The 144,179-nt window shown below is 38.4% G+C and overlaps 1 protein-coding gene across 2 annotated transcripts; it reads right to left on the minus strand.

Moving 5' to 3' along the window:
- Positions 1–53,712: 53,712 nt before the first annotated feature.
- Positions 53,713–118,881, minus strand: NDFIP2 (Nedd4 family interacting protein 2). Of its 2 annotated transcripts, none has more exons than XM_057707263.1 (8): positions 118,436–118,880; positions 82,652–82,817; positions 77,523–77,656; positions 72,334–72,427; positions 63,555–63,679; positions 59,132–59,198; positions 56,357–56,462; positions 53,713–55,225 (listed from the first exon to the last, which is right to left on the minus strand). In XM_057707263.1, the coding sequence occupies exons 1-7, from the start codon at positions 118,757–118,759 to the stop codon at positions 56,359–56,361; spliced, it is 1,014 nt and encodes a 337-aa protein (XP_057563246.1). In that variant the 5' UTR covers positions 118,760–118,880; the 3' UTR covers positions 53,713–55,225; positions 56,357–56,358. The 2 variants fall into 2 exon arrangements, with proteins under 2 accessions (XP_057563246.1, XP_057563247.1); XM_057707264.1 differs by lacking the exon at positions 53,713–55,225 and adding an exon at positions 55,899–56,086 and having other exon boundaries at positions 118,436–118,881.
- Positions 118,882–144,179: the final 25,298 nt, after the last annotated feature.

A 144,179-nucleotide genomic window follows, 5' to 3' on the forward strand; every position in this document is an offset into this window, starting at 1 on the left:
CTCTTCTGGAAAAAAAAAAAAAAAAAAAATCAAGCCTGCCTCTTTCTCAGTCTTATCTCGCATTGCTTTGTGAAAGTCCTACCTGTCCTAACCCCATTCCAGCTGCAAATCTTCTTCCTAGATCACTGAGCACTGGGCATCCTGGTACATTTGTAACTGGGCTCTGAAAACATTTTCTTCAGGTATCCAAATTCTAGTTCTTACTCGAAGTTCTCTTTGGAGGAAGAACCCTAGCTCTCAAATCCAGCTGGTTCCCTTAGAGTTCAGCCTGTGTTTCTGAGGCCTTGAGTTTCTGGTGGTCCTTTCATTGATACAAAACCCAAATTCATAATGTGATTCTCTTTTGATACAAAGCATTACCATCACTGAAAAGGAACTATCAGAATTGTACCATAAACTCTCCCTGGCAGATAAGAACTTCCATATTGACTCCTGCCTAGAACTGGACCCAAGTTTGTTCCTTGATGTATGAACTTATGGGAAAGGACTGTGCCTCACACAGGCCCGTCCTCAGTTTTCACTTTCTCCCCTCTATCCCCTCCATGTCATTGATCTCTCTCTCCTCGCTCCATCCCTAGAGCTTAGCAGGAATTGCCATCTTGTTTCATGGCCAGAACTGACTTTATGATATGCAGGTGGTATCTTTATCTTGCTAACTCTTCCCAAATAAGAGCTCTGGAAAGCTGCTTTACTTTCACAACCTCTTAACTCAGGACAAGGTATGGGTCCTACAAACCATTAGAAAGCTTTGGACTTTGGTTTAAGAAAGCTACTCATAATCTGCTCTAGTTACTGAAAATACCAAAATAAAAGTCCCTGTAGTCTTTTAGTATACCTGTGTCCAAATACCGAGAAAATAACGTATTGGCTGAGTTAGGCAAATGAGTTGGTTAAGAGTGTTCTGAAAGGAGATAACACTTAACCAAGTCATCCTCTGTTCAGTAGAAAAAGAAGAGCCATAATTAGTACAGAAGATTTACATCTATTTTTCTGTTATGATCTGAACTTAATCAAAATATCCACTAGTCATATTAATGTCTATCCAAAACAAAATAATTGAGTAAAAGCAAGCATTATCTACCTTTATTTTAAACACCTGATACAGAATACAAGCACTCCTAAAATGTTCACTGAAGCTGAAAGATCAAATTAATCATAGCGATTTCCTATAGTAGCTCAGAATGTATCAGAGTAAAGAACAGCAGGACATTTCATTTATATTCTAAAATCTGGATAAAGGAAAACACTAAAAAGGTTGATTTGAAGACAGCATAAAAGGCAGATGTCATCAGTAAGATTATACTTTGAATTTTGTTTAATGTAGGGCAAAAAGAAAAAAATGCTCTTCTCCCAACTATACTTTTTCATAGGGGACACTGACAATTTTTGTCCCCCAGAAAATTATTGAATGCGGGAATGCAAATGCTAATAAAAACCTTTTGGCTTCCTTTCAGTTGCGAATACATACTCTAGAGTTCACACTATGGTTATCAGGAGAAATCTATGGAAAATAAAGCTGAACAGAACTGCATATCAACTGGCTTAACCTTGTCAAGCAGGGATGAGACCGGAAGTGCCAGGTGACACTGACTGGCAGAAATGAAAACCAGTGAAGAAAAGACACTGAGGAAAGGATAGTGAAAAAGTTAATGAGGTCTGTACCCTACCTCGGCCAAGATCAGAGAAAAGTGATGTACTCATTACCTGTTTCAGCCAATGGGTACATTCCAGCAGCCTTTTTTCGCCTTTTCACAACTCTGTTTATACAGTCTTGATGATGGGCGCAGGGTCATTTGGAGAAACAACAGTTCTAATTGTGTAAATTATATCCCTGATGTCCTGCTACCAAAGTTACTACAGTTCAAAAACCATGCAGTGGATCGTGCAGGGTCATAAATTAGAGAAAAAAGATTTGGAAACCACAGGAATTTTTAATTTCCTAGGATTTTTTTATATTATTCTTTTTTTAAATTGCAGCAAAATATGCATGTTATAAACTATACAGTTTTAACCACTTTTAAATATGCAGCTCAGTAGTATTAAGTGCAGTTACACTGACATATAACCAATCTCCAGAACTCCTGTAATCTTGCAGAAAACTGAAACACCATTTCTATACCCACTAAACAACAACTCCCTCCCCCCCAGCCCCTGACAACCATTCTACTTTCTATCTCTATTCATTTGACTTCTCTAGATATTTCATATAAGTATTTGTCTTTTTGTGTCGGGCTTATTTCACTTGGCGTAATGTCATCAGTGTTCGTCCATGTTGCGTGGATTTCCTTCCTTTTCAAGGGTGGATAATATTCAGTCGTAGTAAGTATCACGTTTACCCGTTCACCCATCGTTGGGCACTTGGGCTGCTTCCACCTTTTGGCTGCTGTGAACAGCGTTGCTACAAACTAGTCTCTCCATTTTAATCCCATGTTTAGCTGTGCTTCAGACCTGCATTCACGAAAACCTGCCATATCAAGTCCCTCCCAATCCTGCTGAATGGGAAGACTGACCACAAAAATGTGATGGGTCTTCTGCAAAGACACTAAATTGCATTAAAGAAAGGCAGACTTCCCAAACGTATTCCCATGCTCACCGATCTCTTGTCCTGTGCTACTGAGTGGGTGGGGTATCAAAAGGAGAAGGATAGCACAATGTCCTCTGAGATTTTTTTGAACCTATATAACCCTGCCCCATCCTTCCTCCCTTCTGATGTTTTAATGTGTACCTATAAGACACTTATAAAAAGCTTTAAGGAAGAGACGTAACATGTGAACTTTGAAAAATTATATCCCACCTGGGGAGAAGGGGGTATAACAGAATCTGGGGCAAGGGGCCAATGTGTATGACCTGAAAACTCCTGTACGTTATCCTGCTACACGTAACTTCTTGAGGCTTACACCAGCGCCTCCCTGGCTTTAAGATTTCACTGTCCAGTTAAACTTAAAAAAAAAAAAAAATTCCCTAAAGAAAAATATTCAAAATTAAGTAGTTTGGAACTTAAGGAAATTCTTTAAAAGATTAAACTCACTTCTTTGCTAGAAAAAATGAAAACTATCTCAAGCACATCACACAGGAACCATTTCACCCACATGGTCCATAACGTGCAATTAGCACCTCACTAATTACAAACCAAGCTTCCTCCCTTCCTGCCACATGACCTTCACCATGCCCCAGAGAAAGGACTGGGGTTGTTAGATCCATTTCAGGGCTAAGAAAACTCACGTGCTGGGTGGGGAAATAAGCTGCTGTAGACAATATGATCAGGAAACAGCAAAAATCAAATGTAGAACCCGAAGCTTTTCTGTGGAGCACAAAACTGAGAGTGTTTAGAAACTTTTGTAACAATGTACAAAGTAAATTCTGTCTGCTAAACCTAAAAAATAAATTCGAGTTTGTATTTATGTCTTGGGAGTTTTCATTTCATTTCTCATAATTAATTTCACTGTATTCCAAAAAGTATATCAGCTGACAAAAATTTGAAGATTGAAGAAGCTAATTCTTCACCACAAAGAGTTTGAGAAGCACTGTTGGATTCAAATTCCTCTCGAAAGCAAATCAACCCCCACATGGATATGGGCGAAAAGAAATGTGTATCAGGAATTCCACATGTCATCTCAAAATACTTTGAGTTAAGAAATGCAAATATTCACAAAATACACAAAATAGAATTTTCTAACCAGCTTATAAAAAACAGCATACAATGCACAAAAAGGTAAAGACTGAACTTTAAAATAGCAGATGTCAAGAGCCAAACTGAAAGTGAAGGTTAAATGTTACAATCGAGGACACAGGATGGCTTGACAAGGCATATAGTTCCTTCTTCCTGATGCATAGAAGAAACCACAGCCCTGCCCAACCACAGCCCAGTGCTGACCTTTCCAGGGGTCTCTGGTTGTCAACAATTTCTTAGGTCACCGAACCTCCCTGCTGGAGAGAATATCCAGTGCCTTCTCGTCACCTAGGGTCATGCCACAGCCAGGAATAAATGGCAAAAGGGCTGTCTTCGGCACCCAGCTGAATAACCATGTCATCTGCTTAGTGCAATCCCATAGAGTTTTCTTTTTTTTTCTTTTAGATAATAGTTAAATTCAGGTTCAATACAATTTATAGTATTAAAACCAGATTCTTTTTTGAGGTAATAAACCATGTTCCACAGTTTCTGTCTCTGGTAAGTTGGTCCTTTAAAGCCACAAAGTTTATAATAGAACTGCCATGAACATTCTTGTAAACATGAATTGTTTCATATTCAGGTTTCTTCTCATTGCCTTAATTTTCAGGTAATTATACTCCTTTGTTCCGTCTCAAGTAGCACTTTACCTTCCTTGGTATTTATACATCCAAATAATTGCAGATGGTTATCAAGGCCTATCTTTGCTGTCTCTAAGCCAAGGTGAACCTACTTAATTCCTTTACCCATCTTCTTAAGTCAGTCCTCCAACCCCCTCAATCATCTTCCTGACTCCTTGTCTGAACGTTTTCCAAGAAAACGTCTACATCTTTCCTGGTCTCAGGTTCCCAGAACAAATGTGGTTTTCAGGTGCCATTTCATCAGGATCACTTCCCTACCCCGGGGTAAATCTCTTGAATTCTTCACATCCCTTTGGTCTTTTTCCCCCTTCCTATATCCAGCGTGGGTCCAAGGTATTTCGGTGCCCAAGGCAAAATGAAGCTTCTTTTCTTTTATGCCATGTAATTGGATTCATTTCAGGAAGGTTCACACTCTCTCCTCAGCCCTTCCCACTCCCCCTTTTGCTCCTGAATTACAGATACACTGCTAAATTATCTGGCTGCAAGAGAACGTAAATAAACCCAAGGTCTTGTAGTATTTGAAAAGGTCACAGGGCCTAGGAAGCAAAAGTGTGGACTCTGATAATTCACTTCATTTCTAAAAGCCTCAGTGTCCTCACCTTTAAAAGTGGGAAATGACGAAAATAAGAAAATGTATGTAAAAATAAGAAAGAGTATACAAAATTATTTGTAACAGCTAAGAAATTATATAAAGTAAGTTTTTTTTCTTTTCTATAATAATTCAGGCTTTGTTAGAAATAATGTCACAAAATGACTTAGCTAAAGTAAATACTGCATCTGGAAAAATGCTACCAGTAACCCAGACTTTATGCTTTCTCTCAAAAGTCTTCAAAATTATGAATGGTCTGTTGCTTAAATATAGTCCTATATATTTAAGGACTACAAATACAGTCTTATGTGGGAAGGGATTTCTTTTTTTGTTTTTTTTTTTAAGTTTTTTTTAAGCATTTTATTTATTTATTTACTTACTTACTTACTTACTTTTGGCTGCATCAGGTCTTAGTTGCAGCACGCTGGATATTCGTTGAGGCATGTGGGCTCTTTGTCACAGCATGAGGACTCCTCTCTAGTTGTGGTGCACAGGTTTTCTCTTCTCTAGTTGTGATGCACAGGCTCCAGGGTACATGGGCTCTGTAGTTGTGGCGTGCAGGTTCCAGAGTGTGTGGGTTCTGTAGTTTGCAGCACACAGGTTCTCCAGTTGAGGCACGCAAGCTCAGCAGTTGTGGTGTGTGGGCGTAGCTGCCCCCCGCATGTGGGATCTTAGTTTCCTGACTAGGGATTGAACCCACACCCCCTGCGTTGGAAGGCGGATTCTTTATCACTGGACCACCAGGGAAGTCCTAGGGGAGAGATTTTTTTGTAAGGATGAACAGTTGCCTGCTGGCCCTAAAGACTGCCTCACTGGGAGTAGCGGGAGCACAGAAAGCTCCTCCCACAGGTAGCAGTGCAATTGTTAAAACTTTCCCCAGTGGAGATCTGGGCCTGTGTACCATGCAAGGGAGTGCATGGGCTGATGCCACACATCAGACATTTGGATGCATGTTGCTGGGATCAATAGTTGTTTTGGGGAAGGACCATAAACTCCTGAGAGTGATTGATCACCAAGTAAAGTAAAATTGTTCAAGCCAGGGGCCTTCTTAAGCTGTACTCAAAGAGACTCATCTTTTACAACCAGAAGGCAAACAAAATTTAGGATCCAACCCAGGACTTAATTTTTGAGAATAGCAGAGCTCCAGGAGAGGTTGTATTCTCAACCTTGACACATTCACTACTTCAGGATCAGTATTCTGATCCTGAAGTAGTGGGAACATAAGACATGGGGTGAAGATATCTGAGTTCATACATTAAAAAATCTTCAATCCTAAGATTATCCTGAGCCTTCTGGGCCTGCAGAAGTGATCCACTCCTCCCTGTTAAAGGCTACTATCAATGTAAATAGTCACTAAACAATCCATGATAAAGAATAGAAGAGTTTTGCTCAAGACAAGTTGAAGACTATAGCCCGGGAGACAGAGATTCAAGAAGTACTTGAACTGAGTTCCAAACAGAGGAGGCTTATATAGGCAAAAACTGTGAAGTTACACAAGTTGTTTGTCAAGAATTAGGATTGAAACTGGCAAGCAGTAAGGATGCCTATTAAGCAAGGATTGGTTAGGGTCTGAAATGGTCACATAGCGACAAGAGGAGACCTCGATACCATAAGGTTGCAGCTGGCAGCTGGTAGCAGATAATTGTTTTGAGAATGGCTGGTGGTATCCTTGAATGGGATACAGTTCAGAAAAATACCAGTTCTCAGATATACAGAAACATGTCTGAAACCACATCCATACTGGCCACTCACATTTTCGATGCCTGAATCACATTACTCCATTTGATTTTAAAATGATTTTAAATATGTCACCACTCGTGACAGACCTCGCTTTCTTAAAAATTATGAAGGAACTTCTGCCTTTCAAGATCACACACACACACACAGCATTCTTGATCTACTCCCACCTTCTGGCCACCAGACAATTACTAAAACTAAGTCAGAAGGAAATCCTGCTGAAGAAATATTGGATCTGCTAACAAAGCAAAGAGAGTATACCTTAATATTGCTACAGGGCCACAAGATGTACCAGCAGAAACTGGAGGCGTACAAGACAGAATTCGGAGTACCACACCCATAGGAGCGGAACATCCAACTGGACTGGAAAGCGTTCCTGGGATGGCAGCACTTTTCGGTGATGCAGAACTTCACACGCTGCCGAGGATCCAGGGAGACAATACTAATATACGGCTGGGGTGGCTCTGGGAAGCTTGGAGAAAGTCACAGCCCTCACTAAAGAAACAGAAAGGCCACCACTATCACAACTAATAGTAAAGAAGGGGGACTTTCCTGGTGGCGCAGTGGTTAAGAATCCACCTGCCAATGCAGGGGACATGGGATCTATCCCTGGTCCGGGAGGATCCCACCTGCCACAGATCAACGAAGCCCGTGAACTGCAACAGCTGAGCCTGCGCTCTGAAACTGGAGAGCCACAACTGCTGGGCCTGTGTGCTGCAACTACTGAAGCCTGCCCACCTGGAGCCCATGCTCTGCAGCAAGAGGGGCCACCACGGTGAGGGGTCCGTGTACCACAGTGATTAGTGGACCCTGTTCGCTGCAACTAGGGAAAGCCTGCATGCAGGAAGGAAGACCCATCGCAGCCAAATAAATAAGTAAATAAACTTAAAAAAAAAAAAAAGCTGGAAAAAAATAGTAAAGAAGGGGTCAAAAACTCAGAGACATGGGGTATGCTAGAGTAGAATGGTAAAAATGGTAAAAATGAATAAATAAATGAATCTTCCCTTTCTTTGGAAAGACACATTTATACACTATTGCCAGAATTTTCTTTCTAAAACTCAAATCTGATCACATTACACCTCATTCTCACACATCAAAAAAATTCATTGTAATTGTTTTAGATTTATTATTTTTTTTATTATATATGCCTGGCAGGTATTTGCCATATCAAAAATATTTGTTAAATAAATGAATGGACCTACTAAGCTCACAAGACTCAGTTTCTCCCACTAGCTTCTCTTCTAAATACATTTGAAAGGACAGACACGATGACATTCTCACCATTCCCCAAATAACGACAGCCGTTTGCAGCCTGTGCCTTTATATAAACTGGTCGCTACCCCGCATGCTGTCTCAACCTTCTTTCATCCATTCACCCAACAAATATTTACTGAGTGCTACACACACCCTCCCTGCCAACTCCAATGCCCTCGTTACGGCATCCTCTCCGAGAAGGGATTTCAGTCTTCCCCGAGAGAAGCAGAGAAGGAGCCATGCCATCTTGAACCTTGCCCTCTAGACACCTCCCCTTTGAACAGCTACTTGTCAGTTTGCATGTCTTTTTCTCCATTTCACTGAGTGCACTCAGACCAGGAAGACCACCCTCTAGCTCAGACCCCAGTAAACAGGAAGATGTGTTGCAGATGCCTATTTCTATACCTGTCTCTTTTGTCTGTCTAGTCTCACGTTCAGTGCTCTTGCAGCAACACTCCTGTTTCTTTGGGGAACTATTGCACCCTCCCCCTGCTCCCCACTCTGTGTGACGCCAGCTGCTAATCTCAGTTCATCAGTCGCAGGTATCACACATGCCCTTTGTCACAGAGGTGGGCATGTGACCCAAGCCAGACCAGTAAGAGTCCTTCTCTGAGATATGATATATGGTCCCTGCACACGAAGGCACTCACTTTTCCCGTGGGGGTCACTAACGTAAAGCAGACTGTGGCCATGACCTCCTGCTCTCACCACATGAAGGAAACACATCTGAAATAGGGAGAATCTGGCCAACAAGCAGAGAGATGCAGACTGGGGAGAGCAGACCTAACATTATTTTGGTCTCTGAAGTCCCAGAGGTCAGATGCATCCCTAGTCATTCAGGTAAGTCATCCCAAAAAAATTGTTGAATGAACACAAATGAAATTTTTAAAAATACTTTCATAACAGTGCTCATTGTCAAAACTCAATTCGAATATATTAAATTAGTCCATAAATTATTATTGAGCCTCTACTATGGGCTGGGCATTCTTCTAGATGTTAGACTGGCACAAGCAAACACCTTACTCTTTTCATAATATAATGCCATTTTATAATGCTATTTGAAATTACCACTTACCTCAAAAAAAGTAAACAAGCCCTTAGAATTTTATTAAGTATCTGTATTTTAGAGTGATAAGCCCAACCTCCTTTTATTGTATTTATATTCTTGGTTATTGGGATAATTTATACTCTAATGTAAAGCAGATAATACCCCTCCAAAATGGTATAGACATCGGATCAGTCACGGGAAAGTCAGCTAAACAGTAAACATAATATATCAAATGACGTCAGGAATAAAAATGTATACCATATATATTTATCCACAAAAATTGAGATTGATTTGATTCTTAATGAGGCAAGAATGATAATGTAAGAATCGTAATACTTGTTAAGGATCTCTTTAACTTACCACCTAAACTCACTGACACATTTTGCCTAAAATAAAGCAGCATGGATTGGAGGTACCAGATTGCAAATTCAAGTGGTCAGTGTTCCTCTTGAAAAGCATGCAACCCAAAACTTAACATCTCTAAAGATGTAAACTAGCCCAAACATAATACAGGATTACTACCATCTCCTACTGTGAATCCTGACTGTAGAACTTTGGCATTCAAGGATTAAATACATGAGGTATAAACTCTTAGAGCATAACTCAAAACGGTGACACATATTTTTCCCAAGGCAGCAAATAACAAGGCTGGTAGTTTCATGAAAATTACTTAGCTAGACCTTTACGTGTTTCCCAAATCCGGTTATGTATCAGAATCATAGCTTTTTAGAACTGGAGCTATCTGGGTATTAACATACCAGTTAGATTCTGAATCGATGGATCTAAGATAAAGCCTGAGTATCAGTAATTTTTTTTTTTCAGTTCCCAAGATCAAAGCAATGTAAAGCCAGATTTGAGATCTAAAAAACAGCCCAGCACTCCTATCTGAATAAATTTTTCTTTTTCTCTACCACTCATCATGCACACTCAACTTTTTTTTTTTTTTAATTTATTTATTTATTGGTTGCGTTTGGGTCTTCGTTGCTGCACACAGGCTTTCTCTAGTTTTGGCAAGCGGGGGATTTGCTTTCTTGCGGTGCGTGGTCTTCTCATTGCCGTGGATTCTCTTGCTATGGGGCACGGGCTCTAGGTGCACGGGCTTCAGTAGTTGTGGTTCTAGGGCTCTAGAGCACAGGCTCAGAAGTTGTGGCACACAGGCTTAGTTGCTCTGCGGCATGTGGGATCCGCAGGGAAGTCCCTCAACTTTTTTTAATGTCTATTAAGTAAGATGCAAAATTTCAGCTAATATTGAAGAGATGGTTAACTTGTGTCATGAAGCTATATTTAAGAAATGTGATGTATTTCCATATCCAAGATTGGGGAATTCATGAAGACCTCAGAATACAACTTTCCTGAATACCAAGAGTTTACTATATGTTATAAATTTTAAGACTGCAATGGCAGCCACATTATATTTAAAATCTTGAATTTTAGAACTGATATAGACTTGGGAATTCATTCAGTCTAACTCCCTCATTTTACAGAAGAGGAATCAGAGCTATGGACATTAAGGTATTAACGGATTTCATTCAGATGGCAAATGAACTCCGAAATGTATATTTCAGTGTAAATTTTTCATATTCTGCTTTGGTGAGCACAGCAATCTCCCAAATCACGAACACCCTTCCAAACTACTGAAACTGACCCCTGGAGTCCACTGTACCATGGGGTCGGTAAATTGGGAGCTGATTCCATCTGTAAAAACCTCTTAGTTAGCAACTGTGACTACCTTCCACCTGTGAAAATGGTCAGTTGACCTGATCATTTATAAATCCCCTAATCTGAAAAACAAGGGAGATTCCAGAAATCAAGTTGAAAAAAAAGTTAAGAGATTATTGTGTTGTGTTCTAAGATGGAGCTTATTCTGAAATAGGGCGGATCATAACAGAGGTTTGTGGCTCAGGTTCTCTTTCAGGAAACACTCCAGGCTTCTTAAGTTTGGTTAGTGAATCTAAGCAGAACTCGTAACTTTCTAATCATAACAAACATAATGTTTAAAAGCAATAGAACTTAATGGTTTTCAAGAGAATTCTACCTCAGGTGAAACTGATGCAACACTTTTTGTAGACATGCACAAATCGGTTCATTTGTATACAGTGCCAGTTTTTATAACATTGAGAATAAATACAATACAAAGTTCTTAAACATCATCTTTATTTTTTTTTTACTGGTTTTATGTATTTATGTATTTATTGACTGTGTTGGGTCTTGGTTGATACACACAGACTTTCTCCAGTTGCGGCGAGTGGGGGCTACTCTTCATTGTGATGCGAGGGCTCATTTTGGTGGCTTCTCTTGTTGCAGAATACAGGGTCGTGGAAAGCGGGCTTCAGCAGTTGTGGCACACAGGCTCAATAGCTGTGGCACATGGGCTTAGTTGCTCTGCAGCATGTGGGATCTTCCTGGAGCAGGAATGGAACCGGTGTCCCCTGCATTGGCAGGCAAATCCTCAACCACTGTACCACCGAGGAAGTCCTTCAACGTTATCTTTAAATGTTTAACAGCTGTCTAATGGAGGACATTTGTGGCTTTAGGTGGCTTATAGTATGTCACCATTTTATATAGCAACACTCCAAAGAAACCTGTCAAGTTTAGAATAAGTTTGTACAAGACTTAGTGTGAAACCTATCTCAGATCACCTCAGGTATTTTTAGCATACATATGAAGCAGGTCAGAGAGAGAATGCCCACACCAGATCTACTTCAAGTCTATAGAGTTGTAGTTTGATTATAAAACCCGAAAGTCACATTTAGGTAGCATATGTCATTGGTCAACTATGCTTCAGGATGTGGGGAAATATTACTGAGAAGTAAGTGAACTTCTAATTTGTTACAGACAGACAGATAGAACCAGGCCTGAAAGGGTCAGAGCTTGAAGGGAGATTATTTCTTTTGCTCATTAATTCATTTATGCAATAATCCCATATTAAGCATATTTATTACAAATACAAACTAGGAACTTAAATCCAGAGCTTTCCGTTGATAAGTTAACAGGGTATATAGTATAACCTTGTCTGTTTGAGATTTACTGAACTGGAAAAAGAAAATTTATTAGTTCAGTCTGAAAATTGACTTAGAGAAAGAAAAATATGTATTCTTAACTAGTTATTCATACTGTACAAATTATTGAAACTACTAATTAGCAACCATAGCAAGGCTGTGCTCTACGATTTTCCAAATAAGGAAGATAAATCCTCCCCTGAGTCTAAAATCAAAACCAATAAGTTCAAGTGCAAAGTCAACAAGTAAGGTCATCCAATCTGTGAAGATTTCTTTAAATAGTGACAATACAATATGTATCCCTCTTATTACTTATTTAGTAACCTCATCTTATCACATCTGAGATTTCAAGAAATAGTAATTTTTTTTCTAACCGGCCATCGAGTTCACTGGTTATTAATTCATGAATAATATCAGAGGTAATAAATACTACTTTTAGGAAAAACAGTGTCACAAGCTATGCCAGGAAATTTTTTAAAGAAAAGAATGGTTTGGAAAAAACAGAACTCAATATCACGTTAAAGAAAATTGTTACTCTAAATATTGAATATATTAGAGGAAGTATTTGGAGTGCATGTGCTAATATTTCTAGTTCAGAACTTCCTTTCAACTCAGTCAACAACTTTCTCATTCCAAAAACACTTCTAACCTCACCTAGGCTATATAATTTTATAAAAGCACTCAGTTCTCAAAATGCCCAGTGACCCAAACCTTCCTATTTGAAAAAAAAAAAAAAAAAAAAGGGCAAAGGACAAAGAAGAACTCAATCTAATGATTTGAATTTCTCTTTTTTCCTATTCAAGAATGAGAAGTATTTCAAAGTAAAGGGTTAGTGACATGTAGAAAAATCCTTGTGCCATGTTGCACAGTATAGAAAATACTGAGGACATTTCTTCAATATAAAACAATAGCGTGTTACCTTAAAATGTTTTATTTGTCTCTCATCTTTCTCAAAAACTAAAAAAAAACCTTGAAAGGACTCAACAGAAGAAGACATCTTAACATCTTAACAATGATTAAGAAATGAGATTATACTAATAAAATAAAAATGAATTATTGAGGAGAAAGCAAATATTCCAAAAATATAATTGAGAGTGAAATTTATCTGTGATCATCCTGAGAGGTAGGGCTAAAATAGGAAACGCAATCACCTAGGTCGATCCTTTGAACATAGATGTGGAAGCACATCAATTTCTTGACTAAAATAATAAATATTATTAATCTAGAATTTTATGTACATAAATTGTATGACAGCTAATGTTCTTGATAACAGTTTTTCAACAAACACAGAAGTCCCCTTTAAATGACACTTTCTTATATAACCCCCCAGTTTCCAGAGAACACATTCTGGAGTTAAAAATAGGGTCATGATAACAGTATTCTCCATTTCTATGCCAAAGGAGAAAGTGCAACCCATTTTAAATTCCTCAGCAAATGAAAAGTCCCCAAGAAGGGCCTTCCTGGCTACAATTTGGCACCCACCATTTTCCTTCTCTCGTGTTCTGTAGCGACAGCTCCTGTCACTGCTGAGGCCAAAATGGCAGCTACATCCCTGTGGTTCACAGAAGTGGCCATCACCAATGGCTGGCAAGGACACCAACACTGCAGCTGAGACTCGTCAACAACCAAGTCAAGGCCACTTCGCATCATAAGCGTTGATGTCTGTCCTGAGACTGCCACCTTCCATTTGAATACACTAAGCTTGACTTTACCTCAGGGCCTCGCCCTCACTGTTCCTCTGCCTGGGAAGCTTTTCCCCCACGTTTTCATGTGGCCAGCTCCCTCAGGAGCCCATGCCTCTGCTCAGGTAGCCTACATTTCCCTGAGCACACTAGCTCAAGTTAACATTATCCCCTAGTCCCTCTCTATCCCATATTCCTGTTTTATTTTGGACTTGGACCAAGTTACCAAAACAATCAGTCACTCCTCCATTCTGATTCTTCCTAGAGGACCAAAAAACACAAAACCAATCAAATCAAAACAAACAAACAACAAGAAAAACACTTAAAGCTGGCCAGGTTAATGGGCAGGTAGTGGGATGAGTTCTTCAAAGTTGTGAAGCAGCAAATAAATTAAGAGCAGCTGGTGCCCTCCTTCTCACTGATGATGAAATTCGTGTTGACTTCTGATGGGTCCTGATTGAAACTTGTGCAGCAATATAGCGAAATATTAAAAGGTAGCAAATACATTTCAGGATATTTTCCCCAAATTAAATATCTGCACAAATTAATAAGGTTAATTTACTACTAACCTCAAATTTTCCATTTGTGCCCAAAGTACAATCAATTAAACATTTTTTTTTAAAAAAAGAGGAAATGCTGATCCCCAGAATAGGTGTTGGCATGTGTGATGCAAATAGGAATAATTTTGATTGAAATAAATACGTCTCTGAGAAACAGGCACTCTAAAACTTAGAGCAGTGAGGAATTAGGAGAGTTTGGTGAGCTGTCAGAGGAAGTTCTTTACTTCATGGCAAGTCAGAGCATGTGAGGACGGCAGAACTATTTCATAAGATTGCACAGTGGCTCCTTACAAACTGAAAGGATTATTTAGCCATAATCGACATACTTCTCAAAACAATGACCCTGTGATTACAGCACACGCCCAACGTTGATAAGAATATTTTTATTACTCACCAAGTTGCTTTCAAAACGGTTCAGGTTTCCTCTGCAGAATTTAAGACCAGATTTAAACAAGTAAATAAGTATTTGTTTTGGTTGTCCTTTTTGAATGCTGGCATGAAAGTGAGGCTGGTTATGAAATGTTAATATGCCGACTGCCATGGTGTCACCTGAACTGGATGACCTGGCGTTGCTATTGAAGTCTCAAGGCCACAACAAGGTATATTAAACTTGGGGAAATACAGCCACAGGACACACTAGCAGAACTTGCAAAACACTGCTGCAAAATCGCCAGGACTGTTCCGTTCGTATTTACAGTTGATGTTTCCCAGCTGAGTCTCTTAGGACAAAAAGCAGACTTGGCATTGCTAGAACTCATCTACCCTCTCAGACTTTCGAGACCAAGTATTGACGAGACTTTATGAGAGTAAACTTTATTTTTTTCCATTATAATGTCTGTTACCAAATTGGTGAGTGACTCCAGGAAAATATTTTGACCAAATCTAAAGACCATAAACAGAAAATAAGTGGGGGGAGGGGGGGTTCAAATTACATTTTTCCTATTTCCTAAAGACAAATTTGTCCTAAGAAATAGAATCAAACATCCTTAGTTTAAAAATAAACACTAGGTTAAAAAAAAAAGGAAAGATATACCATGCTCTTTGATAGAAAGGCAAAAAGATCAACTAAGATTTTTCCTAAATTAGTATACATATTTAGCTTAATTCTAATGATCATACACACAGATTTTTTTAATTAGATAAACAAAATGAAAAAGAAAATAAAAAATTAGAAATAAAACAGCAAAAATAACCACAAAATTTGATGACGTAAAAGAATATTTCTACATGGTAAAATATATATATATGTGTGTATATATATATCTTAAATCAAGTCAAAATGCTAAAAACAAACTGGAAATATTATTTGCAATTCATGTATACAATGAGGAAAGATAGTCTATTTAGCAAATTGTGTTGGGAAAACTGGACAGCCACACGCGAAGAACAAAACTGGATCACTATCTTACATCATAAACAAAAATTAACTGAAAATGGATTAAAAACTTGAACATAAGACCCATATCTACAAAACTTCTGAAAGGAAGCATAATCAGTAAGCTCCTTGACACATGTTTGGGTGATGATTTTCTGAATCTGACACCAAAAGCTAAAGCAACAAAAGCAGAAACAAACAAGCAGGACTACATCAAACTAAAGAGCTTCTGCACAGCAAAGGAAACCACCAACAAAATGGAAAGGCAACCTGCTGAATGAAAGAAAATATTTGCTATTCATATATCTGATGAGGTTAATATCCAAAGTATATAAAGAATTCATACAACTTAATAGGAAAAAAATTTTTTTAAAGAGCAGAAGGTCTGAAAAGACATTTTTCCAAAGAAGCATGCAGATGGCCAACAGGCACATGAAAACTTGTTCATAATCATTAATCATCAGGGAAATGCAAGTCAAAACCACAATGTGACATCACCTCATACCTGTTAGAAAGGATATTATCAAAAAGACAATAAATAACATGTTGGTGAGGATGTAGAGAAAAAGGGACCCTTGTGCATTGCTGATGGGAAAGTAAATTGGCGCAGTCACTGTGGAAAACAGTATGGAAGTTCCTTAAAAAATTAAAAGTAGAGCTACTGTATGATCCAGCAGTTCTACTTCTGGGTATTTATCTGAAGAAAATGAAAAGACTAACTCAAAAAGGTATATGCACCCTTGTGTTTATTGCAGCATTATTTACAATAGCCAAGATCACCTAAGTGTCAATGGATAACTAGATAAATAAAATGTGAGATATAGATATACATCACACACACAACGGAATATTATTCAACCATAAAAAGAAGGAAATCTTGCCATTTGCAACAATATGGATGAAACTGGAGGGAATTACACCAAGTGAAACAAGTCAGTCAGAAAATAGAAATACCATGCGAGTTCTCTTATATGTAACCAAAAAACAAAACAAATAAAAACAAACCCACAGAAAACAAACTCATAAATGCAAAGCACAGATTGGTGGTGGCAAGAGCAGAAGCAGGGGCTGGGGAATGGGAGAAATGGGTGAAGGGGTCATTAAGTGATTAAAAAAAAAAGTGGCATTCTTAGAATAGGATGCATACTCACAAGTAGAGAGAGAAAAACGCTAGATATACTTATTTATTATGTGTTGTGATACAAAATGGTTTGTGGAAAATGCTTCTGAGACACCATACCTAGCATGGTAAGGAAATAATTCTGGATCCAATCGTCATTCTTTAAAAAAGATTGTAATCCAAGTTAGAGTTATAATAAATAAATAAATAACTTTAAAACAAAATTTTTTAAAACTCAATATGAAACCTTACCTTATAGAAACACACCCGAGGTTTTATGGATGTGAGTGGGTCACTGCAATTGTAGTTAATCTGAAAACTTTCAGAAAATATTTCCTTATATGTATTTGGCCACCACAGGGTTAAAGTTTTAATCTGCAGTCTGTCTAGTAATCAGAGAGGTAATATTTAAGGGGGAAAAAAACAGAAAGAAAGAAAATGCCCACAACAAACTGAGAATAATATTTGCAATTCATGTAAAAAAAAAAAAGTCTAAAATTTCTCTAATACCAGGAGCTTCTAAATATCAATAAGAAAAGACCAACAAAAAGTAGGCAAAGTTTAGAAACAGATAAGTCACTGAAGAGTAAATACAAATGTCTCCTAAAAATATGATAAGATCTTCAATGAAGAATAATTTTAAAATGCTAAACTATATTGAAATTCCATTTTTCACCCACCAGATTAGCCAAGTTCAAAAAGTTTAATGATGTGCAGTGATGGCAAGTGTATAGTGAACCAGGAATTAAACTGCGGCTCGTGTGTAAATGAGGAGTCCAAACTTCATGGAAAACAATTGGAAATATCGATCAAAATTGACATTCACATACTTATGGAAATTCCACCTCCAGGAATTCGTCCAATGGAAATATTGCACATGTGCAAATAGATACTTACATAAAGGTCTTCACTGCAATACTGTCTGTATTAACTAAAGTTTGGACATTGCCATCAGTAAAGCATTGCTTAAATGAGTGACAAGTCGTGTAAACCATGGCAGCACTCTTGCTTTTCTGTCTAATGATCATTCTCCAACATCTATTCTGCTAACAGGCCATATTTCGCTAATCCTCTCCCCAGTCCTAGGAGATTAGTCTTGAAGAGTCTAAATCAATCATGGTCATTCCATTCTCCCTGTTGGAATACAATAAAATCTCCAGACCACAGTCTCTGGAGGAAACCAGTGGCTGGAGGATAGGGATCAAAAGGAGGTTTACTTTTCTCTAAATGCCTCTTTGAGCTCTTTGAATTTTTCAACAAGGAGAAGAAAGCATGAAAAAAAAATACATAAAATTTATAAATAACATCACCTTCCATTTTAAATTAAGAAACTGAGGCTTAAAAATTAAATTTTTGAAGGTTTTGAAAGTAGTAGCAGAAGTGAAACCTAAGTCTACATACTCTAGCTGTAAGTTGAGTCTCAGCAAGGCCCAGCCCTATCTGGATATAAAGTTAGCTGTTATTTGTCTTAATATGATGTCTTTTCTTCCCTGGTGAATATACAGAATGGTTTAAAAATTGATAGCCGTAAGTCAGGCAGAAGACTTCAAATTCTGTCTCTGCCACTCCTTGAGAGCTATATGAGTTTAAGCAGGTAATGTACTTTTTTGAACCTCAGCTTATTCATCATCAAACAAGATAATAATAAAACCTCAAGGTTGTGAGAATTCAATTACAGTTGACCCTTGCACAACACAGGTTTGAACTGCAGGGGTCCATTTGCACTCGGATTTTTTTCAGTAAATACGGCAGTACCATTGGCCCCTCGGTAGAGACGCAGGGCCCGCCTTGGGACCTGAGTATCAGTGGCTTTTGATATCCATCCAGGGTCCTGGAACCAACACACAAGATACCAAGGGAGAACTGTAGTTTAAATGAGATAAATTAGAAAAAGCCATTAGGGGCTTCCCTGATGGCACAGTGGTTAAGAATCCGCCTGCCAGTGCAGGGGACATGGGTTCTATCCCTGGTCTGGGAAGATCCCACATGCCACGGAGCAAATAAGCCCCTGCGCCACAACTACTGAAGCCCGCGTGCCTAGAGCCGGTTCTCCTCAACAAGAGAAGCCACCGCATTGAGAAGACCAAGCACCGCAAGGAAGAATAGCCCCCGCTCACTGCAACTAGAGAAAGCCCTCGCAGCAACAAAGACCCAACGCAGCCAATAAATAAATAAACAAATAAATTAAAAAAGAGAAAAACAAAGAAAAAGCCATCAGCCTTGTGCTAGGCTTTAAGGAGTGCTCTAGTGGATGCTGGCTGTTGTAAACATGCTCACTTAATGAAACTAGATTTAAATGAATTTTGGTTCAATATTTTGGGAATTTCTCAGCACTTAAAATAATCTGAAATACCGCATCAGGAATCATAAAGCTAAAATTGTGATAACTCCCTTTAAATGAGCAAAAAAGAGTATCCTGGGCAATGCTTCTCATACTCAAGCTTTGCCGGAACATTGGAATTACTTGGCAAGTTTTTTTGAACTCCTGATGCCTGAGTCCCACCGTCAACGACTACAATTTAATTGGTTTGGGCTGCAGTCTGGGCAGCAGAATTTGTAAAGAATTTTTAAAGTTCTAATGTGCAGCCAAGGTTGAGAACCACTGGCATAGATTCTTCATAAATCATCTGCTCTTAATTAAGCTATAGCTGTTCTCATCATGTTGCTAGAGGTTTTGAGGGCTTATATATTTCCCTCAAAGATTAGAAGTTTCATCAGAACAAGAATTATCTTTCTTTCTTTCTGATTCTTTTTTTTAACCTCTGCTTTCTATCTTTCCTTTCATCTCATTAAGTGTCCAGTTGACTCTCTCTCTTCTGTTGATTGACTGGCTATTAAAGATTGCAAACTCTGACAGCAGCTGGACGCCTCCCTCCTTAAGAGTTTTCCTCCTCAGGTGGTAACCTGCTTAGTGAGAATCACATCGGGTGGGTCACATCTGCCACACTGCTAGGTCTCCTTCTACAGGTACATGTTTCAGAAATGGGTCCAGTTCCCAGCCAAAGCAGTCATGTGCCCTGTTGCTTTCCCTTTCCTTCCATTTGTTTTCAACTTTTACTGAATTACATAATGATGCACATGAAACCATTCCCAGAAGTAACCGGCTACTTTCATTTTGATTTCAGGCATTTAGGGAAGGAGTGTAATATAGCAGAAGAGCAATGGATTTGAAGTCAGGATGTGGGTTCCAGTCCTGCTATACCACTACGCTGGACAGTCACTCCTCATCATTGCTAGGCCTCAGTTTCCTAATGCATGAGATGGGTAATAATAATGTAGAGTTGTTAGGGTAATGAGAACAGGTGTGCAAAAAGCACTTTATAAAATACGAAGCATGTTTCGGATATTATTATGATTGTGAAAGGAATAAGTGAAAACCTTATGCAAATGATTAAATTGATTCTACATAGCAATCATTTGGCATCCCTCATTTAGAATAGAAATAATTTCCCTTGAGTCTTCCCTTGTTTGCCAAACCTATGAGATCCCACATCACTATCTAAAATTTAACTTGGTTACCCTTATTCCCAACACTGCAAAATTTGTCATCTAAACACAAAGCAAGTATGTCATTGTTGAGATATTTCTTTCCCCAGTGAACTCTCAGAAGGAAGACATCATGTAAAAAGCAAAGGGAAGGAAGCTAATGGGCATTAGCTCATTCATTGCTCCTGCAGGTGTGTACTGAGAACCTGCCAGGTGTCTTGAGAGCCTGCCAGTGGCAAGGGCCGTGTGCGGAGCTGTGGTTGAAGTACCAACCAGGGCCCGTGGGGAAATGTGATGTGTCACACAGCTGGGAAAGATGGCGATCTTTAGCAGGAGACCTCACAGAGTCAAAAATGATAGAAGTGAAGCTTGGATTCTCCGTCCAGTTGGGGTTGGGCAGGGTTGGTGCCCAGGCATGGAGAACAGGAAGGTCTGGGTGAGGGAGAGCACGCTTCGTTAGAATAACTGAAAGAAGCCGAGTGTACCTGGATCATGTGAGAGGCAAAGTGGTGAGAGAAGAGGCTGGAAAGGTAAACAGGAATCCTAAACCTCGGAACCCCTGTCAAGGGATTTGGATTGTATCCTAGGGGCACTGGGAAATCGTTAAAAGATTTGAAACGGGAGTGATAGCATCAGATTTCTAGGGGGGTCGCTTATGGGTTTTGCTCTCTTTGGTCGCAGTTTGGAGCACGCTTTTGAGAGGAGGAGGAATGAGGCAAGGAAGCTGGTTGTAATACTCCGGGGGAAATGCTTGTGATCTAGTCTTGTGTTATGACAAATGGAATCAGAGAAAGGAAGGGAGCATTCTTCATAAAACTCACATCTGATGACGTCACTCCCACACTCGAAACTCCTCAAACTTTTCCCATGGTTCTTAGGATAAAATTTCACAAACTTTTAACATGGCTTAAAGGGCCCTTCATGTTTTGGACCCTGCTTCATCCCCCCTTACACACTGACCCTCTCTGTTCCTTGCATGTACTAAGCTCTTTGGACCTCGAGGTTGATCACACACAACCTGCCTAGAAACTTCATAAGGGTCATAACTGCTTGGTTCACTAAGGAATAAATGAATGAAGTGAATGATTTAAGAGATATGTATCAATAAGACCTGCAATTGATAAAACTTGGAGGGGAGAAAGACGTCAAGGATGAAACAAATGTTTCTGGCTTGAGGAACTGGTCGGTTTAGGGAATCTTTGGAGAGGAGGCAGAGAAGATGCTTCAGTTTGGCTTATTTTGAGTTTAAGATGGTTGCAAGTTATTCAAGAGGCTATGCTAGGCAATTGGATCTAAGTACTTAATATACACCAGGTTCTGTGCCAGGCACTCTCACATACATTATCTCCTGTAATTAACTAAAGCCAAATGTAGATTAAAAGCAATCAACTATATGATCAAATTTTAAAGTAGGTGCTACACTAATTATGTTAATCCAGACTATGAGTAGCCCACATCTATTCATCCGGGGAAATGAGCAACTTATCCCTGGAGGAGTTTAATACTGTCTAGTGATTTCAATCGCTTCACTCCCAAAGTATCCTTATGGCACAATTATGGGAAGACTTAAAAAAACAAAAACAAGTATAGATGGGTGGGTGAATAATTTTATTCCCACAGAGCAGTTTTAGCCTGTCCCAGTCTTTTGCATGAGTAATCATGGGACCCACCTCATTTTAAATAAGCCCAACAGAGGTAAAGAGGAAAATGCCCTACCACCTTCAGCTCAGCCAACATTCCACATTCCATCGACACCAATCCCTGCTAGGGTTCTCCCTTCCGACTTCTGGCAAAGTTTTAAAAGCCAGACCTGTGAAATAGTTCTTCTACCTAGTTTATATATTGTATGCTTCTTTCTTTCATCTTTAGGTACAACATTAGCATTCCAGAAAACATTTCCATCGTATGCTTCAAACCTTCAGACTCTAAGTTCCCAACAATAGAACCAAGATCTTTGCTCCATAATATTTTAAAACAATGTTTCTCAGAGTATGATCTGTAGCTCAGCACACTGGAATCAATCAAAGGGCTGCTTTCTTAAAACACAGACTTGGGTCCTTACCCCCAGATATACTAAATCAGCATTTCTCAAGATGGGACCCAGGAATCTGCATTTGTAAAAAGTTTCCCAGGTGCTATATATTCACACTAAAGTTTGAGAATTTGGATAATTTTTCTAAAGTAAGGTAGACAACTCTCACTATACATCCAGCTATCAGAAATAGTTATGCCTTCTCACAGAGAAGTAATATACCAGAACAATAAATACATTCAATAAATTAATAAAAATTTGAATCCACACTTAAAAACAGGAGACTGTTTGAACAGTCTGAATTGGACTCTTTGAAAGAAAATTTTAAAAGATTTTACCCACCTACCACTGCCACTAAAGTAATTGCTGGAGAACAAATATTTTACACAGAACTAGTAAATACCAGGTAAGTGTTCACTGATTACAAAAAAGTAAGCTAATTAAAGGGGTGCTTGATAATTAAGGTATCTTACTGATAGGGAAAATTCACGTTACAGAGTAATTCCTATGTTATAAGGGTTTTGTTTTTAGATTTCGTTTTCTGCTTTGTGCATATTTGTTTGGTTTTTGGTAAGTGCTTTTCAAAGACATTTTGTAAAAGGAATGGCAGAAATGACTCACTGAATTAAACTCTCAATTATTGCCTGCAAACCTTCATTCAATATCAGTATCATACCCATAGAAAGATTGTGTGTGTGTGTGTGTGTGTTTATATATATATATTTAATACTCAACCTACATACAGATATTCCCATGTGTTTAAAACTCTTGTTTTCCAAGACAGATAAATACTGTTATTTGAGAGAGGCTGGACAAACGGAGGTATGTGAGACTCGATCTCTGCTTTTCTCTGCATTTCTTAAATTTGAAAAAGAGAAGACAAAATCATTTTTGTGAACATTTTCACTCACAAAGCTGCAGTCTTTTTTTTATCATTCAGATGCTGAAAGGTTAATTTTTAAGTACTTTTTCTTTTGCAAAACAAATAGAAAATTCTATTATCCATCAATTAAACATAGGTAAGAAGTAACAGACTTTGAACAGAGGAGAGATACATATTATGTATGGAAGGAAAATTAAAACTTGAGATGTTGGGGGGCGGTGGGGGGTGGCGTGTGCTTTGATGTACAAAAGAATCATTGTTCGTGTGGGACAAAACCTCCCCAGTATGGAACACAGATAAAAAGGAGGGAGTTTCTAGCAGATCAAGGTCAACGGAGATCTATGAATAACATAAATGCTATTAATCTAGTACCGAATGAATCACGGGAGTGCAGCAGGGTATGGTTATGTGGCAGAGTTCGTGGCAGGAGTGTTTTATGTCACTTTGTATTAGATAATGAGCATATTCATCCAGATTCCTAAATACCATCCAAACTGGCACAGAAGAAGCCTTAAGGAGCTTGAGAGAACAAATCAAAGGACTAGATCTGAAGCTCAGAAAGGTAATAGGGATGTTCAAACAGTGCGGCAAGTTGAGATGTTTGCAGGCGTCCGTACAATCTCACCCTGCAGGAAATAGCGTGAGAAAGGATTTCTTAGTTGGATGGCTAGCAGCTTCTTATGTGTAATGTCGCCTCCCTCATTATGTCCTAGTTTAATACTTAGAAGACATGCAGACAGTAATACCTTAAAAGACTGCATGCTGGAAAACATGGAATTCTTTCCCTCCGATGACTGAGTTAAAATACAAAATGAGCTACGTCTTTCTTCAGGGAAACATTATAAACTCAATTATTCTCTTTATTCAGACTCGAATCTGCCTAACGTTTGGGATTCCTTTCATCTAAGTCTTATTGAAATATATATTTATTTTAAATACATATATACTTTTTTTATTTACTTATTTACATTCCAGACCCATATTTTTTAATTTTTTAATCTTTATTGGAGTATAGTTGATTTACACTGTTGTGCCAGATTCTGCTGTACAGCAAAGTGAATCAGCCCTACATATACACCTATCCACTCTTTTTTAGATTCTCTTCCTATATAGGTCATCACAGAGTATTAAGTAGTGTTCTCTGTGCTGTACAGTAGGTCCTTATTAATTATCTATTTTATATATGGTAGTGTGTATATGTCAGTGTGCACATGCATATTTTAAAAACACAATTAAAGGCATTGAAAAAGGAAAAAAAGAGTTGAAAAGGAAGGAGAACTGGGCAGAAAACAGAGGACTTGTAACTGGTGCTAGTAAACTAATCCAACAGAAAATAGGAAGGAAACAAAAGAAAGAGAAACAAAAATAAAAGAGAAAGTAAAAGTAAGGAAATATAAAGACAAATTTTTTTAAAGTAGACTGCAAAGTAATGCATTTTTCGCTAAGGGATTGCATTTCCATCCACCCAATGAGGTATAGAACCTTCTAGAAATACATTGAAAACTTACAAAAAGCAAGGACCCTAGAAGATTGCCCATGGTGACATCTTAATTTGAATATATTACTGACCTCCTACCACTTAGACCCTATTTCCACTTTATTCATTCTTTTATTCAATAAATATTAAATGTCTTGAACTGAGCATTGAGGATACTACAGTGAACAAGACACACATAATTCCTGCCTCAAAAAGCTTGTTATTTTAAGATTGATTTCAGTGGTTATAGAGGGTTGAATAGCGGTCTCCAAAAATTCACATCTACCCAGAATCTCAGCATGTGACCATTTGGAAATAGGGTCTTTGATAGGATTTTGAGATTAAGTCAACCTGGATTTAGAGTGGGCCCTAAATCCAAGGACTGGTGTCCTTATAAGAGGAACAGATGTAGAGAGGCACACAGAGAAGGTGGCAGAGGGAAGATGGAAACAGAGGTTGGAGTGATGCATCTACAAGGCAAGGAAAGTCAAGAATCGCCAGCCGCCCTCAGAAGCCAGCAGCGCAGGGTGGTTCTCCCTCAGCCTCCAGAAGGAACCGGCCCTGCTGACACCTTGATTTCAGACTTCCTAGCCTCCAGAACTGCGAGAAAATGAATTTCTGTTGTTTTAAGCCATCCAATGTATGGTCATTTGTGATGGTAGCCGTAAGAAACTCAGATAGTGGTGCACAGAATTAACACAAATGTCAAAACCCAGACTACACTGAGTGTGTGAGCAGCCAGAGGAAACAGAAGTGCAGATGTGGTGCTATCTTTAACAAAATCCTCAAGGAAGGGACCAAAGAATGAAGGTGGACTCATCCACAGAAGGGACTTTGAGATCATCTAGCATCATCCTATTCATTTTAAAGCTGAAGAAACTGAAGGGATCTGTCTTTTGGCTTCCTTTCTCCTTTGTCTCAGATGAGATGCTGATGGTCTCTTCTGTCGTAGGCAGAAATCTCTGTGTGCCTGACACCCTGAATGATTCAGCTGAATTCCCAGGGAGTGGGAAGTTCTCACTAGTAAGATGGTAACTATAAAATGCATTTATTCTAGAGTACCTACCCTGTAGGTCACAACGGGAGAAATGAGAATTATGAACTCCTGTCCTTCAGAAACACATCCACAATCCCAAATATGAGATGTGTGACATTTAAGCTATAAGCCAAACAAGTATATTTTTGGTTCCTTGAGTTAAAACTAAAGGCTCAAAACAAGGCAGAAGAAAGGGAAACTGTAGAATATTTCCATCAGTGGCATTTAAAACAAGGGCAGGATGTTGTTATCTGGCTGATAGCTGACCAATTCTATAAAACCAGAAAAAGCAGGACAACACACACACACACACACACACACACACACACACACACACACACCCTATTTAATGATGTTGAAGGATTACGAAAGTAGCCAAAAACTTGAGAGAGTCAAGATGTTTAGCTGAAGGAAAGTTAAATGGAGAGGCTGGAAAGAAAGTGGCTGTTGAGATGCAGAGAAACTGAGTACACCCGTGAACAGTCTCATGGGACAGGAGAGTCAACAACGAGAGCTCAGAACCATCAGGAGACCCAAGATGCAAGAAGTCAAGATCCTAGAGAGGAGGGAAACACAGGAACATAAAGCACTTTAGCTCTTGAGACACTCATCCATTTGTCCATTTGGTGCAGGCCAAGAGATGGGGAAGCAGACCCAAAAAGTGCTTTGCTAAGCAGCTGAGACACTAAGCAGAGCTATTTGGCAGTCTCACTGCATTGGGAGATTAAAAAGAAAAAAAAAGAGTATAGGGGCTGCCAACGTGGAGGTGCCCAGGCAAACATTTCAGGGTTTCATGTGAGACTTCCTACACCTTCGAAGTAAGGGCAAACCTCAAGTAGAGAAGCCTTGACGATTAGAACTCAGGCTCAAATCAGCTTGCTCCATAACTGGATTAAGGTGATCTGCTCCTCTACTAACTGCCTTCCAGAAGCTAAAGAAATTCTCTCTGAAGAAACAGAACATCTTTGAGCCCTTCTACCGTTTTTCATACATGAGGTCCAGCCTTCCCTGGAAGACGATCAGACACACTCGAGAGAGAGAGGACTAGGAGGGAAAAACCATCATGGCACCAGACCCAGTGGTGATTCAGATGCGGAAATGATCAGACCCAAACTTTAAAACCAGAGCAGATTTCTACCTTCCTTTACCGGATACAGTTCAAAAGGATCACAGACAAACTTGTAGTGCATGAAATTAGGAAGGGACCTGGCTAAGCGTCTTGGTAACTCAGAAACGGGCTTCTCCTCTGAAGGCTGTTGTTCTGTGTGCAGAGGCCTTGAGGAAGAGGAGGGAGCTCTGACTGTTGCCCCAGAGGCTCACTTCTTTACCCCTTAGTGGTTACTCACATGAAGCCAGTATTTCCCCAAACTCCTGGGTCTTGAATTTGGGCGCAGCACTTGAATTTTTAAATAGTAAAGCTGAATTGGATGAGAGGATAGGAGAGGGGGGACCGCTTTCATGGTCAAGTGAAGAACAGGAGGCTCAGAATAGCAGCAGAGAGTTTCCTATGAGATTCGGTGGAGCTGAGACCTTGACACACGCTGTGGGAAAAAAGAAAATGAAGTTCCCACATAGAATTAATTCATGGCTCTTTACTTTTATTCATCAGAAGCTGGGGGAAAGTGGGAGAGGGGCTTTGAGAATTTTAGTTCCCCTTTCCATCGTGTCCCCGCCCCCATACTCAAGAAGTCGCAGATTAAAGCATTAATACAATTAGGACAAGCCTCTCCATTATCTAATTCAGTTTATTTTCTTTGGTCTTTTCTCTCTTGTTTGTCCTTCCTGAGTTCCTTCCTTGGGTACTGCATTTTATCCTCTTCCCTTAAGGTGCCCGAAAAGCTATGCAGGCTGCCCTGACCTCCGCCCAAGTCCTGGCACAAGGATATCCCTGAGGTAACAGCTTCGGGACCAAGACAAGCAAGCAGTAAGGAAAGCAAAGGAAAGGAAAGGGAGGGGGCGCCCGGCTCTCCTCACTGGCAGCATCAGGAAAGCTCCAAAAGGAGGCGGGGTTCGGATGCTGACAAGTGCACACCCAGGAGGGGACCACCGGCTCCACGGTACCAGGATGGGTGACAGGCTTGGCTCTGGTCTGTGCTCTGGGTGTCTTTGCACGCTAAAAGCCAAGGGCAGGGCTTTTGCCCTCTCTCTACTTTCCCATAATTACTTTTAGTGGTGAAGTAGTTAAGGCGGTATTCCTCCGCTTGGCTGGGACTTCGCATTTTTTATTGGCACCGTCTCAGCCCCGGAGACAATAGCAGATTGTGAGCAGTGTTCACAGCGGGATCTTGTCCTGGCAGGCAGGCTTCCAGTCAACACGCTTAACATCCTCTGCAGAGACCGTGCCGTGTGCCTTGTTCCAACCTGACTTTCAAGTGTCTTTTATAAAGACAGTCACCTAATCACAGAGGCAACTGCTTGAGGAACTTGCACAAAACTGAAACCAAAAATACACCTAAGAGAGTCTGAGGGAGAAGCAACGAGAGAGAGGATGCCCAAAAGAGTTGTAGGAAAGTAGCCTCGACTGAAATCCAGACCTCCTGCCTGTTCCCTGATTAGAAAAATCCCCTCTCTTCCTCATACCTCTGACCTAGTTAACAGCCCTAAAACAGCTTTCTATTGGGTAATTTTAACCACCGCCATCACCCAGGTGAGGAGCTTTCCTGGCAGGAAGGTAAGAAATTTCAAGCAACGCAGAACTCCCAACCAGGGCCCAAGGTTCTGTGTCGCCCACGGGCAGCCACACCCTGAAACCACAGTTCCTCCTCGACAGTCAGGGGGAGAGCACCCTGCAGGTCACCTCCAGGAAAGGCTCTCTTGGGGCGATGAGAAATCTGAACTAAGAGAAACAATGACTAAACCCTCATATAGTCACAGTTCATAAAGCACAAAGGATTTTGGACTTCCATGTCTCAAAAACTTAGGTGAAGACAGATTTTTAAACATAAGGAGACAAATTCATCAAGGTAAAGCCACTTGCCAGAGGTCACATGGCTGGCAAAGGACAAAGCTGGTTATTAAAATAAATTTTCTGGAGGAGAAAAAACAAATCCATCATGCAGAAAAATTCCCAAGTAATTTTTGGAGCTGCTCTGTCCTCAAGGAGGAGGAATATAAGAGCTCGCTCTGTAAGTGCAGGCTGAGCAGTGACGACCTTCCAGGAGGACGGCACGGGGTCGTGGGGGTAACTTCACTGTGGAGAACCCTCACACAACCTCAGCCACCAGGTGGTCAAGGTCAACATCAACAGTGATAAGTCACATGGATAGTACATCCCCTTGACTGGATGTGATGAGAATGGCACTTTACCTCTGTGGTCTGCCTCTCAAACAGCTATCACCCCAGTCCAATCATAAAAAAAACAGAAGACGAATTCCTACTGAGGGACATTCTACAAACACCTGACCTAAGGAGACACAATGATTAAATGTTCTATGGTATTCTAAACAGAATCTAGATGGAAAAAGGTCATGAGGTGAACACTAAGGAAATCTGAATGAATTATGGGCTTTAGTTAATGATAATGTATCAATAGTGGAGCATGAATTGTAACGAATATACCATACTAATATAAGATGTTACTAACAGGAGAAACAGTGTGCCAGGTAGATAAGAAAGGTAGTATCTTCTCAATTTTTCTGTAAACCTAAAACGGTTCAAAAATTACAATTTCATTGGACTGAAATGCCAGAACATCTCTGTCTAACATCTTTCTGTAACAACACACAGTTCTGTCTCTTATTAAGAAAGCATTTTCTTGGTATGTAACTCAGTTAAGTCTAGCTCCCTGACCAGACACTAGGTTTTGAGAAATCAGGGACCACACCTGGTTTTGCTGAGTGTTAGACCTCTACCATTTTGCACAGTGGCTGGCACATAGTAGGTGCTCAATAATGCTGAATGAATGAAACTAGTTCCAAGGGTGTTTAGAACAGCCTTCTCTAAACACATTAAATCCAAACATTCAAACTTAGGTCAGAAAAGAGGCTAAAATATGTAAAGTATCAAAACAAGAAAATAGGATCCTAGTGCTGATTTCAATTAAGGTCTTAATTCTGATGGCAGGTATTAACATGGATGTTTAAGAACAAAGCACAAACCAGGTGGACCAGCAATCCCACTCCTGCTCATACATCCTAAAAAGATGAAAACTCTAATTGGAAGAGATACACGCACCCCAGTGTTCACAGGAGCACTGCTCACCATAGCCGAGACATGGAAGCAACCCAAGAGCCCACTGATGGATGGTTGGTGAATATCACTCTCATAAAAAAGAAGGAAATATTGCCATTTGCAGCAACCTGGATGGACCTAGAGATTATCATATTAGGTGAAGTCAGACAGAGAAAGACAAATACCATATGACATCACTTATATGTGGAATCTAAAAAATAATACAAATGAATCTGTATACAAGACAGAAAGAGACCCACAGAAATAGAAAACAAACATAGTTACCAAGGAAAAAGGGGAGGCAGGGAGGGATAAACCAGGAGTATGGGATTAACAAATTTAAACTACTGTACACAAAATAGATAAGCAACAAGGATTTACTCTATGGCACGAGGAACCATATTCAATATCTTATAATAACCTATAATGGAAAATAATGTGAAAAAATATATATTAATATATATAACTGAATCACTTTTCTGTACATCTGAAATTAATACAATGTTGTGACAACAGTATTTCAATAAAAAATTAAAATTAAAATTTTTAAAAAGAAGGAAGCACCAACTAGAGCAATGAGTTGGAACCCACATTACAAAGACAAGGAATCAAAGAGTCAATGAACTTCAAGATACGGACAAACGATGTGGTATTTCAGTAAAAGTCAGTGTTATCAGTGTGTACTCACAGAAATACAGCATTTGTAGGCCTGCAAGTTATACTTTCACTTTCTTGGCTTCTTGGCTGTATTCAAAATTCTGTGTACAGTTTGAGTTTCCCTACAGAAAGAAGACAAAATACTTGAATGGTTACAGAATAGATAATTACCCCATGAGAAAAAGTTAAAAAGTTGAGAAAGGTTAACCAGAAAAGGAAAGAACTAATAAATGATCAATAACAACTACTTAATATGTAACGAGTGTCTGTAAGGAGAGACCCTGCTACATTTGCGGCTTCACAGAAAACCAGATGAGAGAAAAATTAGCTTAAATTGTCATGAGCCTTATCATCAGAAACTTCCTCTCATATCCTGGATAGCTTTAAAATTACAATGGCCAGCCATCTGGTTGACATGGCCCTACCAAGAAAGCAGGGTGGCCTTCACGAAAGTCTTTTAGATGCTTATCAGTCTATGCTTCTCTTATTTGACTCTGTCTTGACTCTGCATATAAATAACATGATGGCCACAGGCTTTCTTCCATCAACAACCAGACCGCAACCTTCACGTGGGCAGAAATCATTTCTGTTTTGTTTACCTTTCTCCTCAGTACCTAACCTTAGTGCCTGGCTGTTGGTGCTCAATCAATCCTTGTTCAACAAGAGCATTAATAAGTAAATCAATCTTAAATCATGGAAAAGATGGCCCATTATATTCTGCTTTTTTAGACTTATGAGAACTCGAAGTAGAAGAACAAAAGAATGTTCATATCTGGATTTCTATTCAATCATCTAAAAAAACTTAAGTAGGTATTCTAAAGAAAATCATAGGAAAAGGCATTACCTTTTCAGTGCCTGACTCATTATACATACTGTGGCAAACGTAATCTACAAAGATGGCCACATTTAATATATAACCCATCCCACACATTCTTCTTACTAAGTGACACTGACATGCCTTCATTAAGGTCTATGTTCTCTTTCCTTGAACCCAGGCACACCTTGTAAATGTCCTAAATGTTACAAAAATGATGCAGTGTGATTTCTGAAGCTACGTTACACAAGGCAATATATGGCTTTCTCTCTTTCTCTCTCTTTCTTTTGGAATGCTCACCCTTATAACCCAGCTACCACACTGGGGAGAAGCCCAGGCCACATGTGGTGACCCAACATCAGGTACCAGACATGTGAGTGAATGAGCCTTCGAAAGGTTCCAGCCCCCAGCTTTCAAGTTTTCCCCCTGGGGCCCCGGTCACCATGGAGCCATCTCTCCTGTGCTGTGCCTGAGTTTTGGACACACCAAAATTGCAAAAGATAATATATGATTATTTTTATTTTAAACCACCGAGTTTCAGGTCATTTGTTACACAGCAATAGATAAGTAATACCGGGAGTACTCAATGTTAGTTTAACTGGTTTAATTGGCTTGAATATCCCCAGGTCAGCTGAACAAATCTGCCAAACACCTAGTCTTCTATGTCTGGCACAGTATTAGGCGCTAGGAATACACACACACGAGTCAGGCCCCTCCCTACTTACTAGCTTCCTGTAATGGGAAGAAACACAAAGTAACACGTTATTTTCCGAATCATATGTTCTGTCTTTATATTATTAGTGGATCCTTCCTGGCTCAAACTTGGATCCTGAAATGGGGAGCTGGTGACCCCTGTGGGCACCGCTGACACTGATTGGTATGTGATCTCCTGGCTTTTCTTGTGATGGTGGGGACAAGAAATGTAGCTAAAGAAGGAGGCAGAGGTTATATTTCCAGTAGGCTGAGGCCCTTGAGGAGAGGGAGAGCATGGGAGTTGGCATCTGTTACACACCCAGGCCTGATTCTGAGCCCCGCTGAGAGAGCAGTAAATCGAGAAGGGAAGAGAGTTAAGTTCCTGAAAGATCTTGTGACACCCTCAGTGCACTCAGGGCTGTTTCAGGGGCCCAAGTGTTAAAGGCAGAGTCTGCAAGACAGCAAGTACTGTGCTACCGTGTGGGTTATTTCTTTTAAATTAATACATTCATGGTCTGGGTTTTTTTTTTTAATTGTGATAAAATATACATAACGTAAAATTTACCATTTTAACCATTTTTAAGAATGAAGTTCAATGGCATTAAGTATATTCACAATATTGTGCAATCATCACCATCGTTTATCCCCAGAACTTTTTCATCATCCTACACTGAAACTCCACATCCATCACGCCTCTCCAGTCCCCCTCCTGCCAGCCCCAGGTAACTTCCAGTCTACTTTCTGCCTCTACAAACTTGACTGTTCTAGGTATTGGCTCACAAACACAGGAGCGTCCCAGTGAAACCTGAAACCAGTGCCGTACACGGAGGTGCAGGGAGAGGCCGAAGAAACAGGGAGCCCACTCCAGGTTGGTAGGTGGCAGTTTCAACAAGCAAGGGAACCTACTTACCAGGCTTGTCTTTAGTGGCCGCCAAGTGAGTATCTGTCCGCCCTGCCCGCCGGCACCTTAATAGTTTATACAGACGCCTTAAGGGGGTTCAGTCATGCCTGCATCCAGATGTTCTCAACAACACACTGCTCTCGCAAGCCTGCGTCCTTGAAAATGTCTCCTCTTGTGGGATTGGTAGGTGAAATATATGTTCACAGGCCACAGGTGGGGGTGAGGATCCTGCCATCGCCCGGGTCCAGCTGAGAGGTGAACCAGCGGTCACATCCTCTCGATGACCTCCTCCCACCCACCACCCCTCACAATGGGCTCTTATGATTTTACACGCCCCCTCTTCTTCCACAATGTGCCCTGAGTGGTCAGCAAAGGGTGTCACCAGCATGGAGATGGTTCATTTGGTGGCTCTCTGGCTGCACTGGAGGCAGATACCACAGCAACAATACAGGCGCGTGCAAGAGAAAACACAGGTTGAGATAATGATTCCCAAAATAATTAACAAATTCTCCATTAAGAGTCCCATCATCCGCATTATTGAATTTTTAAGTCCCCTAGGCCAGGGGTCAGGTCATTCAGAGCGTTCACTTGTGTCCTCATGTGATTTAATAAGGATGACACGTTAGCAGACTCATCAGGTATGAACAGACAGCAGTCTGTTTGCATAATGACACAGGTGCCTCCTGCGAGGCAGTAATGGTCCGAGGCCATTCTGTTTTGGAGGACAGCTTTCTTCATTAGACATTTCAGTATTCAGTAATGACAGGCTTTGCCAGCTATTATTTAACACTAGCTCCAGGCCTATGGAAGGAACAAAGACTGTGGCCAAATGATTGTACCAGTGGAAAACAGGACACGCACACCTGGCCTTGAGGAGAGAGGTTGGCAATGTCTGTACTACAGGGTGGATTCTCTCCTGTGCCCAGGGAAAACCCAGGAGGCACCGGCCCCGTCTCCCAGGTAGAAGCCACAGCCACAGACGTGTACCAGGTAACCTCTGGGTCCCACTGGGGGTGACCCATTGGGCATGAGCGGTACAACCACTTGGTGGGTGCCACACCAGTCACCATCCTTTACTGTGACAGAATGACTGCACAGTGCCAGTGACAGCCATCCCCTGTTCCTGGTACAATTGGGCTGGTTTTATTTAGAGTGATTTTTCTATTCCCAACATACAGGTGCCCAGGTGCTCAAATGTCTATTACTTGGGTGAGTGACATGAACCCACCCCAAATCTGAGTATAGCTACCCATGGCTCTGGTGGTGGTATTTTTAGGGCCCTGTAGGTCAGCAGTTTGATGGTTGCCTGTGTAGTCTGATTGACAGGAAAAGCACACCCATACGTACTGAAAGCGTGTATCACAGGCCAGGTGTCCCGATCAGGATGGGTGATAATCAGATGAATTTAGAGGGCTAGTCCTAGCTTGTTCTTCCTTAATGTACTGGTTTAGGGCTTTCCAATCCCTTCCAGGAGTAGCGATGGCAATCCTGATGAGCTAGAGAGGGGCAGCTGCCCACATACCTGATAGCTGGATTCATTCCTTTGCCAGATGTTCAAGTGGGCCCACTGTAGAAAGATATTTCCATCAGGTGCCCATTCCATGACCAAACACCCCTAAGAGCAGCAGAAGTCTAATGCTGAAAAAACAGATATTTAGTAGGAACTCGTATGGGAAGGTCTCCCCCTTTTATAAGAACCACACATGTGGCCTAATCCTTAGATGTCAATGGGGCAGCAGCTGTGGAAATCTGACGCAGTTGTGCAGACCCTCCATGTTGGCTGGGGGCAGTGCCAAGCAAGGACCCCCACCTTCTCACCTCTCTCGGTGGTGCACATGCCATTCCAGGCAGCGTGCATTTCAGCAGGTCCATTCTGCAGCAAGACAACAGGATCCCAGTAAAAACTGAGTGCTTCTGCTTCACCCAGGGGTGCAAAGTCACCCATCCATCCCCGTGGGACATCACACTGCAGCTTCCAGTGGATAACACCTTTCCCAGGCATGATGGGACTTGATGTCCTCAGCAGCGTAGCACATGGATCCACAGTAAGAACTAGGACAATGGTTGTTTCCCATGACTTCCTGCACTTTATAGTGCGGGTGTCTCCGCAGGGGTCCCTGGGGCATATGGGGTAACACTGTACAGATTGCTCATGTGAATGTATTAAAGCCTGGGATAGCACTTTAGCCCACCAGGCCAAGGTGGTTTTATCTGTTAGTCATTTAAGCTGCTGCTTTAATATTCCTTTCTTCCTCGCTACCGACCTTGCTGCTTGCAAGTTATAGGGGAGATGGAACCTCCCCGCAACGTTCTTTTACCCAGTCTTGCATATCATGCCCTTTGAAATGTGACCCTCGATCACGATCAGTGTGATGAGGGCATCCATACGTGGCTTCTCTAATTCCCTAATGGTAGGGGATTGGAGAAGCTGAGCGTGGCAGCAGGGGAAAGCTTGGGTTCGGCCAGATGCAGTGTCCACGCAAACCAGGGCGTATTTAGAACCCTGACTCAGAGGGAGGGGGCCAACATTATCAATCTGCCAGTCTGTCTCTGGTTGGGAATGCCAGTGAATGGCTTCAGACCCCTTTGGCAGTTGCCATCGGTGTTGTTTAGAAGGTGCTGTTACCGGATTAACCGAATCACTGTCTATCAAGGGCAATCTGGCATCCTTGGCAATATGCCTCCCTGCCCGGGTGCTGTGGTTGCCACTTTTTCTAAGCACCTAATCTGCTGTGCCTCCTGAAGGGTCAGTGGCTAGGGTTCATACCCAGGCTAGAGCAGCAGCTTCCTGATTGCCAGGGGGTGTCAGCACCTTATAAGCCAGGACGAGGAAGACAGTGAGGGTGTCTTTCCACACGTCCTGACCCCACAAGGACTTATTCATGATCATCCACCCCTCAGCTTTCTGCTGTCCGAGCCATGGCGTGAATCCCTTTAAAATAGCCCAACTATCAGTGCAAAGGGTTAACGGCCAGGGCTTCCAAGTGAGCACCAGCCCGAGGGTCCCATTCACTGGCGGCTGGGGTTCATTCCTATTTCATCCAGATGGTGTCACTGTTGGGCTAATAGAGACTGCAGTCCCTGCGCACAAGTGGCCCCACTAGACCATCTGTACACAAGGGGTCAGCGGGCGTTTCCTCTTCCCTCTCTAACGGCTGCAGGGGCCGCCCCAGCTACAGGGTGGGGCAGGACATCTGGAGGATGCACATACTCCACAGGGCCTGGGAGCACCCACATTTCCAGAGACAGTGGGCTGGCGGACAGGGCGCCCCTGTGCTACAAATGGGTGTGTCATCTAGTCAATGTGGGAGTTGAAGCCATGACAGAGGTAGGTCAACGGAACACATTTTTAACCCACCACTTGACAGGAAGGGAAGTTCTTACCAGGATGTGTTGTTCCTTCGTGGGAGGCTCTACCTGGAGGAGCTCTGTGTACACTGCGAGGGGCTATTGCTCTCTGGGGGTATCAGGTTTCTGCCCTCTTCCAGAACTGGGACCAAAATCCTAAGGGTGCTCTCTTCTTCTGTTCTCTCTGCCACACCGCCCAGCCCATACCTTTGAGTCACACATGCCTCTAATTCAAATGGTAGCCTGCTTGGGAGACGCCCAGAGCTTTCGTCCTCTTCACTAGTTCATTTTTGCCTTCTCAAAGGCAGCTTGCCGCTCTGATTCCCACGCTCACCTGTGCCCTTTACCAGGCAGTATAAGGGACAGAGGTACTGTGCCAGGTGGGAAAAAGTCCTCCCAATCGCCAGAATCCCTACAAAGGCTTGCACTTCTTTCACCTTCTTAGGGGCTGGACAGGCTTGCACCTCATCAACCACGGCTTCTGGGACACCATGGGTCTGGCTTAACTAAACAATTCCTAAAAACTTTACAGTGGCGCCTGGACCTTGAGTTTTCTGTGGGTTTACCGCCCATCCTCTCTCTCACAGATGTTCCCGTAAAACCTGCAGATGGTCGTGCAGCAGAGGCAAGACTTCCTACGTTAACACCATACCATCAATGTAACGGGCCATTTTTCTGATGTGGGGAAGGAGAGCAGGGCCAGATCTTGGACCACCATCGCATGACATACGTGGGATGTCAAGTAGCCTCGGGGAAGCACTTGTTGCCCCTCCCACACATGGAAAGCAAATGCATCTTCTGACATCTTATGGCCAGCGGTGTACTGAAAGAAGCATTTGCTAAGTCTAGTACAGTATGGTACGCTCCTAGGACCAAGGCCAAGGTATCTAAGGTGGCGGCAATGCATAGCACAGCCACGTGGGTGAGAACGACCTTGTTCAATTCTCAGTGGCCCACGATCATTTGCCATGAGCCATCTGGCTTTTTCACTAGCCATACTGGGCCGATGAGAGCACTAAGGGCAGGACATAAAATACCCAGTTCTTTTTTGGTTTTTTTCTACTTACTTATGCCTGCCGGCAATTTACATTGACCATTACCACCCCTCCCCAGGGGCAGTAGACTTACTGGTTCCCAGCTGGTGTACCCGCTCAGCACTGGTGTGATTACACTAACCTGGAGGCAGAATTCACTGACAGAGATTTGCAGAGTTTGATTTTGTAGGATATCAATGCCCAAACTGATCTCTGGTATTGGAGAGATAAAAAGCCTCATGTTCTTGTTGGGGAGAACACCCAACTTGCAGTGTCAAAGGGACCTTTGCCCTCCATAACCATTGATGGTGCTAAAGGGACCAGAAAACTTTAGAGGGTGACCATGTATTAGAGTGCATTTGGCTGCAGTATCAACCAGAGCTGTCACCTTTTGTTTATTTCTGGGGGATCAGTGAATAGTGAACTCAACAGGATGGCTCCAATCGCCTCCAATGGCCCTCACCTGGAGGTGATCTTGGTCCACAGGAAAAAGAAAAGCTATAATCTGAACTCAGTTTTTAAAAATAATTTGACCATGTTTATAGGAAAAATACTCCCTTATAGAAACGTAAGCCTCTTGAGGGTCCTATGAAATTTCTTCCTAAGTTTTATTTTTCCAAGCTCACAAAGAGGAACAGAAATTTTAGTTTGCCACCTCAGTTTCCAAGTCTAATACCTGTAACTTTCTATTGCAACAGTAAAGCAGCAGAAGTTAGAACTTTCTTTCTTGCTATAGACTCCCCATAAATCCTACATTCCACTGGATTCAGTAGTTACTGGATGAGGCACATTTCCAATGTCCGTTTTTTATAGGCCATGTCTACAAAAAGAGTCATCGTTTTCATGTGCGTAATTATCCTTGAAAACTGGTAAGCTAGCAGTTAGAAAATATCCTACAGTTCACGCTTCAGAGTTCTCAGCCTATAATGTCTTACATTTTTCATTCTTTCACATATCTCACATCATTTCATCTCAAGCATAATCCTGGCTGTGTGGCAAGTGCCTTCTTTTCTTATTCCACCTCCTTCTGAGAGAGACTTGCCTCAGTCTGCATTTTGGGAAGCCATATGCTTCAGGGGAAGCTGGATAATTCTGCCACCTTGTTCGCTTCTGCTGTGATAATGAGATTGCCTTTGTCAGTGACTGGTTTGCGAATGACAAAGACATGTGAGGGGAAATCTCTGAGGGACCTCTAGAGAGGTTTTAAAGCACAGCAAGGGAACGCCTCCCTTTTCCTGCCTCTGGACGTTGTAGCCACAGAGGAAGAAAGTGAGCCCCTGAGAGGCTGTGGCATTAAAGGGAGTGGATGGAAGGGAGGAAACAGAAGGATGAAATACTTATAAACAATAGAGAATATATGTAAATGTAAAACAAGTATACAGAAAACGTATAGAGAAGTGTACAATAACATGCTAACATAGATCCTTAATGCTGCGACCAAAACTACAAAGCAATAGCACACGTCAACAAAAGAGAAACGGATGCGAAAAACATCCAAGAATGAACTACAGCTACATGTATCCCCTCACCGTGGTTCTCTTGTCTACTCTTTTCATCCCCTCAACTGTGGCAACTTCATCTAGTCCTGGGGAAGGGGGTTACCTGGATCTGTCCAATATTCTTCTATGCCTCTGGTTTGGGACATAGTGTTATTATACTTGGGTTCTTCAGAGTTCTGATTTTTGACACTGATTTTCTTACAACTCAAAATTTTTTTATCGTCAACTACTGTCCCTGCCATGAATGTCATATGTGCATTTGAGAACATTAAACTAAACACTGACTTTTTTTTAATTAGCCAAGCCCCTTACTTGATAGTCCTGGCAATGCTGTTCAAATAACCAGACACTGAGAACACATAGTACCACCTGCCCTGCTGCCTGACTGGAGAACGCATGGTACGACCCACAGGAAGATCAAGGAAAGAAGTATAGATTAGTATTTTAGATTATTACCTCATTACACTAAAGAAAAGTTTGTAATTATTTTTATCTTATTTCAAAATAGGTATGGCAAAATATAAGACATTTTCCTTTAACTTATCCTAAACAAGTGAAATAGAATGTTTATTAATGATGTACTGATAAACAGCAAACCTATTCATGAAAACCCTGATTCATTTTTTTCTTTCTATTTATTTATTTATTTATTTATTTATTCATTTATTTATTTATTTATTTTTGGCTGCACTGAGTCTTCATTGCTGCGCACGGGCTTTCTCCATTTGTGGCGAGCCAGGGCTACTCCTTGTCACGGTCACGGGCTTCTCATTGCCGTGGCTTCTCCTGTTGTGGAGCACGGGCTCAACAGTTGTGGCGCACGGGCTTAGTTGCTCCACGGCATGTGGTAGCTTCCTGGAGCAGGGATCAAACCCATGTCCCCTCCATTGACAGGCGGATTCTTAACCACTGCACTACCAGGGAAGTCCCAACCCTGATTCATTTTTATTTTCAGTTTAATTTTGACATATTGTGAGGCTTCTTTGTTAAAGATAATGATGTTAAGTTAAAACATTTCTTAAGTATATTTCCAATGGGACAGCCACATCCAACATAGTCCCAGTTTGCCCAGCCAATCTGCTGGATGTAGATCAGAACAGCAAGGGTGCCATGCGCATCAGTCACAACCTTGGCTCCTCCTGTCGAAGAACATTTACAGTTTGCACTGGGAGCGGAATAATTTGTTCTATATGGGACCAGCCCCACCCAGGCTGCCTGCATCCAGGGTTTCAATGCAGTTTAATCTACTCCTTCCACACAGTTTCTTTTCCTATCACGTTACTCTCTCCCATTCTGGATTTCAGCGCCAGGGACCTCGGTCAGCTCAGCACAATAGTGCTTCCTTATATAAGAGCTTGATGGGAAGGAATAACGTCTACAACTTGTCAACTCATCTCTGCTTGTAGCACTGCCAAATTTGGGGGTGTATTTCACGTATGTTTTGTCCTAAATGTCAATGAATGGTTGGGCCATCCCTGGGGCTCCCTTATTCATTAGTCTTCTCCTCTCTTTCTATCAAGTGAGATTCTTTTTTCAAGACATAACACAGAAGGCGTTACCGTAAGATTATTCAGGCTGCTGTGACAGTCACCTTGACCATTAGGGTCCCTGGAGCTGACCAAAGAGCCATAATCAGAATCTTCATCCTTTTGCCTACTTTTGCAAAAAGCACTGATGTCATATTCCATACAGTTTATAGGCCATGATTTACCACTGCTGGACAACAATTGTATTCATTCTATTATTATACACAAGGCCATCATGAACATCTTTATAAACAATTTTTTCTTCAGTTGAATTTTTCCATGTGATAAATTCCCATAAATGAGATAATTAAGACTATTACAAATTATAATTATGACAATTATATATAAATAAAATTTAGGGTAAAACATTGTTTAAAAAAAGAGAACACTACTTGCCTGAAAATTTGTAGTAACTCTGCCTGGGATCAAGACCTAGGAAGAAAGTGTGAAAATGAAAATTGTATCAAGATAATGAGATTATGAGTAGTTTTTTTTTTCAAATATTTACAAAATAATTTTAAATTTTGCTGGAATTTTTTAAAAGAGCACTGAAGTTTTCTAATTATAGGAGGCATGAGTTTCTCATTGGAAAAATATTTATTCTTATTCTCTAAAGAGTATGTGGGAAAAGAGTGGCTTTTCTTCAGAATATTATAGCTTTTAATGACATAGTCAGGTATTGTTTGCTGGGGGTTCTTTCTTTTTTTGGAATTATCACTCATTAGCTTTATTTTATTTATTTTTTTGGCTGTGCTGGGTCTTCACTGTTGCATGCAGACTTTCTCTAGTTGTGGTGAGCGGGGGCTACTCTTTGTTGCGGTGCGCGTACAGGCTTCAGTAGTTGCAGCACACAGCCTCAGTAGTTGTGGTACACCAGCCCTAAAGTGTGTGGGCTCAGTAGTTGTGGCTCGTGGGCTCTAGAGCACAGGCTCAATGGTTGTGGCGCATGGGCTTAGGTGCTCCACGGCACATGGGATCTTCCCAGAACAGGGACCAAACCCGTGTCCCCTGCATTGGCAGGTGGATTCTTAGCCACTGCACCACCAGGGAAGTCCCTGCTGGGGTTTCAATATTTGAAAAGTATCTAAAGAACAATAAAAACAACAGAAAGAATCTCTGTTTTTATTCTACTGCTCTTTCTCATAAATATGCACATTTGGGGGGTTGTAATAATGACTGAGCTACTAATTCAACAACTGAATAATCACCTTTTCATATTTTAGTCTACTGTTCGTTCAGATTTGAATTTAGTTTACATCTTGTATGTAAATTCCAGAGGAAAGACAGAACAATGAGAAGGAAATAACACTGAGGGTTAGGTGGATTCGCTTTGTGTGGACAAGTAATAAAACATTTCCTCTACTTGTAAAATTGTCTTAAAAGATAGAGAATAGCATTAATTCATTCTAGTTGCTTACTTTAAATCAACATTTAAATTTGTCTTTATTCCTTTTTCTTCTAAGTATCATTATGTATCACTTTGTCCTTCCTTCAACAGTTAGGTAAGCTCTAGCATTTAAGAGGAAGATTTTGTTTTATGTCTAAAAGGCCTACATAGGCAAAAGCAGATACTATTTTTAAAAATCAATGTGCCTAATTAATTGCATTCTGAAATCACAGTACAAAAGTGCTGTAGACTGCTGCTGTGAACACTGGGCAGTTTTTTTGGAGGAGGAAGGTTATATGGTTTTGGTTCGGTTTGGTTTTTCGCTTGAGAGTTTATGCTGTATGGTGGGTGCGTGTGTGGGTGCGTGTGTGTGTGTGTGTGTGTGTGTGTGTGTGTGTGAGAGAGAGAGAGAGAGACAGAGAGAGATTCCCACCTTGGTAAGGCTCAGCAAGGGAAATACAAGGAAAAAGAAGTTACAAGAAAAAAGTTTCTATCAACTCATATTTGCCAATCTGGAAGACAGTTTTGCAACTAGGTCGCTCATTAAAAGTTTATATGGTAAATTCAGGAAGGCACATCCCAGGGAGAACAAGAGTGAAGGTTTTATAAGAGCTTTCTGAGTGGGCAGAAGCGGCAGCGGAGGCAGAACCCAAAGCTTACGTGAACCACTGCTCTTTCAAATACTCCTCTCGCCCTTCAGTGAGCATTCAGCTACTCCTCACCCTTGTCGTTTTCCTTCTCAGGAATCAAAGGGGTTACACAATTAAACAAGTTATTCATTTCTCATGCACCTTTTACAGATATGTGAATGCTAAAGGATGCTAGACCTGGGGCAGAGGAGTGATGTACAATGTTATTTAAGGAATTGGCAGTACCTTTATTTTTGTTACTTAAGAATGTCATCTTTGCCATGTTTAAGGATTTTCAAAATTCACCCCAGAATCTGTGCAATCGATCAGCAGCAATATACACTAGAGATAGAAATGGTTAAGATTTTTTAAATCATTTTAATTTTTACAGACGTGGGCAACTAGATGATCTGCTTCCTTAGGAAAACAGAGAACACTGCTCCAATAAAAGCTAAAAATTATCCCCACCTCCAAGAATCTTGTGAGCTTTATCTTCCAGGTATTTCTAGAAAAATTTCAGCGTTTACAGACCCCGTTATACACCTGGACTCTTTAGTCTCATCGTTCAAGTTCACTACTCCATGGTTCTCTGGGTAACCTTGTTTTTTCATTCTCTTTCCAAGCTCCCATCGCCAGGGCTCTGTCTCTTATATGTTCCACACGGCATCAAGCTCAGGGCTTAATAATCCTAAGACTTTACCTGCTTCTAATAGCATTCTTGAAATACATTAAAGTAAATAACCAATGACTATGATTGCTTGGCTTTTTCTCCACTCTCAGTGACTTATAAGATTACATACTTGAACAGTCACATGAGAATTCCTTGACATTTTTTCCCCTGGTTTATATTTTAGTAACTGCGCAATTGAAATCCCTGTTATGACAAGAGATTTTTGAATGAAACCTGGACTTTTCATGTTACATTATGAGCCTCTGGATCTTAATGAATACATTCTGTTTTAGCTGGCTTTCTCTGGCCAGGAAACGAGTTGCTGCCTTGTTACTGCAGGCAGAGTAGAAGCTCAGGTCCCCCCATGGGCCTGCACAGACACTCAAGGAAGGGGTCGCCTCATTCCTGCTGAGGAGGGAAGGGTGTTCCAGCTCCTCACATGGTGTCCACTAACCCTGAGGAGAGGTGGCTTTGTTTTCACTGGTTGGCAAAAGTCCTGACTCCCCACTAGCCTCTTCTGACACCCGCGTGCAAGCTCCCTACTTGACCTTCTCAGCCCGGGGAGGGTGGGGTGCCCCGTTACAGCATGGGAGTCTAGGCTCCTCACTTTGTTGATGGCGGTGGCAGTGAAACATATTTTTTTCCTGTGTGTTTGGCTACAGCAGAGTAGCTATCATCTGAAAGTTTTCTATCTCCTTAGGTTTCCCCTTTTCTGGTCCTCTGTGGAGAGATCAGAGTTTTGCGGGGGGCTGTTTGTGTCTGAGGCCTTTAGTGTTTCCGGGTTGCTGGCTTCTTTGCCTCCATGTCTGGTATATACAAAGCAAGGAAAATTCAGGGAACTCACCCCATATTGTCCTCTGGGTCCCAAATCCCTACCTGGTCTGCCTTCTTCCCTCCACATTTTCTTAGTTAACTATGTTTTATGTGATGTTCACATATAAATCTAGCAAAATATGTGCAAGATCTGTGTGTGAAAAATTACAAAACCCTGATGAATGAAATCAAAGAAGAACTAAATAAATGGAGAGAGTTTCCATGTTCATGGATAGGTAGACTCAATATTATCAAGATGTCAGTTCTTCCCAGCTTGATCTATACAGATTTAATGCACTCCCACCTAGGACAGACTTTCACATATTTGGTCAGAACTGTTTCGAAAGCAAAATACTTGGGCTTGAAGTTAAATGGAGTTTGAGTTTAAATTGTGGTCATCTCCTAATGGTACAGTTTCTTCAGATTTTGTTCTAGGTAAAATAAAACTGGCTAAAAGATTTCAACTGAGGACTCTGGCTTCTAGGAAGATGTAGTAAATATACTTTCCCTTTTCCTCCCACTAAATACAACTAAAAACCCTTCTTTTAGTATATCTGCATCAGAATTTTGCTACAAATTTTGATAAGTTGTGTTTTCATTTTCATTTAACTCAAAATATTTTTAAATTTCTCCTGAGATTTCTTCTTTGACCCATGTGTTATTTAGATGTGTGTTGTTTAACCTCCACATTATTTTAGGATTTTCCTGTTATCTTTCTGTTATTGATTTCTGGTTTAATTCCACTGTGGTCTGAGAACAAACATGGTATAATTTTTATCCTTGTAAATTTTTGAGGTATGTTTTGTGGCCCAGAACGCGGACTTTCTTGGTGAATGTCCCATGTGAACTTAAGAAGAATGTGTATATTCTGCTGTTGTGGATGAATTAGTCTACTAATTCAATCGTATCCGCTTGACTGATGGTAGTGTTGGGTTCAGCTACGTTCTTACTGATTTTCTGTCTGCTGATTTTCTGTCCAAAAATCCTGCCCTAAAAGACTTCAAATATAAGCATTCAGATAGTCTTGTGTTTGAGCCACATGTATTGAAGATAGCAAATGGTGCATCTAGTCAACAGCAGATCTAACAGGATATATATTGTGAGTTTCTGAGGAACTCCAGATCTGGGCAGAATTGGGCAGATTACTCTCCCCAGGTAGTCCTGGACTGTAGCTGGCTTCCCTGAGCAGGGGCAGAGCAGAACATCCTGGAGAAAAGAGCACAACTGGAACTCCTGTGAGCCGCTGGCTCCCCAGAGGAAGAGAAGCTGAGCAGAGCATACCCAGGTATTTACATTTCAAATTTACCCCTGAAATAAATTACCCCCCTGGGGAAGAGCTAATAAAGAGGTGGAAGAGGTCAGGAGTTGTACCAATTACATTCCTTCCACATGGATGAAACATCAAAAGTGTGACCTCCCACCCCTTCCAAGAGTACATTAATCTTTAAAACACATACACACACACACACACACACGTAAGATATTAGCATTATTGGAAACATTTTCCTAGAATTTGAGGATCCAGAGATTTGCCAACTGTAGATGAATGACTGCAGTTAACACACAGGATGAAGCTCACATTACAAGTAATTTCTCTTGCAGAATATTTTATATTTGGCCTTTACTCTTGCCTTCAGACGATGATACACTAGGTTTGTGTTAGCAAAGAAATGGTGAGAGAGGAAGGGGGGGAGGAAGAAAGGGCAGGAAGTAAGGGAGGTAAGAACAAGGAAGAGAAAAGGGGAGAGAAAGGAAGGGAAGAGGTCACCACTGTTAACAAGGAGGTGTGAACAGTCCCAGACTTTTTCTACCCAGAGTTGAAAGTGTGGTCAATTTCAGAATCTGGACCCTGAAGAGGCAAGAAGTATTTATCTCTGTAGGGGCTTCTTCATATCTTGTTTAACTTTTCTCTGGGAAAAATTATTTTTGTCTGGGGAAGAGAATTTGGGGTGGAGAAAACTGTATTTCCAATTACTAGTAAGGGGGAGTGTGAAGCAGCACTCAAAGCTGCAGTAATCACTGCAAACCCACCACAGGGGGGCATCTGTGCAAGGCTTTCCTGGTGCAGACCACCATGGACGCTCAGGGTCTTTCATCCCACACTAGACCAGAGGGCAGAACCAGGGCAGGGGGGAGTGGAGGCTGGGGGTGTTCTTTAGGCCCATATGAGCAGCAGGATCTTTACCTAGAATCCCCCTGATTCAAAAAAAGGATCAGACTTAGTCTCATTTCTAAAAATAAAAACCAAGATCATGCCTTTGGGAGCTGGATCACTGTCAAGTGGAGTGCTGATTTCAGCTGGCCGTTTCCATTTGTTGTGTTACCAAGCAGAGATTTGAAAACGGCACCTGCTTCCCTTGGCCAAGTTTTGTTGATGGACAGTGTGGGGAGCATTGAATGATCTTTGAGATAGTGGTGAAATTGTGGCTGTTGACATTTTCACTAAGCCCATCTCTAGAAGCAATTGTTGAGAAGTTTTGTCACTCTGTGGGGCTCCCAACTGGAAAATGAAGAGAATGAAGGGGCAGAGTAAAGCAGATGTAAACCCACTGCTTTCACACTCTTGCAATGACTTGATTGACAATCAATAAACCAGGTGCAAGGAGCCTGGATGGTCAGTAACCCTGTGGGCAGGTAAGACTTGTAAACTTCTTTTTCAAGTTGGTGGCTTCCGATGGCCTAAGCAGTTCTCCTGTCAATCCTGCGGAAATAGACAGTTATGCCTGTGTATCAGTTTGGATTGTTCTTAAATATCAGTAGCAAAAACTTGACTAATAATAACTAAGCAAATAAGAATGTATTTTTCTCATTGAGCAAAAAGTTGGAAGGTAGGTAGGTCCAGGACAGATACAATGCTCTGTGTTATCAGGGAACCTCAAGGCTCCTCTTTCCTTATCACTCTTCCTACTTAAGTCTATCAACTGTTGCCTCAATGACACAAGATAGCTGCTTCAGCTCCAGGTGTCACACTTGAGCCCAAGGCAGGAAAATTTTTGGAAGAAGAAACGAGGGGCTTTAAATGTCTGTCGGTTTAGCCAGAGAACCCTGTGACACAAATTTGGTTCTGAAGCAAGGAAAATTAATTTTAAACCCAGAGTCATTTTGGTCTTCTCTAAACCTACGCAGGCTGGTTATTCTTGTTAACCCCAACCCTTCTCCATCTAATAACCTGGTTCCAGAGAATTTCTCACCAAAACAGCTGTAAGATATCATAAGGCAAGACATTTAAATGCTGAAAATACCAGATCCTGGAACAGCCTAGCTCCCAAAGGCCTTAAAGCCACAAGTCACCCTTCACCTAGAGACTAAAGGACCAAGGAAATAAGCTTTGGTTTCTCGGGAGGCATAAACTACATTTGCAGGAAGAAACAGTACTCTCCCTCAAGAGCTGTCTCCCGGAATACAGAGAAAAAGGCACATTCTCTCCAACCTTGTGCCTGGGATCATCTCACCTGGATGAAACTAGAAGTCATGCTGACATCACAAACATAGGTTCACCCTAGTAAAAAATGTATGTGGAAAACATCTGTGAGAGCACATAAAAGTTAACAGTGGTTATTTCTGGAGAGGGAGAGAGAGTTGGGAGATGTGTGAAAAGGAGATAACACAATTGATTCTGTGTATTTTTTGTATCAGTATATTTGGAGCAGAGGGTGCTTATACCACTGCTGGCTTCGGAGGTTAGTAACGTGTGCGGTGGTAAAGTGTGTGCTTCCAACAACATGTGGAGAATCTCGGACTTGATTTTTTAAACGTGTAAGCATGTGCTCGGCACACTGGACCTGGATCCTGCCCTCAGGAGAAGCGATGAGGCACGAATGCAAATTACTCTGACCCAGAGTAGAAGGTGAGGAGGTTCAGGTGTGTTTTCATGGGAACTGGAAAGAGAATTAGATCCTTCTGAGCAAGATCAAGGAAGGTAGAGCATCATATAAGAGATGTTCATGAAATGTTTAAACATACTTGCAACGCTTCCATCTTTTCAAGATCTAGTTCCAGTGTCCCCTCTGCAGTGAAGGGTGCTCTGGTTCTCCTCTCAGAGATCAATTACTCAGACCCACAATGTTTGTTCCTACCTCACATTAGCACCTTTTTCTGTTTATAAATCTTCCTCCATTAGACTCTGAGCTAAAGCACAGAAAGCATCTTACAGATCCAGGTACACACACACAGCCTGGCCCTAGCAGCCAACCCATCGGCCCCACCCACACATTCATTCGATATGTCAAGCTCTGTGCTAGGTGTTGGGGAGGTGAGCAAAGGTGAATAAGATAAAATATCTACCATTGAGGATAGGAACACAAAAATCAAAAATGACAGTGCAGCATCATAAGTGCCTTGAGAGGGATAACGCATAGGGGTCTAAGAACCAAGAGGACCAGAGTCAGGTCAGGAGGATGAGAGAGAAAGGCTTCCCCAAAGAGATAGTATTTAAGCTCTTTTTGAAGAAAGTGGAAAGAGGAATAAGGTAGAAGATAGATTTCATGTGGCGGTAACAGCATCATCCTTTCAAGAACGATAAACCGGCGCTCAAAAATATCTGACTCCAATTATGATCACGGTAGAATCCAAGGGTCTTAACTCCTATGTATGTTTGCCTTTCAAAATTATAGACATTAAAAAAAGAATCCAAGACCAAGAACCCATCATTTGTAAGAGAAAGCTGGTGAAGTAATTTATCCTAGAATCAGAAACAACCTGCCCACCACCCTATTTTCTGATCACGTCCCAACCAGGATTTCAGTGCACTGGCTCCCTGAGCAAAAGCAACGGGTCACCAATGATAAACTAACATCTCAACTCACAGTGAAACTCTGAGGGACTGGCCCGCGGGCTCCCGAGCTTCCGCCTAGAGAGATGTGTGTGCACGTTATCTGTTCCCACCAGCTGGAGTGCTTTATGGCTTGGCAAACCGGCAACTCCCTTCCCCTCTTTGCGTGCTTGTGCCCCGTACAATCAATGGTCATCTAAGAAATCTTTGCTTTAATTCCACCTGCCGCAGAGAAGATACAAGGAGCCGGCACTCAGTCAACATAATCCTACTATAATCACCCTTTCCAAAGGGACTGGCACATAAAATGCCCACATCAGGCAAGGGCTTACTTCAGATCCTGAAGGCACCTGCTAACTAACTGGCAGCCCAACTAACTGGCAGCCCAGTCAGCAAACACACTGTACAAAGACATAATAATAATGTCTACCTTTTTCTTTTGCATAAGTCTCACCTAATCCTCAGGTACCTACTGGGGCCGTCCCAAGAAATAGGTGAGGAAACTGAAGCGTTGGTTAAGCGAATTGCCTGATTTTGCATAAGAGCTGATACCTGAGTCCAGGGTTAATCTGGCTCCAAAACTGTCTTTCTGTTACACAAAGCTGCCTCTCTTCATTGCCACAGGCTCCTCAAGGGTAGAGAAGGGAAGATCCTAGTGGGAAAAAATTATATTTTTTGAGGCAAGAAAAATCAACTATATGGTAATTAATCCAATCCTGCTTGTTTTACAGGATTATGGAGAAAGTAACTGAACTGCCTTCTCAACACACACAGTTCTATTCTGTCTCAACGCTCCTACACTGCCCTGGAGATACAGCTCTGCAGAGAGTGCCATGTTGAGTGTTTAAAGGCAGGAAAACCAGAAAGCTCTGGATGAGAGAGAATATAAAGCAAGAACTCCAGGAATGCTTGTTAACCCTTTAAGATCTGTTTTATGTGCCTCTTCCTTGCCCTACAAAAAGTCTGACTGGCACAGTTGATCCTAACAGTTGTAACTTTCTATCCACCACTTGTATACAAGGAGCTAGACAGAGAGAAACACATGGTGAGAGAGGGATCAGCAGTACTACGATCTAGAACCAAACCCCACAACTTTAAACTATGGGAAGGAAATGTGCTCTTATGGGGCAGACGTATTATATTGGAACCTCTGAAAATTGAGGCTGGGATGTTAATTTCCCCCAAATTTCCAGTTGATTATAATGTACCATATTGAATAACAATCACAGCTCTAGAGATGTTCAAAGAATCATTCAATCAAAAGTTCATCCCTGAGATCCTGCAGAATTAGGGAAATGTATGACTCGGCTGTCTCTTAAAACTTCATAACTCTCAGCTGAAGATGGTATTTAAGATGAGGGTTTCAGCCATTTTGGCGAGTTACTCAGTTTTTTTGGGTCTTTCCCACATACGCGTGTTGCTAAACTTTTGTCTGATTTTATCCTGTTTGAAAAAAAAGGTCCATAACTCTCAGTGCACTGATGCTTTCCAGTTTCATCATTTAAAAAATCTGGATTTAGGAAGTGATATTTCACACAACTCTATTACCACCTATTATATTAGGATGAGTGGTCACCAATGCTTGCTAGCAATTAAGGGTCTTTAGGTCTTCTCTCTGAATGAATAAAATGGGAATTAAAATTTTAGAGCCCAAATGCCATAGTCAAACCAAATCACTATGCAGGAATTTACATGGCTGAAGTTTGATGGAAAAGAAATAATATATTTCCACACTAGGGATTTATGCACAAGTACAGTTCTTGTACCTCTGAAGAGTTCGTACTTTCCAACAAAGTTATTGTTACTTAGCCCTCCAGATTTCTTCTGAGCTTTTGGGCAAACTTTGTTTTACTTGCTGATCTTGCTATGATTCTGGTAAAGCTAAAAGAAGAAAAGAAACTGCTTTAAGGAAGGATAGCCTGTGGTGCTTCTCCCTGTGTGACTAAAGGTAAAGCATTAATTAAAACAAACACAAGGGCTTCCTAGGTGGCGCAGTGGTTGAGAATCCGCCTGCCAATACAGGGGACACAGGTTCGATCCCTGCTCAAGGAAGATCCCACATGCAGCGGAGCAACTAAGCCTGTGTGCCACAGCTACTGAGCTCTGCGCTTTAGAGCCCGTGAGCCACAACTATTGAGCCAGTGTGCTGCAACTACTGAAGCCCACGCACCTAAAGCCCGTGCTCCACAGCAAGAAAAGCCACGGCAATGAGGCGCCCACGCACCACAGTAAAGAGTAGACCCCGCTCACCGCTACTAAAAAGTAAAGCCCGTGCACAGCAATAAAAGATCCAACACAGCAAATAAATAAATAAATTTATTTTAAAAAAATGTATAATGCAGTTTGAGTGTTTTTAAAAACTAAATAAATAAAACAAACACAAAAGGAGTAGAAAAGTAATAAAGTGGCTTTGTTTTGTTTTGTTTTGCAAGCTTGAGAGGAAAACCACCTCCAAGATTTTGTGAACCAGTGTGTGATCTGGGCTTGCTATAACCTCAGCTGTTAAAGGGGCAATAACCCCACCTCTTCCTTATTTAGCTGCTGGATTTTTTTTGTAATGGTTCCCATGAAAACCAAGTGGGTTTTTTTAGAAGCAGGTAGCTCAATCTCTCAAAACAAACAAACAAAAAAATAAAAAAAAAAAAAAAAAAGAAAGCTAAGTTGACATCAAGAAAGAAAAGTGAAAACAAGCAAACATGTTGAGTTCAAAATAAACATTTTCTCTTTAACTTTTTAATTTTTATTAAGTATGGAATGAGCTTTTTTCTATTTTCCCAAGTAACTTTAGGGAAGGTTGCATTTTAGGTCATGTGTTCCAAATAAGAATACACACCCATAAGCAGGTCTGATCTATGGTGACCACTAATCTTTTGCAAAGTAGAAATAAACATAAGTTATCTTCATAAAGCTGATGTTTTAGCATTTATTAAAATTAAACTGCAGGGATTTCCCTGGTGGCGCAGTGGTTAAGAATCTGCCTGCCAATGCAGGGGACACGGGTTCAATCCCTGGTCTGGGAAGGTCCCACATGCGTGGAGCAACTAAGCCTGCAAGCCACTATATCTGAGCCCTCATGCTGCAACTACTGAACTTGCGCACCTAGAGCCCGTGCTCCACAACAAGAGAAGCCACTGCAATGAGAAGTCTGTGCACTGCAACAAAGAGTAGCCCCTGCTTGCTACAACTAGAGAAAGCCCGTGTGCAGCAACAAAGACCCAAGGCAGCAAAAAAAAAAAAAAAAAATGTAATTAAAAAAAATTTAAACTGCAACATACACATTACTGTGACAAATTAAATGATGTGTTACACTGCAACCTAATTCCATGCCAGTTCTTTTCATGTAACATAAGTTCGATCATATGAACATTTTGTGAGGCCGAGGTGGTGATAATATATTGTTAATCAAACTGATTTTCAAAAGGATGCGTGACAGGCTCAGATTTCCACATGTACTGAACTTTATTAACAAGTAAAACACATATTAACACGTTTTATATATGGGCAAGGACACCTAGTAATAAATGGCACATTATTATCTAACAGTTGAACTTTATCAAGAATGAGGTTTTAAAAAATAATACACTAATATTTCATGACTGAAGAATTAAATAGCAATTAAAATACCAATTAACAGCAGTTTATGCATGTAAAAGCTCACTGTTTACTATTTACCATAAGCAGAATCATTCCAATACAACTTCTACTTACAAAAAAAAAAAAGAAAAAGGAATAAAAAGATAGTACTATGTGTGTTCTACAGGCCAAACAAACAGGTGTCTAGGCAGGGCTGTGACAACAGTAATTGACTCCCGCCCTAATACTGCAGTTCCTTCTCTCAAAGGGCAGAGGATTTAGGCTGTCACTTCTCAGCCCAGTGTATACTTATATACAGGGTGATCATATAATTTCTCCTCCAAATTAGGACACTTACAAGAGAGGAGGCACTATTTAAGTTGAGGAAATAGGAATAACCAGGTCTGTTATGAGCAAACTCAGGATCTATGTCACTCTAGTTAAATACAGTATCAGATGCACTGTCATTACCTTTGTGCTTCTGGGGACGGTACAGACCAGTTGAAAAAAAAAATTATGTTAAATTAAGAAACCCTGAATTTTTCTCCAATTGGACTTTTTGAATGCCACATTTCCTGTCATTAGAAGTTTTGCTGGAAATATTAGTGATTACTGTCTTAACAGGTTAAAATTTACAAACTTCAAAGGCATGGGATATAGCTTACAGACTCAATAAAAGGTTAGAAGTTAGTATGTTTTCTATCAAAAAGAAATTTTCATTTTAACCAAGTATAATAGAATTTGTCTTTTAATTTTAAATTCCTAAAATGTATCCTGAACACACTATATAGAAAATGTATTTTTACCTGAAATTTAGTTTATTTCATAAAAACATGAAAATGGATTTTTCTGGCCATAACTAGCTTATTCAAATATAATAGAAATAATGTAATACATTTTTTAATTAACTTCCAAGCTCTAGTTTGCACTCATTCAAAAATTGTTTATAGATACCCTAACAAGGATTTTGATTTTCAGTCTTTAAGGCAGAGTGCGAAGGCGATTAAATGTTTCCAAAACACAACAGCAGCCATTCTGTCCAAGCTCACAGGAAATGAAGAGAAGTATGTAGGATCTGATAAATCCAGAAGAGTATGTTGTTTTTTAAAATAATATTCTGATTCTCCTGATTGGATGATGAGATTTAAGACGACCAATGAATTGTACCAATTAAAGAGGATTAGGTAACATCACACTTGACTCTTACAGATTTGGGGGGGACAAAATTAAAACAAAAAGTGAAGTTTTGACATTGGGTCAACACCTACATGCAAAAACCAAGTAATAACCACAAAAAACAAAAATAAAGTTTTAATAAAGTGATGCATGATAGATGATCTAGTAATTTTAACTTACTACATATCATAGCTTAATTTCATTTAAAAACTATTACAAAGAGCAAAGCACAGGTCTATAGGAACATCAATATGCAACAGAGATCTAGCATGAGTTCACATTTCTTCTAAGTAAATTCTAATTTTAATTAATATCCAACCCAGGAAACTAAATTAAATATTTTGTTTCTTTACCCCAGGCTATTATTCTACTTCAATGGGTGTAACACAGAGACTTTAATTAACAATAAAAATCCTACACAGGGGAGGAGAATAAATGAGGGAAAACAAAAAATAGGAGGCTTAATTAGGAAAACAAAACTGCATGTTTTATTTATCAAAGACAATGAAATAAATCAGAAAATACAGAGAAATACAAAAGAAGTTATAAAGCATAATAAACTTTATTTTTTCAAAAGTGGAAAAATGACCCTGAATAGTTTTAGATGTATCTTTTAGTAGTCAGTGTCTAATAATAAGCAATCAATTTATATGTTCCATATAGCTGTATTAACTGATTTTTAAGTTTAAAAGATAATTCCCATCATTTTTAATGTTGGATTTCAAAAGCAAAGACATAACTGAAAACGGATGAGACATAAAATGATTTGCAAAATGCAGTAGCTTATGAATGTAAAATTGATTCCAGTTGTAATAATACACATACACACATACTCTTGCAACACTCTCACACCCCTATATTCCACAGACACGTTTCCATAACTTGGAAACAAGATATTTCACATATCTCAATTCAGGAAATGATTTTTACAAGTTAATCCTACAATCAGAAAGCAAGAAGCTATTAAAAGCACAAGGTTTTATTTGCTAAGTTAAACTAAACATCTAAATGAAAAAATATTAGTGATACTGAAAGATACTTTTTATTGGCTTTTTAAAAGATAAAATGCAAATGAGAATCTCATTCAGAAAATCAATTTTCAAAAATGTCTTAAGTGAAATAAATATAATATCTAATACAATCTCTTTCTGCAAGAATCTCTAAGATGGACAATGCTAAAAAAAAGCAAGCTTCTCATCTGAGAATCCCTAAAACTGGCATGTCCCTTAAAAAAAAAAAAAAAAAAAAAAAGACTTTCTTATAAAGGACAAGTGGCCTACCCACATTTTCTTAAAATTTGTCCTAAAACTACCTTTAACACCCAAATTTTCTATATATATTAAGTCCACTTAATTTAAAATTAATGAAAAGATATCTAGACACAATTTATAAGAAAACAATGGAGAAAGTAATTTACGATGGCTATTTACAGAAAGTTTTGCTAAATAATGATGTAAATATCATGTTCAAAAATCTGACAAAGCCTTTCTAATAATCAGCACTGCAAGTTTCAAAAAACTTTATATTTAACAAAGGATATTTCATACGTAGAGTTACTAGATAAATCTAAGAGCCAGAAACTAAAGTATTTGACATGGTTAATAATTTCATTTTTATTATACTACCTCTCAGGTCAAAGGTCAATGGCATTTACATGCTGGAAGACTGTTTATCACTCAACTCTTTCAATTATATCAAACATTGATTCATCAAATCTGACTGGACTTTACTGCTACAACTTTACGGTTTCTTTCAAGTATATGCAAATCTTTTAAATGGGCATGTATGCAACTGTGCAAACAAATGAAATATAAATATTTAAGAGAATGAACAGAAACGGCTTTTAAGCGTAAACCACTCAGCCATTCAATTTTGTCTTCTGTGTTTTAGTAGTCTTCTATCCTATTAAAGTTGCAGGTTTACAGATGATCTGGAAATTTCACATTGATATAAGATAGGAATGTCTGGTCAACGCAGTCTAGGGACAAAGAAAGAATTAGTCTTAAAATGTATTGAGTTGCAGTTATCTAAACGACAGTACAATGAAAACCCATTTTATAGCAGTATTACATCAAGTATATAATATCCTTTTGGTAAGATTGACATAAAGTAGCATATATCAAAATACACTCTAAAGCTTAGGTTTCTAAGAGAGACCATCTAGAAAATATTTACATTAAATTTTAAACTCTTGAAAACGCAAACAAGATAATCACATTGAACGTTCACAGAATATCATTTAAATTAGTAAAATTACTTTGCCTTTTATCTTACAGGTAATAATGACAAACTCTTAATCATTGCTTGTAAAGACATTTTACCAGTTAAAGAGAAAATGTGACATCTTCTAGGGGTAGAAAGAAATCTTAATGGAACATTTAGAATGATACTTAAATATAATCCAGAAATGCAACTGTAATCATTGTACTTTTTAGCAGAAATAAGTAAATCATGTTAGCGTATGCAAAACTCATATAAGCATAAAATGTAAGCAACCAAATCACAAACCATACAATTATTTATAGTCATAGCAACCTTGAAATATTTTGTACTTGAAGATACATCCAGAAGTTAAGTGTTTTAGTAGACATTTTACTATTTTAAATTTACTACTTTAAAAGTTCAAATCAATGAAGTGTATGGTACTTGCTTTAAAATTGCTTTTCAATCACAGATTTGTTTTTTTGTCTGTTTGTTTTATCCACCAGATATCTATGTGAATTTCACACTGTTTTAGGCAAAATGGCCATTCTCTCTGTATAAGTGCTTTGTCATATTTTGTTTTTCAAGCCTTCAAATGCTGTGCTGGTGGTTACTTCGTATACATTCTGTGGTCAAGCTTTAAAAAGAAATTTAAAAGTCTGATTTAAAGTTTCAGTTTACTCATATTTTTAAAAATTAAAATGTATGAAATTCAATTTTAAAAATGGAAAGTTACCTTAAAAGTTCACAACTTCATAAATTTCACTAAGCGACTGTTAACAGTATAAAAATCTATTAAATATGCTAAATTTGTGTAAACAACATGAGTACACATTAAGCATTTAATATGCATCTGGTGAGTGTGAATACAATGGGAATAAACAGTTAATACATAAACATTTCCTACCTCTATAATAAGAAGAAGTATCTTGTTCTATGAGCAGCTGCCATACTTTCAGACATGTTTCTGACTTTCAGATAATTAACAAATCCTCTGAAGAAAAGAAGCAGGCCTGAGAAGGTTGAAATAATACAGATATGTCATGTTCTTACACAGAAAGGAGACATGATAAATTTAAAATAGACAATTATAAACAAGATCCTCTTGGTCTAAGGAATTTAATGTGTAGGACTACTTTCATTCCATAATATATTTTACACTATAATGACAACTCTGTTGTAAGGAAATATAATAAAATTTTACTGCCACCCCCAAATTCTTTTAATTTGTTAAGCCCAGATATATCTAAAGTAAAGTAAATCCAGCCATGAAAATTTCAAATTATGCAAAAATACACTTATTAACTTATTTCTTCAAATAGCAAAGCTACCTAATGCACTTAAACTGATTCAACTCATAGAAATCCCATTTCATACCAAGCTTTTACATTACTATCACTACTAAGCAAACTAACACATATTTACTGATATAAAGTATTCAAGAGAGAAGAAATGCATGTAAATGCTAATAATTGTGGGATAAAACCAATAATAAGCCTGTCTAGCAAGATCAGGTGCCTACCACCTATCTGCAAGATCTGTATTTAGAGATATATGCATTATGTAAATAATTTACTTATTAGTTATTATTTTCAAGTAATAATAAAAGACTAATTTATAATAAAAATTAAGTTGAGAAAAAATCAAGAAAGAAGATTTTGGAAGCAGCCCCTCTAGTGATTTGTTAAATGATTTGAGATGTGTCTTCTGTCTCAGTGTTCTCCTCTATAAAACAGTATTTTTAAATAATAATCATTTACATCACAGGTATCTTTAGTAATCAATAAAACAAAACCTGTGAAATGCTTCAAAGTTTCAGATGAAAAATATTAGCTAAGTATAAAAAGCATTACCATCATCAGAAGAGTTAAGTCTTTGATACACTTAAGCACACAATTCTAAGGGAAATATTTATTAACTCCAGTAAATCTTTAACCAGATAATGGGGGGTGGGCGGGCAGGGACCAGAAGAAGATATGTACACATGCAACTTTCCTCACCAGGAGGAAGAGTCTGTCAGTTTAAAACGGACACTCTCAAGTGAAATTTGTACCCCAATTCTAAGACAATAATCGCACTAAAATAAGAAGCATGGTTATAATAAATTAGAGAGGAGAGATAGAAGAGATATACAAAAAATGACTTAAACAAGTGGTATAAATTTCACCTAATCTGATCCCATCTGCTTCCCATATCCTCTTTCCATTTGAGACTCCTGCTCTGAATTCCACCCTCACGCCCTTCCAGATGCTGTTCAAAGATAATGATATTGTGATCCAAACGTAAAAGTATTACTGAAAAATGTAAAACAACTTATTTGTGAAATCCCTTCTTTTGCCCATGAAGCTGTTGTTTCTAAGACATATTTTATTCTACTCAGGCATTTTCCAAAATAAGCCAATTCACATCTAGAAACCAATCACCCAGCAGCCATTGTTTCTCAGCATTCTAGGATGTGCTCAACATTCTTCTGAGTGTACATGAGAGCAACATTTTCATCATGGATTAAATTTTCACATTCCCCTAAATGCTAAATCAGGCTCTGATGTGGAACTGGGGCTGTCCTCTGCATTCTACTCGGCCCCACAGTTGTCTTCCTAAGACTCCTCATTTTTCTAATATTTATAAGCAAATATCTCATTCACTATGCTTAAATACCTAAAAGACTTTATAAATTTTTTCACTTTTAAGTAAGAAACTCAACAATAAGCACAGAATCAGTCAGAAAACAATTAATATAAAAAACTGGCTAAACTTTTGTACAAGTCTGACTCCCCAACAGAATCACAACATTAGAATAATTTCACTATAATTGTTAGAGAAAGAATGTAGGATCTTTAGTGACCCTAACCAACCACTAAGATTTTGTTTCCCAAAACATCCTAAAGATGCAACAGTAAGACTAAATAAAAACTCAAGGAGAACACTGCCACCTACTGAAATGCTATTTTCTGGTCCAATCATGTTACTAGAGAAATGTGGGCTCTTAAACCTAAACAGAAACAAAATATATTCTTCATGTCAGTAAATAAATTTAAAATGTGGATTAAAGGTATAATGTGATTTTAAGATTAACTTAATTATCATATATCCAAAGAGGAAAACACAAGGGATCAAAAATTGGAAATCTATAAAATGCATCAATATTAATAAAAGACACACCTTATAAGGAGAAAACTCAACAGAAGTACTGTGATCATTAGGCATGAAGCCTTTCCTTATGCCTGACTGATTAATGATTAATGCAGGGTATACTTCAAAAGTGTAAAGAATGTTTTGAGGATCCAAAAATAAAAGAATGGATAGAATATCCAACTACCCTCCTCTCAACATTTCCTATGATCATTAAAAGAAAATTATGCATGCATATTTTCCAAAATAAATGCTGAAGGCAATTATTTTTTAATCATCTTAGGATTTTCAAGTTTTGTAGTACTTAATTATTATTTAACCACTGATTCTTTAAATTGACAGGCTCTTGAGTCAGAAATCCAGAGTGTTAAGTAGAATTACCTGAATAGCTGAGATGATATAACTGTTTGGATATGAGAATTTTACAACAGAAAAATGTTTTTCCACATAAATTACAACACAGTGTATTTACATCTCACAATTTTAGGAAGTATCAAAGTTAAACTAAATGCAAATTAGTCATATTGAAATGCATTAAGAATAAACTTACCAAGTACAAGAAATATCCACCAAAGCCAATACTGTCCATTGAAATATCCAGTAAAATAATCAGAAAACTATGGAGTGAACATAAATATATTAACCATATTTATGTACCTAAACTTAAAAATTACAGATTAATCTTAGTTTCAGAATGATTTACCTCAAATAATCTTTAGCACTAAAAACAGCATAAAAAGAAAAACAGAAAAGAAAAAAAAAATACTTAATGACATACACATATAATTATTTGAGAAAAAATAACAGCAAACTTACACAAAATATTTTAGAAACAAAAATCAGTTTCAAACTGCTTGAAAGGAAGAAAGAAAATGCTATATATCTGAATCCAACATTTTCTCATTAAAGAGTTCACATGTCAGTTCTTTTTTCATAATCTCTCAAAGCCACAACTACCATCCCAAACACACTACAGCAACCCGCTGCTTCAGATATTAACACCAAAAGCCACATTAGTTTAATCTTATCAGATGGGGATGTTCTGCTGACCTCTAAAAAGAAGAGCTTTTGACCTTCTGTACACCCCCTACTGTTAATCACTGCCAAGAATACTAGGCACATAAAGACCCCCAACTCATTAGAGTCTTTTTATTTTCAAACTAGATGCTCCAGCATTCATTTCCCAACAGTGAGCTGAGAACAGCTAAATGAACCCTGAAGTGGCATTTCAACAGTTCCTATTAGTGGCCGTGGTAGACAGTTTATATTCTCTGTGAAGTGAGAATATGAACAGGCAGATGGGAGGCAGGGTTTAATGATACTGGACACAGGTATCTGTTCCTTGATTAGACTCTGGATGTGACGATTTATTATTTTTTAAAAGTTTTCTTTTTAAATCAGTCTAGTTTTCCTGCTCTGTTTCTACTGGTCTCCGAACTGAATCTGATTTAACTAAAAATGAGTTTGTTAAATGCAGATTTGTCTTCAGATGTATCTACTTCCAACTTTATAGGTAATTATTTCCAACTATCCATCGGTAATTTCCATAAAAGCTTAAAAATCTTATAGATTTCATAATAACAAAAATGCTTACAAGTTGTAAACAATGCTACTAGTGAGGAAGCATATCCACGAAACATTATCTAAACCTGTTTTTTGAAGCTTTTAAATTATTTTCACAGGAAGTATTTACATGAACCATGATCTAACTTCGCAGCTTAGAGTTTTAGAAATTACAAAGATAAGAGATTTCAAAGTACCATTATAGATGCAAATCCCACATAACTCCTATACCTTTAAAATATGTACAATAAAGGGATAACTAGAAAATTGTGAAAATACAGCTTGTAAAGTAGGAAAGCACTACACTATGTTTTAATCAAATGATTAATAATTCAAAATAAAAAGTTTTCATACAGGTTTCAGAGATTATAAGAACAAAAGGAATAAAGAACCAATGCAATACATTTTTAACTTTCTAATTTTTAAATCTATGTAACATACGGTATTACCCGGCAAGAGGCAACCGGAAAAGAACGTCATTCTTCACCAAAAGTACTGACCTGCAGCTCTTCTTTATTTATTCCAAAGTGAAGAATACAATTACCTTCATTTTGAAGCCAAAGAGAAAAACTCACTATGTAAAAAGGATAAACTAATAAGCTTTTGGACTCATTACTAAGTTATCAAAGGGGGTTTCAAAATACTAAAAATCACAGGGCTGAACCAAGCTGTGTTTTCGTTTTTTTTACATAAGTAAATAACTCATGTTGACTGGTCAACCACAGGCTGCAGAAATCAAATTTTGGAAAATAAATTAACCAACAGTAAGAATTTATCTGATTTAAATTTGAAAAAAAAAAGAATTCATCTGATTTTCTTTTATTAATATGACACCAGTATTTTATTGTTTACATCCTGTCTACTTTCTAAAAGACTTGCCAGTTTTTAATAAAATATATATGCATTTTAAAACAATAAAAACATCAAAAGCCTTGGACAGAAATATCAGAATCTTGGGCTAAAGATATTTAGACTAAATATGAAGTTCACAGCAACTTAGAAACAAGAAAACCAGCAGTACGATTTATAAATTACTTATTATCTAATAAAAGGAAACAACAGGCTTTTCTCTCAGCACTGAACTCCAAGGGAAATTTATTGCCTTGGTTATAATAAGTCAAAGCACAGTGTTCCAGAGGCAGTACAGAATTAGGAGAACGGGCACGGAACTGAAATCAAACTGCTTCTAATCCACACACAAACGATAGGACACTGAGCAAGTTATTGGACTTTTTACTCTTAGTTTCATTACCAATAAAATGGCTGGCTTATGTCCAGCATACATGATACAGACGGGGTTAAGGAATTTAGTGTCTGTAATGCATCACGCCTCTTGGAATACAGTAACAAGCACGCACTGAACGGTGGCTACTGCTAGTTTATAGCAGAGGACTTTTAAAAATTCTTTTCTTATATCAATTCTCAATATACACTACAGGTATAATATTACCCTTAACTCAGTAAACGTATTTTAAAGGGAAACTAAACAGTCCCGGTGATTAAACTTTATGCTATTATATACCTTGTAAAACTCTGAGAAACTCCAGTCATTGAATTTAAGGACCCCATCTTATCACACTGACTGGAATTGGTTACTAGACAATCTAACCTCTTCTCCACCTGGGGTTTGAAGAGAGAATTAGGCCCTAACATCCTAGAGGCAAAGGTTGCATATAATGCACTAATTTCTTTTTTATGAATCTAGAATGATACTAGCAGCTTAACAACTTTAGGAGAACTAAGAAAATCAAATCATTTTCTGTGTTCTGTGACTTAGACAAGAAATCCCATTTGAATAATAGTAATTAAGTCTACTACTAACATAACCAAGATTGGGCATATCTAGTTCCAATTCTTGTGAGGCTTTTCTAGTAATAACTTCTGCAAGGGCAGGGACTGTCTCTCTATCTCTGTGTGCCCCATAACACCTAACAGATTTATGCTCATGGTGGGAACCCACTTTACATTTTTTAAATGAAAGTAAAGCAAGTAACCAAGTAACTGCGGGGTGGGGGTGGGGTGGTTGTGCAGAGGTGGGGGGGGGGGTCTGGGTACAGTTCTTACAACGGCTCAGGCTTTAATCACCTTAGAAGAAGCCAGTCCACAGGTCCCACCAAGAATCCACTGTTTAATAACCAAATCCTATAATCTGGTCTGAACAGAGACAGGGTCTGACAAGATTACTGAAACTCTGAGAAGTAATAAAACAAGTTTAAAAATAGTTAAGAAACACACAAAATTCATAGTTTTAATATTTTTTAAATGGGTACGTTTTTAATCTATTTGACAATGTAGGTGCATGACTGAAGTGTCTGAAGCACTTAAGAAAAGCCGGTATATTAGCATGTGATTCTACCGAAAATTTCAGGATGACCTGACTCATTCAACTAGAAATCAGTGTTTAAACATGTATGATTTGTATGAATTGTATATAGCATTTAAATGTGTGGGTAACTGTTAAAAAGAGTTATTAATAAAGCCACTTTCCTAGCCTTACCTAATGAGACCAGGAGAAAAGCTTTGTAAAAAGGAGCCAAAGGGGCCTTCAAGAGGCAAAGGAAAAGAGCTGGGGGGAGGTTGTGCTAACAGTACTACTGCCTGTGCAATGGTTACAAAAAATTATCTGGGGGCTAGAAAAGCTGTTGAGATGGGAGAAAGAAAAGGACTTCTTGTTATCTTCATACACACTACCTTGTAAATGATAAGAGGTAGACAGAGGGTGATTTCCAGGAACAACAGGAAAATAAGAAAGGTTTAGAAGGAATGTAAAGGGAAAAAAAGATGAGTTCTAATAACCATCTCAAAGGCCTGTACTGTACTTTTTAGCTCTTAATGTTATGAAAGAAGGAAAGAAAGAAAGAAAGAAAAGAAAAGAAAAGAAAAGAAAAGAAAAGAAAAGAAAAGAAAAAGTGAGAAGATATTTAAGTCCATGATAATTTCACTAACCGATGGAAATTTTTGTTTTAAAATTGATTTTAGGCAGACCTACCCTACATCACCACAGTGGCAGCCGTGATTTACTGAGCACATACACCTGTGCAGCAACTGGACCAGCTACTCACGTTCATGCCTCACAAAAATACTGCAAGGCAGCTATTACCAGCCTATTATGAAGAAACTAACGTTCAGATTTAAAAAAAAGTTAGAACACTGACACAAAAAAAAGATGAGATTCAAGCTCAAATTTATCTGATTTCAAAGTTCTTTCCACATACTAACAAGCTCTCATATAATATATCTCATAAAATATTCACACCACAGAGATCACTGTAATAATTAAGGACAGACGTTAAGAATGTCTCAAAATAACTGAACTCATATACACAAAGTGAACTTCTATGAATCACACAGGAAACTGCATGTATTTTAATTTTAGAGACAACGGCAAGAGAGGCTATGAAGACACTCACCCTGACAATAAGGATCCACTTGATCAACGAGAGGCCAAATCCACAGATGGCACCGTACCTTCCAGCTATGGTATTGGTGATACAGAAGGATAAACAAAATCCAAGCCAGTTGAAAATAAATGCCACTGAAAGCAACAGAAAGAATTCCTTTAAAGACCACACTTTGGAAACAAATTAACAGAGACATAATACAAATATCAATAATACTTCATTGTTCAATGGAAAGAGCAGTTCTCTTTCTTTTAATTCTGTACCAATTTAGTCTTCTTTACAGACTACAGTTTACCTTTTGCAAATGTATTGGTTATTTACGGTACATTAACAAACGGGTAAACTTAGTTTTTTGTCAGTTTGGTCAACAAGAGTCAATACCTTAGAGCTTATCACCAAAAGGTGAAACTGCATTTTTAAACCAGTTAAAAAATTAGGTCACAAGGTAGCTCCCATGTGATCCTACCCAAGAAGTCTAGTCTAAAGCCATCAGCCAACCAAACTAGCTTTTTTAAAAGGCAATATTAAAGATGAACCAAATAAATTATAAACGACTGTTCCCAGAACAGATACTGCTCACTGCCTCCTCTTTTTACCTAACAAAACTTGTTCCCCTTCGCAGATACCAGCCCACTTCTAGAGCCTGTATTTCAGGGACGGCTGGACCCCATACTCAGCCCCTAAAGGTGAGTTCTGTCTGGGAAAATCACAGGAGGCCCAAATTCCTTGCCAGTGAATTTTTTTTTTTTAATGAGACTTCTAAAAAGCATTCTTAAAAACACAGCAAGGAGAGGGAGAATGGAATATAGATAAAGTAATAGCGGTTTTAAATTGTTCACTGTTGAAGCTGGGTGATGGATACACAGATATTTATTATACTCTTGTCTAGTTTGAGAATTTCTACAAAAACAGTTTTTTAAGAAGAAAAGGCCCTTCTTCTTCCACTGGATATCACTTTTAACTGTAATACCTGGAACTGATGCAGGGATCTTGCTATCAGCCTGAGGATTAAACCATCACTCCAAATTAGTGGGGGAGTGAAGAAAAGAGAAGCAGAGCAAAGCAGAGCCACAGCACTGACACGGTCCGTGCCTGAGGTCTGTTCATCCAGGGACTTCACGTTTCGTGAGATAATCTAACTATTTACAACAGGTGAGTAAGGGTTTTCTGTTACTCGTAGCAGAAACCATTCTGACACAGGTCCTTGAGATATAATCACAGTACCCTATTTATGTCTAAGATAGCAACATTACCAAAATAACAATAGTAATAATAATAAAACTAAAGATTAATTTGAACCTAAATCTTGTTCAGTGCCCAGACTCTTACCCTAAATATCTCCAACCAAGCCTCAGGGAGAATAAAGTAAGTCACCTAGAGAAATTCTGGTTTTTCAGAATTCTAAAGACAAAGAGGAAACTATTTAGGATAAGTTTAAATGAAATGGCTATTTCTTTGAAGCAATGCCCTTACTTACATCATTTCTTCCTTCCTAATACTTTCTAAGTCGCAGCTTTTTTGATCATTTACAGGAAACTGTACTATATGGTGCAACAGTCAGAAAAATCAATTTGAAATAAGAGACCTGTGTTTGAGTCATGTTCTTCTCACTCATTAGATACACGACCTTGGACTCACTGCTGACTTCCATTGAGCCACAGTTCTCTGATCTGTAAGTATCTACTTCACAAGATTGATAAGAGGATTACGTGGGAATGTAAAGAGCTTACTACAGTACAGAACCTGGCACATGGTGACTGCTAAAAAATGTTAGCCACCATCACCATCCATACAAAACGATCTCTTCACCTTACAGAGCAGGTCCTATCTCTCCTGCAAAAAAAATTTCAAGAGGCACTACTATAAACAGAGCTAAACTTGTTTACTCTCTAATTTTAGTTACCATACTGTACAACAGAGATAGAATATTTCCATCACTGGAGAATAATCTACTGCATATAGCCACTCTGTATCTAAGTGGCTAATATCTGTGTTAGCTGCTGGGAAAGCACGTAACAAAAAAATAATTTTATATCTATTTAAAGTAAAGAATTTATATTACCAAGGAGCAGTAGAGATTCCCAACAGGTTGCTACATATGTGTTAATGACAGGCTGAGATACTTCTCTCCTCAGCCCTTAGGGTAGGCAGGTGAGGTCTGGGCCAGAGGACAGACTGCCACCAGTCCTCAGCACCTTATTCCTTTATCCCAGTGTGCTATAAACATTCTATCACCTGGCATGTGCATGTCATGCTGTTAAATAAAACACAGGAAGCACTGATGGAGAAAATACAAAACAGCAAAATATTCCAAAAGTGTATTTCCATTTTTGAGTATGTGTATGTTTAGCTTTGGGGAAAAAATAATTTAAACACTGTCCAATTTCTTCAGAATCAGATTTACCAATATCTATTATACATATCACTGTACCCAAAAGATAAATAATATTCAAAAGAACAAAAAAGTACTCAATGAGCCTTCATGTTTTCTTTATGTTCTCTGCCAGTAGTATGAATTCCCAGAAACTGTGCTCATGTGATATAATTTGTTCCAGACTGAACTGTGTTCCCTCAAAATTAATAGATTAAAGCCCTAACCCCCAGTGTTACTGTATTTAGAGATAGTGCCTTTCGGGAGATAGCTAAGATTAAATGAGGTTATAAGGGTGAAATCCTAATACAATAGGATTGGTGTCCTTATAGGAGGAGGAATAGACACGAGAGAGCTCTCTCTCTGCACACACGTAGAGAGGAGGCCATGTGAGGACACTGCAAGAAGATAGCAAGCCAGGAAGAGAGCCCTCACCAGAAACCAAATTTTCTGGCACCCTGATCTCGGACTTCTAGCTTCCTGAATTGTGAGAAAATAAATTTTCATTGTATGAGCCACCCAGTCTGTGGTATTTTGTTATGGCAGCCTGGATAGACAAATACATAACTTAATCATCTTTAATTGGTTTAAGCACTAGGAAAACAGAGAAGTTCTGACTACTGAAGCACAGATTCACTTTTCATCTTTCCTTGGCCTGTAAGATAGAAGTAGAGCTGAGTAGGTCTTTAAGGTACAGAAAGGGCAGAGCATTCAATTCTGGATCCTCTATGATATGTCTGAGTTGTCAAGAAAGACAATCTAATAATTGTACACTAAACCTTAAGTATGTAAAATCCATAGAAGAAATAATGTGTTGTAGAGGCAGGTGAACATATATATGGCTAAGAAAGAAGACAAGAGCACTTTTCTTTCAGTTCTACTTCATTCATGCCATGTTCCTCCAGAAAGTTAGAACAAAATAAGGAAACTTAAAAGGTGTAGGGCACATACTCCCAACACAGCAAGTCCCAAGACAGAACCCGAAGAAGCAACAGGCTCACACAGGCTATATTCCTTTGGAGAAGTAAGATCTGGGGGAGCCAACAGCAGGGAAGCAGTAAAGTTAATGCAGAAAAATTGCTCCAATTACACTTTTCCACATTGGCCTTCAGAGTCGCCTTCTTTGCAAGAGCAAATCAGGCAGGTTTAGACAGTTTAATGGCATGTGAAAGAAGGCTGCCAATTACTTTACCTCGACTTATTATCACTGAAAGGTGAGTTCCCAAATAAGGATGGGGAAGAGAACGTTACCTCCACCTTCACTTAATAACACTCATAATTCATGATATTTCATGTATTTTAACTCATTTGAGCTTTAATTAGCCTTTTAAGAAGGACAAGATCAGAATTAACCCCATTTTACAGAAGGGCAAATTAAGACTTGAACAGGCTGCACAGGAAGTAACAAGGCAAGTAAGAAGCATAGCTGAGACTGCAGCATCCAAGTCTTTTATGCCTATATCCAGTGAGCTCTTCATTATATATACCTCCCACCTAACCAAAGAGGTTAGCAGAATAATCTAGAAAGCAATATTGTACACTGTACTATATCCATTAACTAGTAAGTCTATACTTTAAATTTTTCGATAGCCACAAGATACTTATTAATAACAAAGGGGAAAAGAGTAACTTCATAGTGAAGAAAGCTGGCAGACACCACCTTAACCTGATGAGAGTTAACATCACTAGTAATAAAACATATCTACATCATTGCTTCTGATTTGATGTACTGAGAACACCATCTCTGTGGTATTCTTGTGGGGGAAAGAAAAAGAAAGAAATGCACCACCTGAATCTAATCATGAGGAAACATGAGCTAAATCCAAATTGAAAGACATTCTACAAAATAACTGACCAGCATTCTTCAGAAGAATCAAAGCTGTTACGAAACAAAGACTAAGAAACTGTTCCAGATTGAGGCTGACTAAGGAAAAGCAGAAACTAATACAATGTGTAATCCTGAAATAGATCCTAGCCGAAGAAAAGGACATCAGTGGGACAACTGGCAAAATCAGAATAAGGTCTACAAACTACTTAGCAGTATTTTGTAATGTTAATTTCCTAATGTTGATCACTGGATTGAAGTTACATATGTTAACACTTGGAAGAGCTGGATGAAAGTTATATGGAGAATGTACTATTTTTGCGATTTTTTCCTAAATTTAAAAATTATTTCAAAATGAAAAGTTTAAAAAGTTTTAAGTTAAAAAAAATTGATACTTGCTTTGAAAACAAATGAATATTATGAATGAATGCCAATATAGTAACATTAAACACTTATATTTTTATCACAGAAAAATGCTCAATATATATAAATGCACCAGGTTTCAAACACAGTAAGGTCCCAGACAAAAAATGATCAGTTTCGCTACACCTGATTCTGAACTGTACAAGGGCAAATTTCTGTCTTATCTTCACGCAATTCTCTTTGTTTAAACTCACTCATTGAGAAAAACATGAAGTTAACAATTTATTAATTTTAACACATTTCCACTAAATCATAAGCAATGAAACGACAAAATTATTTTTCTTATAAACAGAACAAATTCAATAAAATGTAATACTTCACAAATATTATGAGTTTCTTAAGGTATAGTTATAATTTCAGATGCGCCCCCCCCCCCTTTCTGGATTCGCTTAAAATATGTGACCCCATCTAAAAGCTATATAAAAACATAGCTTTACATGAAGATAATAAGTCATCAATGCATTATTTTTCAATGTGTAATGCCCAGATAACCCTTTTAAGAACTGTCACTTTTATGACTTGTCCTTGGTAGGCACCCAAAATAATTTACTGAATAAAGATGCTCAATATCACTAACCATTTGGGAAATGCAAAGTAAACCACAACTAGATACTACCACACAACTATTAGATTTCAAAAATTTTTAAAACTATAAACACCAATTGCTGATGAGGATCAGAGCAATAGGAACTCTCATCACTACTGGTGTGAATGCAAAACGAAACTGAAAGTTCAACAACTTCTTACCAATCAGAATTCACGTTTCAAAATAACTTTCTAATTCTTTTCAACGTTAGGTACAAATAACTTAGTATCTTTTTAATTATGTTTCCCTCAATCTAAAATGGGAATAATGCAGGAGATTAATTATTACTACAGCATGCTGATGTGAAGATTCACACACAGTACAAAAGGCTAACCCTCAGAAAAGTTTTCTAAAAAGAATCCATTACATTTTTAAGCACTAGAGTTCAAGGTCATTTCCACAGAACGTCAATTACCCAATGAACCAAACCTTAATTTCTAGCTTTTAACTAACATATAAATGACTTCTATTTCAATCTTTTAGAGACAAAATCTGTTAAAAGTAGGCTCTGATACAAGTAGAAAAGGCACATAAAAGGCATTTTGCAGTGACACTTCAAGGGATTACGAGAAGCAAAACATTCTCAGGGGATACACACATTTCTTTCTTTATATTTTCTGAACGTGAACAAGCAATTATCTTACCAAATTTATGTGTAAACTTTTTTTAGGGTTACATGTGGTAAGCGACTGAACTGTAGACACTGAAAACCGAGAAGGAAAGAATTAAACCAATAAAATGCTTTAACTGAAATATTCTTATCGATAATCACTGAAGTTTTATTTGCATAATTTATAACCTGAAATGCTTAAATTATAAACCACGTTAATCAAAATCTATGTCCGGACCTTACAAATAGACAACAGAACAGAATCTAGATAATAGCTACTAGATAGTTTGGAGTTTGGAAAATATAGCAAGTTGCAATTTGTAGAACAGCCACTAGATGGTAGTGACTACAAATAAATCTATGCTTATTAAAGCAAATAAACTGAAGCACTGCCCTACAGCCTACCCAAAGAAATGCATCAGGAAATGGAGGTGAAAAATAATTCATAACCTTACTCTTATAATATTGGTGCAGTATTTGTAGAACAGGAAACATAAAGATATAAACTGTAGAAACACAATTTAGTAAAAATGTAACAAAAAGCACATAATTTACATTAATATCTTAAACGTAAGTATTTATATTCATATTAATTAATATACCACCACTGGCCAAAAATAAGGCCAACCAAGTGCCTAGGTTACTGTGCATTTACAACACTGGTGTATCGGTGAAATGTTTTCAGATCTAAAAAACAAAGACTGAGAAGACAGCACGGTTAAGTGAAGTATCAAAATGGAGAGATAATAACTAAGCTCTGAGTCAAACAGCTAGATGGCGTTAAATAACATGTCTTTACTCCTAAGAAACAGGTATTTATACTACAAATAACTACTATAAATTTAAATCCTTCCCTTTCCAATTAAGATTTCTTAAAAGACATAAAGACATACCATGAAAGGAATCAACATTTATGCTACTCTTTTTGTAAAGAAAATAAGTGGGAAGCCTCTTATTAATATAAGGGTTACCAGCTGAACTTAAACTAAGAAAAAAAATTAAAGTTCACTAGACTAATAGTACAAAACAGAGTTACCTGTAGCCAAAGCGTTCATTTCCTTTTTATCGTACTTAACATATCCAACTACTAACTTTAATTAAAACCACAAGACATAAATATTGCATATTCATTAGCTGATTGCCAAGCTGAATTTAGTAAATCAGAAGAGAAAAACAACTGCCTGCCCATTCACCCATACATTTTTGAGCGGTTTATCTACTTCTATTCTTAAGCAGATGGAATGAAGGAAAGAAAGGAAGCGAGAAACCATTTCAAAATAGAGGAAAATATAAGTGAATTTTCAGAGTCAAAAGTAACTCATGGGCTTCCCTGGTGGCGCAGTGGTTAAGAATCCGTCTGCCAATGCAGGGGACATGGGTTTGAGCCCTGGGCCGGGAGGATCCCACATGCCTCGGAGCAACTAGGTGCGCCACAGCTACCGAGCCTGCCAGCTACAACTACTGAGCCCGTGTGCCACAACTACTGAAGCCTGCACGACTAGAGCCCGTGCTCCGCAACAAGAGAAGCCATCACAATGAGAAGCCTATGCACGGCAATGAAGAGTAGCCCCTGCTTGCCGCAACTAAAGAAAGCCCACGCGTAGCAATGAAGACCCAATGCAGTCAAAAATAAAATAAAAAAATAATAAATCTTTAAGAAAAAAAGTAACTCAACTTAGGAAGTGTGCATTTTATATAGTGTCTATTATTAAAGTTGAATGTGGTACTTTAAACATGTAAAACATTCCTCAGTTTCATTATCAAAATTAACTATACAGTTGAAATAAATTAAATCAGCATTCTATCAAAGAAAGTATGAAAGCTTGATCATTTAACCAGGTTGAGGGCAGAAATTAACCATATCATCATCTAATAAATGTACTTACTTGAATACTGGGTTTCCAAAAATTATTTTAGCAATTTAAACAGTTTGATGAAAAAAATGAAAAAAAAAAATCAGGCAAAAATAAAATAAAAAACAGTTTGAGTGTCATATTATTTACTGAGTCTACTATGTACCAATCCCTGAGTTAGGAACTGAAATAATGAAGAATATAACAAGGTCTTCCTGCAAGTAGCTGAAGTCTACTTTACAAAGCCAAGTGTTAAGAATGCTGGCAAATGTTAAAAATTTACTTAGGTTTCTGGTCTTCTAATTATTCCCCATCCCCACAAATAAGACAAACCTTCATACTCCTGTGTCTCAAATCACATTGTTCCAGTTGCCCCCAATATCTCCTTTTCCAACCCTTCCTCCTGTTTAAAGACACTCAAGTGGAAGTCCTCTGCTCCAAAGGCAGAATTTATCATTTCATTATACATGCTCCTATAGCCCCAAATGGACATGCAGCATTGCACATACAAAAACATATTTAGGTTTAAATACACTTATATAACTCTATACAGTCAGCATCTAGCATAATAACTGCAACACAAAGTTACTTGATAAGTGTTTAATAAATTCTAGTATTTGCATCATAACATATGATCACATTTAGTTTAGATCAGGAGAAATTTACATTTTAAACAAGATAAGACATGGGACTTCCCTGGTGGCACACTGGTTAAGAATCCACCTGTCAATGCAGGAGACACTGGTTTGATCCCTGGGCCAGGAAGATCCCACATGCTGTGTGGGGCAACTAAACCCACGTGTCACAACTTCTGAGCCTGTGCACCACAACTACTGAAGACCGTGCACCTAGAGCTCGTGCTCTGCAACAAGAGGAGAAAAGCCCGTGCACCGCAACAAAGAGTAGCCTCTGCCCGCCACAAGTAGAGAAAGCCTGCACGCAGCAACAAAGACCCAACACAGCCAATAAATAAATAAATAAATTTATTTATTTAAAAAGCAAAACAAAACAAGGTAAGACACATACTGACAATATTTGCCTTCCTTCACTGTCTATGTTACTTTAAATACACACAACCAATATACTGAAACAAACAGTTTGGAAATGAAAGATCACTTACTGAAAAATGCCAGCATGAAAATCCCATCATTACCCACTCTGAGCTGGTCTGCATCACTGAAGTCATCTCTTGGTGGACACTCTTCCTCTTGAATCTGTAAAACATATCCCATTAGAATAGCTCACTAAACTACTGATAATTACAACTTTATTATCTTAAGTGTAAACACGAAAATTTAAATAAAATCTAATGTCCTCAGTGTATTGTATAGGCAAAATGAGATAATGAGTACAATATCTGGCACATAATAAGTACTCAAAAACATTAGCAAGTGTTAATTTTTCATGGACACCCTTGAAAAGAGTAATTGTAAAATTAAACACAAAAAAGATAAAAATTAAATGACATCAAATTAATGAAAATGACATCACAAAAGACAGATGTGACACTGCTGCATTAGCATCAAATGGAAAGAGGATTTTTCATAATCAGTGGTGAACTCTAAACGGGTACAAACTCTATGGTGGCAATTTGGCAACAATCATCAAAAATTTGAACGTACACATCCTTTGACATAGTAATTCCAGCTTGTGAAATACACTTATAAGAAATGATGTATTAAAGATAATTCACCGCAGCAACGTTAGAGAAAAAATTAGACAATCTAAATGCTCATCAGTAGTGGGCTACTGACAGGAGATAATTCTCTGTGAGTCTTTCATGTTTCTACGTGTCTCCCAGGTAAAAGCACTGGCTGCCTTTTTTCTGTATAATCTTTTCAAGGACGTTTAATATAGTAGATGGCTTTGGGAGAGAGAGATAGTATCTCTCTCTAGAGCAGAGATGTAGGCATGCTTATTGACCATTAGAAAATATTGGGTTCCCCTAAACTCAGGGTTCCACACTGCGAGCAGAGGCATCAATTGGCCCTCACTGAGTTGCCCTGAGGGACCTGAGGCTCAGAAAACTGGCATGAGAAAACGCTAATGCCCTCGCTACTTCTACTGCTGTGAATGACAGTTTCTGTCTCTGATCCAGCAGTCTTGTGTCTTTCATGAACATCCGCAGAACTGTGACAAGCTAATCAGTTAGCTTGAGAGCAGGGTAAAATCTCAGACCGTTTTTAATTCTTGAGACCAATGAAGTAAATTATTGTACATCTAAAACAATGAAACTCAAAAAGCAATGTAAAGATTTAAAAATAAATTACAATCTCCAAAATATGTTAAGTGATAATCATTTGCATAGTACAATACTTTTGTGTACAAAAATAATATACAAACACCTTAATGTAGTTGCTTGTAAATGTTGAGAGACGTCTCTTAAGAGTATGTACAAAGTCTGTTATCACTAACTGCCTCCAATACTTAACAAATACTGACAGAATATGCATTCTACATAAGACTCAGCTTTCTGGTACTTGGGATACAGGAATGCATGTAAAACAAAGATGCCTGCCTTTGTGAAGCCTGTATCCCAGTGAGGGGAGCCAGACAACAAATAAAGACATAATAAGTAAGTTACCTATGCAAAAGTAAGTTACTTATGCATTTCAAAATGCTCTGGAAAAAAAAAAAAAAAAGAAGTGTAAGGAAAGGAATTTTGGGAAAAAAGTAAGGAAAGAATGTTTAGAAAGGATGTTTAGAATGTTTAGTAAGAGTTATAGTTTTCAATATGGTGGTCACACAGACCTCATTAAGGCGACACTGAGCAAAGACTTAAAGGAGAGGTAAGAGAGTTAGCCATGAAGATATCACATAGAGGAATGTTTTAGGCAGAGGGATAAGCCAGTGCCAAGGTCCTAAGATAGAATCAGAGCTGGCATGTTACAGAAATAGCAAGGAGGCTAACATGGTTGAAACCACAGTGAATAAGAGAGAAACTAGGAAGAAATAAGACCAGAGAGTCCACTAAAGGACCCTGGGGTTTTACTGAGTGAACTTGGAGGTCTTACAGAGTTTTCATCAAGTGAGTGACACGACCTGATCTACAAATACATTATTTCCATGTTACATATACATAATCTCAGTTGGGTGTTACTGTTTCAATTTTGTGTTAGTACACACAGAGGCTCAGAGAAGCTAAGTGCCTTGCCCAAGATTATATAATTAGTTTGGTCAAGGCAGGACTTAAATCCAGGATACGTTCCTTCCATCCAGTCATGGTAGTCTCACTATATATACTGCTTTCCTGAAAGAAAAAGACATTCAAAACGATACTGCTCATTATTTAGGCAAAAAGATCCCTTAAACTCTGCAATCATATATCCTAGGCAACCCTCTTATGGTCAGTTTAATAATTGGCAATGATTAAATACGTATTAATAAATTTTTATATCATTTCAAGCTAATTCAAGAAATAAACATTAAAGCACAGCAGGAGCCCCCAAAAACACTGTCAATATGATGGCAAGAGTATAAATATTTCATACTCTTTTGAAACACCGAAGAGAGTTTATCATAGGACATCATTTTTAAAAAGACAGAAGACATATGCACAAAGATGCCCTTTACAACATTAACAATGGAAAACACAAACACTCTTGAAAAGAATATAACTGCTCACGAGAGAAATGGCCACTATATTATGGTATATTGATTCCATGGAAATTCACTCAACCATTAACGTAACAGAAAAATATTTACATAAAATGCTTAAAAAATAAAAGTAGTTATCAATAATTTCAATTATATTAAACATTAACTTATAAACCCTAAAATTGGTTAAAAAATTAAAACAAAGAGCTGTAATAGGACAATGGTAGTATTTTTTCTTTCTAATTTCCCACATTGGCTTATTTAAAGAAAGCACTCATTAACTTAATTAACTGTTATTTATTAAACACCAAGGATGTGCCAGATAATAGCTAGGTGCTAGAGATGTAAACACAAGGTCGTCTTGCAGTTGTTTACGAATTATCAAGTGCTCGCTTTCAACACCAAAGACAAGTTACTGATAACACAATTTTAAACTAGGTACAAAAAAATGAACCCTATCCACTATATGGTTATAAGATGAGACTAAGTGACAAGCCATGTTCTAAAAGTTTTATAAAGTGAATTATGTGAAACAAATATCTTTCACAGAAATAGTAAAAATGGGTAATACATTTCAGTAAATCTACTGAGTCATCACATAATCAAACTCGCAACCCTACAGTTTAGAAATAAGAAATAGTAGAAAACAGTATTGTTTCCAAGTCTCTGGGCTACCTACATTCCCCCAGTGAGATTGGATTTAAGAAACAAACTTTCAGCTCATGCAGCTGAGATTCATTTACAACTGAATGTACTCAGGTGCTAATCAGACCAGTTTTCTATCTGAATCAGATATAGAAACTCATACTCAATGATACTTTGCAGAAAGAGGGTGCTGGAGCAGTGGGATAGAAACTGACAAATTTGAAGGATTTTTTTTCACATGGACCTAAGTTATAAGTTAGTCTCTCTGTACAACTCTGTTTTTGCTTTCCGTAAAATTTTCCACAATCTTCACAAGCTCGAGTTACAATGATATCAGAAATGGGTAAAAACAGAAAACTTTTCTTTATGGACATATTCATAAAGTGCAGGCTGGGAATCACATTACTTTCTAAAACAAGACTCTGGAAATGATGAAAGGTTGTAATAGTAACACTTCAAAGTTTTCTCTCCAAAAGGTAAAATCACCTTTATGCTTATCTCAAAGCACAGAGAACAAGACAATGCTTCCTACTTTCTCTTCAGAGTTCTGTCTAATTGTGTAGAAGTTAGGGCAATAGAGGAACCAAGGTCCTTAACATCCTTTAAGGACACTGACCATTTCCAAAGTCCCTAGGAAGACACTCCCTAAGAAAAGGAGTTACTGTCCTACTTCACTGAGAGTGTGTGCGTGTATACACAAAAGCATGTACAAACACACATGCATACACTGATGAAAAACTCCACACCTTATATCCTCCTTCTCTATAATTCTTCCCTCCTGACATCAAAAATCCTTACTGATTGAGCTATACTTATGCCACAGTCTTAACAGAAACTTACTTCCCCCTCAGAGGGAAAAGGCATCGATTATAAACTTGAGGTTTACTATCATTACTTATGTCCTCAAAACGATTTATGATGACGTTTAACTCTGTGTGTGTCAGAGGATGGGAGTGGGAGCAGGTGTGGAGAGGGTTGTGGTTGATGAAAGAAACCCGTCCAAGAAAAACACTCACCCATCAGATAATCTACTCACTGGGCTCTGGCCTGATGGCAGCAGGACGAAAATGCTGCACATACAAGCACCTTCCTCTCCCTTCGCCCCTCACCTAATTCTAGCTTTCCTATGTGATGTGATATTTTTGTGTCTTCTTCCTGAACAAAATGGGTTGAATCCAGGATTTGAAATGACAACTCTAAAGTCTAAACCAAGAAAAAAAGGTAACAAACTCTAGTCCTGCTTGCAGCCACATTAAAATGTAAATAATTTCCACCTTTTACCTAACTGAAGAATAGCATACACACATCTCACTGATTCTCCCTTACTGAGACAGCCGCTCCTTTTACAAAACAGGAAATAACATACATGTGCATCATTGACCCTATTACTAAGACAGGAAGATGAGGGAGAAAGGGCGGTGGAATCTTTGACAATCATCCCCAAACTTCAGGGTAGCATGTGTTCAAAGCACAAAAAAAAAAGAAAGAAAGAAAAGTTAATTGACAAACATAATTTTGTAGGCCTGGTAACTCCTTTCTTTGTGTTTTCAGCCTACATTGAGTTCATTCATAGAGCCACTAGACTGTCTATGCTAATATATGTAAAAAATGAATTAAAAAAATGATCTATAATTATAGTTATGGACCACAGACTCTAAATAGGAAGGGAAATAAGGACATTGAAGACTTCACTGACAGTGAAGAGGTCAACGGGTGGGGGTAACTTGAATGAACGAGTCGGAAGGATGGGGGGTGAAGGTTAGTGCATGAGATGCCTGAAATCAAGGTTTAGGAAATGATAAATTATTGGTAAAGGTAACATCTAGGATGACCACAAGCAAAGACAGAGTGCGGGAGAAGACAAATAGAAATCAAAACTGAAATGAGAAGGTCAAGAAATGAAGAAGGTAAATTTCAATAGGAGAGTGCCAAAAAATGATGACACAAATAAGTAATACTAAATACTAAAAAACCTACACACACAGAGAACTATTTTTGGTATTACTAAATATACATATCAATCAATACAAATAATATTCTCAAAAGGAAACGATAACATTGTCTTACTCTCTGAGATGTTTCTGCTGCTGCAGCCGCCATTGCAGCAGCTTTGGCCTTCTCAGCTTCATCATACGTAGGAAGAGAGGTAGCAACACTGTAAGGAGGTGGCACAGGATAAAACTCACTGTAAACTTCTGTATCTGAAGAAAAGGATTTTTTAAAAAGATAACCATTAAAACAAATATAATTTTTATAGCCAGAACATAATAAGTTACAGAATGCCACTAAAGACTATCACTATTTGTAGTTCTATGTTATAAGCTATGTAACATATAAATTACTACTACATCGTATATATTATCTTAGTCCTATATTTATTATCAAGAGAAAGAACTGATAAATATCATCTAAAGGCTGATATGCAAAACAAGAACATCAAGAATGAGACTCTGAAAATGTGTGCAACACAAAGGAGGTAAGAAACTCACCATATATGAGCATCCTCTATGTTCCTACTGCGTTGCTCAAAGACTTTATTTGCCCATAATCTCACAGCCAAAAGAGTAAAAATATTGGGAATAATAGTAACAAACACTGAAATAGCACTAGCCATTTACAACACCACTTCTAAATGCATTAGCAACTCTGAGGTTCAGAAAAGTTAAGTGATTTGTCCAGTATCACACAAGCAATAAGTGGCATAAGCCAGGGATTTCCTGACCCAAAATACTTCATTATTTATTATTATTATTTATTTATTCTTATATATTTACTTGATAATATATAAGATGTTAATTTTTCTACACTGGTCAATTTTAGCAACTACTCGAGAAAACTCAGCATTTCTCTTTACTAAAAGACTGATGATTTTTAATTCTTTTTTTTAACTCTTGTCCCTTCTCCCATTTTTCCCACATGTACGTAGTTCTTCGGGTTTTCTTTTTTAGAAGAATTTCTTCCTCCCCAATTTTTAAGCAACTTTTGAAATATGATCTCCAGAAGTATATTACAGCATTAAGTACAGACTGCTAATTTTTTTAAAAACTGCATCATTTATGCCAACTTTGGTATAAGTAAAATCATACACACAGGTCAATCAATTGATTAGACTTATGCTAGAATCACTGACATAAAAAACAGGTACATTTTAAAAGTAGGACATACCACAATGTCTGACATCACTTCTGTGATTTCCTCTATCATAACTACAGCATTTTTACGTTTTCTACATTGTTTATAACTTTACTTATCTTTATCAGATTTTCTTGCATTTTCAACATCAAAACACAGTGCACTCCAGCAATATATTCCTTATTGTGCTTTAATGTATATAGATTTTAAAATAAATATTTTTAATGCTATCAATAAGAGCTAAGGAGCTAAAGTTAGGCAATTTTCAATCTAATAACAGGAAGTGGTTAATGGCAGTATAATACTGAATGTTATCACCAAGAGTCATAAATTCTTAGAAAAGACTTATTATTAGGATGTAAAAACACCATACATACACAGTCAAGTAGATTTCTTTAGTTTTGAAGACTAGAGTAGAAGCAAAATTTAAATAAAAACAATGATTATGAATTTAAGGTAATAACATTAAAATTACAAATTTTTAAAACTTTAACAATGGCATATGTTATCCTAGATGAGATTCTTTACATTAAAAATAGATATGTTAAGTTTTTAAAAAGTTTTAACACCCAAGATAGAAAAAACATCTCTACCAGTAACAGGTGAAAGTTGGGAAAGAGCATCTTTTAATTTTCACTTGTTAATTTTACTCACTTTTCTTCTGCCCTTTAAAGGCAGTGGTTGGTTCTCATATTTTAAAGTCTGCAGAGCTCCAACCTCAGCTCCTCTTCTTAGAAGTTACATGACCTCAAGCAAATCACTTAAGCACTACGAAGTTCCACTTTCTCATCCATAAAACTGACCTAGCAAGGCTACTACTTGCTATTATGGGATAAAATAGAAGAGTATTCAAGAGGACTCCGTAAACTGTGAAGCATTATACAAATGTCACCTTTTATAACTGATGTTGCTCAGATCTATAAAAGCAGCCATAAAGCAACCCTACTGAAGAACATAATCTCCACAGAACACTGGCACTGGCCATGCCTAAAATATAACACTAAGAAGCTGAAGAAAAATAATACCAAGAGCTTTTATTAAACAGAGACCCAAAATCCTAGAATTACTCAGTTCTTGCGCTCAACTACAGTCAGGAATGACCTTTTAGAACAGATGAAAAAATTAAAAAGACCAGGAATCATAGAGGAGACAGTGAGAATAACAACACCTAGGTACCAGGCTCCACTTGTTTCACCGCTGAAATTTATCTAAGCTTTGAAAATGTCATGCTCCCTTATCAAAACTATTCCAACAGCCACTATGGAAAACAATCTGGAGGTTCCTTAAAAAACTACAAATAGAACTACCATATGATCCAGTAATTCCACTTCTGGGCATATACCCAAAGAAAACCATAATCCCAAAAGAAACATGTACCATAATGTTTATTGCAGTACTATTTACAATAGCCAGGACATGGAAGCAACCTAAATGCCCATCAACAAATGAACGGATAAAGAAGATGTGGCATATATATACAATGGAATATTACTCAGCTATAAAAAGGGATGAGTGAGATGGAGCTATATGTAATGAGGTGGATAGACCTAGAGTCTGTCATACAGAGTGAAGTAAGTCAGAAAGAGAAAGACAAATATTGTACGCTAATTCACATATATGGAATCTAAAAATGGTACTGATGAACTCAGTGACAAGAACAAGGACGCAGATGCAGAGAATGGACTGGAGAACTCGAGGATTGGGAGGGGGCAGGGGGTGAAGGGGAAGCTGAGACGAAGCGAGAGAGTAGCACAGACATATATATACTACCAACTGTAGGATAGATAGTCAGTGGGAAGTTGTTGTATAACAAAGGGAGTTCAACTCGAGGATGGAAGATGCCTTAGAGGACTGGGATGGGGAGGGTGGGAGGGACTCGAGGGAGGGTGGGGGGGGAGTCGAGGGAGGGAGGGAATATGGGGATATGTGTATAAAAACAAAGGATTGAACTTGGTGTACCCCCAAAAAATAATAAATAAATAAATAAAATTAATTAAAAAAAAAACAAAACAAAACTATTCCAGGGTTTCCATGGTGGTGCAGTGGTTAAGAATCTGCCTGCCAATGCAGGAGACATGGGTTCGAGCCCTGGTCCGGGAAAGATCCCATATGCCGTGGAGCAACTAAGCCCATGTGCCACAACTACTGAGCCCACGTGCCACAACTACTGAAGCCCATGCTCCACAACAAGAGAAGCCATGGCAATGAGAGGCCTGAGCACTGCAACGAAGACCCAACACAGCCAATAAATTAATGAATTAATTAATTTTAAAAAAACTATTCCAGATCATAGAGAAATGAGAAGCTTCTCAATTCATTTTATGTTGCTTCCATAAAATTAATATCCAAACCAAAAAGACAGTACATAAAGTTATAGATCACATTAATAAAGCCGCAAAAACTCTAAATAAAATATTAACAAATTTAAATCCAGGAAATATCAGAACATGATGACAAAAAGAATTTATTCTAAGAATACAGGGATGAGTTAGCTTAAAGAAGAAGTCTGTTAATAATATATTTCATTACAACAAAAATTGAAGGAGAAAAACCATGTAATTTTACAATAAGGTACCAAAAAGATGACTCCCAGGTTTCTGGCCTGCTGAAGCCATTTACTGAAATGGTGAAGACTGTCAAAGGAGAAGGTCTGGTGGGAAGAGGCTGTATACAGTTGTGGTGGTGATACTCTTTGAAACTCTTCCGATGAAGAGGTGGAGACTCATTCCTCAATCTTGAATAGAGACTAAGTGACTCTCCCTTCTAACAACCTGCATGTGGCAGATGTGACACTGTGACTCTTGAAGCAATGTCACAGATTCCATCTGGCTTTCTCTCAGAATGCTTCTTCTTAGAAGCCAGCCTCCACTCAGTGAAGAGCCCAGGCCACACATAGCTGTCTGGCCAACAGCCTCAGCGGAGGCCCTAGCTGAAGCCTGCACCGACCAGCAAACGTGTGAATGAGGAAGCCAGCAACTGCCTCCAGTCCCAGTCACCATCAGACAACAATCACATGAGACCCTAACGGAGAACTTCATAATGGAGTCAGTCCATCCCCCAAACCATGAGAATGAATAATGACAAGTGATTGTTATTTTACTCCATTAAGTTTGAGGCAGTCTGTAAAGCAGCAACAGCAACAGCAGCCACAACAAAGGGACTGCAATTTCACTCCTAGCATCTTCCATCACAAATGATTAACTTCGCATTCCTGGGAAAATGCAAATTGTGACCAGAGAAACAGATGAGGGTAATTCTTGAGAATGACCTGAAAGGATGAGACGAACAGTAGCAAGCAGTAATCACTGCCTTGAACCCAGGAAATATTATCATGCGCGGGGGGAACATCATGTTCCAGCCTTCACCTCCATTCACATACACTTACCACATTCCCACTCACGTTCATCATTAATAATGCCCTGTTTTATGACTATGTAAGTAAACACACACGGGTATGTTTGCATATGCATGTCTGCATGCATTATATATCTGCATGAATATATATGTATATATGCTTATTTCTTCCAAAAGTTATATGGCTAGTCTGCTGGAAATGGATTCTAGTAAGCATAAGGAAGTTTAACACGCTATGGTTATCAATTAATTTTTAAAACGAGACACGTAATGTATGAAGTAAATATTTTATAAACTATCTTGAGAAAAACCCTTTTTAAATAAAAATCTTAAAACCAAAGAAGTCCATTAACAGACTTGATAATTACATAAAACCATACTGGTAAAAACAAAACAAAAAAATTAAGCTTTTAAAAACACTAGTTGTGGGACTTCCCTGGTGGTCCAAGTGGTTAAGAATCCGCCTTCCAATGCAGGGAATGTGGGTTCGATCCCTAGTTGGGGAACTAAGACCCCATGTGCTGCAGGGCAACTAAGCCCACACACCACAACTACAGAGAAGCCCACGCACTGCAATGAAAGATCTCACATGCCGCAACGAAGATCCTAAGTGCCGCGACGAAGACCCCACACAGTCAAAAATAAAATAAAATAAAATAACTATTTATTAAAAAAAATTACTAGTTGTTTCTTACTAAAAACAACAATACCTGAAGTTGTAGGTACTTCCACAGTAATACTACTGTAAGGTGGAGGAGACGAGTCGGTCTCAAGTCCAGATGCTGAAGGAGCAGCCTGCACATTCTGTGGTGCTGGGTTTGAAGTTGATGGCTGCTCTACAGCAGATGATTCTGAATTATCCTCTTCATTGTGAAGCTAAGAGAACAAAGGAAAATGAAAACATTAATGTGAATCAAATTTTTTTCCTATTTATTTATTTATTTTTAGAACTTTTATTGAGATACAGTTAACATACAATAAACTGCATATATTTAGAGCGTACAATTTGGTATCCCAATCTCGCAATTCATTCCCCCCCAACCCTCCCCACTTTCCCCACTTGGTGTCCATGTTTGTTCTCTACATCTGTGTCTCTATTTCCACCCTTTAAAAAAAATTTTAAAGATTGTTTCAGGCAAAGAATCATTTTTTAGCTAAAAACAAGGTAAAAGCATTTAAAAAGCAAAATTTTTAAAAGATGTAATCAGTCATTAAGAAGCTTAGGATTTTTATAGTTTCTTTACAATAAGGATGAAGTTCAAATTGTTAGGAATTTATAGAGGAAAAAAGTCACGATTACAAACAGATTCAAGTTCACTCAATCCTACAATAAGTATTGTCTACAAAGTATCAATCACTGTGTACTGGCAAAGAAAAGTAACACTCCTAATACAACCACAATACCATAACTATTACGCTAGTATCTAAAATAACTAGAAAGGTAAAATCAATTAATGAAATGGAATAACAATATATAAACATTCCAAAAATGTGGAATACTCCGAGGAGGTTTTCCCAAGTACCAAAAGAATTACTAATAAAGCAAAATAAGTCAGCGTACGTACACAAAATTCTGAAAAACGTTCATAACAAATTTACTGAAAGTTGAATAAATGCTAGATAATATATTGAGATCTTTATCATTTAACTCATTTAATCCTTACAACAAACGTGCAAAATAAACTGTTAGACTGTTGTATCCCTTTGACAGATTAAAAGACAAAAAGCAAAAACAAAACGAAACAAAACGAAACCACCCTGGATATGTAGAGACTTAGGGTAACTTGCCAAACATCACAGCAGCTAGGAAGGGTAAAGCCATGAATCAAACCCGAGCAGTATGGCTGCACATCCCTTACTAGGGAGGGAGGGAGGGAGGGAGGGAGGGAAGGAAAGGAAGAAAGAAGGAAAGGAAGGAAGAAAAGAAATTTTGTCACAGAGCAAATCTGTGTGTTGTGATATAATGCAGGAAGGGAGGGAGGGAGGGAAGGAGGGAGAGGGAGAGAAGGGAGAGAAGGAAGGAAGAAATTTTGTCACAGCAAATCTGTGTGTTATGAGATAATGCATTCTGGGTTTTATAAAGAAGAACATGCAAATTATTACTCCACTTTCTAGGAGCTTCAATAAATTTTTCTCTGTACCTCAGTGTCTCCACATGTAAGTTCTGAATGCAGCCAAAATCCTCACAGAATTGTAAAACAATACCTGAAAATCATCTAGCATAAAATACTAGTCCCATCCTTCTTCCCTTTTATTTTTTTCTTTTATTTAGTATACTTTATTTTATAAAGTCAAAAACAGAACTTATATGGTACTCTCTGTCAGTCACTCACTTGCCTCGAAAGAATTTTTTAAAATATGCAAAGTAAAACAGGTCAATTTACTTCACTGCTGTTTGCATGTGTCTTGGTAAGTGATTACACTAACAAAACACTTTTGGGAGTTCATAAATTATTATAACTTGTAACAAAACGGTATAAACAAAGCTAAAATTATCTCGAGTTAAGAAGATAACTTTTTCCATAACACTGCGGACTGCCATTCCAGTAAACAATGAATGCTGCCAACCATCAAGCCACTGCAGCCAACCCCATGCAGTGCACCCTGAGAGGAACTCAAGATGGAGAAAAACAAGATACTGGCCCTAGACAGTTATGAAGCATTATCTGAAAAATAATTTCAATAAGCCCAGACTCTTGGGACTTCCTAGGTGGCAGAGTGGTTAAGAATCCACCTGCCAATGCAGGGGACACGGGTTCAAGCCCCGGTCTGGCAAGATCCCACATGCCGCATAGCAACTAAGCCCGTGGGCCACAACTATTGAACCTGCGCTCTAGAGCCTGTGAGCCACAACCATTGAGCCCATGTGCCACAACTCCTGAAGCCCATGCACCTAGAGCTCGTGCTCAGCAACAAGAGCAGCCACCACAATGAGGAGCTCGCACACCACAATGAAGAGTAGCCCCCGCTCGCTGCAACTAGAGAAAGCCCGTGTGCAGCAACGAAGACCCAGCACAGCCAATAAATTAACTAATTAATTAAAAAAAATAAACCCAGACTCCTGCCTCTCCGCATATACAGAAAAGCACTAAAATCATTAACTTAAGACGTCTGTTTTTTGTGATTAGCAGTAACCTTTCATGTTCTACTACTTCTCCCCACCACCCAGCAAAAACTCCTCTGTATCCTGGCTCCTCCCTCACCTCTACAGAACAGTTCCTCAGAGCTATCTGAGAGGCTGTCTCCTGGGCTATAATTCTCAGTAAGGTCCCCAAATAAAACATAACGTGCAATTTTTAGATTATGCGTTCTTCTTCAGTCAACAGTACCCAAGTTTATATAATAAAATCCACTCACAGAAACTGAATTCTAAGGTCAAATAAGTAGAAAGTCAACTCTGTATGAGCTTTTACATTTATTGACTTGCACCACTTTTCCAAGTAGGCACTAAATGAGCACCCACTTGACTAGCAACACTCTGCCCTGGTGTCATAAAGCATCTTCTATGTTTCCCATTACAAGGCACCTAGGAGAATTCCCAATGCAGTCATCTTTGACCGCCCTTTTAAGAGCAAAAATGTCAGATGAGCAAGTTAAGGCAAATAAAGTACAGATACATACTTAGAAATAGTATATATTTAGTAATTTAGAATATATTAGTATATTTAGTATATATAGTAATTAATATTACTAAACAAATAATAGTGAAGGTGCCAAAAAAGAGGAAACCACTTTTCCATACCTACTATTAATACTGCAAATGTAGATGAACTGTACCAAAGAGAAAATCCTATATGACAAATAGCTCTCCTCTAGTTCCTCATAAGAAACACCCCTTACCACGTCAAATACACAAATATGCTCCCTAGAATGACCAAATGCCTTCTGAAACCTGCAAAATATATTCAAATAACTACAATAAAAAGAATAACCACAGACACTTTTACATATGATCTCAGAAGTAAGTAAGTTCTTTGGAATTTACAAAACACACCAATTATTTCACCTGCCCTACCTAACACCTTAAGACTCCGCACTCCCAATGCAGGGGGCACAGGTTCGATCCCTGGTCGGGGAACTAAGATCCCACATGCCGCAAGGCGTGGCCAAAAAAAAAATTATAACATACAGTTAATAATTGCTCTGTGTCAACAGTAAAACCCAATAAGTCAGTCAACAAGCTCTACCCACTGTAGCATAGAATTTCCAATTTACTTTAAATGTAACACTGTAACTTTGATATCTTTGGGGTCTCCATAAATTAACCTGTGTGATGAAACAGAATTATTTTTATTTTAACAGAAAACTTTTTCTGCCACTTGAGGCACTACCTTTAGTGTGCATTGCGCATCTGTACTACACACCGTGTACCTGCACTCCAGTGTGCACTGTGCACGTGCACTATACATTAAGCAGATCCCCTTAGAAGACGCAGGAATGCCTACCTACCCCCAAAAAGCAATTTCCATCTGGTGTCAGCAAGGTAACGCCTTAGGAGATAACATCCCTTTCTCAATCCTATAAGGAGTCAGGATGACCCCACTACTCACCTTGTTGGACTACATAAACTGTCAATATGTTACTTTGTCTCAAAAACTTACATAACTGTGCTTGTACCTCTAAGGGGTAGAAAAGACCTCAGAGCTTTCTGAAAGACTGTCTCTTGGGTTATAATCCTCACATTGGCTCCAATAAAAATTTCCATTTCTTTCATAGATTGACTGCTCTTTAATTTTTCGACACTGATTGCCTTTTTAAATTTTATTAATTAATGTATTAATTAATTTATTTACTGGCTGCATTGGGTCTTTGCTGCTGCACAAGGGCTTTCTCTAGTTGCAGAGAGTGGGGGCTACTCTTCATTGTGGTGCACGGGCTCCTCACTGTGCTGGCTTCTTTTGTTGCAGAGCATGGGCTCTAGGCACATGGGCTTCAGTAGTTGCAGCACACAGGCTCAATAGTTGTGGCTCATGGGCTCTAGAGCACAGGCTCAATAGTTGTGGTGCATGGGCTTAGTTGCTTCGTGGCACTTGGGATCTTCCCAGACCAGGGCTCAAACCCGTGTCCCCCGCATTACTGGCAGGCAGATTCTTAACCACTGCGCCAAGGAAGTCCCTGATTGTCTTTTAACTAAATTCATACAAGGGTTCAAATTAAGTTACATGTTTATCAAATTACACAATGCCAGTTTGTAGAAATTTTTCCTTAATCATGCTGTTATGCTGTTAAATGGTTCTATTTTACATTCTATAACAATTACCTAAACAGCGAAAAAAGGGGGGAGGAGTGGGGTGGGACCTACATATATACAAGAATGAATCAGTCTCTGTGTACCATCCATCTATCATCTCAAAAATTATTCTCCCAGGGAATTCCCTGGCAGTTCAGTGGTTAGGACTCCATGCTTTCACTGCAGAGGGTGCAGGTTCGATCCCTGGTCGGGGAACTAGGATCCCACAAGCTGAGTAGCGGCCAAAAAAAAAAAGTTACCCTCCCAGCTTGTCCTATTTATGAGCCTTCTGGGGGGAAATGTGGGCAATAGCATGTGAAAATTAAAACACCTTTGATCTAGTGACCAGGGTGATGATAAGTTGCACACTGAACCACAGTTTTTTAGTCTGAAGGATGAAAGAATGACAAGAGGGCTTTATTAAACATACCTGTAGCTAATTTTTATAGATGTATATTAAGTATTTTTAATGATAAGAAAACAGTAAGCATTATGATTAGCTAGCTGGAGGTCTAGCCTTCCTGTGTATAAACTATTGTTTCTTTTACTTTAATTGGTGTGTCTCCTATACAAATCCCTTTATTCTATTTCAAGGTGATAAAATATTAATGTAATAACTGGAAGCTTTGTTTCTGAGAAGCTAGAGATCTCACTGAATGTTTTCTAAACATACCAAGATGAGAATTATGCATGTGCAATCAAGTGTTGTTTAGTGAACAGTGCCCTGTCCAGGGCCTGGTGGGTTAGATACTTGTACGATCTTTTTTTTCATTTTTCTTCTCATTTCTTTTCTCTTCTGTTTCAATTTGGGCACAGAAACTGAATTACAGGGCAGAACTGTAATATTTGGGGGGGGGGGGAACTATCTTTAAAGTTGTTTTTTAAAAAAGTTTTTCTAAAGAGTTAATATATATTGTACATCGCCATATTCTGACTACATTTAGTACCAGAGGACAAAACTGGAAAGAAGAGTTAGTAGTTGCAAGGAGATAAATTTTAGCTCAATAAAAACACTAAAAATTTTTAGATAGAACTTTTTAATTTTTAGAATACTAGCTTTTCTGTGGGGCAACGAATCCTTTCAGGCAGATTTTGGATGACTATCTGGCAAGACTTATATAACTAGCATGACCATACGGCTGTTTTCCCCAGGACAGTCCCGCTTTATACCTGTTGTGCCACGACCCCACTCAATTCAGCATTTTCTCCACCCCTTTCATTCTCAAAAAAAGTTGTATGGTTAGTCAACTGACATATAATGGGATTCTTGACCTTTGTACAAAATTAGATGACAAAGGTCCCTTCTAAATCTTAAGATGACGTGACTCTAGGAAAAAACCTCTGGTAGTCTCTATCATTCAATGTGGCTTTATCTAACAGCTGATTTAAAGAAGCAAACAGATAAGGGTCGCAATAAAATCAATCTGTAGAGTCAACCTACTCATTTTAGTCACCCAAGAAGAAAGTGAGCTATCTTATCTATGCTCCTAGGGATAAGGTAATATAGCCTGTGCTAAGAAATTTCTACAAACAGCCCAAGTGTTAAAACCAATAGCTCAGAAGATAGAGTCCCAGAAAACAATGCTGCCTAGCAAAAGGAGCTAGATTTTCTACCAATAAAACTGAATTACAGGGACTACCTTGGTGGCAAAGTGGTTACGAATCTGCCTGCCAATGCAGAGGACATGGGTTCAAGCCCTGGTCCAAGAAGTTCCCACATGCCACAGAGCAACTAGGCCTGTGTGCCACCACTACTGAGCCTGTGCTCTAGAGCCTGCGAGCCACAACTATTGAGTCTGTGTGCTGCAACTACTGAAGCCTGTGCACCTAGAGCCTGTGTTCTGCTACGAGAAGCCACTGCAATGAGAAGCCCGTGCACTGCAAGGAAGAGTAGCCCCTGCTTGCCACAACTAGAGAAAGTCCACACGCAGCAACAAAACCCAACGTAGCCAAAACTAAATAAAAAAAAAAAAAAAAACAAAACTGAATACAGCAGTCTTCCTCATGCACACACATATTATTAAGCAAATTAACAGAATCTTCTTAATTTTAGGTTTATTTCCCGCCAAATGTTTTTCCTCTAAACTTTTGCCATGTCTGGATACCTTCTGCTAATGAGAACTAGCCTATGATAAAGCAACGATTAGGAAATAATTCTAAAGTGATACAAATGGGGACTTCCTAGGTGGTGCAGTGGTTAAGAATCCGCCTGCCAATGCAGGGGACACGGGTTCAAGCCCTGGTCCAAGAAGTTCCCACATGCCACAGAGCAACTAGGCCTGTGTGCCACCACTACTGAGCCTGTGCTCTAGAGCCTGCGAGCCACAACTATTGAGTCTGTGTGCTGCAACTACTGAAGCCCACGCACCTAGAGCCCGTGCTCCACAACAAGAGAAGACACTGCAATGAGGAACCCGTGCACCACAATGAAGAGTAGCCCTCGCTCACTGCAACTAGAGAAAGCCCGTGTGCAGCAACGAAGACCCAACGCAGCCAAATAATAACTAAATAAATAAATTTAGTTTTTAAAAGAAGAAAATAATACAAATGATTAGGAAAGCGTGCATAAGCAACAAGTAAATGTTAACGGAAAAATATTTACCATGCCTAATTTTCAGCTTCTTCTTTTGAAAGTACAAAAGTTTGATTGCAATTTTATATTTCATAATATAATACAGGCATATTTCTGCTGGTAAAAACCTTTGTTAGTATGAGAGAATATCATTATTTCATAGTGTTCGACAAAGAGCACCGTGGGCTTCAGATGCTCTGTCACCTGAACAAGTCTGCAAAACACCTGTTAAAAACCAAGTATCATCAGATATTTTAACAAGATACAACTAAGTGCCTTTTAAACAAAAAGTATTTTTATCTCATTTTTAAACTGTTATTGTCTGCTCATGATATGTCAACTGAAAGAAAGGTGTAAAAGTATGTACAGTATAACAATTTTTTAAATAGAGAGAGAAGCAACACTGTAAATCAACTATTCTTCAATAACTTTTTTTGAAAAAAGCTATTTCCTACAAATTTCAAAAAAAAGGAGAGATTATTTGTGTAATACATAATTCATATAGGCAATCAAAATTTTGGGGAACATACATATAAAACAGCAAAGAGCTGCAGGTGGAGAAGAGATTTCATCATTCTCTACTATTTGATTTCTCACCCTAAACGTAAATTAATTTGAATTTTTAAATTTTTAAGCAGTAAAGCCAAAATGCACAACTTCTCTGATTTCTGGTTTGGCATGTCCCAGAGGCAACAATGTTAAGGTAAACACTATATTCTATGATTAAAAAGGTTTTTCTACATAAAATGTAATATCATTATAATATTTGCCCTGGGTTTATGTATATACAACTTGCAATTAAAAATGACACAATCTGAAACTGTAATCACAGAAAAAATATATTTGAAGAACACAAATGCAAAACTGTTTTTTTTAAAGGAAAAATTGAGAGGGATAATCAATGGGTCAATAGAGTGATTAAAGAAGACAAGAACAAATTTATATTGCCACACTAGACAGTTCTGAACTTCCGACCTAGATACCCACTCATCAATTCATTTCTTAAAACGACGTTAAACATAATCACATACGAAAAAGGAGCTCTAGGCTCTGTATGTTCAGTTCTTTTCCTCCCATACTGCACTGCCTCGTTGACGTCTACACACAGTTTAGATCTCAGCTTAAAATTAAGTTCTCAAGAAAATCTTTCCTATCTCTCATAATTAGATTAGGGCACAATCTTAAAGCACCGTGTTCTTTAGAGCACTTATTACATGGCAATTATTTATGTAATCATTCGTTTAAAATCTGTTTTCCCAGATAAAGTAAGAGCTCTACAAAACTGGAGGTTATGTCTGTCTTGTTGACACTATGAAAAGAAGCTTCAAAGTATTTGGAATCAGCTTTGTTTAAAATTAAAAGAAAATGCAATATAGGTCACCAGTCACAATAGCATAAAACGGAAAGAATGGAGAAATAACCTTGCTATAACTCAAGTACTTTGAAGTCTCTAACAGCTAGTTATTACCTTAGTAAGTTAAAGGAGAAAGAGTTGAGAGTATATTTACATCCCAAAGACCTCCAGGGAACAAAGAAACCAAACAGATGGGATAAAGGTCTTATATAAATTTCTATTTTCAAAAGAATTCAGCCTCCAGTTAAATTCCTTTTTATATGCTAAAACTGCAATGTAAATAGGCTAGATCCTAAGATTCTCTCTTTGAGTACAAAGTGCTCTATATGGTACACTCATTAGTGGTGTTCACAGTTCTTTCATTAAATGACAAATACTTGATCTTATTCTTAAATATTTGTATCAACAGAAAGATACACTTTTCAAAATTCTACTTAGCTTACTCAGATCCTACCTAAGAAAATAAGTGTTTACAAGCCTGCCCTACAATTATGCCTCTTTAGCAATAGGTCAATATGATCGTTAACACAGATTATCATAGTCCAAGGGGAAAAAAAGAAAGAAAAAAATAAAGGAGAAAAAAATATGTGAGTGCTGGGCTGACAGCTTCTCATACTTTCTTTCATTTAAGGTTGTCTGCCTACAGGGCACTGCTCCCTATCAGCCTCCATTTACCTTCCCGGTCTCCCCCTACTCTCTCAATCTAGCACACATCAATTTAGCGTGAAAAGACCATAACGCATGCCATAAATGTCTATATATTTCACCACAGGAAGATGTTCAGCTTCAGCCTCACCTTTCGTGGTTTTATACCAAAATATGTGTTACATATTTTAAGTTTACTTTTAAAAGACTGCATTTTTCAAATCTGGCCAGTACTTGGGTTTTTGTGTCTCTCCAGTGCAAGTGGCTTTTTGAGATATATTTATTAATGACTGTTGTGGTCTTAAGAAATTAAGTTATCTGTGGCAGACATGTGATTGTCTCCCTAAAATTCCTTCCATCCCTCTTTCATTATAGATTCACAGTAATCTGGGTGGGACTGAACCCACCATATCCCAAGACTAGACCCTGACTATCTACATCAGTCAGGATAATTTTCTCCTTTGGCACAGCAACTTCTTCCCAACCAGCCTGGCCCTCCTCCTGGGCAGGGTGCCTGGGTCAAAGGTGGGCAATAAAATAAGCTAAGATTATCCACTTAGAGGATACAGAAAACTGCCATGGAAATAATGATACAGGGCAATTCCAGTGTTTAAGATTTCCTTAAGTGGTTTGGGGACCAGAATTTAGAAACCCCAATGGAGGTGCCCCTATACATTTTTTATAAGCAGACGAAATTTTTAATGATAATGTTTGAATTTATAAAACTATTCAAATCCCGAGTTTTCAAAATAGCTCAATGTTCTGATTTTGACAAGGTAACATACTGGTATTTGTAAAGAAATAAAGTGTTCCCTGCCATTCCAGTTCTACAAGGATCAAGCCACTAGCTACTGCAGTGGCCTAGGGACAGTGTACCCTGAGGGCAATTCAGGATGGTGAAAACCAGGAAACATTCGGTACTTTGGATATACTGGCCCTTAGTTAAGATACATATCAAAGAAAACATTCCAAATGACCTCAGATTCTTACATCTTCCCATACGTAGAAAAGCACTAAAATCTTTCATTTCAGATGTCTTTTTTGTGATTAGCAGTGATCTTTTCATGCTTGACTACATGGCTTTCCCAGCAAATAAAGTTCAAATATATCCTGGCTTTAAGTCCCTTAACCTCTTCCGAGCAGTTCCTCAGAGCTGAGAGGCTATCTCTCAAGTCTACAGTCCTCAAGAAGATCCCGGAATGAAACTGAACTCACAACATTTACGTTGTGCATGTTTATTTCAGTCAACATATCATATCCAACATAAGCAATGATAAATGTAATGACAATGGCAACTTGTAATGAAAGGTTTAAAATCAAATTAAATAAGAACACTTTGACAGATTCTCCAGAAAGTTTCTTACTTGCATGCACCAAAGTTAAGTCAGCAAATGTAGTAACTGGTAAAGTTTAAAAAGCAAAACTGCCTAAAGAGTATACTTCATAACAAAGAACTGAACCTCATATATTAAAGCATAGTAGTAACATTAAAACAGATATCGTCAGACTTGAAATAAGCCCCTTTCTAGCAATCAAAATCTGAACATTCAAGAGGTTTTAAAAGCAAAACTATTCAGGCACAAGAATAAAAAACAAGAGCTAGTAAACTCTAATTGCAACCATTTCCTTCTAGGAAACTACAAGTTCTAAGTTGGTGCTGTACTTCATGAGGCCCTAGAAGCTTAGAGACCCTTTAATTAGATCTGGGAATAGTATTACCTTCCTAGTCAGATCACATGCATCTGATATTTAGGAAGTATGTTTTATTCATCCTGGTATCCCATAAAACAGGTAGCAGAGTTTAGGACACAGAGTAAGCTTTACATTAAATATGTAGTCCCCTAGGCCTCCCAGTTTTTCTACCAAAAGGCAAGAGAGAGCTTGGTCAAGTAACAGATGCACTGAATGTCTCAAGACCAATAATCACACCTCATATATTCTACGATTCCCATGGTGTTTTTACACATGGTAGAAACCTGAAATATTTAATCATTCAACTTTTGCGGGCAATCATCGTAACCTAATAAGCAAATATTTGTCCCCCAAAGCTTACTGAACTAAACTAATGGTGTTTTCCAAAAACCATAGATAACTGAATTAATACATGCTAAGGAAAAAATATAAATTCCATCCCCACATCACCCAAGTTTTTAGAATAACTACTGTAGAGACATTCTTACCGCAACTCAACAAGACAGTCAACACTAAAGAAAGTCACAAAAACCACAAGAAGCTATCCCCTCCCATCACAAAATCAAAGAATTGGCAAGGCTAGAGCAATGGAGAAACTACCTGAGACTCTACACACTGAAGGAAGAAGCGTCAGTGACTCTGAGCACAGACAGTAATAAATGTTCGTACACACGACTTTTATCCATCAAAAAGTAGTTTACTATTAAAGAATATAGATACAAAAAACAAAAACAGGTCACAAAGGGGTGATCTTTTGATACAAGTTAATAAAAATGAAAACTCTAGGAAAAACAGATTTTATTAGACAAAAGAAGTGAAACACCAGCACACAGGGTGAACATAAATTAATTTAAAAAGTAAATATTCTTAATAACTAAGGAAGCAAAAACAGTGTGTTAGGATGGAGTAGAAGTCAAACTACTGTAGCAAGAATATAAATTCATTCAACTACCTTGCAGAGCAATTTGGCAATTCCTAGTTAAGGCTGAAGGTGTGCAGGACCCAATAATTCCACTTGTAAAACGGCAGTACAAGAAAACTCTCACACTTGCACATAAAGAGGCATATACAAGAATGCTCATGGTAGTACTATTTGCAATACTGAGACACTGATAACAACTGTCTGGTCAGCAGGAAATGAATAAATATTATTCCATGATTTATATAACACAATTCATTTTAAACTGATGAATTAGATCAATATGACATCATAGATAAATTTAAAACACGTAAGTGAATAAAGCAAGCTGAAAAAGTATAAAATAGTAAAATGTTGTAACAAATACATGCTAACATCTGTTATCTCCACAGTAGATATAGAACTATCTTTTACATCATTTTCTGTACTTTTATGTTTGAAATGTTTCATAGTTTTAATATTTACATTAAAAAAAAAAAAAAAAGCTGGCTAGACAAGTTGTCTTCCACATAGAAAGTATATACAGCACCCGTGAGTCCTTGGGAAAAACTACTCCATGATGAAAACCAGGCAATCAGAAAATTAAGCAAATAAAAAGTAAATAAGGAGGAAAGCAATGGAAAAGATATGATGGTTAGCACTGAGTCCTTTCAAATACAAAACTAATGGTGAACATAGAGCTAAAGACCTAAATAAACAGCTGCTGACAGACAGTAAGCCTGAAAAAGTAAAAATATAAGCAACATAAAAATCAGGAACTGGGGAAAGAAGAGATGAGAACAATTATTAGGACCACTCACCTCATCTTTCAAAGCAAGGATTTAATCTCTAATATCTAAAATCAAAACATGAGGTTTTAAAAATTATTCGAATTTCTAACTGATTTTTACACTCTCTTAATTTTAGCGAAATCCTACAGAACCTAAATCTCTGTGGTAAAGAAACCTTCATCTAGAATTCAGCAGTTCTTTAAGGATTTTTTTGCTTGCTGTTAAATTCAAACAAAATCGTATTTTGTATTCTCATTTTAAAAAATAGGATAGTGGGACTTCCCTGGCAGTTCAGTGGTTAAGAATCCACGCTTCCACTGCAGGGGCATGGGTTTGATCCCTGGCCCAGGATCTGATTCCACATGCCATGTGTTGCAGCCAAAAGAAGAGAGAGAGACAGAGGGGAAGAAAAAAAAACGAATAGTATTATCCCATTCTTATTACATAATTCCTGTCCATAAGCACAAACAGAATGATGTTCACCAAATGTCAACGTAAGTTATTTCTGGTTACCGATTTGGGTACCTAGATTGCGTCTTTCTTTGCATTTACACTGCCTGCATTTTTTTTTTAATTTTTTTTTATAAATTTATTTATTTATTTTATTTATTTATTGGCTGCATTGGGTCTCTGTTGCTGCACACGGGCTTTCTCTAGTTGCGAGTGGGGGCTACTCTTCATTGTCGCATGCAGGCTCCTCACTGTAGTGGCTTCTCTTGTTGTGGAGCACGGGCCCTAGGCACATGGGCTTCAATAGTTGTGGCACATGGGCTCAGTAGTTGTGGCTCACGGGTTCTAGAACACAGGCTCAATAGTTGTGGCGCACAGGCTTAGTTGCTCCGTGGCATGTGGAATCTTCCCAGGGCAGGGCTCGAACCCGTGTCCCCTGCATTGGCAGGCACATTCTTTACCACTGCGCCACCTAGGAAGTCCACACTGCCTGAATTTTAAAAAATAAGTGCACATCACTTTTATAAAAATAAAAAAGATTATTATAAAGACATACTTCAACCTGGTAATTCTCATTTTAAAACTACATCCAAAAAAAAAAAAAAAAAACTACATCCAAAGAAACTTATCAGAAACAAGACAGGATTTCTTTATAAAGCTGTTCATCATAGTGTGATAAAAATGGAAAACTAGAAACAATCTATTCTTCCAAAATAAAATAAACACACTGTATCAATATAATAGAATACTAAACAGCCATTTAAGATGATGTTTCCAAAGGATACTTTATGAAATAGGAAATGCTCATGATACAGTATTAAAAAAGTAACAAAACTGTTTGCGTGTGTAAATCATATATTATTCATATTATTTTAAATAATATGAAATGTTAGCAGTTTCAAAATGACTGTTAACAGACAAATGGGTAGTATGGGTGCTTGAAAACTATTTTCTTGGTATTTTTTTTTAACTTTTCTGTATTTTTTCTAAGTTCTCTAGAACAGAGATAAAAGAAAGTATGAAACAATCTTTTTTTGTTATTAATGTAGGACAGAATGTGATAAGTTAAAGAGATTTCCATCTATGCTTAAAGGAATAAGTTTCTACAAGTTAGAAAACTGACATTTATAAAATTTCTCAGTGATACTAAAAATGAAAGAAAATCACCACAGACTTTACATCCATTCAGTAACCTTTTATAACCATTCTTGTCTTCACAAGAAAAGAAGGTACATAAACCTAGATATGATGATGCTTGTTATTTTCCATTAACTAGTTAACAGTACTAATACATAAAGTAATACCAGCATGTATCTATTTGAATGTGGTGATACTCGAACAAAACCCATGTTAGAGGTCAAAATGACTCACAAAGGCTTTTTCTTTGTCTCCTTCCCACCTATAAACAAGAGTTTTCTTCATGGTGCCCTTTTGCCTTAACTAATTGTTAATCACATGATATATTCGTCTACCTAATCTATTTTCACAGTAAATACTATCTATTCCTTAGAACTTCAATGAGGACGGCACACTAACATTGTAAGCAACACACCACCGATGTTCCACTGCTTTATTCTACAGCCCAGTTGATTAAAAACCTCCACAAACTTTTCACAAACAATTCAGAAAATGCACGTTAAGCACCCAGCATAGCAGCAGTAAGCTACTGTGGCAGTAACTGCTGTGTCAGTCACCATTCTCCCACGGCAGCCCCACAAATAAAGCGCAGACAGTGCTTCCTCCATGCAAACTAAACTTCAGAAAGCAGACACGTTCACATTACCTAACTGCTGTATGGTAGGAAAGTGCAAAAACGACAGGGACCTGTCACAAGGACATAGGAGCATATAGTCAAACCTGGGGTGATCTGAGCCTCAAAATGATGACAGTATGAGATTATACTCAACAGAATAAAATTAAAATCCATGAATTCATATTGATAAAAATGAATAAAGAAACTGGAGGCTACAGTAGTTCTTCCTTATAGAATTCTACATAATAAACGTAGAAGAAACGGCAATTAGGAAATCACCATTTGACAACCATCTTTATAACTCTCTCACGTAATAATAACCAGGGAGTTCTAAAACCAACAGGGGAAAGTATACTTTTTAAAGAAACTTTGTGGGGTATACTATAAAATAACTGATATGAATCATTCCAAAACATTAATGTAATCCACGACAAAGGAGACTAAAGAGTTGTTCCAGATTAAGGGAGACAAAAAGGCAAAATAACTAAGCACAGCAGCTAATCATGGACTAGATCCTACTCTAAAAATAAGTTTTTTTCTTTTGCTATAAAAGACATTAGTAGGGAAACTGGTAAAATATGTTTAGAGATTAAAGTATTGCATAAATGTCATTGATTTTGATAACTGTACAATAGTTTGTAAAAGAATGTCTTTACTTTTAGAAAATATACACTGAAATATTTAGATGTAAAAGAATAACATGTTTACCATTCACTTTCAACTGTTTCAGAAAAAATATATATAAAGTTTAAAAATATATAAAATTTAAAAATACAAAATATATAAAGTTAAAAAAAACAAAATGCTATATGGCAAAAAAATAGAAAAAAGATATTGTGTGAACAGATAGATTAACTTAAAACTCTATAATCCCAGCTGCTAATTTCCACTCTATCACTAGAAACCTGTATGATCATTAAAAACCTCCACACCTTCAGTTAGTTTACAAAATGATCTCTCCACATTTAATCAAAACCCTATTTTCCCTGGATGGCACCACAACCCTCAAAAGCCTCTCAAACAAGAATGTTAACCCTCACATCACTCCTCCTTATTTGGAAACAAGACAATGTTCTTGGATATAGCCAATGCTTGATCAAGAGCCTTTCTTGAAGTTCACATTGTCTACACAGCCTGCCATACTTTCTCTCATCCTGTTCTTAGTATTTACAAGGGTCCAGGGAGCAAAATTTACAAATAAGCCCCCTACACCTCCAATACCATCGCCTCTACCTTAATTCCTACTATAATACAAGATAGCTACACTAACTTAACGCTTCAGCTCTGAAACAGGAAGTAAAAATAATCAAAGTTGAATGGTCTAGTAACTCTATCAGTTATCTACTTCCCTGACCTGATCATCATTTAGAACTGCTTCCACTACAAAACATTAGATTTCCACATCTTGATTCCTGGTCACAACTTCCTGGCCTTTACCTCTTTCACTTCCTTACTTCCACTAAGTCTACTCCTTGGGTCCTCTGTTTGCTGCCACTTGGATTTACTTTCTATCCTACGTAGCCTGGACTATAAAATGAAAATTTGCATGACACACCCTCAGTTTCCTAGTTCTCATATCCTCTGCCACGGCTACCCCACCAAGACCCAGTGTGGGATGAGTCTAACTGTGTACTGTCTCCTGGGAGAAGGAGGGAAGCAAATCCCGTAACTGTACAGACGGGTGCCAAGTATAAATTTAGTTTCCGATTCCCACAGGGCCCTCAGAACCAGTCATCAGCATGGCAGGTGTTTCAGCTCCGCCACTCTTCTAGCCCCCACTTCCAACCATGGAACTCTCAGTCCAAATCTTTGCTTCCTGCTTCTCAGAGGAAAACGGGATTTCAAGCAAAATCTCCTTCAGTTTCTCTCCCCTGCAGCTCTAAATTTAGCATATGGCTTCCATTTCTATTCTTTACTCCTAAATGCCAGATAACTGTACAGAGAAGCTCCTGCTTCCCAAAGGATTGGTTTTGTTTTCTTTTTCTTTACATTATGTCTCTCCTTTTCTTCTCCACTAACTTCTCTCTCTGCCCACATGTGTATTCTATTCATACCATACTTAGAAAAAACCCACCCCCCCCAGCTAAAATTTAAATTTTTATCTCGTGCTTTTTGAACTATTTCCATCTTTTCCTTCTTTTCCTTCAGTAACAAACATCCTAGAAGAAGAAAAAAAAAATTCTGTGCACTTCCAATTCCCATTTCCTACCCAATCCACTACCATCTGGCTTTCACTCTTACTGAGAACAATGACCTTCTTTCTAATTGTTAGATCCAAAAACCTACTCATCCTACCAAAAATCTTGAACGCAGTCATTCCTGGATATCCAGGACACTCCACTCCCACCCTGCAGATACCGAAGGCCCAGAGATGCTCAAATCCCTATATAAGATGGCACACTACAGCCCGCTGTCAGATAATATCCGCAGATTTCAGAAGCCAAGAATACAGAGGGTATTGTGTACATTCAGCACAGTAAAGTGTAGTTTTAATTGGTTTTTCTTAAGCTTCCAGAGAGTTATTGCCTCTGGTTTTCCTCCTACCTTTTACTATTCATTGTTTCTTTTGTAGGGGTCCTTATTTCCCTCTGCCAACTGTAAAGAGTCTTAGCAAAAACTGAATCCAGAGCTGCGGACACTGCCTCTTACACAGAGGGTAGACTGAAGCTCCAGTTTATGTAATTAGCTTGATTTAGTTTCATTTGCAAGGGCATAAGGCAACTAATCCCATGTAATACTGTTAAAGTTACTATCACAAGCATTCATTTGTCATTTAAAAAGTTACTATAGTGTACTATCTAGTTTAATTTCACATTCTTTTAGATAATCACATGGTTGCTAAATGAATAGAGAAGATAGTTTGATGCCTAAAAATCTACATTTGAAATATAGCTCTACCACCTCCTGCATAACCCTGAGTGGGTCTTCGGGCCTCCTCTTCTTTCTGATTCATTCATTTTCATTCGGTTATCAGTCACTCAATCAACAGTTACTAAAAGCCTAATACAGTATGTCTGAGATACTATACTGGGTGCAAGAAATAGATGCAAATCCCAACCCTTCAGTCCTTAGAACTTCTAACTTCTAACAACTAGGGGTTCTAAGGCAAGAGCATGCTACAGTATGACTACAGCAGCACCAGGGGGAATAAAGAAAATAAAAGTTTGCATATTCTATCACAGGTAAACCAGGGAGCCAAGACCAGCCAGGACCAAGCCTGAAATACCAACTTTCTTCAGAGTAAGTTTTGTTCTTTTCTCAGCAAACACAGAGAAGCTAAGAACAGAATCTTCAAGCAAAACTAAACACAGTAATATCAATTACCAAGGCATGCTGTTGTTGATGAGTCATCCAGGAAGCACAGCAAACGCCAAGATGCCACTGCCGACAATAGTTAAAGGGCTCACCCATTAAAGTGTTACAGCCACAGCAAACCCTCAAAAACTGGCTGACAAATGTAAATACATAATCTGAATAATTTCATAATATCAAAAGCCAAATACACACACACACTCTCTCTCAAAATCGGCAATTATGTGCCCCAAACTAATTCACCCTATATATTTCTTTATTTCTGTATAAATAATACTTACTCTCATGTTACAATGATCATCATAATGCCTCATTTCTAAAGGTATTTATCAATTAAAAAAAAAAACTGTTACACCAAGATTTTCCAAAACATGACATGACTAACATTTCCTAGCAAAAATTTACACACATGTGAATTCATTACTGCATTGATTTGCACTAGCAGCCAAGATGCACAAGACAAAAATATGTTATAACTTGTGCCTTTGAAGAAACCAGAGCAAAAATACTATCCAGAGACAAACTGGATAGGTGGTTCTTTATGGTACTCAAATTCCAACTGTCAGCAAATCCATCCCAGCACACTTAATAAAACAAATTTACCAAATAGTTTTGGGGGGTGAAAAACTCTGATAAACTAAATTTTTAACTTTACCATTTGAAAGACTGGATTTTGCTTTAAAGAGAATCCTTAGTTAGCATAACTAAAACACTGATAAAGACAGCCTTAAAAATATTTCATTACACACTACAGTAACTTTGCTTTAATTAATAAGTCAATGAAAAGCACTGTGTAGGAATATATCATGCACCAATAAGCAAAAATACTGGTACGAATACTTCTGAGACTAACCTCAACCACCTACATTGGACTAAGGATATGAAACATACTGGTTAAGTACAAAGGCTTCGGAATCAACTTTTTAAGACTCAAATCTAGACTCCAGCACTTATCAACTCTGTGACCTGCTTGGGCCTCATTTTTATCATCTACAAAATGGAATCCATATTTTTACAAGGCTTTCATAAGGATTACAAAAAAATGACATTTGTAAATACTCAGAATAATGCCTCACACAGTAAAGTCCCAATAAATGTTACTTAAAAACAAAACAAAGACACTTTACATATAGCATCTACTCTAGTTCCTACAACAACCCTCTGAGGTGAGTATAATGGAACAAACTTTATATAACTGAACTAACATACCTAGTTAGGGACAAAGACAAGATTCAAATTCAGGTTTTACTGTCTCTAAATTCAGACTCTTCCTAAGTCAAGATGCCTCCAAAAAAATTCACAGGTAGTAATCTACCCCGCCACAGGATTATCCTTATGAGTATTTCTGATGCTGATTCGAGTACACACGTATGCTACATACACATCTGCGAATCCACCCATCTACTTCTCTTTAATGTCACCAATTAATTATCTAATCCAAGCCACCATTATCACTTACCTAAACTATTGCCATAGCTTCCTAACTAGATGATGGATCCTGACATTTGGGAGGTCCTCAATGAAAAGGTTGGCTCACCAAGAAATGACAAAACCCTAGATTAACAAGTCAAGAAAACACAAACAGCTTATAGAATATAAAGAAGCAAATTAAGAACATCCAAAAAAAAAAAAACCTCCAACATGAAAGAAAAAAACAAAAATATTAGGAGGAAAGTTAATTCAGGAAGCAGAAAAACAAAAACCTCAAAAATCTTTAGTTGGCTCAAGTTCCAGCATGGCAGTGTAGGCCCCCTACAGTCCATCCCTCCCACTGACAGCCACTATAAATTTGAACACAAAAAAAAAAAAAAAAAAAACTATCTGAGCATTCTGAACATTAAGGAAAGAGATGTGGAGGGAAGTTAAACCTTGGAAAAGCAACCCGCACAAAGGAGAATGTTCCCTTTTTGTTATTTTCGAAGCTTGGCTCCAAGGCAGAACCACAGTTAGTGGAGAGGCACCTTGGCTTGGGCTACTAAAACCTCAATAGAACCCTTGCTATTTCTAGCCAGAGGAAGCATGGAACAAATGGAGCCCAGGCAAGCCAGAAAGTGGAGGGAAATCACTACCCCTCAAACCATGCATGTGTAGGACTGAACTAAAACAGATGAGTAAAGGCCTAAGGAATTAAGCTTAGGTTTGAACCCCGGCACACAGAATGGGAGACAGTACTTACAATCTGAAGCTGAGCTGACTGCCTCTAAAACAAAATAAGTACATTTTTCAGAGGACCATAGCAAAACACTCAGAAGATCCAGGATAAAATCGAAAATTACTAGAAATACAAAATACTAGGAAATATAAACCACTCTCCAGGGAAATGGCAATCAAGAGATGCCAAACTGAGGATGACTCAGATTATTGTTACCATACAAAGATTTTAAAGCTGCCCTTACAACTGTGTTCTGGGAAGTAAAGCAATATTACCTTGAAATCAATCAAATGACAGGGAATCTCAGCAGGTAACCAGAAAACAAAAAACTGAACCAAATAAAAACTTTAGGCTGGAAAAATAAAATACATGAAATAAAAAATTCACTGGGTGGGATCCATAGCACAATGAAGGTAACAGAGGAAAGAGAGAGTGAATTTAAATTGATTGACAGAATTTATCCATTCTAGAGAACAGAGAAGCAAAAGGACTGAAAAAATACATAAGCAAACAAATAGAGCTGCAGAGACTCTAAACCTTTAACAGGTCTAGAAAACACGTAATTTGAGACTCAAAGGAAATAAGAGACTGCAGCAGGAAAAGAAAAAAGAGGAAAAAAAAAAAAACACTGAAGAAATAATGTCCATAACTCTTCAAAGTAGTGAAAGGAGTAAATTTACAAACTCAACCTCAGTGAGGCTAAAACAGAACAAATTCAAAGAAAACTATACTTAGACACAGGATAATAACAGAACTTCTAAAAATCAAAGATAAAGAAAAGTTATTGAAGCAGCCTGAAAAACCAATACAGAGAAACATACAGAGAAACAATAATTCAAATAACTACAGAGTTCTCATCAGAAACCACGGTTATCATAAGAAAATGGAACAAAATCTTAAAGGGCTGAAAGAAAAAACCAACTCAGCCAAGAATTCTACACCCAAAATATGTATCTATAGGGAGTTCCCTAGTGGCCTCATGGTTAGGATTGCACACTTTCACTGCCAAGGCCCGGGTTCAATCCCTGTTCAGAGAACTGAGACCCCGCAAGCTGCACGGTGCAGCCCCCCACCCCCCACAAAAAAACCTAATACTTCAGGAATGAAGGCAAAACATACACACACCTAACTTTTCACTAGCTATTGTAATCTTAGAGCAAGCACAAAAATAATAAAATTATATTATTCATTAATAAATAATATTAATATTATTCTTGATTCATTAATAACTAATAATGTAAAGAGAAACGGCTAAAAAAGCAATACATATTTTGAAAAGGAAACTAAAAAAATTTTTTGATCAAATGATCCAAAAGGCAGCAGAAACGGATGAAAACAGGCGGAAAAAAAAAAAGAGAGGACAAAGAGAAAACAAATAATACAACAGTAGAAGTAAACCAACCATACCAATAATTACATTAAACACAAACACTCTAGTTAAAAGGCAGAAGCTGTCAGAGTGAATAAAAAAGTAAAACCCAAAACTATATGCCGCCAACAAAAGTCACATATTAAGGACTCAAGTTGAAAGTAAACAGAAAAAGATATTCCATGTAAAAAATAACACAGGAATGGTAATTTTAATATCAAATAAAGCAAACTTGAAGACAAAGAGCATTCCCAGAGATAAGGAGAGGCATTTTGTAACAACAGCCTCAAAACACAGGAAGCAAGAAACTGGGATAGTTAAAGGGAGACAGACAACTCCACAAAAACAGCAGATGTTAACACCCCCTTGCTTATTAGCAACTAATAGAATAACACAAAAACAAAAATCATTAGGGAATTCCCTGGCAGTCCAGTGGTTAGGACTCAGTGCTTGCACTGCCGGGGCCCAGGTTAGATCCCTGGTCAGGGAACTAAGATCCAACAAGCCATGTTACCCAGCCAAAAACAACAAAAAGAACAAAAATCAGTAAAGAGATAGATCAGAACAATATTATGAACCAACCTGATCTGACATTTACACAACACTATATCCAACAACTCAAGAATACATACATTCCTTTCAACTGCACATAATACATCACCAAGATAATATACTGGGGCATAAAACAAGTCTCAATAAATTTAAACGGAATGAGATCATACTGAGTGTGGTTTCTTACCAAGAAAAAATTAAATTAGATATTTTTAAAAAGATATACAAGAAAATCCCAAGTAAATGGAAATCAAATGGAATTCAGAAACAGAGGATCCAACCTAGTTAAAGTGACGAAGGGAAAAGTCTTAGGATGACAGCTATGTACCAGACCTAGAGAGCAAATAGTACAGATAGAAACAGGAGGCTGGAGGGCTCTATGAAGAGTGTCTTCAAAGAGCAAAATAAAGGAACTAATACTTATCCAATGCATGTGACCATGCAAAAAATGTAGCTAAAAAGCAAATTTTGAAAAATGACCAGAGGATCTGCAAAGAATTAACAATAGATACACAAGGGGGGTGAGGTGGGGGGATAAATTAGGAGTTTGGGATTAACATAAACACACTACTGTATGTAAAATAAATAACAAGGACCTACTTTATAGCACAGGGAACTATACTCAATATCCTGATATATACATATATATATATATTTGCTGTACACTTGAAACTAACACAACATTGCAAATTAACTATACCACAATAAAAACAAAAAATAAACAAAAATTAGGCAACTCTATAAAAAATTTTAAAATGTTATACAAAACACACCACTTGACTCACTAGTGAACAATACTTTCAAAGTCATAAAATGTAAAGACTAATTATCGATTTAACCACATATTAGGAGCTTTTCATACACTTAATCTTCATAATAATTCTATGAGGGAAGTACCTATACTACCCTTACTTCACAGATGAGGAAGCTACGGCATAGAGAGGTTAAGTAATCAGCCCAAGGTTACAGTGCTTGGAAGTGAGAAGCCAAGATTTGAACCTATGAGGTGAGACTACAGAGATGATCTAGGAAGGGAAAGCAGGACATGTAAGAAAGCAAAGCAAAATAAACAAAGCAACAAGTAGCTTCATATATTGATACATATATGTTAAAAATACAAAGTTAAATAAACAAAGCAGCGAAAAGAGTTAAAGATTGTTTTCTTTTGAGGAGAAAGCTTGGAGGACAAAAGCTGGGAGCTGGGAAAGGAGTCAGATGTTTCTCATTGTCTTTTGGTACTCTAACTTTTGAAACTGTATACCCACATTATTTTGATTTTTAAAAACATAGGCTGTGGTGCGCAGGCTCCTCATTGTGGTGGCTTCTCTTGTTGCAGAGCACAGGCTCTAGGCATGTGGGCTTCAGTAGTTGTGGCATACGGGCTCAATAGTTGTGGCTCACAGACTCTAGAGCGCAGGCTCAGTAGTTGAGGTGCTCGGGCTTAGCTGCTCCATGGCACGTGGGATCTTCCCGGACCAGGGCTCAAACCCGTGTCCCCTGTATTGGTAGGCGGATTCTTAACCACTGCGCCACCAGGGAAGTCCCAGTAGCCCCCTCTCACCACAACTAGAGAAAGCCCATGTGCAGCAACAAAGACCCAATGCAGCCAATAAATTAAATAAAGAAGTCTATAAAAAACAAACAAACAAAAAAAACCATGCTGGTCAAAGAAAACTCATGTACAAGCTGAGTCTAGTCTACTGAAAGATTACTGAGTTTTAGGTTCTGGACAATTGGCTTGCTAGGTTCACTTATTAGCTAGTGACTACCAGTCTCATCCTATACCATCCATGCTCCCTGTGCCTGGCATCGCCATTTATAAAAGGAAGTTAACTATAATGAAAGCTCTATTTCCCCAAGGTCTTTTAACTCAGCTGATATGTATACAAGTACTAGAATAAAATTTGTCCTCCAAGCTTTACTGCACAACCTTAAGCAGATCCTCCCGCAGGCAGTCTTCTGTAAAATGAGATGGTGAAAGAAAATAATCATTAACTACTTCCACAATATTTGGAAACAATTTATTTTCCTTCTTTCCATAAGTAAACCAAATAACCTAAACGTGGTTAATTATCTTGCAAATGCAAGTCACCAGTTGGATGAGGAATCATGTAAAACTACCAGAATTCATCTTAACAGATTTCTCAGAACTATTCTAAAAACAAAGTATCCTAATTATGGACATCCAGAATATCAACATTGTATGAGCTAGGCAATATACTGTTACTTTCACATAAGAGAACTCTGGGAAACTGTTCACTTTATAAATATAAGTATCAGTACTCTCATCGATACACCTGAAATCATTCAGAAAGGGCATTCATTTATATCTTCAATAAGTATTTACAATGCACTATATACTACACTATGTACTATTATAAACAAGACAGACCAAAGCCCTACTACCCATTGAGTTTACAAAGTACATACCATGGAATAAGCACTATGATAGGGATAAGTGCACAGTGTTAAAAGAATACAGTGAACTTGGTAGTAAAGGGAGGAAATGGAGGTGGGGAGGCAGAGGGTGAGGGAAGGTTTTCTGGAGAAAAGAACATCTAAACATATTTGAATAAAGAATAGAAATTCATCTTGGAGGAAGGAGAACGAAAAGAGAAAAGGGCAATCATATGTTCAAAACCCAGAAGGCAAGCAAGAACATGGTTTGGAGTGGTGGGTGGAGAGGTGCAGAGCAAGAGAACAAAAGTATTACAGTTACAAAACATGTCAAAACACAGCACATGTGCAGTGCAATAACAAATTAGGCAGGATGAGGTTAGCAGAGGTTCACGTTGTTCTCCAAGGTTACAAACAAAAACTTACAAGGGTCTCAAGTGTTATTTCAAGTGTTAATTCCTTTTGAGGAAATCACACAAAAAGTCATCCTCATATAAATGAATGCTCTACCCAAATGAGAATAAGTGTTCTCTAAAAACCACTGGATTTCTTCAGTCTAACATCCAAAAGGCTACAAGTCCTAAGAATCTCAAAATTAGTAAAGTAAAACTATTCAGTTTATTTCCTTATTCTCAAAGCTTCTGCCAAACAGCACAGTTGCTTTGCATGATGTAATGGGTAATTCTGGAGAAACATAAACCACAGCACATTCCTACAGTTTTAAAATATTAAATTGTTGAAGTTCAAATCTTAAAAGTAAGCAAGTCGAAACCTTGAAATAATCTGAGAGTAAATCTTAGACTACTGCAGCATTTCCCAACTTGCACTTGGCATGTTTTTAACAAGAATTTTACCCACACCTTAATTCCAGCTAAGTGATCAAACTTTTGGAAGAAACTATAACAACATGGCATGAAAACATACAGGATAATTATAATCACATGGTAGACAGGCAAGGCTTAACGACAATGCTCTTTTGAGTAAATTTATATCTAATAAAGGTCAGCAGAAAGTATCCCCTAGTTATTTAAACTTAAGTCAGGCCCACCTACACATGTAGAATATGTATAAAATTCTAAAATAATATATTATTAATACACATATAACAAGATAGTTTTAGCATGTAGGTGTGATGTTAAGGAAAGACTAAAAAGAAAATAGTCTCTAAGCAGTCAATATAAAACAGATGAGGAAAACCAAAGCAGAGCCCACAACTCCACAGTCAATGAAGGTAGTAAGCAACCGAACAACTCTATGGGACAATCACATGCGCGCGCGTGCGTGCATGCGTGTGTGTGTGTGTGTGTGTGTGTGTTTTGCATTACCTTCAGCTTAACATATGTTGCTTAGTGTCTGTGTCTCTCTCCGCCCCCTTCTCCCTTTTTCCCTCCCTCTCTCTCTCTCCACACACACACAACCTGAGAGAGCCCGTGTGAGTAGCAAAAAAAAAAAAAAAAATTCTTCTAAAAACAGGAATTAGAATAAAATAACACAAAGTTTTGAGTCTATGAAACTGGTCTTGAGATAGCACCATTCATTCAGTCTTTCTTATCAAATACTTCGTAAATGCCTACCATACGCCAGATACCGAAAGATACAGCAGTGAACAGAACAGACCTGTTCTCGTGAAGCTTACACTCAAGGGGAAGGAAGGAGAGAGGAATTAAACAAGTAAAATATGTGAAATATCAGTGATAAGAACTATGGAAAAAACTGAAACAGGAAATGTGGCTAGGCAGTACTGTGAAGAGGGTACTGTGATTTTAAATGGCCTCAATGAGGTGACCACTCCAACAGAATGAAGATTCCATCAGACAGGAGAAACCTGTCTTTGCTGTTCTCACATAAAATTTTATACTCTAATTGGGATCTCCACCCCAATTCTAGTGATAGACTAGTGCCTGCCTGATTACCAGGTATAATACGTGATGAAAAACAACACTACCACGTTTCTAAGGGTTTATTTCAAGACTGAGTGAAATAAAAATTTGTCAGAAGCATTCAGCAACAGGCCCAAACTTAAGGCCTTTATGAGGTACACTCCTCTTTCATCTACATCAGGGGTGGGCAAATTACAGCTAGCAGGCAAAATCCAACCCACCATGTATTTTTGTAAATAAAATTTTATTAGAACACTACCATATTAACTAGTTTACATGTTAAGTATGGATACTTTTACACTAAAACAGCAGATCTAGTACCCAGCTGTGACAGAGACCACATGACCTGGAAAGTCTAAAATATCTACTATCTGATCCTTTACAGGAAAGTCTGCTGACCCCTGGTCTAGATCATCACCACCCCATTACTAGCCTCATAATGAGACTCCTTTCAGGGCCCTCTTTGTGAGCAGATAACAAGTGCAGTCACATGGAACCCTGACTCAGGAGGGCCTCATGGTTGCAGTTTCATGTCTATGGTCACCTTTAAATTCTTAATAATTTTATCTTTGAATCCAAGTTTTATAAGTGAACTCCAATGGGACAAAATAGTATGTGCCAGGGACTTGGTATCTCAGCTCAAAAGGAGTCTGTCTCCCCAGGAAAGATTCTCAGGCAGCTGAACCCCCTGGTTCAGCTCAACCTCCCTATCCTCACCCCATGACTAGAAGTAGGCAAGGTGGTAGCTATCCCCATGCCAGGCTGCCATCACTATGATACATTCACAGGCAAACCAGCAGCTTCCCTGGCCTTTCATCAATTCAGTATTTAGCAAGTCCTAGCACTGAGGCTGCAATCCCTTGGGGGTCGGTCCTCTGCTGTGGGTTAAGACAGCAGACCTGTCGGAAGTGGAGACTGGCTTTCCTACCCCAGGCCAGGGCCCCATATTTTCATTTGGCATTGCACCTTGCAAAGTATGTAGCAGAACTTGACTTTTTTCATGAAACAAAAATTATAAACGAGGGTTCCATTCTTCTATCAAATTCAGCATCAAATTTATTTGTTTTGTACCATTCCACTGAGCCATCCCCCTTCACCTTGCTCTAGGCACACAGTTTTCTTCCTACTTCTTAAACCAACAAGCTCATTTCCACCACAGGCCATTATCACACCTGAAATACTCATCAACTAGAACATTTCAATCAAGTCTTGGCCTGAGTGTCACATCTTCAGAGTGGATGGAGTTCCCTGATAATCCTGATTCCAATCAATTGAGGGGATCAAACCAACAGGTGTAGCATATCATCTCCAAAGATGGCCACCATCAATTTTTTGCCTCCACGTATGTGCACTGCCTCTCCCACATTGGGAGATAGAGTTTATTTCCTCTCGCCTTGAATCCGGGCTGGATTTATGGCTGCTTTAACCAAGAGAATGCAGTAGAAATGACATTCCGGAGTTCTAAGCCCAAGCCTTAAGAGGAATGGCAGCTTCCTCTTCCTTCTATGTGAAAGGCCAAGGTCACATTGAGAGGGCACATGAAGAGGACACACAGAGAACTGAAATGATCGATACTCAACAGTCCCAGATGAGCTTCCAGTCAACAGTCATCATCAATTGCTAGTGAAAGGACTGAGTCATCTGGGATGTTCTAACCCAATCAGGGCCCCAAATGGAGTCCCAGTTAACATCACATGGAGCAGAAGAACCACACTGCTGATCAAAGCCAAACCAAGGAATCTTGAAACATAATAAAATGCCTGTGTTTTGAGTAGTTTGTTACAAAACAATGTAAAATTGAAACACCAAGATTTGAATACCAGATCCATCACAGCTGGATCCACACATATGCCTATTATTTAACCTCTTTATGTCTCATTTTTTTCATCTGCAAAATGAGGATCATGATATTATCTATTTCACAGAATTGTTCTAAGGAATAAATGTGCTCATATTGTAAAGCACACAACAGAGTTCTCAGCATATTCCTGACAGGATGCAAAAAGATATTATTGTTCTATTACTGCTTTTTTATTATTGCTATAATGTATTATTTATTCCATCTTCCTGCTTCACTTTCTTTAAGTCATCTATTATTATCTGAAATTATGCTTACTTATTTATCTGCTTCCCCTCTACCAAAGTATGAGCCATGAGACAAGAAGTTAACTGTCTTGTTCACCAGCACCTAAAACAGAATTTGGCAGATAGAGATACTTTCTAAATTAATATTGAATAAATGAATTATAGGACCTTAGTTTCATAGTTAATAATGACATCTAAAAACTGCTCTCATACCTTAGTATAATCTGACAAGAGGCACTCAAACAATATGCACACAAACTATCTATAATACATTGTTTTCAATATAATTCCAATCCATTTACTTGTTACTGCACAAATACTACACCATTATCGGATCATGTACTGCTCAAATATGCCTAAGTGATGGCTAGCATCTGACTTAGCATCATTCAGGTGTTCTAAAGTAGCTTATTCGTTTGTATAATTTTTTTTAAATGAACTGTACTCAATCAAACTAATAACACACTCTGAGTTACTACTGCTGCATGCACAGAAACAGCCAGAGAAACTTTAATGTGGGGTTCATTCAAAAACATATTACCCTGGCAGCACAAATTAACATAATACTAATCTTCAAGCTATGGAAACGTGGTTTTAAACACATCTGAGTGTGAATTTCCTCACTTACAGTTGTTTAAAGTTTAAAATCTATATTAAAGACGAAATAAAAATCAGACATTCACAGAACCCTGAAGCACCTCTGAGGTAAAGCACCAGTCTAGAAGATACACAAAGACACACAAAAGCACAATTCAGTATAACAAATTTCCTAGTATTATGATTCTCAACTTTTCCTCTGCCATGATGTAGAGATGACAAATGCAAGAAATTCACCCTGCCTCCCTCTTCCAATTATAATTTCGTAGGAGTTTTTACATTTAGGAATGGGGTTTTATAAGGCAAACAAACCACAGAGGTGTGGTACAGAACTTAGATGAGAAATAAACACGTGCAAAGTCAGGGAAGTATGAGAGAAGACATTATGGTTAAAGCTAATAATAAGTATGCCCTGCTGAACTCCAGCAGTTAGTGCATAAAAATTAAGGGGGGGGGGAGGGGGCCCAGAATTGCTGAGATGTGGCAATGTATAGGTAAAAAAACATCCATTCAAGGAACTCGTATGTTAAGAACAGAAACTTATACTTCAAAATCCAATAAGCCACCAGAATGGCTAAAATTTAAAAGTCTGAAAACACCAAAATTTTGGCAAGGTGGTAGATCAGCCAAACCTTTCATATATTATCGGTTTAAGTGTAAAATGGTACACTGGGAAATGGGATGCAGACCTGGAAAAAAGTCAGGTGGTTTCTCATAAAATTAAGCATACACCTACCCTATTACCTAGTAATTCCACCAAAGAGAAACGAAAATGTACGCTCATAAAAAGATCTGCACAAGAATATTCCTAACTGCTTTATCCATAATAGTCCACAACTGGAAACAACCCAAATGTCTATCAACAGAGCAATGGATAAACAAACTGTCATATAGTCACACAATTTATACAATGAAACACTATTCAACAATAAAAAGGGGTGCACTACTGATATAAACAATAACAGGATCAACCTCCTAAACTCCATGCAGAGCGGAAGAAGCTCTGCAGACTCTATGCTCTATGATTATAGAATAGGCAAAGCTCATCTGAAGTGAAAAACAAAAACAAAACAGTATAACAATCACCTGGTGGGTAGGAATCAACAGGGAAGGGTCATGAGTGAACTTTCTAGGGTGACAGTAATGTTCTATCCCAGTGGTCAGTAAACTTTTTCTGTAAAGGGCAAAATAACAAATATTTCACACTTTCTGGGCTTTGCCTCAAATACCCAATTCTGCCACTGTAAAAGAATGGCATGGCTGCGCTACCATTAAGACTTTATTTACAAACAATAAAAACAAAAAAAAAAGGAAAAGAAAAAAAAAACAAGAAATATTTAAAAAAAAAGACTACTTACAAAACAAGAGTTAGAATGTAGTCTGCCGATCCCTGCTCTATATTTTAAAAGTGGTTTGGGTTACACAGATGATGTACTTGTCAAAACCCATCTAAGAGGCTGCAGAAGATTTGTGCGTTTCACTATGCATCAATTTTATCCTAAAGGAAAAAAACATAAAGAAATATTGAACTCTAGGCTAATGATAAGCCTGTAGTTTGCAATGAGGTACACTGATATCTGCAACTTATTTTGAAAGCTCAAAAAATAAGATGGATTGGCAGATACACAGTAACATAAATACAAGAAACTGTTGGGAACTGCAGACCTTACAACTGGTATATGGTATATGGAAGTTAACTGTGCTATTCTTTCAACTTCTGTATATATTTGAAAGTATTTTGTTTCGTTTTGTTTCTGGCCACATGGTGCAGCTTCCAGGATCTTAATTCCCCGACTAGGGATTGAACTCAGGATTGAACTCGTGCCCCCTGCAGTGGAAGCGCAGAGTCCTAACCACTGCACCACCAATAAGAGGCCACTGAAGATTTTTAAGCAAAGAAATGAAAATCAAATTTATATTCTACAAATACAATTCATATAGTGCAAACAATACACTGAAGGATGTCAGATGAAGGAAGCACTAAGCAGGCTATGACAATAGTCCATGCTATAGAAAATATCAACATTTGAGGAGTAAGTACAAAGTGAGTTCATGCAGAGAAGAAAAGTCAGGGCAGTAAAGAGTAGAAAGCTCCTTCATTTCAGGAATGAGGAAGGAGTTTCAAGGAGAAAGTTCACAATGTCAACATAAAAGAACTGAAGCAAGAAGAGAACTGAAAAGTACCTATTAGATTAAGCAATGGACTTCAATGATGCAAGAGGTGTGGTAAGAACGTAAACCAGATAAAGGATATTGATAAGTTCAAAGGAAACAAGTGATGATCAAAAGAATCTAGCTGGACCAAGAGAGGAAGGCAAAACTAGAGAGCATTGTAAAGTAGAAGACTGCAGTACTTCTTTAAAATGGAAAACAAAAGTAAAAAACAGCACCTAAAAATCACTATATATTATCTCACCCAGAAAATGTATTCCTGGGTAAGGCAGCCTGCCATGGGCCTGAGCGTCCCTGCACCTTCTTGCTGAGTGTGGCAGTTTGCAAAGCTCTACCATTTCATGATACTGAAAGGATTCTTGTAAATCCTCACACAGGCAACAGAGAAGGTCAAGGTTACCACAGCAGTAACTGTCTCTCAGGGAGAGGTGAACTGAACTAGCTTGTTTGTTATTTGCTACAACGTTTGCAGCTTGGGGGGTGGGGGCAGTGCTGGACCCTCGGTCCTGAATTCCTTAGCTGTGATCCACTGCCTGCATCCATCTAGACCCATCACCCTCATAGAACCCAGTTACAAGGAAAACCAGCATAAATATGCTAACGTTCCTGAGTCTGCAGTGCTGTGAGTAACAACGTCATTTGTCTGACCTGGGAGTCTTCTGTTTTTCTGCCAGCAACCATGAAACATTAACAGACTTTAACTATCAGCTTGTAAATAGGGTAAAATCAACTCTTAAGACTTTTCAAAGCTCTTGACATGACAACAAAGAACTAGTTGATACTCATGTTGCTAAACGCAGAGATAAAAACGAAGTCACCAGCAAAAATTGAAATATATACATTTTACAGTTTATTTACCTTACATTATTCATAATAACATTTCCCATGTACCAGTCGCTTTACTATATTTTCTACATATATTACATTATATAATTCTTATAACAATCCTAATGAGGTAGGTACTAATATGAGGAAGCTGAGGCTTCAAGATGCTAGATAACTAAGCCAAGGGCTCACACATTGTAATCAGCACAACCTAAATATAAGCCCAGATGACTTTAAAAGATGTGAGGTTTTTTTTTAAACTATTAATAGTCAACCTCCTTCCCAGCTGATTTATCAAGGGCAACTCTAGCTCACCATATATAACAGCAAAATATCTATACCATCACAATATGAATACTTTCATTATTTGTACAGAAAGCTAACATTTTGGAAATGTTAATATAATCAAAGTTTTCTCTAAAAATCTGTGATCAAGGAAGAGCTGGATTGAACAAATCCAAACCATTGTCTTTATGGCAGAAGCTCTCATAGTTTTACTATGCAAGTGTACGTGTTTTTATGCTAATATAAATTATAAATCTTCTAAGAACACCTCTTATTCTGAATGATCCAGTTTGGGAAACGACTGCTACAACCAATAGTGCCACTTTAACTTGTACACTGAATACCTTTGAAAGCTTAGTAGTCAGCTTGGTGGTTCAAGTACACAAATCCTTTAAAATAGAGAACATCAAAGTTAGAATGTGGCGTAACAGCTCCAAGCCCAGTCAACGACTTCATAGTTTGGTAACACTGCCCATTTCCTACCAAACAAAATTGAATTTCCCATAACACAATGGAACTAAATGGCTTTTTCTGAAATTAGAAGGGTAACAAGTTGAGGCTTTTTGTATTTGTAGCTCTGTACATTGTTTTCGTTTAACAAAATTTGGACACTTTAAACAATGGAGGAGAGATCACAGAAAAAGTAGTTTCCACATAAAGCTAGTGAATTGCTTGGTGGTAGTAAGTTATTCTGATGGTCCTAGGCATCACCATTAACTTATCAACATGGAAAGCTAAATTTTAACTCTATGAATAAGTGGAAAATTAATATCGTATACCATTTCACCGCCAAGCATGTTTTCCCGTCTCCTACTTAGTCATCTCTAAACATTCAACAACTGAAACTGTTTATTGCTCCGTTGTTATTAATCATTCCAGAGTTAAAAAAAAAAAAAAAAAACTAAGCTAAAGGGACTTCCCTGGTGGCGCAGTGGTTACAAATCCACCTGACAATTTCAGGGACATGGGTTTGAGCCCTGGTCTGGGAAGATCCCACATGCCACGGAGCAACTAAGCCCATGCGCCACAGCTACTGAGCCTGTGCTCTAGAGCCTGCGAGCCACAACTACTAAGCCTGAGTGACACAACTACTGAAGCCCGTGGGCCTATGGCCCACGCACCGCAACGAAGAGTAGATCCCACTGGATGTAATTAGAGAAAGCTCCTGCACAGCAATGAAGACCCAATGCAGTCATAAACAAACAAATAAATGAGTAAATAAAACTAAGCTAAAGTCAGTCGCACAACAGCTGTGTTCATCGTACAAGCCAGACCTACAGGTTGGTCCCTAGCTTACTGCAAATCAATCCAGCTGCCTTTTTTTTTTTCCCCTATGCTCTGAAGGAATGCCTCCACCCATTCAAAGTCTATGTAGGACACACCTCCAATATTTTGGGGAAGGAGAGGAGAGGCATATACTTAAAGTTATTGATCAGGCCATTCTCGACAAAACCAAGGGTTATTCTAGACAGATGAAATTGCCATGTAATTACACAGGAATTGGAATCAAAATCTAAATGTAAACTGTACTAAGATTCTCAAACAATGCACCTTATAAGGAAAACAAATTGATGTCCTACGTACCTAAAACAAGAATTATCTTCCAAAGGACAGATTTTTGCCCTCTGCTCTGAAGGAATGCCTCCTCCACCCATTCAAAGTCTATATGGGACACATCTCCAGGAGAAAAAAAAGGCAATAAAATATAATACTGTCCACTTACTCTGAAAGGCGTTGTAGAGAAAAAGAAAATATCTTAAAGCTGACAGAGCAATTTCCAACATTTTGGTGTTAGGAATTCTTAAGAATAATGATGATAACTACTGAAAGCAAATGTGACACTATCATAAATTACTTTAAGGCACAGATACATCAGTTAAAAATGTTTTGAGTAATGATTTGTATATGAGAACATGATTGATTCTGATAAGCAAAACCTCCAAAGAGAAAGAATTCGAATCAGCTAACACCATTAAGGGAAACAAATAGAACAGGAAGGAAAAGAGATTAGAGAAAAGAAATCAATTCCACTGGTAACAGTATTCAACATTTACCTATTGGATTTTATTTTTACTAATATCTGCAAAAATAGGAATGCCTTAAAGAAAAGAAATCAAACCACCAAAAGTGTATACACTAACAACTTGAAAAATGCTTTCCCATACTGGCAGCAATATTTTCCAAACCATTCTGAAAATACTGATAAATTTTCACAGAATTCAGAATATACATCATTCGGAGGTTTTACCGGATGTAAACCAGATGAAATGGAAGCTTCATGAACTTCTATCGTTAAAAAAAAATGCAAATTACATACATCGGTATTTCATCTTTCAGTAGCCTTCATATTTGTCAAAATACACTTAATAGAAATTCTCAATTCCCAACTAAATTTCACCTGTGCAAATAGATCTGAAACATGAAATCTGCACTAACACATCTATATTTGTGAATTTCACAAACAGTACTATTAATTGCACCATCAGTGCTCCATATTAACGTTTTTCTCCTCTCCCTCAGTAAACAGGTTTAACTAAATTACCACCTCAAAGTTTACAGAATAACATGCTACCTAGCTGCAACGAAACAGTCAACTATTTCTGAGTCCATTTTTTAAACAAGGTTTAGGTAGGAATCTCCAACGACACCACAGGGAAAAAAAAAATACATTAGAAAAATTGACAGGGAAAACATAGAAGGGCACTTTACACTCATTTCAGCATACAAAGCTTTGTATGGTTGAACTGGAAAATCTTGTATTTAAAGAAAATAATTTTTCAAACAAGATTAGCATTTTTTAGTAAAACTTCCTGTTTCTTCTCCCAATAATAATAATAAGAATAAGAATAATGTGATAGAAAAAAGAATGCAGTCACTTAATTCTAACAGAAAAGGACAAAATGACAAGGTTAACTAGAACTGAGAAACAAGTTCATCCCCAAGACCATTCTCTACAGTTGTACAATTTTTAAACCTACGTGGTTTTTTTTGTTTTTGTTTTTGTTTGTTTTTTTACCAAATCCACATCCCACCCAACGCAGTCCTTACATCTCCCTCCTTCCCACCCACTCCATCTATGACGCCGGGCGATCAGCTCCCCAGCAGGTATATGAACTCATTTCCAGTACACAATCCACTGGAATATCTCTAAAGAGACTGGGTCAGGGCATAACGAAACGATCGAGAAAGTGACAAATAAAACAGATATAAGTTTTAATGGGAGGGGTGGGGATGTGTAACAGCGGAGGAACGGGGACCTCGAAAGAGAGCTGGGTCTCCAAAGAAGGGTCTCAAAAGGGCCACGGGCAGGCTCCATCCGAGAGGTGTGAGGGAAGGAAGGTCCTGCCAAAAGAGCCAAAAATAAATTCGCCAGCATGTCCTCTTCGGGAATAACACGAGGAAAGGGACTCAGGGGGCCACGGCGGGGGGCAATCCCGGGCTCCTCGGCGGCTCAGGAGGCCGGGGCTGGGGCCAGAAACTCACCACCTGGTAGCGGCCAGTCCCCGGCTGGTGATGATCCATCCTGCCCGGCTCGGGATCCGGCTTCCGAGCGGGCGAGTCCCCTCGGCGCTCAGCCCCCTCGGTCACGCCGGTCGTCGACGACGTCGTCGCCGCAGCGACCCTTCCGCCGCTGTTTCTGCCGCCGCGGTCGCCCGGCCGTGCCGCCTCACTTCCCGTCGCTGCCGCAGAAGCCACGGAAACCTCCGCGTCGGCCGCAGCCCGGGGGCGAAGCTCCGGGGCGCCGCGCGCGCTACTGAGCATGCCCGGGATGGTCGCGCATGCTCGCTGGGTCCTCCGGCGTCCCATCCGCGTCGCGGGTGGGGGTGTTCAGCTGGGTGGGAGGATATGGAAAAAGTCAGGCAAGTCCCGAGGAGCAGTCCAGGTTGTCAGCCTGTCCGGAGTGGGCGGTGGCAAAAGGAGCAAGGAAAAAAATATCACCGTCCTTGATTGGTCTTTTCTATTGGACGGGGTTCGCGCAGGCACAGTCACACGGCACAGACACGGATGTTGAGGAGAGCGGGGACGCATTCCTGGAACACCTGAGGACAGGTCACCCAGTTTCGCAACACTTCCTCTTATTACTCACCCAGGCTAGGACAACGCACAGAGATCCGTCTCTAGGACCTTCCTTAAAACTCTTATTCAGAATCATTCGTGAGTTAAAGGATGTCTTGTTAGGTGGTTTTGTTTTGTTTGTCCCCTTCTTGGCAGTAAGAGATTTGAGAATCCAACAAGGATTCTTCAGCCATACTCATGTATCTCGCCAAGGAAAGGGGCCTCTGGAGCACTAGGTTGGTGGAAGGATACAAGAAAATAATGAAATAATATAGGACTCTTGTGATCATATTCATATCAGTAATTCCCGTGGGTTAACAGTGAGGAATCACTTCGTGTGCAACATTGTAAGACGATCTCAGTATCCAGTTAACCAACACATGACCTACTATGTAAGTATCTCCCACAGGGTACAAAGCATGTTTCTCTAGCAAGTGGAAGAGTAAAATGGGGCAGTGTATTCTTTAACCCAAAGACCTGCTTTCCATACCCTGAAAACTGTGATCCCACGTGATCTGGCTCAGCTGTCTTTTTTACTTAACTTCCCTTCTGAATCACCAAAGGATATTCTTGGAATGAAGAAGGCTGCTGGATGGACCTGATCACCTAGTTAAAATAGCAAGAATACAATAGAGAAACTCACTGAGAGATCAACTGAAAAAAGCAAGCCTTCCTAATTGTTTTATTCAAAGCGTTGAGCAGTTCTTCTTATTTTTGCCAGACACATTCAGCGGTAGACGGTATTAATAGGATGACAATAATGAAAAGCACTGATATTGTCATACTTAAATGTCTCTAAACTTTCTTTAGGTCTAACAATGTGTTTTAGATTCTAAGATAATAAACATGATATTTCATTGTGTTACTGTACAAGAGCTTACTCTCACAATTTCACCCCAAATAATATCACTTTTCAATGATCAAAACAACCACTGGTGTCAGCAAAATGAAATTAGATTCCTACATCCCTTATGGTCTATACGGTTCATTTAGAACTTAATGTTATATGCAGTTGCACTTTCATTAATCATTTATACATCCATTTGTTTTTCAAATAGACGGCTGCTCAGCATAGAGGCCATTTTTTTTACACCTAGCACACCCAGAACAGTAATGAGAACGTAAAGGTGAAAATCAGCGGCCTGACAAAAAGCAAACATCCTAAATCTTGTTAGCGTAACAAATTCTTTCAATTTTACTCTCCTCCCAAGTTTTGTGAATGTTTTGCTAATCTAGAGAGCAGGAAACAAAATTCAACAGGAAAGGGGTTTTTCAGTGAAGAGGAGGAAGAAAAAGAGGGGAAAGAGAAGTAGAATAACAGCTGATACATATTGGGCCCTTCCCAAGGAGGGAACTGCACGTGATATATCATTTCATCCTCACAACAGCTCCAGTATGTAGGCACAATTGTAATCTGGTTTAACAAATCAGGAAACTAAGGCACCAAGTGCTTCAGGAACTTGTCCAAAGCCAAATCACTAGTAAGTGGTGACAGACTCCAGAGCCTCCACTGTATTAGGCACCATGGTATAGTACACCCTTAAAACAAACGAACAGACAAACAAAACAACTGTTGTCTCTTTCTGTCCACCACTACCATGAAACTTCTGCAGAAGACTGAAAAAAAATATGATGTATCACAAAGAGCCAGTCTGACTGCCTTAAATGATACCTCCTTGATCTGTATGAAATAAAACATTCTTTTTCATTGTCCTCTAAAGAGCCATTCTGAGCTCCTTTTGCCCATTTCATAACTAAGCCAGTATGACCTGTAATGGACCCTCATAAGCAGAAGTCCTGAGTTGTCCCACTAGGAGCAACATTTGGGGCAAGGTATGGGAGTCATGATATTCTTATCATTTTAGAGGCCTTAAGCAACTTTGATATTTTAATCTTTAATCTTTCAGTGGTGGGACTTCCCTGGTGGCGCAGTGTTTAAGAATCTGCGTGCCAAAGGAGGGGACACAGGTTGGTTCCCTGGTCCAGGAAGATCCCACATGCCACAGAGCAACTAAGCCTGTGTGCCACAACTACTGAGCCTGTGCTCTAGAGCCTGCCAGCCACGACTACTGAAGCCCGTGTGCCTAGAGCCCGTGCTCCGCAATAAGAGAAGACACCACAATGAGAAGTCTGCATACCGCGATAAAGAGTAGCTGCTGCTTGCCACAACTAGAGAAAGCCTGTGCACAGTAACTAAGACCCAACGCAGCCAATAATAAATAAATAAATTTATTTAAAAAAAAAATCTTTCAGTGGTGACAGCTCTAGTTACCTAAGGAATTGGTGCTGGTCTACCACTGTAAACTCAAGTGGAATTTTAGAATGAGAGTGCACTTCACTAACACCTCTTGTTCTGGCCTAATCAATAGTCATCTCCAAATACACAGCCACCAAAAATTTAAGTAGTGCCCTACTGCAGTACTGGGACAGACATGGAGATAAGACAGCTGGATTCCCTGTCATGAACGCACACTCTGCTCAGCAGCATCCAGCTGTTAGTTTTGTTGGGGTTTCCTTGGCTTTCTACCTTGAGGTCATGCTGTTTTCAGGGTGGCACCCTGCTGTTGACCAAACAAGGCAGTGGTACAGGTCTAGCACTTTTGCCTGACGTTGGACCCCTTTAATGGGCAATCTTTGTTTCAGAATTCCCTGCTGAACTAGCAGAGATTTTGTCAGCTCTGCAGTATGTTGTGACAGCTCTCTGTGCCCAATCCTTTTTTCTTTCACAGATGGTAAGTCTCCAAAAAAGCTCCTGCACTCATAACTTCATATCAGCACCTGCTTCCTTGAGAACCCAACCTAAGCAAGTACCAAGATGGTCGACTGAAGGAAAAACGCACAACATGGTTGTGAGTTAAGTTTTCCTCGGGGATCTTTCTGAGGACTGCAGCCCCAAGATAGCTTCTCAGATAGCTTTGAGGAACTGCTCTGAAGAGGTAAGGGAGGAGCCAGGATATCTATGAACTTTCTTTGCTGGGAAAAACATGTAGTCAAGCAAGAAAAGATTACTGCCAATCACAACGAACAGACATCTCAAGTTAAAATGATTTTAGTGCTTATCTGTGTATGGGAAGATGCAAGAATGTGGGGTCCTTTGAAATTTTTCCTTAGGTGTGCATCTTAACTATCTAAGGGCCAGTATATCCAAAGCACAGAATGTCTTCTGATTTTCTCCATCTTGAATTCCTCTCAGGGCACACTGTCACGGGACAACTGCTGTGCCTGATGGCTTAATCCTTGTAGTAGAACTGAAATGTTGGCAGGCAACTTTTTTTAATAAGATATAAAGTGATAGCACATTATTATCAAAATTGTGTTAAATGATGACAACTGTCCTTTCACATACTTGATGTTTCATCTCCAGAATATCCCTCAGTACCCTCCATTGTTACCATTTTCTCATGTGGACATGATGTTATCTACAGCCTTCCTGTTAAGAATGACCTTGATTCTGTTCTTTAGAGTGATGCTGTCAGACCAGGTCACAGGGACCCCTTTGCCTGGACGTACTTCCCACTGGGAATCCCTCTTACCTTCCCAGAAGCACAGTCATTCTCTGCAGCAGTAAACCAATTTCTTATCCTCTGACTCCTCCTCTTACCTCTAACCAGGTATGCTAAACCATGTATACATGTGTAGGATTTTTGTGGAGATTGCCACCAGTTAAAGAGCAGTAGACATGCCATTGTCTGCAGATGACTATATACACAGGCCTAAATCACAGGTAGGCGAATGCTCCAAATTTTCCTTACTTCTTCAGTGATTTTTAGTTTTTATGTCACTTCCCCTACAACATAGAACACACAACACAGAACTACTCCTCAAGTAGCTACCGATGGTTCGTGTGACCATAGGTCCTAATAGTTCATTGCATTTGGAATATGTATGAGTTTGTATACTTATCTGGAGAATGATCAAAAAAAGGTAAAATCACATTCTCTGCCTAAAGATTTCTGTCTCTACCTAATAAAAATTCACTAGCCATTATTTTCTGTACATTAAATTCTAAAGTAGATTTTAGAAAATACAAGAAAGTATTAGAAAATACAAGAAACTATTGTCATTTTAGTAAATGAAAATAAGCATAATTACTGCAGTTTTATCTGTTACCATGTATGTGGATTTTTTAAGCAGTTTGTAGGCTTGAACCTCAATTTAGCTTCACATAGTGTTCCTTATTTAACTGGTTCTGAGATTCCTGTCATCTGTTCAGCTTTATAATTTTAGAGAGGAAATCTTATAAAGTGAGCAACTTGACAATCAGGTGTCTACTTCCTTTGCCTCTTTATTCTCCTCCAGTATGTTGGAAGAATCTAAAACACAGCTAATGTTCTTTATCAGTCAGAGTTCAACCAAAGAGACAGAATCAGTAGAAGATATATATGAAGAGATTTACTGCAAGGAATTGGTTTATGCTGTTGTGGGGGCCCACGAGGCAAGTCCAAAATCCATAACACAGGCCACTGGAACTCTAGAAGCTGCTGTCTACAGGCAGAATATCTTCTTCCTCAGAGAAGCCTCAATTCTGCTCTTAAGGCCTTTCAATAGATTGACTCAGGCTCACCCAGGTTATCAAGGATAAATCCCTTTGCTTAAAATCAACTTATTTTGGACTTTAATCATATGTATAAGATACCGTCACATTATGCTTAAATTAGTATTTGATTAAATAATTGAGGCTATAGCCTAACCAAGTTGACAAAGAAAAGTGACTGTCACATGTGTATTTAAATATTACAAGCAGAGGGACTTCTCTGGTGGTGCGGTGGTTAAGACTCTGCGCTCGCAATGCGGGGTGGGGGGTGGACAGGCAGGCCCAGGTTCAGTCTCTAGTCAGGGAACTAGATCTCACATAAATGCCGCAGCTAAAAGTTCACATGCCACAACTGAGGAGCCCACCTGCTGCAATTAAGGAGCCGGTGAGCCACAACTAAGACTTAGCACAACCAAATAAATAAATAAATATTTAAAAAATAATAATACTAAATACTACAAGCAGAAATTGTCTCTGTATAATAAAAAATAAAGACGGGGAGAACAGAAGAGAGAAAGGGGAAGAATCAGAGAGCTAGCTTAGAGATTTAAAATAAATTTTCATATTAAGTATTTCCTATCAGCTTTATTTTACATATGTACTGCTGTATATAGAGGCAGCACCAGGCAACAATTAGAAAAGATTTGCATTTTGATAAGCTACATCTCAGCTAACAATATTTTTATTTAGCATTTTCATTTTTCCTTTGGTCATGAGCAGCAAATGTGAGCAGATCAACAGCCATTTTGCCTTGGGGATAACATATTTTAAATTGGGCTAAGTTATTAGTTATTAAAATGGTCTTTGCTTTACCTTGAGTATGGAAGGCTGTTCTTTGGCCACACTAAAGCAGGACTTCTTGTGTTGTTATTTGCTTCCTTTTTCTCTCTGAAAGCTTGATAATCACTTTCATCACAGAAAAGCAGGGCTGGCACTGAGTATATTGCCTATCATGACAAGTTTCTCTTGACTAACGTAGGATTATCGTGTAAGAAGACGAACACTACGTGTGTAGGTGGTGTGGGTGAGTGTAAAAAATACTAGGAAAGAAAAATGTCTCCTACATGTCAAGGTGTTCTTAGCATGTTCAAGATCATATGCTTGCTTTCTTCATAAAAGGAACCAGGCCTTATTTGTTAAACAGCCTGCTGCTTCACCATGAACAGTACCATACAACATTAACAGTAGGGCCGCCGTGTAACAAAGTTGCCTGATTTCAGTACTGAGGAAGGTAAAGGGCATTCAACATCTGAAGGGACAAAATGATGACAGTAATTAGACAGAGTGACTTACCAGATGCTGCCTTTCTGAAACTTGGAAAAAATTCATACCTATTACCTGGGCTTAAGATTCAGATCGGGGGGAAAAATACTAAGGGCCTAACAGAGCCAAAGTAAGCCAAGATAATGAAAAAAAGGGGGAGAGGGGAATTCCCTTTATATCTGGACGTTATATCCTAGAATAAATAAAATATTGCTAATGTATCCCACTTCACCTGTCAATAATATGTAAAGTTCCCATGAAATCGCTATACATTCTGCTTATGGAGAATGATCACTGAGAAATCTGGCATTATTTCCCCAATAAGGCTAAAGACATCAAGCTCAAATCTTCTTTTTAATCCAGTATCCTAGTCTTTACAAACAATTGAAATTTATTTCGCACTGTTCTCGAGGCCGAAAGTCCAAAATCAGAGTGCAGCATGGTCTGGTTCTAGTGAGGGCCCCCTTCTAGGTTTCAGACTGCTGACTTCTCACTGTATTCCCACAGGGCAGCAGGGACAGTGAGGGATCTCTCTAGGGACTTTTCTATAAGGACATTAATCCCGTTCATGAGGGCTCCACCTCTGGACCCACTCACCTCCCAAAGACCCATCTCTTAACACCATCAACTTGGGCATTAGACTTTCACCATTTGAATGTGGGGGTTGGGGGAGCGGCACAAACTTTCACACCATAGCATCCAGAGGCTGACTTTTTTTTTAAAGAACTTTTATTGAGATACAGCTAACAGAGAATAAACTGCATATTTTTAGAGTATACAATTTGATATTTTTTTCTTATTCGTAATGTATATATGGCAATACCAATCTCCCAATTCATTCCCCCCCAACCCTCCCCACTTTCCCCACTTGGTGTCCATCTGTTTGTTCTCTACCTCTGTGTCTCTATTTCTGCCTTGCAAACCAGTTGATTTGTACCATTTTTCTGTATTCCACATATATGTGCTAATATATGATATTTGTTTTTCTCTTTCTGACTCACATCACTCTGTATGACAGTCTCTAGGTCCATCCATGTCTCTACAAATGTCCCAGTTTCATTGCTTTTTATAGCTGAGTAATATTCCATTGTATATATGTACCACATCTTTTTTATTCATTCATCTATTGACTTCCATGTCCTGGCTATTGTAAATAGTGCTGCAATGAACATTGGAGTGCACGTGTCTCTTTGAATTAAGGTGTTCTCTGGGTATATGCCCAGCAGTGGGATTGCTGGGTCATATGGTAATTCTATTTTTAGTTTTTCAAGGAACCTCCATACTGTTCTCCATAGTGGCTGTATCAATTTACCTTCCCACCAACAGTGCAAGAGTGTTCCCTTTTCTCCACACCCTCTCCAGCATTTACTGTTTGTCGATTTTCTGACGATGCCGGTTCTAACTGGTGTGAGGTGATACCTCATTGTAGTTTTGATTTGCATTTCTCTAATAATTAGTGATGTTGAGCAGCTTTTCATGTGCCTCATGGCCATCTGTATGTCTTCTTTGGAGAAATGCCTATTTAGGTCTTCTGCCTCTTTTTTGATTGGGTTGTTTGTTTTTTTGATATTGAGCTGGATGAACTGTTTATATATTTTGGAGATTAATCCTTCATCTGTTGATTCGTTTGCAAATATTTTCTCCCATTCTGAGGGTTTTTTCGTCTTGCTTATAGTTTCCTTTGCTGTGCAGAAGCTCTGAAGTTTCATTAGGTCCCACTTATTTATTTTTGTTTTTATTTCCATTACTCTAGGAGGTGGATCAAAAAAGATCTTGCTGTGATTTATGTTGAAGAGTGTTCTTCCTATGTTTTCCTCTAGGAGTTTTATACTGTCTGGCCTTACATTTAGGTCTTTAATCCATTTTGAGTTTATTTTTGTGTATGGTGTTAAGGAGTGTTCTAATTTCACTTTTTTACACGTAGCTGCCAGTTTTTCCAGCACCACTTTTTTTTTTTATAAATTTATTTTATTTATTTATTGACTGCATTGGGTCTTCATTGCTACACAAAGGCTTTCTCTAGTTGCTGTGAGCGGGGGTTACTCTTCACTGTGGTGTTCAGGCTCCTCGTTGTAGTGGCTTCTCTTGTTGTGGAGCACGGGCCCTAGGTGCGTGGGCTTCAATAGTTGCGGCACATGGGTTCAGTAGTTGTGGCTCACAGGCTCTAGAGCACGGGCTCAATAGTTGTGGTGCACGGGCTTAGTTGCTCCATGGCATGTGGAATCTTCCCAGGGCAGGGCTCGAACCTGTGTCCCCTGCATTGGCAGGCGGATTCTTAACCACTGCGCCACCTAGGAAGTCCCCCCACTTTTTTTTTTATAAGAACTTTTATTGAGATACAGTTTAACATATAATAAACTGCATATATTTAGAGTATATAATTGGTATCCCAGTCTTCCAATTCATTCCCCCCCCAACCCTCCCTGCTTTCCTCACTTGGCCCAGCACCACTTATTGAAGAGGCTGCCTTTTCTCCATTGTATATCCTTGCCTTCTTTGTCATAGATTAGTTGACCATAGTTTATCTCTGGGCTTTCTATCCTGTTCCATTGATCTATATTTCTGTTTTTGTGCCAGTATCATACTATCTTGATCACTGTAGCCTTGTAGCATAGTTTGAAGTCAGGGAGCCTGATTCCACCAACTTCGTCCTTCCTTCTCAAGATTGCTTTGGCTATTCGAGGTCTTTTGCGTTTCCATACAAATCGTAAAATTTCTTGTTCTAGTTCTGTGAAAAATGCCATTGGCAATTTGATAGGGATTGCATTGAATCTGTAAATTGCTTTGGGTAGTATAGTCATTTTCACAATGTTGATTCTTCCAATCCAAAGAAAAGAAAAGCATCAATATTTTAAACACACACACATACACATAAATATAGCACATAGAGTAGAAAATCAAATTTAATTTATTTTTGGTTTGAATGGGGCAGATGATTTGCCTCACTGTAGGCCCCTGAAATTTCCTTCGAATCCAATTGTTTGGAAAAGAGAAAAATGTTTGTTTTCATGGAGCCATAAAACTTTAGCATTTGAATGAACCTTCCAGATCACCTGCTCTTCGTTTTGAAAATATGAAGCCTGAGGCTCAGAGAGGTTGAATGCAGCCTTAGAGTGCTGTCTGCGAAACTTTCAGCTTGGTTCAAATGTGGTAACTCACAAATCAGTACAAAATACTCCATTGACTGTTCCCACCACATCCAGCGAGAAACAGCCCTCCAAAACAGTACAAATAAAAATAAGAGATTTAGAACTCTAGTGCATTAGGAACTCAGCATGTCAGGATTTCTTTGGAAGAAATATTATAGTCCAATGTATTATCACCAGAAAGGATTAATTCTGAGATAGTTGGTAATCCTCTCAGGGGTTGCTGCTTTGGAAAAAGTAAAACATTTTCTTTTTAAAATACAATAAATGGGTATATAGTATAAATATATAGTCTTTGAAAACAGAGTAGGTACCTAACATTAGTTATATACATGCAAGCTTAAACACCAAACAATCCCAACCCCGTACATACATACATGTCCATTCATATAAGACTGGAATATAAGATGATCTAAACACATAAAGGTAGCCCAGCCCCTACCCTGACCATGGAACTTTATCATGATTCTTAAAACAATACAGCTGCACATACATACAATAGTGTGTGACCTAGCTACATGTGACCATTTAAATTCAAATTAATAATAGTAAAAATTTAGTTCCTCAGTTGATGAGGAAATTGAAACTTCCTCTCCTCTATCTTGCAAAGGCCTGCTCGCCACTCTCAGTTAAACAGTAAAATGGATTACTAAGAGTGATCAGATAAGGGAAGACTGTCTCGCTCTCAGGCACCCACCCCAAGCCTTTGTTTGAGACCCTTTGCACATAGACTTGTTAAGTGACCATTAAGTTCAACAGGCAACCAATGTGCGAATGCAAATTTTGACCTTAGTCCTGATAGGAATGGAATGTCCGGCTCCTACAAGTTCCTGTTAGGACCCCCTACTATGTGTGTAACCTCTGGCAACTCCTGCACTCTGTAACTGCCCGTGACCTATAGTAATTTGTAGCCAATCAGTTTGTACCAATTATAGCTGTATGTTTTAACCTATATAAGGAGAAGACTCCCCTGAAACGGGGCCCCAGAATTTTGGAGCGTTAGCTCGTCTGGGTCCGCCGGCTCAATAAACCTGAGTTCTCCAACTCTCCGAGTGTTGTGCTTGGTTTCTCGTGGGATCAGTTTTTTTCTGCAACACAGTGACACTAACCACAAGTGTTTAGAGGTTACCATGCTGGCCAGTGCTGATAAAGAATATTTGCATCATCACTTGAACGTTCCATTGGGCATCATTTCTCAAACAAAGATTCTCTTACTATTCACCTTAAATCAGCCTCCTTCATTTACGTCTTGAATTATCCACGTAATTTTCTAATAGCTTTTGCCCCAACTATTCCATATCTCAGCAATGAGGCTTGTGAGTAAGTCACTTAACCTGCTGAGCTGGTTTGCCCATCTTTAATATTAGCACACTAATTCCTTCCCTATCTGTCTCACAGGTTGTTTTGAAGTTCAAAAGAAATGTAACCATACAAATATAAAGGGTAGTTGTTTCCGAAGGTCATTTTTCTTTCTTTCATTTGCTAGTGACCGCCAGAAAAAAAGTGATGTTTAACACCTTTTACACTTAAAATGTGGAATAAATATTACAATGTCGGGGAGATGGAGACTACCTAAAAGAACACAGAAGCTGGTTAGGCCTCCGAGCTTGGCCACATCTTATTTTTTCTAGGCTAAGTGACTGGGCTTATGCTCTACATGAGTCATCATAACATAATAACAGCTCCAATGTGTGTATCCATACAAAGTATGTCAGTTGCTGTTATCCAGGAGTCAAGCTATTCCACAGTATATTTGTCAGTCATTGTAATTATGGTAATAATGGCTAAGGTTTATTGAAAGCTGCTGACATTTTTGCTAGGTGCTTCATATATATCTCTATATTTCACAGCAAACATATGCAGTAAGTGCTATTGTTATTACCATTTTACATATCAGGGAGCTGATACTTAGAATCTTAAGGAATTTACTAGAGGTCACAGATCAAGTGAAGGATAGGAGATTTGCTGGGTTTTTTTTTTTTTCACATTTAACAATTTTTTATTGAACTATATACATACAGAAAAGTATGAAATTCCTCAGTGTACGGCACAAAGATTTTTTATAAACTGAACCTACGTGACCAGCACCCATATTAAGACAGGATATTTCCAGAACCTCTGAAAACCCCTTGACCCACTTCTGGTCACTACTGCCATACAAAGAGTAACCATAATCCTGACTTTTAATACCTGTATATAAACTTTGACTTTATCTACATGGAATCATACTCTATGTACTCTTTTGTGTTGGATTCTTTTGATTAACTTTATGTTTGTAAGATGAATTCATATGGTTGAGTGTAGTTGTGCTTAGTTAATTTGTTGTTGTATAGTATTCCATTGTGTGCATGTACCATACTTTACTTACATGTTTTACTGAATAATTACAGCTAATACTCTTTCAGGTTGTTTCCAGTTTGGGACTTGTATTAGTTTCCTAGAGCTGTGGTAACAAAGTACCACAAATTGAGAGGTTTAAGCAAAAAAATGTATTTTCTCACAGCTTTGGAGGCTAGAAGTCAAAGACCAAATGCCAGCAGGATTGTTTCTTTGGAGGGAGGTGAGGAAGAATCCATTCCATGCTTCTCCCATAGCTTCTGGTGTCTTACTGGCCATCTTCATTGTTCCCTGGCCTGCAGAAGCATTACCGCAGTTTCTGCCTCATCTTCACATGGCATTCTCCCTGTGTGCGTGTCAGTGTCCAGATTCCTCCTTTCTGAAAGGTCTTTAGTCATATTAGATTAGGACTCCATCTTATTTCTCTGTAACCTCATCTTAACTCATAACATCTGCAACAATCCTATTTCCAAATGAGGGCACAGTCTGAGATATTAGGGGTTAGGGCTTCAACAAATGAATTTGGGGACTTCCCTCATGGTGCAGTGGTTAAGAATCTGCCTGTCAATGCAGGGGACATGGGTTCAAGCCCTGGTCTGGGAAGATCCCACATGCTGCAGAGCAACTAAGCCTGTGCACCACAACTACTGAGCCTGTGTTCTAGAGCCAGTGAGCCAGAACTACTGAAGTCCATGTGCCTAGAGTCCATGCTCCGCAATAAGAGAAGCCACTGCAATAAGAAGCCTGCACACTGCAACAAAGTGTAGCCCACACTCACCACAACTAGAGAAAGCCGGTGCACAAAAACGAAGACCAAAAAAAAAACCACATATGAATTTAGGGGGTACATAATTCAACCCATCACAGGGCTATTATGAACAATACTGCAAAGAATATTTTTGCACATATTTTGGTCAATATATGCACTCATTTCTAATATGTATATTCCCACAAGTGGATGTGCTGAATTATATAGTATGTGTATGTTCAACTTTAATAGATACTGCCAAACAGTTTTGCAAAATGATTATACCAATTTCCCACCTCTAATCAATGTATGAAAATTTCAGCTGCACCACAGCCTCACAAACATTTGGCATTTTCTGTCTTTTTTTATTTCAGCTATTATGATAGGACTATAGTTCTATCTCATGATTTCAATTTAGATTTTCCTGAAAATTAATAAAGTTAAACTCTTTTTCATATTTTTATTGACCATCTGGAGATCATCTTTGCTCATCTGTTCATTTGCCTATTTTTTTTTTTTTTATCGAATTGCCTGCATTTGTCTTGGATTTGCCACAACTCGTTATTTTTATGGAAATAATTTGTCCTTTGTCATATTTATATAAATGTATATCCCTTTTCACTCTTCTTGGTGTTAGGAACCGAGGTTCAGGCAAGTGGACAGATCTAGATGATTTACTTCACCTTCTGCCTCCTTCTCTTCTGCATGTGCTTAAAATGCCAAAAGTGGGGGCATCTTCCCTGATTTATCCTGAATGTGAATAGAACTAGGTCTGACCGCTTAAGTGGTGTCTCACTGATGACCTCCTTCCCACTTTCATTCATTACTATAGATAGAGTGTCTTATGATCCTCAACATTGTATTGGTTCTATAATGGGCTAGAGCTCTACTAAAGAGTGTTCATGAGTTACTTTTTATTGTAGTAAAATATATATAACATAAAATTTACCATTTAACTCTTTTTAACTGTACAGTTCAGGGGCATTAATACAGTCATACATTGTGGTGCTACCATCACCACCATTCATTTCCAGAACTTTTTTATAATCCTCCACTGAAACTCCCTACCCATTAAACTCTAACTCCCCTTCTCCCTCACCCCTACCCCTTAGCAACCATCATTCTACTTTCTGTCTCTTTGAATTTGACTATTCTGAGTACCTCATACAGGTGGAATATACAATATTCGTCCTTTCGTGTCTGGCTTTTTTTTTTTTAAGCTCTTTATTGGAATATATTTGCTTTACACTCTTGTACCAGTTTTTGAGGTACACCAAAGAGCTTGTGTCTGGCTTTTTATACTTAGCATAATTTCTTCAGCTTCATGCATGTTGTAGTATGCGTCACAATTTCATTCCTTTTTTTAAGGCTACCACACTTGGTTTATCCACTCATCTGTCAAAAATCCTTTTGGTTTTCACCCGGGTTCTTTGATCTAATCTTCACAATTACTACCCTTGGCAGACCTGAATTTGAAAGCTGGCTCTGTCATTTATACAGCAACTGAGCTAGGCCACGTTGCATTTTTCTCTTTGCGTATCAATTTTCTCATTTGTCAGATGGAAATGAAATTATCCAGCTCACTGTACTGGAGTGAGGATTTACTAAGATAACAAAATACTTCATGCACTGCCTGCCGGATAGTCAGTGTCCAATAAATGGCAGCTGGTAACATAATGATTCATGTTGCTAGTAAGCAATTCAAAAGCCTGTACATTTCAGAAGTCCAGACTACTGTGGGCAATGTAGTCCCTGCTTTATGAAAAAGTCATCTTAGGTTGTATACATATGGCATATCCAAAAGGTATTTTTGGCTTCTAAAGTACTCAAATCAATGAAGGAAGACAAAAATCATTTGTGAAACATGTACTTTTTGTTCCACCTACAATCTATTTGCCAGCCTCAGAGAAGTTAAAATGTCAGTTCAAAGAGTTCAGTTTTAAGGACTCCCAATGACTTGTTTCTTCAGGGAAAAAGATGTTTCATTTTGTTTATCAAACACATAAGTAAGATCATATCTTTAAGGAAGATGGACTTAATAACTTATTAGAAATAAAAGTATCTTTCAGAGTCAACTAAGACTAATTCTCAGAGTGAGCATCTGGGAAAATAAATAGATAAAATTTCAGGAGAATTTTTAATAAACTTTCATAACAATCTCGATTTAGAGTTCCTCCAATACCAAATATTAATGTTAACCATAAAGGAGTTTTAAATATGCTTTATGATTTTAATAACTAAAGTTTTTTCATAAATATTTTTCTTATAGAAAATTTGAACATACAAAAAAGATAGACAAGAATTTACTTCTGGTCTTTTTCCCTAAGCATAGTTTTTTAGGCTGGCAAGTAGGAATAAACATAGTGAATGATTCTCTGTATTCAGTTTTATATCTTTTTTCACTTAACTTTATAATACAGTACCTTACATACGATTTTTCCAAAGTGATGAGAAACTTTTTACAAACACATTTTTTTGAATTTTTTTATTTTTATTTTTTGGCTGTGTTGGGTCTTCATTGCTGCGTGCAGGCTTTCTCTAGTTGCAGTGAGTGAGGGCTACTCTTTGTTGGGGTGTGTGGGCTTCTCATTGTGGTGGCTTCTCTTGTGGCAGAGCACAGGCTCTAGGCACACGGGCTCAGTAGTTGTGGGTCTTGGGCTTAGTTGCTCTGTGGCATGTGGGATCTTCCCAGCCCAGGGATCAAACCCTTCTCCTCTGCATTGGCAGGCAGATTCTTAACCACTGTGCCACCAGGGAAGTCCCTATGAACACATTTTTAACAACTAATTAATCATTCTTTCTTAATCCTTTTAGGCAAATTATTTCAAGAGAGGAAATATAACAAAGCAATTAAGAATGTGAACTTAAGCCAGACTTCTGAGTTCAAATCCCAATTCCACAAGTTGCTAGCATAAACTTGAGTAAATTACTTCTTCTCTGTATCTCAGTTTCTTCACAAAAAAAAAAAAAAAGAAATATTAATAGTGTACCTACCTGTTAGGGTTGTATAAGAATTAAATGTGTTAATCTTTAACGCATTGAATACATATAAAATTATCAAGTACATATAAAATGCCTTAATAGTGCCTCCCATGCTAAGCATTCTATAAATGTTACCTATTATTAGCTATTAAAAATCCTTGGTGTGGTACACTAAAAACTGAAATTGTAAAACAAGATAGATGTAATTGATTAAATTTAAAATACGTAACATTATTTGCAGATAACATAATGCTTTCTCAGTTTAAATTTTAACATCATCTATAAAGTATTTCAGATCAAGTATTATCAGACTTCTCATCCTCAATTTTTAATTTATGAACTAACTTTGTGATTGTTTTTCATTTGTCAAAGGGATATACATCTTCACTGAAAAATGTAATTTGTCAGATCTTCTAATGAAAAGCACTTAAAAACACAAGTGAAAATCAATAAAATTTAAATTTTAATTCCCCAGTTCCACTAGCTATTTGGTCATACCAGCCATTTCCATACCCATAGGTATAGTGGCTACTATATCACAAAGAACTGATATAGGACATTTCTATCACTGCAGAAAGTTCTATTGGACAGAGCTGTATTATGTCTTTGGCAAAAGTAGCATGTTTGCATTATGCACCAATTTATGAGTAATGTGCTTTTTGCCCCAATTTTATTCAACTAATTATGCAAATTTTAATTAATTTTTTTCTAATATTATACGAGCTTCATAACACTTGAGAACTGCATCAGTCATCTATGGTAAGGAGCAAATGCAAGAAAAGCAACACGTGAGTGTGATATACATGTTTTATTTCACTTTTTCTTTTCTGAATTAAGTGAAAGGCTACTCTCACCATACTTAGCAAATATTATCTTTTAGAATACTTAATTTACTAGATTAAACATAGCTTAAAAATTTTTTTTACACTGAAAAACTACAATTTCCTCAGAAGCAGAGAGACTAATATAACAAATCTCCCCAGATCCATCACCCAGTTTCAACAATCATCAATTGATGACCTATCTTTTTTCATCTATAACCTACCTGCTCTTACCCTCTACCCTCCACACTCCACTGGATAATTTTGGAGCAAATCTCAGACATTATTCCATTTTTTTCTGTAAACATTTTAATATGTATCTTTAAAAGATAAGAACTGTGTTTATTTGTAATATTTTGTTGTCTTTATTTTTTCAGTTTTACTGAGATATAATTGACTTCCAGCACTGCATGAGTTTAAGGGGTATAGCTTAATGACTTGACTTACATATATTGTGAAGTGATTACCACGAAAAGTAAGAGCTCTTTTTTTTTTTTAGGATTTATTATTTATTTATTATTTACTTTTGTCTGCATGGGGTCTTAGTTGCAGTAGGCAGGATCTTCATTGAGGCGTGCGGGATCTTTCGTTGCAGTGCATGGGCTTTTCATTGCAATGCATAGGTTTCTCTCTAGTTGTGGCATGCAGGTTTTCTCTTCACTAGTTGTGGTGCATGGGCTCCAGATCGTGTGGGATCTGTAGTTTGCAGCACACAGGCTCTCTAGCTGAGGTGCATGAGCTCAGTAGTTGTGGCATGCAGGCTTACTTACCTCGGGGGCATGTGTGATCTTAGTTCCCTGACCAGGGGTCGAACCTGCACCCCCTGCATTGGAAGGCAGATTCTTTACCACTGGACCACCAAGGGAAGTCCCAGGAACTCTTTTTTGAACATAATCACAATATCCATTATCATAGCTAAAAACAAAGTAGCTTAACAGTAATTTTTAATATGTTCACATATGGTCATTAAACAAAAACAGACAAAAAAAGGCCAGTCACGGACTTCTGAGGTGACGCAGTGGGTAAGAATCCGCCTGCCAATGCAGGGGATACAGGTTCAATCCCTGCCCCAGGAAGATACCACATGCTGCGGAGCAACTAAGCCCATGTGCCACAACTATTGAGCCTGCACTCTAGAGCCCATGAGCCACAACTATTGAGCCCATGTGCCACAACTACTGAAGCCCACGTGCCTAGAGCCCGTGCTCTGCAACAAGAGAGTCCACTGCAATGAGAAGCCCGCACACCTCAAGGAAGAGTAGCCCCCACTTGCCACAACTAGAGAAAGCCCGTGTGCAGCAACAAAGACCCAACACAGCCAATAAAAAAAAAAAAAAAAAAAAAAAAAAGGCCAGTCACTTTTCCTGACTTTAAAAAGCAAAATTCAAGGTTAGGAAGCACATATGATATTGTCATCAATTCAAGGTCATTGATCATTTGGTATCAGAAACACTAGATCAATATTCAGGAAATGAGAGCAGTATGTTTTATCTATTATTTGCTAACAACAACAACAAAAGCTTCATAAACAAACTCAAAAATAACTGATAGAAACAAAAGTAATTTAGGCTATGCAATTACTCAAAATAGGTCAAATAATCCTAATAATAAAAAGTTACTGCCTCACACCAGTTAGGATAGCTGCTATCAAAAAACAGAAAATGAGTGTTGGTGAGGACATGGCAAATTTGGAACCCTTCTCCACTGTTGGTGAGAATGTAAAATGGTACAGCCGTTGTGGAAAGTAGCATGACATTTCTTTAAAAAATTAAAAATAGAGCTACCCTATGATCTAGCAGTTCCACCTCTGGGTATATACTCAAAAGAACTGAGAGCAGAGCCTCAAGAATATATTTGTACACACATGTTCATCACAGCATTATTCAAAATAGCTAATACATGGAAGCAACCCAAGTGTCCATGGATGAATGAAATGGGTAAGCAAAATGTGGTATATACGTACAATGAAATGTTATTGAGCCTTAAAAAGAAAGGAAATTGTGACGCATGCTACAACATGAATAAACACCATGGACACTGTGTTAGGTGAAATAAGCCAGTCACAAAGAGGCAAATACTGCATGATTCCACTTATAAAGGTCCTTAAAGTGGTCAAAATCATAATGACAGAAAGTAGAATGGTGGTTGCCAGGGTCTGGGGGAAGGTATAGAGTTCCAGTTTTGCAAGATGAAAAGAATTCTGGGGGTGGATGGCAGTGATGATTGCATAACAGTATGAATGGACTCAATACCACTGAACTATACACTTTAAAATGATTAAGATGGTAAATTTCATGTTATGTGTATTTTACCACAATAAAAAAGATTGGAAAAACACAACCCACTCTACTATGCACTTTGTAACAGAAGACAAACTGTGCATAAAGGGTGAAACAAAATAGAGTAATAAATATTTTGCACGTGATTGCAAATCTACTATACACAAATACAAGAGTGATTCCTGTGTATCTTGAAGAAGGACAATAATATTCACATAGGAGCTCATTTTTGCTCAGAGTTTTTATAATTTCTACAGAATATAGAGAATATAATTGAGTAAAAATGTGCAGAAAACATAAAAAGTTGACAATAATTCCTTGCACTGGTGGAAGGAAATAAGTTGTTTGACTCAATTAAAACATCCTACTCAGGCCAGAAGTAAGAGAGAGAACATGGATTGTGAAACATTCAACCTGTTTGGCACAGAGATTCAGATACAGGGATGAATAAAGACATACTGTCATTCAAATTGAGGTTACTAGTTGGATTTACTGGATGCATTGAGAAATTTTGTAGCCACTGTAGGATTTTATAATAAAGAGAAAGATAAACAAAGGAAAGGTCAAAGAATTAAGAGTACAGGAAAAACAAAACAAAATAAAATAAAACAGAAAACAGAGCTAAATACAGACAGTTGTTTCTAAGATGTATGTGTAAATTTGAGTTACATTTAATATTTTAACTTTTTAAAATCTGCAGGCATTTATAAAATAGACTATAAGAACTCTGAGATCTTGTCCACATCTAAGTGTAATACTGTAAGTTTCAGCTGCCTTTTGAAATTTTAATTTACATTCTAACTCTTCTTATCTAGGAAATAACTTGTAGCTTTTTAATACTTTTCAACTGAATCCTTCAAGAGTTCATCCAGGCATTCTTTCTTTTATGGAGTACCTACAACAATATTTTATGACATCGTGGTGTATAGTGAGATCACAAAAAAGAATCAGATAACTTGACTGCCCTCAAGGAGGTTACTATCCATGTAGCAAGGGTAGAGAGGTGTACAGGTAATTCCTTTATCTTAAAGGATAAAGAGGGGTGAGGTTAAGAAGTGGGCTAAAGATGTTTCAAGTAGGAGGAATTTTTAAAAATATTTATGTATGTATGTATGTATGTATGTATGTATTTGGCTGTGCTGGGTCTTAGTTGTGGCACCTGGGATCTTCGCTGGAACACGCACCCTCTTAGTTGCAGCATGTGGGATCTAGTTCCCTGACCAGGGATAAAACCCAGGCCCCCTGCATTGGGAGCACAGAGTCCTAGTCATTGGACCACAAGGGAAGTCCTAGGAGGAATTTTGAAAGTGCATAAGTAAAACCTGGGAAACGAGAATGCACAGTGCCTGCAGAAACTGCAGGTAGTTAAGTATTCTTGGGGAGAATGGGCAGCATGGTTAGGAGAGGCCACATAATTAAGACTTCTATTTGGTATGCTAAGGAACTTGGATTTTATCCTGAAGGCAAGGGGAACTTGAGGACTCCAATTAGGAATGTGACAAGATAAAATATGAATTTACAGTTGATCTGAGGATCAGGTGGAAGTGTGTTCAGAAAATTAGAGGCACGTAGGGCAACTGGAAGAGAGTTACAGTAATCCGGGCAGGAGTTAAGCTCCCCTGGACAAAAGCGGGGACAGTGGGCTCTCAGAGGTAGGGATAAAGCCCAGAGGTATTTAGGGGTGGAATTGTCTAAATGTGGTGAGGGTCCCACCCCAGGAAGTTGCTTGCTCTGGAGAGGGATCTTGAGGCAGAGAGTTTAATGAAATTTCTCAGGTAATGCTCTTGCTTAGTGAGATGTGAAACCCACCAGTGCAGATTGCGTCTCAAAGAGCTTGAGTGTCAAAGAAAAGAGGAGAGGGAGGATGGCAGTCAAGGGCAAAGGACACTTTTGGTTAAAGATCAGAGCTATGACTGTTCCCCTGCCAAAGAAAGAGAACCAGTGGGGAGGGAAGAGCTGGCGGAGCCAAGATCATAGAATTTATCTTGCAGGGAAATGACTCTCGATGGGGGCAGGATCTCAGTTCTGAGATAGGAACTAAAGGAGTAAGTATAGGAACGTAGACACAGACAGTTGGAAGGGGAGGGAAAAGAACCAGGTTAAGGGAATTCTACCTTCCACTCCCCCCCCACCCCCACCCCCCCCAACCCATCCATCCCAAGCAGGTGATGCGAGGGGGCTAGTGAGAGAAAGATAAAGAAAGATCAAGAGCCCACATCAGGGAAGAAACTCTGTGTTTGTTCTGGAACCAGTGGGCATACTGTGTTATTTTCTTCCTGCACAGTTGCCAGATTTATCAAATAAAACTACAAGACACCCAGCTAAATGTGAATTTCAGATTAACAATGGATAACTTTTTAGTATGTCTCATGCAGTATTTGTGACACACAAACTTATATATTCTCAACACTAAGTTTATATACATACTTTTAAAAATCATTCATTAGTTTTATAAAATTCAAATTTAACTGGGCATTTTGTGTTTTACCTGGCAATCCTATAGGAGAACTTGAAAAATTGGATGTGAGGCTTATGACCTAATACTTAAAGCTAAGGTTGAAGTTTACAATGAAAGTCCTCTTCATTCATTAATACTTATTTTGTTTGCAAGCATGACTCACTGTCAGCAGCAGACAGGGCCACAAACACATGCTTATAACATGGCAAAAACTACAAGCAAGACTGATTAGCATGTGACTGCTGAGCTGTTTCTTTCCTACCCGCTCCTGTCCCTCCAGAAACATCCCCCTTCACCTCTGGCTCTGAGAATCAGTGTTTCCTAACAATGAATCATCTGTTAGGTTTCTGTTATCCAAATTTGAAAAAATTTAATCATTTCTCTTATACTACCCTAAACCAGCTACCCTGATATTAGCTGAAAGTAGAGTAACCAACTGTCCTGGTTTGCCCAGAACTGAAGGTTCTCAGGATTTAGGATTTTCAGTTTTAACACTGGTAATCTCCCAGGTGAAGCAGGATTTGCCTTGACCATGCTAGTTTCCTTTAAGCCAGCAATGTCTCCATGTTGATTATGAAGCTTTAATTCTGACAGGGCATTATAATTTTTGTCCTCAAAAACACTTTATCATCATTACTTAAATTCTCTCTCTTTTATGTGAAAGGTAAGAATTCATAATGGATAAGGCACATTTTTAATATATGATGCCATATTACATTTTAGTGCTTAGGACATTCTTACTGGAAAAGTATGTCAATTATAAGATCATATTTTTTTTCTAGGCTAATTAGTTGTGCCATTTTTAAATGATTGGGTCAAGGAAGGAGTTGATCCTTCTATATAGGTTGACTTCATCCCTTCTATACCAATTTGGAGATATCCTATGATTCATGAATAATACAGGATGACAAAATACATATATATGTATGTGTTTGTCTACTAAATGCAAAATACAAGTGACTGGCAACTTGTCTTACTTTCAAAACTCAAAAATCATAGTTTTGTACCGTGAAATAAATTTTCATACAAATTTCAAGGAAACTTGCATTCCACTGGCTCAAGCATATTTTACCACAGGGTAAAACAAAGACAACAAAATTTTGGAGTCATGCTTGGATCAATTAAAACCTTCATTGTGATGGCAATGCTAGAATCCTGATTTACAGTTGTGGAAGAAGCTAGCTGCCACACCAATACCAATTCTCTTCTTATTTTTTTTTTTTTAATTTTTAATTTTTTTTTTCTTCTTTTAAAATTTTTTTTTTAATTTTTTATTTTTTTGGCTGCTTTGGGTCTTCATTGCTACATGCCAGCTTTCTCTAGTTGTGGCAAGTGGGAGCTACTCTTCATTACAGTATGCTGGCTTTTCATTGCAGTGTCTTCTCTTGTTGCAGAGCACGGGCTCTAGGTGCTTTGGCTTCAGTAGTTGCAGCATGGAGGCTCAGTAGTTGTGGCACATAGGTTCTAGAGCACAGGCTCAGTAGTTGTGGTGCATGGGCTTAGTTGCTCCACGGCATGTGGGATCTTCCCGGAGCAGGGATCAAACCCATGTCCTCTGCACTGGCAGGCGGATTCTTAACCACTGCGCCACCAAGGAAGTCCCTCTTCTTCTTCCTTAATAACAAAACTTTTATTTTATTCCAAGTAGCAACATGACCAACTAAAGGAGTCCTTTCACAGCCCCCATTGCAGCTAGACATGGAATTCAGAAAGGATTCTTAATAGAGGGACAGCCAGCTCGCATGAACTCTTTTTACTTTTTCTTCTTTCTTTTGCTTCTTGTCTGGAACTCAGATATGGTGGCTAGAGCTTCAGCAGCCATCTTGGACCATGAAAAATCTTGAAGATAGAAGCTGGCTACAAAAGGTACAGTAGGAATATAGGAATAGGCTTGGTCTTGGATGAAGTTGGCATTGCCCTGTGATATCTAGACTATCCATCCCTGAACTTCCTTTACATGAGAGAAAAGCAGTTAAAGAATCTGTTACTTTTGTTGTTTGTTACTAGCTGCCAAATGTCAATCCCATCTGATACAACTGTTCATTGAGAGTGTGAATAAAGGTGATGTGTTGTTTGGATTAGTAACAACAGTAAAACTTATTGAGTGCTTTCTGTATGCCAATTTCTGGAATACTTACTAAACATTATCTCTTTTAATCCTCATAAAACTCTATGAAGTAAGTATCGTATATACTCCGTTTTTCAAATGAAGAAACTGAGCTAAGAATGTTAATTTGCTCAAGATCACAAACTAGAAAGTGGTGGTAATGGGACTCAACCCCAGACAGGCTGACAGGAGACCCCTAGCTCTAAATTTCTCAAAGGTGAGAGGACTGCAATCCTAGTAACAGAAAGTGAAGAAGATTTTATAACTTTTAATATATCAGTCCTTCATTTGTGAAATTATCATTGAATGTTTATTTTGAGCTTTGCTGTTTAACAGAAGCTGATTATGGAGAAAAGAATGACATATATCCCATCTTTATAGCTCCTGGTTTAAGGGAAAGAATCTACCAAATATTTCTACAAATCTGTTTAATAATCTTAAGGAAATTATAAAATAGTTTTCCTTCAGAGCCCTCACACACCTCACCCGTCCTTTCCTTACCTCTAGTTATCCGCAGGGCTGTTGCCTGATTATGCAATTCTAGAAGGCTCTGTTCACATCCATAGTCATCATTGATTTGTATATTTATTACTATGATTTTCTGGCATATGGCAATAAATGTCTTGAGAAAACATGTTTTTTAATAACTTGCACATGGACACTATTTGAGCTAATGGCAAACCTGGTTATGTGCTTCTGCTCCTCTACTGCAAGCACCCTAACTTATGATCTCCCACCCAAAGCACCCCCAAAAGCACTCCAACAGCCCCAGCCCCTGTCATAAACTAATCTTAACCCAACATGCTATGTCCCAGAGAGCTTCCAATGTCTTGTAATTTAACCTCATCTCCATTCAAGGTCTTTTAGCTGTCAAAGCAATGAAGTCTATAAACTAAGGTATGATAAAATTGGAAATTAGTCCTCGTTCTTGGTTTCCTCTCTTGTCAAGATATACTTGGACACTCAAAGTCTTAATTCATAGACATTTGTGGATGTATGTGTATGTGTGAGAGAAAGAGAGATGGAGGAGGAAGAAGAAGAAGAAGAGGAAGGGACAAGGAGAGGGAGAGGGAGAGAAAGAGAGGAAGAAATTTTAGTAAAGCAATAACCAATTAAAAATACAGTCTCTTACTATAATCCCTTACCCATCTCCATTTTATTCCACAGATGAAATTTTTTTAATGCTTATGCTTTTTTCCTATTTATCTCAATGTTTCTAAATAATCTGCTTATACTGGCATGTCTTATTTCTTAATTTCAAATTTATTTATTAATATCCTGTTATGGTTAATGAGGATTTACGTCTCTTACACCACCAATCCCACTTTCCTTACATCTGCCACTCTCCCAAGATAGTTATACCACAATTTTAAGTTAAATCGATATTTAGTGTTTATATTTTTTATGGCCATGTAAATGTTGACACTTCAGAATCATGTTCTTTCCTATTAAGCACTGTTTTTCCCAGCATCAATAATCGCCACATTTGGTCATTTCCTAACATTAATAACTGCCTAATTTCTCAAGAATTTTTTATACATGCTCCACCATATCTCTCAAATATCAATATTTTTCAAATGCTCAAATGTAGCAGATAATATTTCAGTTCTACTTTTTTCCAGCAGGCTCCCTCCATCCTTATGCTCTAGTCTTGATTTATTGTTGGTTTGTTACACAGCTGTCATTTTCGCTATTACTGTATTGGCTAGTTCCTATGCCTCCTACTTGTGTTGGATCCCTTCCTTCCTGTAGTCCCTGAGGTTTGCTGTCATGGATACTCCGGTGCCTGTTGAAGTATCTTCTCCAGTAGTTTCCTACAAAAGTTATACTCTATGTTTAAATTCTCATGTGTCTGCATATGTCTTTATCTACCCTCATCCTTGATCATTAATTTGTGTGGGTGGAAATCACTGTCTCACAAATGTTTGAAGAATGTCCTTTAGGATGCTGGATAGCTGCTAACAAGTCTGATGCCATGTAGTTTCAATTCTCATGCATGTAAACTGACTTTAAAGACACTTTCACGATTCCTTCATCCCTGGTGTTCTGAAATTTCATCACTATATGCCTTGGTTTGGATCTTTGTTCATTTATGCTGCTGGTATTTAACAGGGTTATTTCAATCTGAAGACTCAAGGCCTAAATTCCAGGAAATTTTCTTGTTCTCTTTTTCTGGAACTCTTCTTTCTTCAGATATTCTCCTAGATTGATCCTTAAGATCCTGTTACACTTTCTTAACTAAGTTTTTTTTCTTTGTCCTTTTGTCATGTTTTTTTCTGGAAGATTTTCTTTTTTTCTTTTTTTTTAAAATATTTATTTATTTATTTATTTGGCTGTGCCAGGTCTTAGTTGGGGCAGACAGGTTCCTTAGTTGTGGCATGCGAACTCTTAGTTGTGGCATGCATGTGGGGTCTAGTTCCCTGACCAGGGATCAAACCTGGGTCCCCTGCATTGGGGATAGGAAGTCTTAACCACTCTGCCACCAGGGAAGTCCCT

Source organism: Hippopotamus amphibius, chromosome 14 (assembly GCF_030028045.1).
Source record: "Hippopotamus amphibius kiboko isolate mHipAmp2 chromosome 14, mHipAmp2.hap2, whole genome shotgun sequence".
NCBI classification, from domain to species: domain Eukaryota; kingdom Metazoa; phylum Chordata; class Mammalia; order Artiodactyla; family Hippopotamidae; genus Hippopotamus; species Hippopotamus amphibius.

Bases quoted from the DNA above. Each gene is read 5' to 3' on its own strand.
- NDFIP2 (XM_057707263.1), bottom strand. From the start codon at position 118,759: ATGGGACGCCGGAGGACCCAGCGAGCATGCGCGACCATCCCGGGCATG. The intron at 77,657-82,651 runs GTATTGTTGTTT...CCTTTTCTTCAG, and splicing joins GGAAGTACCTACAACTTCAG to ATACAGAAGTTTACAGTGAG. The intron at 56,463-59,131 runs GTAAGTTTATTC...CAACCTTCTCAG, and splicing joins GTGGATATTTCTTGTACTTG to GCCTGCTTCTTTTCTTCAGA.